The 144,179-nt window shown below is 37.2% G+C and overlaps 1 protein-coding gene across 1 annotated transcript; it reads right to left on the bottom strand.

Annotated features, from left to right (window-relative positions):
* Positions 1 to 4,478: 4,478 nt before the first annotated feature.
* Positions 4,479 to 89,177, bottom strand: LOC114653719 (vasoactive intestinal polypeptide receptor 1-like). Its single transcript, XM_028804187.2, has 13 exons — positions 88,778 to 89,177; positions 60,346 to 60,454; positions 43,092 to 43,199; positions 37,868 to 37,974; positions 34,590 to 34,687; positions 33,979 to 34,111; positions 33,569 to 33,722; positions 25,888 to 25,948; positions 21,630 to 21,699; positions 16,724 to 16,818; positions 13,505 to 13,634; positions 8,326 to 8,367; positions 4,479 to 5,710 (listed from the first exon to the last, which is right to left on the bottom strand). The coding sequence occupies exons 1-13, from the start codon at positions 88,820 to 88,822 to the stop codon at positions 5,522 to 5,524; spliced, it is 1,341 nt and encodes a 446-aa protein (XP_028660020.1). The 5' UTR covers positions 88,823 to 89,177; the 3' UTR covers positions 4,479 to 5,521.
* Between the last annotated feature and the right edge of the window lie 55,002 nt (positions 89,178 to 144,179).

Raw genomic sequence — 144,179 nt, forward strand, 5'->3', positions numbered from 1 at the left:
GCCACGATTTGTGAGTTTGTGTGTGGGCGTGTGTGTGTATGTGTGTGTGCGTGCATGTGTACGTGTGCATGTGTGTGGTTTTGTCAGTTTCACTATAAAAACAGTTAAACACCCATTATTTGTGCAGTAGGGATATTCTGATCATTATGATCCCTGATAAACATTCAGAAGAAACAGCGCTATTCCAGTGTTTTCCTCCATAACATCCTTTCAGCAAACAGGACTAATGTCCTTAATGAAACAGATCACCCTTTAATGAAATGCTGCCAATACAGAATAACAGAAATCACCGGGCGGCTTTCGGTCAATGATAAACCAGCGTCTCATGAGGTGAAAAAATGGAACGTATTGCAGTTGCGATCAATGCTTTCTGGTAACTCAGCTTTTGAGAAGAATCTGTCATGGGAGGGACAATAGGGAGCAAGTGAGGCGGGTGCATTGAGCCGGGGCGGGACAGAGTGGGGAGAGGAGGCGGGTATCTGTGCGAGTGTTTTAAATAATGAAAGGAAAAAAGTGCTTTGAAATCAAGGACCCCCAACCAAGACGGCTTATGAAACAAAACGCATATGCTACTTGTATAAAATATGCACAATAATGACAACAGTGTTGAAACAATGATGAAGCAAAAGGGAGATGCTAAACTTGGGTGGCCGCGTTGTGCCTGCCCGTAAATCCCAACCGATGTATATATCTGAACGGATCTATCTGAACCAATATATATATCTGAAGGGATGTATCTGAACAAATGTATATATCTAAACCAATCTATTTAAACCAATATATATATCTAAACCAATGTATATCAACCAATATGTATATCTCAACCAATGTATACATTTGAATGGATGTATTCAAACCAATGTATATATCTGAACGGATGTATCTCAACCAATGTATATATATATAAGAATGGATCTATGCAAGCCAATTTATATATATCTCAACCAATGTATCGAAACCAATGTATATATCTGACCAGATGTATTCAAACCGATGTATATATCTCGACCAATGTATCCCAACCAATGTATATATCTGAACCGATATACTGTATATATATATCTGAACGGATGTATTAAAACCAGTGTATATATTCAAACCAACGTATCCAAACCGATATATATATCTGAACCAATGTATATATTTATGAACCAATCATTTTTTCCTGAATGGCCCCTCATAATATATATATATATATATATATATATATATATATATATATAAAAACATATATATATATATATATATATATATAAAAACATATATATATATATATATATATATATATATATGGAAGAGAAGGTCTGTGATACGGTTTGCATATTTGCAGCTGGAGATCCACAAAGGGAGAAAAATGAATCACGTATCATTAAGTAGTTTTTATTCCTGAGCTTTCAACCCCTGCCAGGGGTCTTCATCTGAAGATAATGCTTAGACTTACAAGAATCAAAGGCAATATATAGCAAAAAAATTACGTGGAGGGGGTGGGGGAGGTGGTTACGTCAGTGTGATCAGGAGGGGGGGATGTTGGGTGTACAGTTTATTTATTATGAACATGTTCTTCTTAAGTTTGCATATGCTGAATTTATGTCCAAGTGTCTGTTGATGGCGTTCTCATTTGATAGCCAACATTCGGCCAGCTCTCTGGCACTTTTAGTACTGGCCTTAAATTTTACTTGTACATTGTCCCAGTTAAATGTATGTCCTGTTGATTTAGTATGCGTATAGATTAATGAAAGTGAGTCCTTTTTTCTGATGGCGTTGTGATGATGATATTATATATATATATATATATATATATATATATATATATATATATATATATATATATATATATATATATATACACACAATAAAGAACCTAATTGAAATAAAAGGTAATTTTATTCACCGTGAGGAGTATCAGTTTAACACATTCACATTATGACTCTGCTGTGTTGTATAATATAAATTACTGAGTATACAGTATAACAATATAATGAGTAGAATCTCAAGTCTATTTTAGCCATCCTCAAATAAAATTAAGGAAGCATTTTTGCTGCTGTAACTCCAAGTTCATTTGATAATTATTAATATGAAAAACCTTGCAGGTATTGTGAGGATTAGTTCAGACTGGTAACTGCAAGAATCATAACAAATACATACTACTATAATATGTGACCTAATGGAAGATAATCATAAAACATAAAAGCTATGATTTAATGATAATATTGAAAAAGTAAGTCATGTTTTTTCTGTTTTTGTTATGATTAGATTAAAAGCATCGAACTGCCCAATCATGCATACAGTCAATAGAAGTATTAGTATACAATTAAAACTACATCCTTGAAAATAACAAAAATATCTTTAAATGTGTACAGTACACAAATTTAAGGCCACAGGCAGATATTATTACATAATCATATGTATTAAACATTCTGAATATATTAAAACCACTCTTGATTCTTTTTTGTTTATTTTTTAGTTCATGAAACAAATTACATAATTTCATGCCTCTTTACTAATGGACACACTTCAGTTGCGTGTTTTACTGATTCTGAAATATTTTGTTGCATATTTATTTATCACAATTTCCTGTGCTGAGTTTATAAATACTGGACAGATATTCCAGGGCAACAGAAACAAGCACGGAAACAAAAGCTATGTACAGTATAACATTTTTGACTGAATGAGGCAACATTTAAAAACAATACTGGAATATCCATTACTAAAAGCCTCTGATCTAGCCAGGGAAGATGCTTGTATAATTACGGAGTGGGACTGAGTAAAATGCAGCACGTACAGTAAAAGGAAGCTCACAGTACATAAAAATAATAATCCATTAAGTGGTTCAAGATCCCATCATAAATACTGTACAGATTTCCATATAACATGTTTATTTTATATAGTGCCTTACACAGTTAACATCATCCCAAGACACTTTACAATTACAGAGTTACAGAACAATGGTTACAGATTCAACTTATTGTGCAAATATGGACTTATTTAGGGTCATACAGTGAATCACAGGTGGGGTTTATACCAGCAACCATGTGATTTATAGTCCACCCTTATGAAAATGAAACATATTGCAATATACCAAAAAATATGTGGGATATAATGTAACGCATATGTAGTTCAAATATATATTTTTAAGATTATATCTGAAATACATTAGAGACATATATTAACCTTAATATACTGTAACAAACAAATTTCCATATATATTGTGTGCTAGGCATATAATGTACTATGTGCCCTGGCCCAAGACAGATCATTCATGCCTTATCTTTATAAATGGAAAAAGCTAAAGACAGCCTTCCCAATGGTTCCAATTTATTTTGAACTCCCTGTAACTCACTAAAAGTAGATAAAGTTGTGGACTAAGATATGCTTACTGTATGCTGGAGGAGTTACATACTTGATTGCTTACTTGTACTATAATAAGTTTATATTTTGCACTGAGTAATTTGGTCAAGGACAGGGTTTCTCAACCTTTTTATCCTGGGACTATCATCCAAGATGCTTAAATTGTTAAGTACTAAACTTTTATTAGATAAAATGAAAGGTGATATCTCTTTATTTCCCCCCCCCCTCCCCCCACCCTATATTTTACATTTGTTTTTAGTTTTTTTCTAACAAGGTAGTAAAGATAGGTTTTAGGAGTGTGTGTGTGTGTGTGTGTGGGTGTGTGTCATTTGGAGTTTGGAATTTAGGGGGTGGATGGAGGATCTTGATTTCCCCACAAGTTGCAAACAAATGTGATATATTTAATTAACTGTGAGTTATTTCAGTGTGGTGTTTTTACTGTATAAATAATGACATGATTATCGTGGACTACCTGATTTACTTTGCCATGTGCATGTACTAAGTTTATTTACTTACAGTTTATTTTCATTAACTAAAAAATAAACACTGCTTAAAACCAATACTAAAAATTACTGTATGAATACCAAAATAATTCAGACTGCTTTAATTTAGACAAACTCTACCAAAGCTGCCTTTATAACTGCACAATTTTCTACTCAGGTTTGGCTGAAAATGCTATTTGAAAGTTTTTAAACATTTACTGTTGTGAGACTGCATCAATGTATATGTATAACATTAATGATTACTGTAATGGTTAAACATTATATGGTTAATAATGGTTAAGAAGAGTGATATTTAGTGAACAAGTCAGATTAACTCAAATTACTGATGCTTTAAATTTCCAAATCTCTCCCTGCTTTTGTATTTTTGTCACAACCTTAAGAATTCTTTTATGAATAAAATGTCCTCTTCTTATTATTATTAATTCAAATGTGCTGATTTAAGATTATCATTTCAGAATTATTGCAAACTGGCCATTTCGTTTTTCCTTTGTCTTCAATTTCGTTGTTCCTTTGTAAAAGTGACAATGACAATAAAGATCTATCTATCTATCTATTATTCTGTTATTTTCATGCTCCATACATGACTGATCAGACTCTGTCATTACTGACCTGACTTTTGTTTTTGTTTTGCGTTCTTCACATACTACTCCACGTACCAGAGACTGAGAATTACTGCTGTAAGATTTATCTCAAAAACAACTAAGAGATATCTATTGTATGATATTTTCAATTCCAGGTGAATACATTTTTAAAGTATACTGTAATATACAAAACTGATCAGTATCTTAAAATACAAACAATACAAACAAAAAAATGATATAAAGTATATTATTCCTAGTCTTTTAAAATATAGTAAGTGTATTTTTTATATCTTGGAAAACATATTGCAATATACAAAAATGGCAATAATTTACATATTTTACAATACATTTCAGTATTCTGCAATATACTGCAATAATATATTTATTGATTAAGTAATTTACAACATATATTAAAAATATATTCTAACATATATTTTTGATGTATTCCATCTTTTAAGGACAGAGCTCTAACCACTAGGCCACACTACTGATTTTCAAATTCATTATAGGATGACACTGAGTGTTATATGAACTTGACATTGCAAAACTTCACAAAATAAACCTACAAGGTAATTAAACCATAATTTTATGGAATAGAATAATAAATCTGTTATAAACAGGGTGCAAATAAAATGTATGTGAAATACTGAAAAGTATTAGTATAAAATGTATTGTAAGCAACATTTATTTTCAAATAAATGTAATGCTTTTTAACTCTTATTTTTGACAAAAACTGGAATCAGAATTTGGACATTCACTTTTTTTTATGAAAACTAAAACATTTTTTCCCATTTTACCACTCTGAACAATAAGTAAATTCCACACAATTAAACAGAAAAAGAGTTGCAAAGTAGCATTTAAAAAAGAATGTAAATTGTATTAGTTACTTCTATTTATGTACATTCCAATAAAAAAAGCATATACAGTACCTGGATTGTGAGTGAAGCCTCCAAATCCATGCTTTTAAATTCTGATCACCTGACAGATGAGCACACTTACAGTTTTTAGTCTGCATTTATAAGCTTCTTTATTGATAGGATTCTGGCCTTCTAATATATGTTTATAATTTTAACCCTGGCTTATAGAAAGTCAAACAGAGGACACACAACTGTGGTATCCTGAAGGCCTTCTTGTAGGGCTAAGTTTTTCAAGCATAGAGAGTTGGGTCACAAAGTTTACTGCACTGATTTCTGTGGAATGGCTTCTGCGTTTCTGTGTAAAACTGCAATATGCCCGGTTGTGCCACTTCCCCATGCGCCTCTTCATTTCATACTGAACCTGGAATAGTACAGCATGGTATTAACATTGAGAAACACTGTTTTCATAGTTGTTTTGGAAAAGCTGCAATTCAAAACGTGCTTGTGTTATTCCCTTTATACAAAATCTATCACTGTACTGCCAAGAGATATTGCCTTCATATTTGTTTTCTATTTAATATAATTCATTTTAGGTGATATAAGAGTGCTGTGGTCTGTCCTATTGATCTTAGCTCCAGCACACCAGACACCAGATCTTGGCCCAAGCCACTATATAAGTGAACTTTGCACATTCTGCTCATGTTTAAATAAGTAGCACACATGTTCTGTCACACAAATTCCTTGAGAAGCAGTGGTCCAAACTAAATTAAAGGCATCATGCGAGATTAACATGGCATAAATGATGAGATTTGCATGTCTGTTATGCTGAAGACCATCACTACAGGGCAAAGAATCAGGCCTACTATAAAAAAATATAACTGTGATGTTGTATATTATCGCAGATAAAAAAATCTTTATAAGGATCTGTTCATACTTCTTCCGGAATTTGCCAAAACTCATTAATGTAACTATAAAGAATGCATGCTGATTCTGTGCAGAAAGTTTCTTCTTGTTATCTGCTTTATGGTGCAATATATGTTCAACCATTTTAGATGGGGTGTTGTGTAATTTAACTCTCTGAGTGTGGAGGGGGTTTAGCGCTACTTCAGAGATTTTCTCTATAATATATCACTGTACATGTTTTCTTTTTATTATTGGATTGTGTTATGTGATAGATAGATAGATAGATAGATAGATAGATAGATAGATAGATAGATAGATAGATAGATAGATAGATAGATAGATAGATAGATAGATAGATAGATAGATTTTATTTGTCCCCGGGGTAAATTTGACATTAGGATAATCAACCATATTATAGTGTGGTCACTACAATACATTGCTGAGTTATACACACAAGTCATTGAGTATGACACTGAGCAGCATTTTGGTCTAGGACTATGGAGTTAGTTCAGTGCTTCATGGCATATTTTCACTTCCTAGATGAGACAGTGTTGCAATGCTTATGATGTTCTTTACTGAAGTGAAAAGCTTTCACTCCATGTTTGAGAAGCATTAGGGACACTGACTTTTATGCTTTCAACCATCTAAAGAGATGTTGCCTGTCTATGGATCACAGAATAGCCCTTTATACCATGGGCTGAAGGATCAGGGAACTAAGACTATATTTATGGCAAGTATTACAACCTTTGTCTCTTATCACTATTAATACTAACTGAACTGGAAGCAGGCTTTAACAGTCTGAACTGCCATGGATTTAATCAGGATACCTTCAGCAGTGCATCTTGGTTATGGATAATTACTGCATCACACCATGAAGCTGCATGGGTAACTGTAATCTGAGCACCAGTCTCAAATGATAAACAGCCAAAAAAGTTCAGGTCCTGTAAACTGCATTACATCACCCCCAAAAGCCTTTACCTCTACTTACTTGTTGAGGCCGTTTTGAACAGAATAACTTGAAAACACATTATCACTCGTTTAATCACATTTTTCAATTGGGTAATGCTATGAATATGAAGAGTTAATGGTAGGAGAAGAGAAGGAGGACATTAATGCTTATCTAGCAACTGAGAACATGTAGTAAAAACTCTGTGGTGTCTGCATATGCAATTTAAATTTGTACATTGATTATTGGATCTGGCTGCTGTTCACAGAAAATATGTCTGTCCATCAAATGCCCCACATTTTTTCATAGATTCTATCTATCTATCTATCTATCTATCTATCTATCTATCTATCTATCTATCTATCTATCTATCTATCTATCTATCTATCTATCTATCTATCTATCTATCTATCTATCTGTTTGTTCCAAAGGAAATTTTAGATTTTACAGACACTCAAGAAATATAGAAATACTGTAACAAACAACAACAGTAAAAGCCCCAAAAAATATGTGCAAAAGAATTACCGAAAAAAGAAGAAAACACTGCTGGCTTGGCTAAAGATAAAGAGAGCAGTCTCTGTAAGGCATTATAAAGTTGCTTTGCTTTAGTTATGAGGAAGCTCCAGTAGCATTCTCTGATGCACTTCTGATGAATAATTAATTGGCTGAAAGTACTTAATGTGTGTGTGTGTGTCAGAGAGAGGATGTGTGGCTTTGTTCATACAGTCTACTCTACCCTTTCTTCTACAGTTCTTCTGTATTGTTAGACCAGACCAGCCTGTCATTGATGTGAACTCCCAAGTATCTGCAGCAGTGCACCACCTCCATGTTCACTCCCTTAATAGTAATTGAGTGTAAAAGCTCCTTGGTGTAGCAAAAGTCAATAACCAGTTCCTTTATTTTGTTGATGTTGACTTGGAGACAATTATCTTTGCACCAAGAAACAAAGTTCTCCTTCTAACTTCTATAAAAAAGACACCCTTACAGGATTTTGGCTTTTTAATTGTTTAAAAAACTGATTTGATTGCCTACATTTTGTTGTTTTCTGGTTGTTTGATTTCAATAAAAATTCTATCTCAGAAAGTGACTGCATTTGAAGGTTACGTGTAATTTAACAATCATTAGTAATTTTGTCTTACTGTAGAAGTTTACATACATGTAATAAAAAAAAAACAATTATTGCCTACCTCTCCGTTGAGGAAACAATAAAGTAATGCCACAACAAAACCCTGAAAACAAGACAATAAACATTTTTACTTTCCCAAAAATAAAGATGAATCATTTTTATGACTTTGTTTACCATCACTTCATTTTCTGAATTTACTTTACTACATTTGATCATCTCAGGGTGCGCCCAGAAACCAGCCATTAATGGAATGGCAGTCTTACAGGACATACGAGCAGAGACAGTAGTGGCAACTAATTTCTATGTTAATATGAAAATTTAAAAAATACTAGTAAATAATAAATATTAATTTCATTTTTTTACCTGTTACTCTTCCTATAAAGAAAAATTTATTAAACAGTATATCATATAAAAATATCATCAAGAATCATAACAGATACTTTAAAAAAAGCATGCAGAGTAGAATGTCTAAAATGCTTTCATGATATTTTTAACAATCTCTCTGAAGCCTCTCTTTGGAGTGATACTGAAATAACACCCATTTTTTTTTTTAATTTATTCTGTAAATATCTTTGTGTTTAAGATATTGTTAAAGTGGCATGGTAGAACTGTAGCTAGTGTTGCTACTTCAACGCTCCAGGAGATGGGTTTGAATCCTATAACTCCCTGTCTTTATGGAGTTCTTTCAGTGTCTTTGTGGGGTGTTCTACTGGTTTATTTTTCTTCTTCCAATTCCCAAAGACACATTTTTCGGTCAGTGGCTGTGGAGTCTTGCAGGGCCAGATGTGATGCTCAAAACAAGAAAACAAATCTGGAGACAACCTAAAAAACCTGCACAACCTTAAAAAGTGTATAGTGAATAGAGGTGAAATCCTGTGCTGCAAAAGCTACCCACACAGGGCTTCTTCCTAAAATACCCGCCTCCATTTCCTCCAGTCTGTGCATTTTAAACTGCCACTACGGTGTCAGGGAGAGAGCTTGACACTGAGAGAAAATAAAAAGCTAAAATTGCTGTTATCCATCCAGGAGCTCAGTAGCACAAGATAACAGAACTTAATAATTAACTTGCATGTTGTAATGAGCTCTGCAACAGTGGAGACAAACAGACAGACAGACACACATAGACCACCGCTGCTACTGGGTTTCACATGTTTGAGAAGGGCCTCTGTCTAATACAATATCTTCCTGTCACTTTAACTATTGTATTACTATATGACATAACAACAACAAATAGAGTTTAGATAAGCGTTGCAGCCTATGGATAAACTTCATGTTAAAACACTGTAGCTATTTGTCATGGCATGTTTGTATTTCCATTTAGACAATAATGTTAAATTTTCTTAGTTATTTGTTTAGATGTGCAGTCAGAAGGTGTTGTGTAAGCTCAACTGTACATCTACTGCTTTTGTCAGGCAGATTTGCTGATTCTGGCATTTTGAGTACTAAAATCTGCATCTCCTGTAGCTCTTTGTTATCAGCTTTCCTAAAGGCAGTCCCTTTACCACACCTTTTACTTAAAAATGTATCTTTTGCAGTTCATATTTTTCATGAATATACTGTAGCTGCCCACACTTTGAAGCTTACATTGACCCCTACACTATTGTAGTAACTGCACAACAGAAAGCACACGCAGCATTTGTGACACCATATCGTTCATATTTACCATAAATCCACTGATGCCATTGAATGTCAACATATAATCAATGCTACAGACAGGTTATTCCCTTGCATCAGGTTATGTATATTTTTAACACGTGCAATGTGCTCTTTTCACACACGACACACATTTACTGTATATTGGGTTAAACAGAAGCTTTCTCTCTGTTGGACGAGGTTAACAAGAACAACTCTGATCTTTGCAGTTCAAAATCACTGTCCATACTATGAGCTCCACCTTCATGAGATGTTGGATTAGTTTAGAAATGTGACACTGAGTGAGCCATCTAATTGTTCCCATCCAGTTTTAAGCACAATTCACTTGTGGTTGTCTCCTTATGTATATATTATACAAGTGACTTGAGCATGATTAGTAGGTTAGTGTACTGATGACATACCCTGGGTTAGTTCCTCTCTTGTGATTGATGATGCTGGAAAAGAGTTGAGTGCATGTAAACCAGAAATAGACTAGACAGGTAAAGGATAATTGAATAATGTTTAGCACAATGACTATATAATCAGTTTATTTACACCATGCACAATTGTTAAGCAAGTCAGTATTATTAACTTTTTTATTTTTCCACTCATATTTTCCCAACTCTAAACCATATAAACTCAAATGCTAATTGGACAAAATCATATTTGGGTGATATGTAACTGTTTAATGAGGAAGGGTCTAGCTTAAAGTAATTAACACCATATATTAAGGTGCACATAATTATTAGGTGGCTTCATTGCCACCAGGTGAAATGGGCTAAAAACATTTAGCTGAAACTCAGATGTTTAAAATTGTAAAATGAATTTTCTGATGGATGCAAGACTTTGGAATTGCTAAACTATAGAGGTGTATCCACTGGCCAATCAAACATTTTGCTGCAAATAGTCAGCAGAGTCACAATAAAATGCGTGGCCAAGAGCCAGTGCAAATTAACTACATAAGACTTGGGGAGAATTAAACATAAAGCTGACAGGAACCCATTAGCCTCCAGTGCCACCATATTTTTAGACTTCATTGTGAGCAAATCAGAACTGCAACCTGCATGGAGTGTCCAGAATTACAAGGTGGCATTGTCTCAGATACATGGTAAAGGTACAGAAGGCTGAAACACAACCACCTCTACATAAGAATCACAACTTACGGCGTCAAGCTTTGGCCAAGAAATACCTGAAGAGCGATTTGTCAAAGGTTTTATGGACAGATGAAATGAGAATGACTCTTGATGGACCAGATGGGTGGGTTGTATCACTAATGGACACAGGGCACCAGTTCAGGTCAAGCACCAGCAAAAGTGGAGGTAGGGTTCTGGTATGGGCTGTTGTCATTATGGATGAGCTATTTTAAAATTGTAACCTTTTCTGGTTAAAGATGGGCTGAACATCAATTCTCAAACCTAGTGTAGGTTTTGGAAAATGCTTTCTTCAAGCAGTGGTCCAGGATGAAAATCAGCAGCACTCAAAAAGGTGTGGAATATGACCCGGACACAGACAGGCAGACATGTTTAAATTACCCCACACACGTTTATTTAGGGTCTCCATTATACAATCCATCACTACTCACGCAAGCCCCAATACTCCTCAGGCCTTATCACAATGCCTTCTCTCTGTCTCTATCACCAGACCACCTCCTTCTCTCCTCCAGAACCTTGTCCTTCTTCCACCCGACTCAAATCCATCTCTGAAGGGAGGCGGCCCCTTTAAATAAGCACCCGGATGTGCTCCAGGTGTGTTCCCAGCAATCTCCCATCGACACGCCCCAGTGTGGCGGAAGTGCCAGCCGTCTCCCTGGAAGCACTCCGGGTGTCCCTGTTCCTCTTCCCCCGAGCACTTCCTGGTGTGGCGGAAGTGTTGCGGTCCAGGGTCCTCCAGGTATTGGGGTCCCCCTGGCAGTGACCACGGGTCCCTACAGGGTCGAGCTTCCCAGCTCTGTACCCACGGTCCACAGGGCGGTCACCCCTCGAGGTCTAGAGGAGGAATGAGCCCTCCTCCTGTCTTCCTGGGCGTCCCGGCCGGGGTGCCACAAAGGCCATGATCTTTATATAGGACAATGTCCCATCACGTGCATCCAAGTAGTCCACTGCTAGGCTGGCCATCAAAGACCCCAAGGATGACCAAATAATGACCTGGTCCTCCTTCTAACCTGACTTTAATACTATTGAGGACTTGTAGGCTCATCTCAAACATCTCAAACAATATTTATATTGAACAGCATTTGAGAAGCTGTGGTTACTGCTTCAGTCAGGGTTGCCAGGTCCTGAAAATATTCTCAGCCCAATGACAGCTGAACATCTGCCTAACGGAGCTAGGGACCAGCCCACTGAAGGACACTGTTGTTAAACAGGCAGTGTTTTGGCTCAGTCGATGTCTGGGTTTGGGTCAACTTTGGAGTTTTGCTGCTGTTGATATCGCATGTAACCTTTGACAATAGCAAAAAAAGAAATGCACAATGCCAAATCTATATTTTTTCCCACACAACACTTTCAACAATAACCCCATTTGGTATAAAAACTGCACATCTGGCAACCGTGACTTCAGTGAAACTTCATTGTGAGCAGATCAAGAAACTGCCAGACTCTATGGATGGGAAGCTCGTGGCAGTTACGGAAATGAAGTGTGGTTATATTAGTCACTAAATATTTCTGAAAGGCCACAAGCATTATTTATTAATTGTTATCTGTAATTTTATATTACTTAATTGTTACATTTACTGTACAACTTGAGAATAAACAAGTGAGTGAGGAAAAAAATATGTAATTTAGTACAATTGCGCACATTTAGAGTTTTCCTCTGAGAAAGACAAAACTGTTAAACATTCAGGTTTGATATAAAATAAAATTTTGGATTGAGTGAGAGCATTGTATTTGTTCAATAATAAAATTAATCCTGAATAATACCATTTGCCTAATAACTGTGTTAATTTTAATTGTTTTGTCATTTTCTTTAAAACACACTCGAAGATAGTGTTTACTATGCAAGATCATATATAAATAATTATAAAGGACAGTCAAATATTTAATCACTATGATAAAAAAGATAATATACTGAAAATACTGCATGTTGATCTGTTGTAATGCATGAAGATAAATAAACAGGAATGAGTTCCAACCTGATTTTAATCATTGGAGTATGGAATGGGGCATTTTCTGTTTATGTATATTGCAAACTATCCATCCATCCATTTTCCAACCCGCTGAATCCGAACACAGGGTCACGGGGGTCTGCCGGAGCCAATCCCAGCCAACACAGGGCACAAGGCAGGGAACCAATCCTGGGCAGGGTGCCAACCCACCGCAGGACACACACAAACACACCCACACACCAAGCACACACTAGGGCCAATTTAGAATCGCCAATCCACCTAATCTGCATGTCTTTGGACTGTGGGAGGAAACCGGAGCGCCCGGAGGAAACCCACGCAGACACGGGGAGAACATGCAAACTCCACGCAGGGAGGACCCGGGAAGCGAACCCAGGTCCCCAGGTCTCCCAACTGCGAGGCAGCAGCGCTACCCACTGCGCCACCGTGCCGCCCTATTGCAAACTAATAACTGTTAATATAAATCCATAAATATATTGTTGTAACTTACCTGGAAAGAGCCAAGGCAAAGCTCAATAAATATTCTTGCATTAATAACAGTATCCTCTGGGAAAAAGGCAAAGACAATGTAGTGCACTCCAAAGAGCGGAATTAGAAGCAATGTGGATTTTGAAAGTCTCCTGAAAATCAGAAAACATTTATATAATATTATCTCACAATCATGACACATCACTATTGAAAATCTGAATCTGTAAATCCAGTTTATTAAAACATATCACTGATATAAAAACATGCTTTGCAGTAAATTCTGAACAAGACAAAAACTATGGGGCGGCACTGCCTCACAGTAAGGAGACCTGGGTTTACTTCCCGGGACCTCCCTGTGTGGAGTTTGCATGTTCTCCCCGTGTCTGCGTGGGCAGACCCCCATAACCCTGTAGTTAGGATATAGCGGGTTGGAAAATGACTGACCCTGTAAAGGTACAGGGTACTATTTTTGAAAACATTTTCCAGTGTTGTGGTTATCTTCTGCAATTTATATAAAAAAAAAGATAATGGCCTTGTGCAATGATCTGTTTATGTCAAAAAAAAGGAGCCTGAATAATTTGCTATATTTAGCCCAGGGTTTTCAGGCCTTGCTTTTTAACAGCTGCAGACATTAACTGCAGCAAATAATACAATTAGAAACCAGTTATTTATGTTAATGAAGCATCCTATTTAATTGGACATTTGCTTTCTGGAATCAGTTTTCATTTTTTATGAACGAAAAATCATACAAGTGTATATTTCATTTTTCCTTAGAGAAATTCAACAAAATGCTTCCTGTACTGGATAAGAATAGAATCCTTCAATCATTAACTATTTATTTTAAATTTCATAAAATAGCTAATTTGTGAGGAGCTCATACAGAGAGAAAACATTAACTAGTTTGGTGGATGGCATCCTTGTTAACACCTCTTAGTTAATTGGCTGATGCTTAAGAAAAATGAAACAATTAAGAATTCAAAATTCACAACATTGCATGACACAACATTTAAGGGCAAATAGCAAAATTCTGTCATGTAAACACTAAGATAATGTGTATTTATATAACTTTATTAAACAGAGATGGTTTGTTATATTCCCTGACTAATATACTGAATCTCCAGATTAAATGAGCAACATGGAAAATATTAGAATATCTCCAAACATATTTAAATTAAAGATACCCCTAAAGATTTTGCTATATCTTAGCTTCATCTGCATTTAGGTTTCTAAACATTCATACTGTTCATTTGCACCAGCGTAGTATTTGGATTCTAATTCACTAGTTCCAGTTAAAAGTTATTTCAGTTTAGTGTAGGCTCTGGCCCAGAGCTGGCTCCATCTTATGCAATCCTTCAAATGTGGGTCCCTCTCAATATTTTGTCATCACAATGTTTCTTTGTGCCGGTCCCAAGCCCGGATAAATGGGGAGGGTTACGTCAGGAAGGGCATCCGGTGTAAAATTTTGCCAAATCAATATGCGGACAACAATACTGGATCGGTCGAGCCCCGGGTTAACAGCGACCGCCACCAGTACTGTTAGCCAACAGGGTGCTTGCGTAAATTGGGCTACTGTTGGCTGAAGAAGAAGAAGGAGGACAGAAAGATATGGAAGAAGATGATCCGCAGTGACAACCCCTAACGGGAGCAGCCGAAAGAAGAAGAAAAATGTTGTTTAGTAATTGATTTCTGGTCTATCATGGAGTAAGAATAATCATAGGGCATTTGAACGATTTAAAGATATCTGTAAACCATTGTAATATACTCTTATATCCAGTTTATGAAGATATCTTAAGTACTTTGTATATACATACAGTATCTTAACTGCATTTTAAGATACTTGTAAATAGTTTATTGATCTCAAGGTATCTGTTAATGATAGTTTGGTTTTCCTTAGTTCTCTATGTCTATATTAGGAAGGAGATGCTGGTGACAATTTCTGTAAAGTATACACTTCACACAAAAATATAAATTATCCTGCCCAATAATAACAGTATTTTACCTCAGATATACCTAATGCTGTTTATATTTTCATGAGCAATTCACATGCACTTTAAATCTATAACACTATTATTGATACTAACCCTATAAATCTATAAACAGTAACTGAATTTAAAACACATATACAGTAGTTATTTATGTTCCTTGTTGCATTACTCTCAATACTGTTTAAAATGTTAGTATGTACTAAAATAATCCTTACTAGACATAGAAAATATATAAATAAATGTCCCTTCATATACTGCTAACATAAGTGTCTTGCAGTACTCTCCTCTTTATAACCTATTGCTTCTCCAGGACTCATAACTCACAGGTTGGTGTCACAAATGACTTTGCTATCGTTCATGGCCTTCCTCCACTCTTTTTTTCACTCCTGCCGAATTACATTTTTTCACATCCACGAACTTCTAAATCCATAGTACTTTCTGTTTAGGTAAGTAACTTCAACCTTTATGAAATCTGTTTTGGTGCCCCTATGTATTGGCCCCTTTCAAATCAACCTCAACTTTTTATTTCTCTGCTTTCTTTCTTTCTTTCTTTCTTTCTTTCTTTCTTTCTTTCTTTCTTTCTTTCTTTCTTTCTTTCTTTCTTTCTTTCTTTCTTTCTTTCTTTCTTTCTTTCTTTCTTTCTTTCTTTCTTTCTTTCTTTCTTTCTTTCTCCATACCCAGGATATCCATGCATCCTTTCATCTGCTTATCCAGAACAGAGACCCAAGGAAGCTGGGGCCTCTATCCCATACATTGTATTTACAAACATATCTTTTTTGTATCCTTTTTTGGTAATGTAAATGAAGCAAAACTGTAGAAAAAAAATTATCCTAGTATTACAAGTCATGATAGCAGCAAGCATTTTTCTGAATTTCAAAAAGAGGTATAAGTGGCAGTATTATTTATTTATAAGACTGCAGACTTAGAGCTTTGGTAAGCCATGTGATTATACAAGAATGATCTCAAATTAAGTCAATCATAGAGTAAAGCTACTCTAGTTTTATTGTATAAGCAAACAGTAATGTGCCGTACACAGGTGTAAAATGCCACACATAGAAGAGTCCCAATATTCAACAAAGCAGAGATATGAACAGATTTATTAGTAACCATACTAACTGCAAATGCCTTACTCAGGCTTGACATTATTCCCTTGAAAAGAGATGAAAGGTACGGGATCTTAAAAGGAAGAAACAGTCTACATTTCCAGTCATTCATAATTTGGGCATTTGTTTAGTAAATACAAAAGCTTTGCTTACATCAGATGCTTGCTTGAACTACTTCCTCCCACAGAAGGTGTTTTCAGCTTTTCGACGAGCACTCTGATAACATTGAGAAATATAACAAAGTTCGCCTTTGCAAAGAAAGCAGAAATGTATACAGTAGACGTGAGTGGATATATATTGTATGTTTTCTATTAATAAAAGAGTTATTGAATGTGTTAAAACAGAATGTTAAAAAATTACACATGAGTGAGGCACCATTGATTCATGACTGTTGTATTGTAATCAAATCTAAATCTCCAGATTTGATTAATCACAGCTTGAATTTAACACAAACATACTACAACATGAAATATTCCTCTTCTTTGACTCCCACATATGTCTGCTGGATTCTAAAAAATCAATTATTTTAATACCAGTTTTCAAAATTACAATTTGCATATATACAGTATACATATAAAACTATAACAGAACTATAACTATAAAACTAATTACAATTTGCAAATATATATATTTATACTGCAGTGGGTTGGCACCTTGCCCGGGATTGGTTCCTGCCTTGTGCCCTGTGTTGGCTGGGATTGGCTCCAGCAGACCCCTGTGACCCTTGTGTTCGGATTCAGCGGGTTGGAAACTGGATATATATATATATATATATATATATATATATATATATATATATATATATATATATATATTATTTGACAGTAAAAAACTATTTCAACCATTCTATGATCTGTTTCTTGCAACTGAAAAAGGGCACCATGGTGGATGTTAGCCAACTTGCTGACCAACCACAAGTGTTACCTGGTAGGTAACCACCCATACAATCCGATTGTGATTCAGACTACGAATGCCATGAATATATATATATATATATATATATAACTGCTCAAAAAAATAAAGGAACACTTTGAAAACACATCAGATATCAATGGGAAAAAATCCTGCTGGATATCTATACTGATATGGACTTGGTAATGTGTTAGAAATGAAAGGATGCCTCATCATTTGATGGAAATGAAAATTATCAACCTACAGAGGGCTGAATTCAAAGACACCTCGAAAATCAAAATGAAAAAATAATGCGGCAGGCCAGTCGATTTAGCAGAAATTTCATCACAGCAGCTCAAAATCGTACTCAGTAGCTTGTATGACCCCCACATGCTTGTATGCATGCCAGACAACATCGGGAAGGGGGGGGGGGCGCATGCTTCTTAAGAGATGATGGACGGTATTCTTGGGGATCTCCTCCCAGATCTGGATCAGAGCATCACTGAACTCCTGGACAGTATGAGATGCAACCTGGCGGCGTCAGATGGACCAAAACACAGTGTCCCAGAGGTGTTCTGTTGGATTTAGGTCAGTCGACCGTGGGGGCCAGTCAATGGTATCAATTTTTTTATCCTCCAGGAACTGCCTGCATACTCTTGTTACATGAGGCCAGGCATTATCATGTACCAGGAGGAACCCAGGACCCACTGCACCAGCATAGGGTCCGACAATGGGTCCAAGGACTTCATCCCAATACCTAATGGCAGTCAAGGTGCCATTGTCTAGCTTGTAGAGGTCTGTGTGTCCCTCCATGGATATCCCTCCCCAGACCATCGCTGACCCACCACCATGCTGAACGATGTTACAGGCAGCATAACGTTCTCCACTGCTTCTCCAGACCCTTTCACATCTGTCACATGTGCTCAGGGTGAACCTGCTCTCATCTGTGAAAAGCACAGTTGTGGACCTGCCAATTCTGGTATTCTATGGTAAATGCCAACCAGCTCCACGGTGCTGGCCGGCAGTGAGCTCAGGGCCCACAAGAGGATGTCAGGCCCTCAGGTCACCCTCATGAAGTTTGTTTCTGATTGTCTGGTCAGAGACATTCACGCCAGTGGCCTGCTGGAGGTCATTTTGAGAATGAGCTCTGGCAGTGCTCATTCTGTTCCTCCTTGCCCAAAGGAGCAGATACCGGTCCTGCTGATGGGTTAAGGACCTTCTACAGCCCAGTCCAGCTCTCCTAGAGTAACTGCCTGTCTCCTGGAATCTCCACCATGCCCTTGAGACTGTGCTGGGAGACACAGCAAACCTTCTGGCAACGGGACGTATTGATGTGCCATCCTGGAGAAGTTGGCCTATCTGTGCAATCTCTGTAGGGTCCAGGTATTGCCTCATGCTACCAGTAGTGACACTGACCGTAGCCAAATGCAAAACTAGTGAAAAACAATCAGAAAAGATGAGGAGGGAAAAAATGTCAGAGGCCTCCACCTGTTAAACCATTCCTGTTTTGGGGTTTGTCTCATTGTTGCCCCTCTAGTGCACCTGTTGTTAATGTCATTAACACAAAGCAGCTGAGACTGATTAACAACCCCCTCTGCTATTTAACTGACCAGATCAATAGCCCAGAAGTTTCATTGACTTGATCCTATACTTTGATTAAAAAGTGTTCCTTTCATTTTTTGAGCAGTATATATATATATATATATATATATATATATATATATATATATATATATATATATATATATATATATATATATATATAAATATATATATATATATATTTTTTTTTTAATGAGAATGTTTACAAATGTGATATGCAAATTTAGTGCATCCTGATTATTTGTTTAGCTAATAGCTGCATTGAGTTTCTTGTTCAGTTTATTTTAAAATCTTTTATATGTTACACCTTATATATGTTACAGTATGTGTTACATCTTGCCTGATGAAGGGGCCTTAGCTGCCTCGAAAGCTTGCATTTGTAATCTATTTAGTTAGCCAATAAAAGGTGTCATTTCACCCTACTTTCTCCTATATGAAAACCTTGACAGCTTTTACAAAGTATCAGGGTGAGATAATTTTGGGTATTAGCTTACCAAGTGAGTGTTATGATGTGAATTGTCTCATCTCAGTTGTCAAAGTTCTTATGTTCACCAATGTAATGATTGTTTAAATTAAGTCATTCTAATTTACGTAATTTTCAGTAATTGGAAAATTAGTGTAGTTTTAGGGGTATTTCAAGGGAACAGTTAAAAGGCTGTTGTCATTTACCAGTGAGGAAAGGTTCTAAAGCCAAAACCAATGTGCTAAACCAAAATTTGGAGTCAAAATCAAACAAAAACCCAGCAATGATTGTTTGTATTGAAATTCGCAGTAAAAGAAGTTTCTGAGTCTCTCTCTTTGTTTTAGAAAAGTATGGACATAACTGAATGTGTGCGACCATCATTTGCTCATGACTAGAAATAAGGGTCATTGCCATAAATTATATAGTAGCACCTATGCAAGATTCAGCATATAATGGTCCCTTCTCATAAACAAAACATCAAACAAAATGGAAGCACAATGATTTTACAAAAATATGATAAAAAATATGAAAATATCACAAAAATAGTAATTATTCAACAAATTATAAGAAAACAAGTCAGAACAAAACATGAACATATTCCCCACAAGGTAAAGTAAATGTGCTACAAAATACAATTTTTATCACTTTTGGGTATTTGTGTAAGTGTGCTTTCTGAATGAGTTTTCATCCCGTCAAGGGCTGGTTCCTGCCTTGCGTCCAGTGCTGCTAGGACAGGCATCACCTCTAGTGAACTGGAATAAGAAGGATTGATAATGTAATAGTTGGATGGATGAAAATAATTTAAATGGCATCTCATCCAGAATGGGTTCCACCTCCCTGCAAAACTGAACTGGAAAAGGTATGGATAGACCGATGATTTTAAGCAGGTACAGTATATTAGTTAACACTCCTGTCTGAAGACTGTTGGACCCTGGAGTTCAATTTCCAGCATGGCCACTTTCTGGGTACTGCGGTTTTCACTCACATCCCAAATATGTAAATATTAGGTGCATTGGTTTTGTGACTAAATATGTGTGCTTGAACATGACCCGTGGTGGATGTGTATCCTATCCAGAGCTAGTCCCTTCCTTGAATCTGTTGCATCTGTCCAATGCACTGTGAAATTAATGGAGGACATTTTGAGATTTTATCTTTAAGTAGAATCCTGCACATTGTTTCATTAAGTTTCAGTTTTCAGTTTACCTTTTATCAGTCTATAGACTAAACTGAATTGTTTGTGCAATACTCCTAGACATAGATAATTTTGTCTAGGGTTACAGTAACATTACTATGTAAGTAGTAGTACTGTATGTAGTTTGTGATGTCACATACAGCACTACTCAGCTTGAGTCAATTAGTGTTACAAGTCAAGCTAATTATTTCTCATTTATTAAGAACTCAAGGTGAAAAACCGGGCCTGATAGGAAATTGATTTGGAAACACTGGTATGCCATGCAAGTGTAGTCTGTATTGGACAAGAATCTGAGGATTGCATCTGAATGATCTTTTCATGGGCGGCACGGTGGCGCAGTGGATAGTGCTGCTGCCTCGCAGTTGGGAGACCTGAGGACCTGGGTTCGTTTCCCGGGTCCTCCCTGCGTGGAGTTTGCACGTTCTCCCCGTGTCTGCATGGGTTTCCTCCCACAGTCCAAAGACATGCAGGTTAGGTGGATTGGCGATTCTAAATTGGCTGTAGTGTGGGTGTGTTTGTGTGTGTCCTGTGGTGGGTTGCCCGGGATTGCTTCCTGCCTTGTGCCCTGTGTTGGCTGGGATTGGCTCCAGCAGACCCCTGTGTTTGGATTCAGCGGGTTGGATAATGGATGGATGGATGATCTTTTCATTCTCTTGCCCCTGGATAAATCTTATATAATCATTTTCTTTGGGGTAGACAAAAATAAGGAATAATAACAATAATCATAATCATAAGGAGATGATACAAAACAATATACTTCATGCAGTGTTGCAAATAAGGTCCAAAAGAAATAGTTAAGAAGATGTATGAAATATAAGGTAAGAAGTACATTAGTGGTCTAAGAGAAGTTAATTAACCAAAAAGATTTATTTTTTAATGGCAGGATAAAAGCATATTTTGTATTTACTCACCAGTACTGCTAGAAGAATTGGACCTTTGATTATCCACCACACACTGATATGTTTATTGTCATCCCAGCACCTAATGGAGATTACTAAAAATATTAGATATCATCAAGTATGAAATCAAAGCTGGTCTTTGACATAATTTTCAAATTAGACGTACTGTACATTTACATAATCTGGTTGAATAAATTGATGTACCTTTTATAACATAGAATTGTAGACAAACAGAAAGCACACAAAAGCACACATCACTGGTGATGCATTAATAAAAGTCTGAAAGAAGACTGTTTTGTGCTACACAGAAATATTCTTGGCTAATAGTTTGTAACATAATTTAATGCACGACTAAGCTGAGGGCAGCCACATAACTAGGGTATTGCTTCTAATGTAGTTTTTGTTTATAGCCATTACTGGTCTTTTTTCTTCTCCTTAATTGAAAATGACAAAGAATTTCTAAAACACAAGAACCATATGATGAGCATGTTATTTTTTTGTGAGGTGTTTTATCAGAGATAATAAAATCATATTATTTTTTGATCAAGGAAAGACAGGATAGCCTGTAGTTTTATTTGTTGTCAATGGTCTGTTGTAATGACATAACATATACTGTAAATATTTACTGTTATTTGCATTATTTCAAATGCTTTTTTATAAAGAGTCTTAATTCCATATTATTAATCATATTGTGTATATTACTATCATCAATATACTGTATTATGCATCCATAATTTTATGTAGTGAACACTATCAGGGGCAGCGCTGTAAATAATGCCACCTAAGACAAGGTACGTTCATTTTTGCTGCCCTCTATATTTAACCTTAAAAAGCTTGACACCATAGCTTAACGATATAGTGTATTCTCATACGAATGGAAAAGTAATACATAAATAATATTATTTTTGGAAAATATGTAAAAAAGTAAAACTACATTTCTCTATTAAATTTCACCTATGCCACATGCCCTGGCAGTTTCAAACTGTCCAACAATCTGAAAGGCGTCTGTCCTTGTTAACTAAACATTCACGATGCAAATGTAAGAAACATTTAACAGACTTTGTACATGTGACTGAAATCTTAATAACATACTGTACCAGAAGTTAACAAAATCTTACAAATGACATAATCAGTACATAAACAAAATGATATGTGAAAATCAGGAAACAGAAAGCCAGTGTCATGTACTGATATTATGCACCTTTAAAATATACATGTGCTGTTTTGATTTTTAGAAGCTCACAGTGCACCAAGGCTGTATAAAGTGCAATAAGGGAACATTGTAACTTTTATGATGAAAATATTTCTCAAACTTTTTAAAGGTAGTTATAAATAAGGAACTGAATGTGCATGTAAGTCTTATAATTCATATGTAGCTATCATTTTATTCTTATTTTGTAATAATGAAAAGAATATGTAATATTGCATTGAAAATGGCTCCCTTACCAAAGCGCCATCTGAGGCAATTGCCTCATCAACCACACTCCATGCACTTGCTCGGAATAGAATGATGTGATACGCAAGATTTTTGAGAACGGTCAAAGGACACTTTTAATTTTTCTCTCACTAGACCACTGAAGTACACAGGTGCTGCAGTGTAACAGCAGGTAAAGTATTTCCGAAGTAACAATATCAGCTTCCATATGGTGAAAGAATGTGAGCAGCAGTAACTTATTTCAGATATTATCATCTAGTCATCTACAGAATAAAGAATGAAATCAACATCATTAACCTTCAATAATGTCAGTAATGGTGTTTGGCGATGACTTTCTTAGGAGAATCCACCCCACTGGCCCTGAAAGGCTGCAAAGGAAGCAGTGGCGTAGCTAGGGGCAGGCAGAGGGGGCAGTCCGGCCCAAGCGGCAGATTTTTGGGGGTGGCATTATTGGCCAAAAGCCTCAGAACACTTCATGTGTAAGCAGCAGGGTTCGGAAAAATATCACTCATGAATGAATTCTCTGATTTTCATCCACAAATGCTTCACAAATCATTTTCAGATGGTCCTTCTGTGACGGCATCAGACACCACAGTTGAAATTTATGAGGCAATAACAAAATAGATAGATAGATAGATAGATAGATAGATAGATAGATAGATAGATAGATAGATAGATAGATAGATAGATAGATAGATAGATAGATAGATAGATAGATAGATAGATAGATACTTTATTAATCCCAAGGGGAAATTCACAAATTCATTACACCGATAATAATTTATAGGAAGATAAACAACTAATTCACAATGTATAATTTCGTTTCGTTAACAATCCGAATGCGTTATTGCTCATCCCCACCTATCACTTGTACACCACACCGGTTCTGGTTTTCGCAGCGTAATTATATTAAACTAATAATCAGAACACAGCTTATCAGTGTGTCTGTACTATATTCTTGTCTAGTTGATGCTGATAAATAATATATGTGAAAAAAAATTGATGTTTCTCTATATATAAATAAATCTATGCAAAATATATCTTAATTTTTCTCTATACATCATTTTAATTTTCTATTTAAATAGGTTAACATATTCAGATACGTTGGAGGGTGGCAAATTGAAGCCCCGCCCCGCCCCGAGTGGCGCGAACTCGAGCTACGCCACTGAAAGGAAGATGAGCAGCAAAGTGAAGTGCACAGCCAGTTCTCTTTTAAAATGGCTGAATCGCACAAACAAGTTTTGCTTTTTTACTTTTATTCCTTCTTAAAACAACCTGGACATGATGTTTAGCGATATGTGTAAAAGATGCACATGAATACTTTTTGGCTTGAATATTTTAATGTATTTTTACTTTCTTGTATACAAGGTATAGAGAAAGTATTGGAATCCTACAAAAATTTTGATGAATCTCGACATTTTAGACCTCCCTGAGTCTGAAAATACCATTTTTGGAGTTATGTCTGTGTGTGTATATAAACATGATAACTTGAGTACGCTTTCACTTAGGTCAACCAAATTTTGTAAACAAGTATTAGGTACAAAACGTTGATTTCTATCAAGCTTTTGGGCTATTTCCGTTAACCGGAAGTGGTACTTTACTTTTATTCATGCAGCTGAACAGTCCGATTTATTGAACTTTACTTTTATAATAATTGTTCAATATATTATTAATTTGATTTTATTTGTTGTTGATGGTTCTTTAACGTACATAATATAAAAATAGAATCATTGTGTTGCGGTTTACTCCTCAAACATCCATCCCCATATCTGAGTATACAAGAAAGTCTAGGGGAGACCACTCCTAATTTTTTCACATTGGGACTCCCAGTATCCATTAGTTCCAATTACAAAACACAAAAACTGGCTTGTTATTTTTAAAATTGACTAAATATGATTTACTTTAGAATGCAATTTCAGGTGGTAAATTACTATATACTGTACTATGGTTGTGAAGAAATAACCTTCACTTGAAAAATGATGAACTTATCTTTAGTCTTATTTTTCTCTAATATTTAATTAATATTTTTATCATTATGCTGCTAAATTCTTACTGCGAGCACTTCCATTTTGTGTGTTTTTGCATAGTGTTGGCATCACTGTTGATAGCATGTTAATTTGCCATCATGTAATGAGTGGACATTTGACATCTTCATGCAGTAATGGTGTGCTAGTCCTGACGTCCAAGTTTTTGGATTTGTGTTTAAACCTTCATGGTGTGTTTAGTTACTTTAAAAACCACTTTATATAGCTTGAACTTTGCATGTTTTCTGACTACAGTTACTGTCTAATGTTCAAGTATTTGTGCTTTTTGGCTAAGAACCCCCACTAGTTCTTTGGACTTTGCTACCTCCACTCATTTTATTGTTTATATCCTATGTAAAGCCTTGGTGGCCTGGCTTTTTCATCTTGGCTAAACACATGTGAGCTGTTCATGCTCTTAGCTTACAGGCTGTCCCTGTGCTCTCCTGCCAATCTCTGTCTGCATATCAATTGGTCTCGACCTTCTGGTCTTTACTCATTCCTTCAGACCTTCTGTGCAAGACCACATACTGTTCATTCTGCTGCCCATTACGGTATATTCCTTCAGTGATATCAGCAGTCAATACTAGGCTGAAGTGCCTGCACTATAGTGCTTCTCGTGTGTACCTCTTTAGTTGGCACAATATACAGTAATATGCTATTTTAATATGTAATATATGTAAAATACACAAAGTAACCTGTTTTGGTGGATTTTAAGACTTGTATAAGTTAAAATTGAAATGATCAGAGCTAGTTTTGGAAACCTTATTATGAAGAACTAACCTGCAGTATGACAAAAGGAATTGCCACTTACCCATTATCATCATTATATATCCTGACCAAGACCCAGATTGATATGACTGTAACTGGGACACCTGCAAAGACAAAATTTTTCAAATCAATCTGCAGTTTTTACCAAGGTATCCAAGGCACCTCTTTTATACAGGCTTAGTTATGAAATGCATAATTAGCATAACTTAAACCATACATTTCCTTTTGGAGTCTGAGTGGTTTCAGTGATTCTATTGGAGGTATTATATTAATTTTGTCCATTTTTTATTATATAATGTTTAAAGACAAATAATTATTACATATATTATATATTATAATAAAATTTATTTCGTCAATTTGGAATGTTTGCTTATGGATAAAGAAAATGACTTGTATTGTACCATATAACAACATGTCTTTCTAGAGTCTTCTCTAATATCATTATATAAATTAAATTAAACTGTGCATCAAGCAGTCAATCTTCTCTATGTGCAAAGCCCCATCATTATTAAATGATCATTAAATAATTCATACTTATTTGACTTTGCTGTTGCATCCATCCTTTTAAAGATCCCACTCAATGTTATTACAAGGATGTGGGAAGCAGATGCTTTTCGAAGAAATATCAGGTTCAAGGAAACAGCCATCCTTAAAAAGGGAGCCAATTAATTTCAGCATACACAAACCCCTTAGCCAATTTAGAGTCTCCATTTATGCTAAATAAAGCAAAATTTAGCATATGAGAGGAATCCCATACACACATTAAGAAATGACACATTTCACATTGTCAATGACCAGGCTGAGAATTAATCCCAGTTTTCTGAAGATGTGAGGCATCAGTGCTAACCACTTCACCACTGAGCTCTCTAAAGCATTGCTTTCAACCTAAGAAAATTGATTTTACTTCATATGTTAAGTTGGATATTGCAGTTCCAGTAAGTGCAAGTACTTGAAAATTATCTTTATTTAAAAAAGCTATTTATTTGGCATTTGCCTTTACCCACAATAGCTTGCAAGATGAGGTCGCAATGCAATTATTTTGATTGTTTTTATTTTTACATTTGGAGCACATGCATGCAATTGAGAGGCTCAGCTTTAAAAAGTAAGTCAGCACAGCTTCAAATGACCTACAGTATATTTCCAACATCTTAACCACTGGGTCTTTACATTTTTGCCCTGTTTATTCTTCTAAAAGAATAGCAAATCAAAAATATTTTTGATTGCATTTCCCCCTTGGTTTTAGGATGCAACCTTGGAGTGAAAATGTGCTACAGGGCACTGTCTGGATGACAGTAGGCCAAAAAGCAGTGGTGAGATTAATGTTTTTTTTCTCTTTTCCATTCTCAACTTTATCTTTATGCATTTAATTCAATTTGCATGTTTAACTTAAATACTAACACTTATAAACTTGCATTACATCCATTACTCTTTTTGTGTTTCCTGTGATTTTTGTGTTTTCTTTGAACTGTACTATTTTTCTAAATGTGGATGGCATGATGGCACAATAGTTGGTGTGTTCAAAACTCACACCTGGCTGTTGTCTTTGCAGAGGATATATTTTTTCCACCTGTCTGCACAGACTTTCTTCTGGTTACTCTGGATTTTCTACAGAATCATTAAAGATCTACCAGGTAGGTTAACTAACAACTGACAAGGTTAATTGTCCCAGGTTTGGTGTTAGGGGTTAAGGTAGTGTGAGAACTAGGATCGACAGGCACCCTAACCAATGCTGTTTCCTAGTCTATGCCCAATGCTGCCAGAATGGGCTCCAGTTCACTGTTACACTGTTTAGGAATTGTATATGTATTATAAAGTCAGCACAGAGTGCCAGAATGGATCCTCTTTCTCTTTACATGGCTTGCCCTTGCTGCACTAGGTGAAATTCTATTTGCGACATTACAGGACTGAGGATTTTATAGGTGCCTCTGCTGTTAGTCTGGGACGCCAGCTCAAACTATGGGTGACTCATCCAAGGCTGATGTAACTTGTCAGCACTGTTTCATAGCCATCCTTTGAGGCCACTCTCTCCAGTGACCACTTCCAACTCCTTGCAATGGGTGATCTTCTCTCCCGTTTCGGTCATGCTGCCAATGACGAGAGCACATCAGCAGAGATCATGAGCACTGTGTTGTCATAATGCTCAGCAGGGTGTTGGGTTGCTGCACTGTTCTGTAGACCAGCAGAGATGTTAACACCACACTCTATGCAGTGGTCTGTCAGTTACAAGTGAGCAGGTGAACCTACTTGTCTGGAGCTGGAGATGTAGTGGTCTCTTGGCTGTTCTCCATCACTGAACTGACACTGTTGACACCAATTTAGGTCTGGATCTCAACTTTGAGACTCTCCGTCTATTCCTGCTATGTAAAGCCTCTGCAATCTGCTTTGTCCTTTGTCTGCGCAGTTTTACCATCAGTCCTGCTTCACACAGCTCACCTTGGGTCAGAGGAAACTCGATTTCCCATATTTTTCTCCAGCTCCATGAACTGGAAGCTTTGGCAGCATTCAGGTCGGTGAATCTTAGTAGAAGAAGAAGCATTGGTGGAGCCACAGAAGTAGCAGTCTATCAGCTGTCATCTCCCCATACTAATCGTGCAGATCCAAATCTCAGATCTCAGTCTTGAGACTCTCCACTAATTCCTCAGAAGAGTCGAGTACATCCATTGCAGTCTCTGTGGGATTCGCTGCTTTGCTAAGTCAGGCTGCTGGACTTCTCTACGTTCTGCTCCTGACATCAATGTAATGCTAACATGAGTGCCAAAATGGATTCTCTTGCTCTTTACATGAGCCTTTAATTGGCTTCCTATCCTTAAAAGAACTCCTCACCTTTGCATATTAGATGAAATTCTGTTTGCGAAATTTCAGTCTTGCAGTTTGTATAGGATCCCCTGCCGCTGGTGATGCAATGCTAGCTCATACTATGCATGATCCATCCCTGGCTGATATAACTTCTCAGTGCTGTTATAGTATATTTCTAAATGTATATGATACACTTGGTGATTAAATGTAGCACACTATATTGGAAACAAATGGGCATATAAACAAACAAATAAATAGGACTAAAAGTGAGACAGATTTACCACCTGCCTCCTGGGAAAAATGAACTGCAGGCCAGAATAATTCTGAGATCAATGAGTCCAATTAGAGTTACAATGACTCAGGACTTGGAAATTGACTGAAACAGAAACCTGCAGCAACAGGAGGTCCCCAGGACCGAACTTGAGAAGCCCTACTGTATTGTATGTCTGATAAATTTATCTGTAGGCACAGCTTGCCATCTGGAAAGCAATTATTTGCACAAGATGTTCAATACAAGACAATGGCAATGTTTCCGCAACAAACTTTAAAAAAGCAGACTGTACAACAGTACACTAACTTGTACAATATATATGAGGCATATTACACAATTGTGTAAGTTCAAAGAGGTTTGTAAGCCATGTGAAATGCATTGGCACAGATTTGAACTACAGTTTTAAACATTTAGTGAATGTTATATTATGTTATTTATTGATAATACTCATTGTCAGTTAGTCAGTCATTTCCCAACACGCTATATCCTAACACAGGGTCATGGGGGTTTGATGGAGCCAATCCCAGCCAGCACAAGGTGCAAGGCACGAACAAATCCTGGGCAGGGCACACACACACACACACATACACTCACCAAGCACACACTAGGAACAATTTAGGATCGCCATGCATCTAACCTGCATGTCTTTGGACTGTGGGAGGAAACCTATGCAGACACGGGGAGAACTTGTAAACTCCACGCGAACCCAGGTCTCCTTACTGCGAGGCAGCAGCGCTACCACTGTGCCACCATGCCGCCCTAATACTCATTGTTGATAATAATAATAATAATAATAATTCATGGATTAAATTAGTCTAGCCATCAACAATACTTTATGCTGAAGGGAAAATATATTCACAGTGTGTTCGCACAGGATGGAGGCATTTTCTTTTAGTGTGAATTTGCTCCTTTAACCTAAGATGCTTCTTTGTTAAATACCTGATAATGTCTTGCACCCTTTTGACAGTCCCTCCCATACCTTATTCTATTTAGAGGGGAACAGTTAATTTATAGAAGCAAGTTCAGAATTGTGTGAGCACTGCAGCCTCACAGCAGTCTGACCAGCATAGTTGGCAGATGTGTCCCTAGCCCTCAGGGACATGTAAATGGGACATTGCACCATTAAAATCCACTCAATGCTAGTTCAGTTCCTTATTTCCCTTTGACTTCAAATCATTTCAGTGAGTTTGGCGAAGTTCCCAAACATTTTCATGGTTTGGTGAACTCGCAGCAATGCAAACTTTCTGGTGTTCTCTCATCACTAATTATTATTATTATAATTAATTGCAAATTGAGCAATAAGTGACAATAATGAGTATAAAATATAATTTAGCTATTATATTTACCATAGGTTTACCATTCTGATAACTATTTAAAATATTTAGAGTTATAACAAAATTATGTTTTTTATTATTTTTCTTATCACTGAATCCACTTTCATTTAAAATACCTGCATATTACCAATCTGTAATTCTAAGCAAAATGTTGACATATACTATATACTACCCTATGATACCATTCCCAAAACTCACTTAATCCAAAAGGAAAAACTTAAAGAAACATGGAGAGTCATTCATTAATATCTGCTAAATATTTGTCCAAATGTAGAAGAAAACTTCAATTGTCCAGTAGAACTGGAATATAAGATGGGCATGCTGTTTGGAACTTTAACTATTCTACTACAGTGATCCCTCACTATATCGCGCTTCGACTTTTGCGGCTTCACTCTATCGCGAATTTTATATGTAAGCATATCTAAATATATATCACAGATTTTTCGCTAATTCGGATTTCTGCGGACAATGGGTTTTTTAATTTATGGTACATGCTTCCTCAGTTGGTTTGCTCAGTTGATTTAATACAAGGGATGCTATTGGTGGATGGCTGAGAAGCTACCCAATCAGAGCACGTATTATGTATTAAATAAAACTCCTCAATGATATATGATATGCTTCCTGCTCAATGCTTTGCATACTTAAATGCCCGAATAGCACCTACTTTATTGATTTTTGATTGTTTGCTTTTCTCTCTCTCTCTGACATTCTCTGCTCCTGACAGAGAGGGTGTGAGCAGAGGGGCTGTTCGCACCCCTAGAGGATACGGACGCTCCTGTAAAAAATGCTGAAAGACTACCTTCACATTGCTCCCTTTCTTACGGCTGCTTTGTCGGGCGGTGCTTCGCATACTTAAAAGCCAAACAGCACCTATTGATTTTTGATTGTTTGCTTTTCTCTCTCTGTCTCTCTCTCTCTGACATTCTCTGCTCCTGACGCGCACTCCATTGAAGAGGAAGATATGTTTGCATTCTTTTAATCGTGAGACGGAACTGTCATCTCTATCTTGTCATGGAGCACAGATTAAACTTTTGAAAAAGAGACAAATGTTTTTTTAAAGTGTTTAAAAGTCCCTGTCTCTACAAGGGTGCTATTTCATGTCTAGAGGGCTCTAATAATGTTAAAAAACGTATTTAGAAGTTCGTAAACAGGTTTTCTATGCTCTAACTGTGAAAATATTCGATTTATAAATATAGAATCCTACTTCGCAGAAATTCATTTATCGCAGTAGAGTCTGGAACTGATTAACCATGGTAAACGAGGGTCAACTGTCCTTCTATTTTCCCCTAGATACCCCTTACTTTTGCTTTTATTGCTTAAATAAAGAAAGCTCAAGATATATGAATCTACCATTTACACCTCAACAAACGGAAATTAAAATTTAGAAAATGGCTTTATTGACCTTCTACACTGTATCTATTAGTCAAATACAGGTGTGTCAGGTTACGGCAAATCTGCAGATATGAACAAGCACAAAAAAGCTCTCAATTCTTTCTTCTCAACTGAATTTCAAGTCATTTTTATTTAGCAACTTCCATTTTTTTAACTTACAAATAAAGTAAACTAGTTTTGGCACAGATATATACAGTACATAGCTGCCATCACTAATGGTGAGGAATAGTGCTGTGCTACAGACTTTGTCATCATTTTCAATAATATTAGTGCGTTCACGTGCATGTGATACTGAAAAGTAAATGGCAGCACACGTATCCAGACAATAATCTTTGTCACAGATAAACGGCTGGCTGTTTAACTAAGTGGTATAAACTGTTCTTTGTAATCACCCACATCCAGAATACACATCATGGCTGTGTTATCTCTGGTAATGTGGCTGTGTGGGGGTAGGGAGAGGTGACACTCATTGATCCCTCAGCAAAATCAACCATGTGCTGTAGTTCACTCCGTCATAGGTAAACAATTTGAGTGGCAGCTGGCTGTTCAACTAAGTGGCAGAAACTGCTGCTTGTGATGTCCAGTGTTTTAACTTTGTGTCTCAGGGTGTAAAATGCCTAGGAGCGAGATGTGACTCTTCTAGCGATCCCTAAGTACAGACGTGCCATCAGAGTCTCCATTATGCTTTTGATATACTGTGTCATTTTAGAACACTGTAAGATGTTTAAGCATAAGATTAAATTACTGTACACACCCATCGTTTAATTAGTTGTGACCTGTAGGGGGCACCACAGAGCCCCAAATTCTAGATGCCACTTTACAGAAACAAGTCCTGCATTCAAGAAACAGCTTTCATGTGACACTCCAAACAATATTATATTTCTCTTTTCTTCTCTCTCTTCCTCTAATTCATCCAGGCAAGCTTTGTCCTCTTCTACCCATTCCAACTTACCTGGTTAAGGCAGAGGTGGCACCTTTTATATAAGACCCAGGATACTTGCAGTGCTTAGACTTTGCAAATAGGAAGCATTTCTGGGTCAGGAGAAGCCCCACAAAGTACGGACCGCTAATCCCTGCAGCCGACCTGGTGGCACCCACGGAACCCAGCAGAGAGGCCCAACAGGACATCAGTTCCCTGCAGGACCTACTGGGTACTGTAGCCTAGGGATGAGGCCATCTAGCATGTTGGGGAGCATATAGTTCTGGAAGTTCATTGCCCCCTGGCCCTCCATTATACTAGCCTCCTGGCTGAGTCAGCATCTTCGCTCCAGGCCCACCAGGGTGCCAGCACACTCTACTCTATGTTGGCATCACCTGCCAACCTCCTTGCTGACACAGGAAATGCCGTGCCTTTCTTCCTGCCCACTCACTACCTTGGCCTCTGGGCCAGGTAAGGAGCCAAGAACCATCCCAGCAGGGAGTTCAGCATTTGCTTGCCATCTATCATATTGTCAAACATTATTTCAGTTTTGCGATTTTAAGTTCAGTAATATTGCTTCACTGTCATTAAATGAATAAGTCTGAAATGCTTTTTTTTCTATAAAATAAGTAATAGCCTTTTGCAATTTTGCAGATATTTCCATTAACAGACATTTGCAGTGCAAGTTCCGACTTACAAACAAAATCCACAAGAACAGAACATTTTCTTAATTTGAAGGACACATGTATTGTGTAACAGAAAAACAAGTCTTTGTGAAAGTGTTGTTATATAACAGTGAGTAACTTACATGCATTACACTGTATACTGTATGGTCACTTTCCTAGTGTGTTCCTTGGAGGTCTTATTAATACTCAGAAGACGGGTTTGTTAAGGTCTTATTGCTGTACATAACATTCGGTAGCTCCATTTATAGTGTTACAATATGGTAACACTTCAATGAGTAAATTTTCAGACTTTTACAATGAAAATGGTTGACTTTGTATGAACTTACCCCATCCTAAGAAAAAATACCTCCAAAAATATTTTTTCTCTGACACAAATGTTAACATCAGAAGTGTCTGCAGATACAGGCCTTCCACCAGTAACCAATAAAAATTTGAAGAAATGCTGAATTGGAAAAATACAACAGCTAATTTGCACGCAATCTGTGAATAAAAAAAGAAAATGCAATTGGTCTCTGAGCAGCTGTGATTATGTAACTTTGTTACATCTTGATGTTAAGTAACTTGCAGGGTGATTCTGAGCAGGGCCTATTCATTCTTTTCTCTGCACACACTCTTTCATTGTAGTGCCATGAAGCCTGGAAGCTCTTAGCACATAATAGGCATGGATGGGATGCCAGTCCATTAGAGGACATTCACATTTATTATCTATGTTAAAAAATAATTTTTTAAAAAGTACCGTTGACATGGAGCAGTGATCTGTGCTGTCATCCCCAAAGAGTACAGCATCTTTAATAAAAACAGCTGTGGCCCGGAGAATGTAAGATGCAAAGAGGTTAACATGGATGTAATTCCTGGTGCAATGAAACTTCCTTTAAAAGAAATACAAATATATATTAATTATTAAAGGAGGACATTTAAATTACTTGATTATGTTGTATTAAAACAGGAATGTTTTCTGCATTCTTTTTCTTATAATTACAAAATACATACAAACAAAAAGACAGAAGAATAAAGAACAGCTTTACCAACTGACCCAAGTCATTTACAGGCATCTGTTTTATATTTTGCATTCAAACCTGCATGATTGTTATTTTATTTTTCATTTGCCTGTTTGACTTTATGATGTCTACAATGTTATGATATGGCATTTAAGAAATGAAACATTTACTTATTGGAAGTTAAATATTCCAGAAAGTAAACATGCTGTTAAATTAACATAACCCAACCTAACATACCATACCATTCTTAGACCTGCTTAATCTATTTCAGGGTCACGGTGCTGTAAGCCAATAACTTATACTCGTGTTCATGAACAACTTAGCTAGCAGGATCTCTTCCAGACATTACCTGAATGACAGGAAGACAAATATGGCAGTTGTTAGTGATGCCAGAGATGCCGAGTACCCTGCAGTATAGATGTTCTGAAGGGTTGAAAGTTGTAGTTTCTAAAATAAATCAAAATTAAAAATACATTATAGAATGAAATGTGAGACCCGAGACTTCACACCATTTGAAAACAATGTCAGATACTTGAGCCAAAACAGCATTAGTTTAAAATATCCAAAATCATTTTACCAGTTTCTTCATTGGAAAAGAAATCTCCTAAAAGTAACAAAGAGTTTAAGCAGAATTTCCCAATCTACTTTGAAGTTATATGGAGTATTTCAAAATGTATAAAATTCAGATCTAATTTGTCAGGGCATTACAATAATGTGCACTTCATAAAACTAATAATTTGTTCAAAATCATAGTTTTCATTCCTTTCCAGCTATGCATTAAAATGTTACAGCATCATGTTTTATAAACAAAAATAATAATGCACACATATAAAAAAGGTGTTTTATTATAAATAATGTTTAAAAAAAGACATTTTAAAGCATATCCTGAAAATTACAAGTATTTTGGCCAGGGTCATGCAGCCTATAAAACAAAATGAGTGTATTATCTTCTGACATCTTACAGCCATACAATTTGATCCAGTGTTGGCATCTGTACCAGCAGGTCAAGGTGTCAGGCAGGAAACAACACTCACACGCATGTACACAGGACCAGTTTAGTGCATTCAATTAACCATCCTAAACATTTAAACACACCGTTGCACAATCAGAAGCAGAACAGAGCAGTGTTATGGCCAGGATTCAGACACAAGACCTTAGGAGTGTGAGGCCATTAAGCAACATATGTGGCTGCATAGGGCACCATCCTAGGGTGGGCGGGGGCACCAGTCTAGAAAGCCAATCTTGCTTTGTCTGCCCCTCCCTCCTAAACTTACGGTAGATTGTTTTTGACAAAATTAAGTGCAATCCAGTGTTTTAAGATTACATTAAAACGCAATGCACATACATGTGTTGCATTTAACTTTGGTGCGGCTTTATCGTGTTATAATTAAGAATATATTAACAAACTGATTGAATTTTTTCACTACAGCACACAATTTTCATTTCACTTTAAAATGCAATACAAAATGCATTTTAATTTATGTCCATAGATCAGGGGCCCTCAATCACGGTCCTGGAGGGCCACAGTAGCTGTAAGTTTTTGCTCCAACCCAATTGCTTAATAAGAAACACTTATTGCTCAAGTAACACTTCTGCTTCACTTTGGTTGTCTCACTCGTTAAGAGTTTGAACCCTTATTGCTTATTTTAGTCTTAAATAGCTTTTTAATTGCTCCTAATTAGCAATAACATGCAAATGTCAAAAGAGAACAGCATTTCTCCATTTACCTTGTTACCATTTACACCTGTGTGTATTGATCATGCACTATTGGGTCTACTTAAATACTTCGAAAGAAAATGAAGAGAAAAAAGCGAAGGACTGAGAACTACTCATCCATTTTAGCCTTCAAATCATTTGGATGATATCTTTAGAAAGGGGAAGAAAATCTAGGATATGAGAATTACCTGACATAGCAGAGTTAAAGCACTAACAAGCCATGAAATTAAGTTATTGGCAAGAATTGCTTTCTAATTAAGCAGCTGGGTTAGAACAAAAACCTGCAGCCACTGCGGTGCTCCAGGACTGTGATTGAGGACCCCTGCCATAGATTGTGTTTCATAACTAAAAGCAAAGCACATATTTTGAGTTTCACTTAGCGCCCTCTCTGAGATGTATTGCATCTCAATTCACGACCATGCATTAATCATGCCAAAACTAAATGTCATCAAATGACCAATCAAAGTCAAAAGGTGCGGAAAGGTGTGTCAACGTTAATGGCACAGTCTTACTTATTCTCACAGGAGACGCAGTGTTTCAGTCAACTTGATGCTGTGTTTACGTGTTGCATTCCAGTGCACTTGATATGTAATTGTACAATCTGCTGTGAGAATTACTTGAGACTATGAGTACAAGCCACCAACTCCCAGCTTCATTCCATTACACAATTAAATATTAAATGTAAGGGGGCAATTCCCTTTTCACAAAGTGCCAGTTGGTGTTGGATAAATGTGTTTATTCAATAAATAACAAAATAATTTGGTATTCATCATTTAGCGTGTTTAGTCACAGAAATCTGATTTCTAAAATGCCTGGTAAAGCCTTATTCCAAATAGAGTAATCAGGCCTCTTAGGAACCTGAGACACATTTCTCCACGAATAATCCGGTTATGTGGCCATGTAAACTCTTAATCAGGTTATTGTTCAGGATTTTGTAGTCTGCGCATGTCCATTGCACTCTGTCAGCCTACGCATGTATTTGCTTCACACACACTTTTAGCAGCCACCGGCAGCTGCATCCACAAAATTCATTTTCAAAGGTAAATATTTGGACAGTTGCTTTATTCCTTCTCTTGGCTGAAAAACTCTGTCTCAGAATTTCAGAAACAGCTAAATTTGTGTTGATCAGCTGAACGTGCTTAACTCAGCAACACAATCTCGAGAGCAGTAGGGTAACACGTTAAAAGTAATGTGCATTAAGTAGTCTGATTACTTTTTAAAGTAATGAGTAACCTAATGCAATACTTACTTTACTGAAGGAAAAATACCTGAGTTATTATTATTCCATGGGTATAAGGCAAGATGCACGCATACCAGGTCCTTTGCAGGGCTCAATCACACTGCCAGGCAGAAAAGAGTGTGCTGTGTGCAATCCGGTAACAGAAACCTATAAATAAAGCGTCAGTTTGACTAAACGTAACTATAAAACATAAGAAAATCATCATCACAGGTATCATGCTTATTTTCTGATTCATGGTAGCCAATGATGATTTGTAACTGTTTTTGCACAGATTAACAACGTCGGGGCATTTTGCCAAAGGAAAACTCCAGAATGTTACTTCCGCATGTAAATGTGGATAATTGAGAAATCAGTTTCCTGGCTTAATCGGGTTATTCACCATAAACCGATTATGTGTGTGCATGTAAACGCACTGATTGTTTATCTAATATTAGACTTTGGTTGAAGACTCAAACACATTTAGTGTTAAACATTTCTAATAATTGAGAAAGCCAGAAAAGGGCACATTTTTATGGCACTTTATTGAATCTATAGCATATTAATTAATCGATGTTTATTAATTGTACATTGCAACTAATGACAAGACACTTAAAAACAAATGCAGCTCACAATTGTCAATGAATTGCACTTTTACATTACACCACTCATTCATCATTGTTCATTTTACAGACCATATTTTCTGCTTCCCCATAAATCTCGTCACTGAAGTTACACGCTTTTATGTAAGATGGAAATAAATCTGTCCAACCTCTGGAAGTGCAGTTTCTGTAAATATAACCTGAAAGAGATAATGAATGTGTGAATTATAAACTTATCTTGCTAGCCCTATTGTACTGTTCATACATTAAAACACAATCAGCTCAGCTAGAACTCCATTATTATCTGAACCTGCATACCATAGTTGGTACAGTACATTTACATTCACTGGATAATTATAACTAATATATAGAGCTTGAAGTCTCTGTGTATATCTTATATATAAACGTCTATGTGTGGAAGTGTGTGTGTCTGTCTGTCTGGCCCGGAAGTGCAAGACTACAGCATGAAGCTCAAAGAAAGTGACTCTGTCGCCAAAGTGAATCTGCCGAGAAAAGAGAGAAACTCACTTAGCCGCTAATGCACAAGCGAAGTGGGCACATCGGCAGAACGAAACCACCTAGGAGAGAGATGCCCAGAGTAGTTCCTTTCAATTACCTGACATCTCTAAATTTCAAATTTTTTTCTGACGATTTCAATAGTTTCTAGGACCCTGGGCTTTTTACAGCACGGGCTTACACAGCTAGTATATATATATATTTATACTGTATATGTATGTCTGTTGGACTAATGTCTGCCAAAATTTGCACACCTCCCTCACTTAACCAGGGGGAAACCATAGACTATGTCCAGACCCAATATTTTGACCTTGCGGTAACTTTTGTTTTTTTTTTAAACTTTTTACTGTAGTTTAAAAGACAGTGCCACCTGGTGGTTCAAAGCAAATGAAACACTAGAACAGACTGAAGTCAGACTAGCAGACAAACAGACCAGAACTTCAAATGTTTTACCTGTGCAACACCAAGTGCTGCTTCTAGTTTATAATATATGCATTCTGTTACTGTACATGACAAAGCTAATAAAAAGCAGAAGATCTGTGACAAAATATAAAACACTGAAAGCAAATTGTTAAAGTCATAACAAAATAGAACAATTACAATCAAAAAAGGTTGCCTTGGATTTCTGGGTATTAGGAGATGATTTTTGAATTTGCTTGAAAATGAATATTACAAGAGAATAAAATAACTTTTTTAGTTTAAGTTACCAAAATATTTATTTAAAGCATTGTAATAAGTAAACACGGCAATCAGAACCAAGACATAATGACAATATTAATTACTAGTATAACCTATTGTTGTGATGCAGGTATAATTTTTCCTGGCTATTCACTTTATTGGTGACACTGTGGCACTTTTAATGTACAATTGTTTTTCTCTCATATCTCCAAAGGCATGCACATTAGGTTAATAGTCATTTCTAAATTTGACAAGTGTCCTTGATGCATCAGATGAAATGCAGCAACAAACACTGGATTGGACTGTACTTCACTGCAGAACACACTCATTATAACAAGCACTAAGGTTACATTTACATTTCCAGGCTGAAATGAGTGAAACCCGATTTTTTTCTTTAAGCACTGCCATCATCAGCCAGCACCAGCAGCTTGGCAGAACAGTGGAGGAGAGCTACAGCTGTGACAACAGTCATGGTCCCACCACTTCTGATTTCTTTCTCATACCCGCTCAACTCTTGGTGCAGCAGTGCCAGAAATAGCAGCAAAAACAGCAAAAGATCACAGTCTTTTTATTTCCACACTTATTTTAACTTCACCTGTTTGTCGTCTGGTACAAATCTTGTAATCGATATTTAATCCTCTTCCTGTTATCCAAATGACTTGAAATTTTGCACACTTACTCACTTTCGATGACAATACATGAATCAATAATCAGTTTCACTAACTGATCAATTAATCCATATTAATTAAGAAATGAAATTTTCATATGAAGAATAGTTCAAGATTTCACCAATAGATGGCGCTAGTAACGGATAGAAATATTAAAGGAAGTGTTAAAATATTGATTACAAAATTATACTAAAACAAACCCAAGACTAAAAAGTTGAAAATAATATATATATATAAATACTTTTTAAAACCCACGCTTATATTAAGTTAAAAAGTGTACTAAAAAGTAACAAATAAGTCTCTCATACATCACTCGTAAAATATAAGCGTGGGTGCTTTTGCTAAGATTTTAAGAAGTGTTTTTTGAATGTTGATCAATGAAAAGCACCCACGCTTTTATTTTACGAGTGATGTATGAGAGACTTATTTATTATTTTTTATTACACTTTTTAACTTAATAAAAGCATGGTTTTTAAAAAGTATTTTTTTAATATATTTTTTCTTTGCCCTCTCAGCATAGTTATTGTGAGATTTGCCCAGACACCACCAGTAGGAAACCACATCTTTATAAAAGTCACACGTTTATTAATCATAAATAAACACAATCCCAAACACACACAGTGTACTCAACACTAATCACTCCTGTTTCGGGCTTCTCTCAATGTCCTTGGCCACCTATCTCCTCCTGGGAGTTTTGTCCAACTCCCACTCCCGACTCTGGCTCCCCAACTGTAGGAAGGCGGCGCCTTTTATTCCCGCCCGGATGTGCTCCAGGTGGCTGGTGACAACCTTCCTGCAGCACTTCCTGGTGTAACGGAAGTGCTGCCCTTTGCCCCGGAAGCACACCGGGCGTCCCTGGCAGGTTCCTCCACCATCTTACCGAGTGTGGTGGAAGTAACTATTTCCGAGTCCTACGAGGCATGAGGCGCCCCCTGGAGGTGGCCACGAGTCCCACAGGCCAGAAGTTCTTTGTTCTTCTCCCGTGGTCCTCTCCTGCTCCAAGGCGGTTGCCCCCTCGTGGCTCGGAAGCTATTCCTGCCACCTTCTGGTCCTTTTAGGCATCCCGGCCAGGTAATGACCCCGGCAATCTGACACATTATATACAGCTGATGAACTGTATGGCATCCTCCAGAGCAAAATGTGATGCATATAACAGCTGCTAGCATATTCATTTTGTTGGTTTTAATATCATGAGTCGTCTCACAAATATAAAGTTCTTTGTTGTTGGTGACAACTTTTTCTTAAATATGTGAAATGTGTTCATATGTTAGATTACCGACTGCCTCTACATTAACCCTGAATGGTTGTGGCTTTATATGTGACTGTGCCTTTTGATGGTCCAGCGTCTTTATGGGTCATGCAATACAATCACATCTGGTATCCTGTTGTCAGGTTTCACAGTTGGCTGAATATTTTTACACAGATTTTGTGCTCTTCCCATTAAATGTCTTTACCTTTCGTTTTGTATTGATTGGATCATTCTCATACTGATCTATGGATCCCAGATGATCATTATGCTATAGAATCTTTAATCAAAAAGCCATTTTGATATTTGTGTTAGTTATTCCTTACTATTTTGGGAGTGTTGTGTTTTTGTGATGGTGCAATTTATAGAAGTCGAAAGAAGATGTGCAATATCGTTAGCTTTTTCAATTATTTTCTAGAGATAACGGAATCATTTTCTCAACAAATTTCCTTATAATTGGTGTTTTTTTATTTTATTTTTTTAATTTTATTTCCATACTATAAAGTCAAACTTAACAAACCAGTATTCAACAACCGCCCGAGAAAAAGAGAGGAGAGCCAACTGCATGAGCAAATTTTAAAAAACAACAAAGAAGGAGAATGTCCTTTTCCTCAATATAAATGCTTATTATAAGATTTGATTAATTAGATCTTGCCATATTTAAAAAAAGTTTTGAACAATTCTTCTAAGCAAGAATGAAACTTTTTTGCAATTTTTGGGCTAGGATTCTTCCAGTTGAGCAAGTATGTGTTAGTAGTGGGGAGTACACCAAACACAGTTGTTAATGGTTTAGGAGTGAATGTGACACCAAGGCTGTCTGATTCAAAGATTTCATCTGCAGAACGAAGTTAATTTGGTTCACTTCCAAAACATGTGGCCCAGTGAGGGTGGAGCTCGATTGCAACATTCACAGGTTGAATCTTGCCCTGGAGACATTTTGGACTATTTTAAACAAGATGCGTGTGCTTGACAAAAGATTTTAATTTGAATGATGGAATGTTTTGCGCACATGGAGCTGGAGTGTATTCTATGAATGATGGCCTTCCACCCCTTTCTGAAACATTAAATGAAAGATCCTTTCCCCACTGTACTCTCGAATCTTCAAAAGGAAGAGACTTTAAAAGGTTTTATATATTACTGAAATGCTGTTCTGAGTCTGATCAGAAATGGGTGGGCGGTGATGAAAATTGGGTTCCTTCTAGCAAAGTTTCTGATTTGAAAGTAGTGAAAAAATTGTGTTGATGGGAAATTAATTTTGATAATATTAATAAAATAATAACAATAAGCAAAGTACATGTGAATATTGACAACCATACAACCTGATAAATGTTAATGTGTAGTTTCAGGCAGCACACAAACTTGTAGTTACTTTAAATGTCTCTAGTTAAGTCATCATTTCTAGCTTTCTTCAGGACAAGCTGCATGCCAATCACAATATGGCTGCTGAGCTGTGCTCTTCATTGTGTTGTCTTTTTCATGGTAATGGTGTGAGAGAGAGTTGGGGAGGGGTAAAGCAATCAAATTAATACATTTTCAAATCCTACGGCCAATAGGGAGTCGTGGTACGGCCTGGTTTTTCATTCAAAACCAAACAGTCAACTTTAGATCAATAGACTCCCTAAGTCAGTCCTAAAGACGGGAGTTGTGTGGGATTCTTTAAACAGCAAAGCATTGATGTTCTCATGAATAAAACACTATTATTATATTTGCTTTGTCTGACTTACAAACAAAGACATACAAAATATTTATCAACTTATATCCAACATTTCACACCACAACAGCACTGTAGTGTCGGTACCAATTAGTTACAATCGACAGTGCTGACTGCATAGGGCCAGATGGGTGTAGCGAGTTCACTCAAGATATACTAAGGGGTCCCAGTTACTTTTCAGGTACCTCTTAGGTCCTTTTAGGCCATGTACAGTAATTGATAAAGGAGGTTTAGATAATGTTTAGGTTTTCATTCCTTGTCCCTGTTAGATTTATTGAACACTGGACATGCAGCACCCATTACAATAGTTTAAAGAAAAAATTATTAACTTCAATAAGTAAATTCCACACTATACATAATGTCACCATTTTATGTAAGGTTTGTTTTCATTTTAGTTTAGATGTGAGATTATGTATACAAAATTTTACACAAGTGTTTATCTGGACAAAAAACACAGTGGGGATTAGAAGTAAATCCTAGTTATTGGAATTAAATTACCTTGATTGACGGGAAAGTGACTGAAAACATCAGTACACGTTACATTGACCGTTTTTCCAATTTCAGTAGATTGCCAGCACCACAGTCCATCCCATTCTGTCGGGCATTCTGTTTAAGCAAGCAAGAAAATGTCAGATACATACCTAGTGCAGGACATAACATTGAGCATGATACACAGCATGAGTAAGGCTACGGAGAGAAACACTGCAAAACATAGTGTACTGAAAACACCTTAAGAAATTTTCCTTCCATCCAAGCATACGTAGTTTTCAGCTCATGGTCATGTAAGGGCTGGAGACTATCATTGCATAAGTGGATTTAATTCAGGAAAGAGTACCTGAACTGGATGGCACACTAATGGTAAAACCACAGGTTGGAGTGTAAGATTTAGTTATCTATCTACTACACAAGGTTTATTCCCATCTGAACAAATTTATCAGCTGTGTGATTTTGATTTCTCCAGTGCCTTCAGTACAACAACAGCAACAATTTATTTTTTGTACAGGCCAAATTCACACAAGGAGTGCTGCAGTGGGCTTTAACTGACCTTGCTTTTTGACAGAACCCTGACTCTATAAGAAGACAAGAAAAAAAAATCCCCAAAAAAAATCCTTGTAGGGAAAAAAAATGGAAGAAATCTTAGGAAAGTAATCCTCTTCATAGATCTAGATGGCCAAACTATCATTGCCACCTCAGGAATACAATATGACAGTACAATAAAAATAGTACAAGCTACAAAGCAAATTGCAAGAGTAGACTATATCACATGTGAGGATTCAGATTTGTTCAGTGTCCTGGAGACCTCGGCCAACAAGCTACCTCCTCACTACTGGCCACTCCACAGCAGAGTCATTGCTGGGCTGGCCAATCTGATTAAAGGACCCTTTTACCTGATGATTCCAATGCTCTTTTATCAGAGATGACGTTTCCATAGGTAGGCAAACAGTACCATTTACTCATTCCTGGTAAGGGTTAACCGCAGGGATATATGACAGGTAGATGAACCTATGGCGTCCTGGATAATGGACTGTCTGTTGGTTACAGCGCAGTTTGTGAGGCTCAAGGACTGTACAGTATCTTTGATGTGGATGTGAGCAACACTGGAGCACCACAGGGAACAATCCTGTCTCCTTTTCTGTTCAACCTGTAAACCTTGGCTTATAAATATAATACTAGGTCATGTCACTTATAGAAATTCTCTAATGGTCCTGCACAAATAGGGTGTATTGATAAAGTGGATGAGACAGAGTATATGAATCAGGTGGAGAACTTTGTTTCTTGATGCAAAAAGAAAGCTTCTTCAACTTAACATCAGCAAATGCGAAGAACTGATTATAGACTTTCTCCGCAGCAATTAAGAAAAATAGGACACAATATTAAATAATAATAAAAAGTATTTTATTTACATTGAAGGATTCAGAACTCTTATTAACTTTCTTAATGAACCCTGTGATCAGTTCACAGCATATAAAGGTATTATAAATCCACCCAAATCAATTCCCCCTTTAATCTGCCTTATGAGCTACATGGATATAGGACTTATTTTGCTGACAGCATAAATGTGAGGACATGAAACAATGAACAAAGATAGCAAACAGATGGCAACTCTTACAATTTCACAAATATTGGTTTTGTTAATTACAGAAATTATTAATTGGTTCTTATCTGCCTCTTGCAGACAATTTCAAACCCTGGGATGAGTGAACAGAAGTACAAAGAGGATGCAGGCTAGGCTACCACTTACATAATGGCCATTGTCTTAAAATACAGATGTAAGGAAGCACATTTATTATAAAGTTAAAGTCTCTCCATCCATTCCATTATCCAACCTGCTATATCCTAACTACAGGGTCACGGGGGTCTGCTGGAGCCAATCCTGGCCAGCACAGGGCACAAGGCAGGAAACAAACCCCGGGCAGGGCGTCAGGCCCACTGCAGTAAAGTTAAAGTGTCCTATAGAATATAAAAAGTCAGCACATTCTGTGGTAGAAAAATGTATTGAACGCAGGCCCGTTACAAATTACTAATTGCATAATGAGTACACATAAAGACACAGGTTTGTTTAAAAAAGACAGAAAAACAAAGTAGTTTGAAACAAGTCTATATAACTGGACCCCCAACAATATCTGTCCATTAATTAACAGTTAAACTATGGCCAATTGACAATAAAGTTCACTTTGACAAAATTAGGATTTAAAGCCATCAAAGAAAACACTCAAAGGAGACATATATCAATATTGATAAGTACAAATTCTTCCACAGAAGCAAAGAGCCTCTATTGCTGGTCACTATTTAGGGTGTGAATGAGGATCTTGTGCACTTCTGCAAGTATTCTGGGTCAACATTAGTGACAGGCTGGACTAGTTTCGTAATGCAGAGTAACTATATAAGGAAGGGCAAAACAGACTCTTTTCTTCCTAAGGTGATTGCATTCCTTTAATGTGGGTAGTGATGCCCTTTATATGTTCTTCAATATAACTCTGTGATGGTCAGTGCAAACTTTTACATTATGTTGTGCCAAGCCAGTAACATCACTTCAAGATAGACCCACAGAATCCGCAAGCTAATTAAAAAGGCAGGATCAGTTATGAGTTGCACTTGGGACCCCCTGGAGATAGTAGCGAAGGAGACAATGAAAACAATGCTGAGTGCCATTATAAGAAGAAGAAACATAAGAAATCATAGAAATCTGACAAACGAAAGGAGACCATTCAGTCCATCAAACCCGTTTATTTAGTTAATAGCTAAGCTGTCCCGATATCTCAATATTCTTCTTAAAGGTTGTCTTTTTGAAGAAGTGTTTCCTGGCTCCAGTCTTAAATGCACTTCCCCCTAATTTCCACTGATGACCTTGAATACACAGGCTCCTCTGCTGGAGACTAAACAGATTTAATTCTTCAAGTCTGTCAGAGTACAACATGTCCTTAAATCTTTTGTTTGTTCTCCTTTGAACAGCTTCAAGTGTTGCAATGTCTTTCTTATACTGTGGTGGCCACAACTACACACATTATTCTAGATGTGATCTTACTTTTGCATTATATAGTTTGAGCATAACTCCCCTTGACTTAAATTCAACAGTTTTTATGATATAACCTAACATTTTATTTGCATTTTTTAAATGCTTCTGTAACATTGCTTAGTCGATGAAATGGTTGTGTCAATATACAGTAAACCCCTAAATCCTTACCAGATTTTGCTTCCTGTATAACAACGTCTCCCATCTTGTATTTATAATTTACTAGAGGGCTTTGCTGCCTGCACGCCCACCCCCGACCCCCCTGGGGCGCGCAACACGCTAGGCACTTCGCGTCTCTGCTGCTCGCGTTGCGAAGAGGAGAGCTGAACACATACTAAGGAGATGCAGTCGCTCCTCTTAAACCCCTCTTAAACGGTGATACAGTGGGAAACAAATTCATTTTTTTTTACCTGCTCTGCGCTCGATCTGCTGTTGGCTTGATGCTGCTGCTGCCATGCTGCATGATCTGCATGTCGCTCAGCACTTTGAACATTTAAAAGCCTGTACAGCAGCTGTTCTTTTGTCTCACGGGACGTTAAAGTGTCTCCGAGAAGGTCACATCTCGACCCAAGATTTTTTTATATAATAGAGAGATGTTCTTTTTAGCCAACATTTGGAATTTTTTACATTAAATTACGAACAAAGTTGCACATCCTCTCTCTGACACTCTAACACTGAGAGCTTTCAGCCAACAAATTATTCAGCAAAAATGTGTCGAGTAACACTACTGGGGCTCCTTCATACCAATGGCAATACTTTTTAATGCCTTACTGTGATTGCGAAGGCTCTTTTTATCTTTAGCCAATTCAGAAGTGTTCTTTCTTTTTAGTAATTCTGGTGTGTATTTGAAAAGGGCTGTTGCTCTATCTATCTATCTATCTATCTATCTATCTATCTATCTATCTATCTATCTATCTATCTATCTATCTATCTATCTATCTATCTATCTATCTAACATTTTGTATGCAAAAGATGTGCCACTGCTTAGCCCCAAAGTCTAAGATTTGAATCCCAGCTTGTTCACTCTCTAATGTCTGCATTTTCTACCCAGATCTTCATGGGGTTTCTTAGGGCACTATTATTTTTCTACTAGAACCCATACATGTGCACAATAGTATGGGTTAGTTTGATTGGTTATGATAAATTGGCTCAGTGAATTTGGAAGCGTGCTTTGAGATGGGCAGGCATCCTGTCAAAGGTGTCTTAGATAGCTTTCACCTACTGTTGCCAAATAAGGTTCTGGACATGCTTAAATTAACCAGATTTGAAAACAGATGGTATTTAATTTTTCATGCATTGTCTTTCACTCAGTTATTACATTTTTGCCAATACACAATTAGCATTCCAATTCCCCGTGTCAGTTTCGTTCTTGTGCCCCATGCTATGAAAATACATTCTTTCACCTCTTGAAACACTAGATTAATTAAAGTTGCTAGTGAAGCATAGCTTCATTATCTACAATGAAGCTCTAAAACTGTATGCACAGTGTTGTGTAGTGAACTCTAGATAAGAGAGGATGCATGAGGAGACTGACATGGTCACACATTATTTCTAAATACAGTAGGTGACGTGGTACTGTTCAGTTATCACAGTCCGTAGGCAGTTTATTAGTCAAGGGTGCAAAAAAAGGAAGATTAGGTATGAGATACCATTAAAAATCCCAGTCATGATATTCTATGTGTCATCCACCACTTCATTTGTCACAATAAGGAGTATTTTAATGCTTCTGCTCATAACTGGGCAATCTGTACAGAGTCAGGAGTTGATGTAGAGCAGATCTATCAAGGACTGGGAAAGTTTTAAAGCTGGGTTTTGTAAACGAACTCGTGGCAAAGTCGTCTCACCACTTAGGAAAAAAAATTGTGCTGACTGGATGCCTGCCATTATGGATGACATTTTATTCTCAGTTCGTTCAAACGTGTACAAGTTTTCTCTCCCATGTTTCCGTGTATGTGTCTGATTCAAGCCTCAGGGTGCTCTCTTTTGAAAAGAAATAAACTTTTACCCATTGTCTATAGCTGTGTTATTAAAAAAGTAATGCATCTGTTACAGTGAAGGTTTGTTTCCAAGGTTAAATCAGGCAAGCATTAATGAACACTGAGCTGTCCATAGTTGACTTAAAAAGAACATACATTTGTTACCATATTTAAGACAAATACTAAAGACAGATGCAAATGTGAAGACTTTGTGCAAGTCATTGACATTTACTTCTTTTATAATCAGTATCTGCCCCAGGGAAGGCTTTAACGAAAAGGATGAGCCGTCCATTTTCTTTAATAACACTGTTAACAATCTGCATGAAATTACATTGTGAACACTGTTAAGTCTAAAATGTGACTTTTATTCCACTAATCATCTAAATATCTTGCAGGGTGAAGTTCATCTCATAATGCTGCTGTAAATATAGATCTGCAATTTCTTCTAATTCTGGATGCATTAGAAGAAAATTGCTCCTCTGTGTCCTTTATCGACAAGAAACTTCAAAGACTTGTCATAAGCAATTTCTTCACCACACTGCAGATGGACTTTGTTTCGTCCATGATGACCTTTTACTTTAATTATGTGCTAAAAGATATTAGCCAAGGCTTTAATTTGTTAACATGTGCTCTTTGAACAGTTTTGTCATTTGTGGTAAACAACATGACAACTGTATTTTTTCAGACTCTAGAAAAATTGCCTTAAAGAATAAGGCCTGTTTCGTTCATTTCATGAATGTATTTCTTTCTAAACAGGGGAGTTTTCATTATTAAATTTTTAATACCTAGACCTCTGGTAGCTATTGCTGTTAGGTTTTGACCTTGTGCAAATAAAGACTTTCAGAATACCAAAAGGTAGACAATAAACTATTGAACTCATTCTTAACTATACAGGTGCCCATACGCCAACCTGAGCACAGAATGAAACCCAAAGAGACCAAAGTGGTGTTTAAAACAACATGGAGGCGAGGTGAATACAGGAAATAGCCATACCTAAAATTTGCCTCTCATCTTACTGTTCTACAGTACATTTTATTTGAGTTTCTTGTCAACATCTGAGTCCTTGTCCCCGACACAAGTTCAAATTTATTGTCAAGTAATTTCTATGAGTATATCTCCCACAGACTACTTACAGTAGTAGAATACTGCAATACAACATCATACATTAAATACAATATTAGACAACTAGCTAGCAGCAATGACACTAAGTAGTTCCAAACTTTTTTCTTCTCTTTTTTAACAACTGAAGTCAAACTTGATTGTCTGTAGATATACCCACAATGCCTCCGGTCTGCAGTAACCTTTCTTGAGCTCCGCTCCACTGCAAGAGTATGACAACTATCGAGTAAACCAGCGTTTCTCAACCTTTAAGTATTTGTGACCCGAGTTTTCATAAGAGTTCTAATCATGCCCCCACTAACGTTTTTTTGAAACCCTAATAAAATTTATTCCTATATTTTTTGCTGCTGATACACTGCTACAAGTTTAAAATTTCCCTACGAATAGCGAAATTACGCCACATATGGCAACATTCGCGCCCCCTTTTTTGGTACAGGTTGAGGAACCGCTGGAGTAAACCAAGTGACTTAAATGTGTAATCTAATTGGCTGTTCAGTCAAGCACCTGAATTGAGATTTTTGGGCGAAATATAAAAGAAATACATTTTGCTGCTTTTTTATGAAAAATGACTTTGCTGTAATGAATTTTGTAGATAAATGTACTTCACTGAAATGAGATTTTTAACATTAGTTCTACAGGAAATTGGCCAAGACCAAAAAAACTAAATTTCACCAAAATTAATATTTATTTAAAATTGAGTTCATTCCAATGGAATTTGACCTGTACCTGTAGTTGTAACAATTAGTGAGTAAGTATCCTAACCTACACAGTAAAGAGATATGTATACTCCACGTAACGCCATGTAAAGGTAACTGAAAAGTGCAAATCATGGGATGGAGATAATGAAATATCCAAGTCACTGAATATCCAGCTAAAACAGTCATTAAGTAATGGGCAGAGTATGGCAAAGCTGTAAATCTGCATGGAGCAAGCCGTCCACAAAATCTCAGTGATCAGACAAGAAGAAGACTTGTGAGGGAGGTCACCAAGAGACCTCTGAAGGAGTTACAGGATAAAATGGCAGAGATTGAAGGGACTGCAGTAAACCTGAGCCTTGGGAGAAGATTTGCTTTCCAGCAAGAAAACAACCCCAAAGTGTAAAACCAAACCTATGTAGGACTAGCTTAAAAAACAATAATGATAATGTCCTGGAGTGGCTGGGACAGATTCCAAATCTTGATTTAACTGTGAATTTGTGGCTGGACTTGAAAAAAGCTGTTCACTGCTGATTCCCTTGCAATATGACAGGCTGAGCAGTTTTCTAATCAGGAAAAATTAATGTCGAGGCTGTTATAGCTGCCAAAGGTGAATCTGCTAAATAGTGACTGGAAGAGGGTGAATATTTATGCAATCAGTTATTTTGTGTTTTATATCTTTGCAAAGATCTGTTTTCATTTTGACATTAAAGAGTCTTTTTCTGTGGATCAGTTTCAAAAAAGCTAAAATAATTCTGATGCTGATTTCTATAATTTAGTGTTGTATAATAAAATGTGAAGACTTCCAAGAGGGGTGGATACTTTCTATAGACATTGTATGTCCTCAAGGGAGCTGTGATCCATTAATACTTACAGCCATGCTTCTCAACCCCTAAAGACTTTGCAATCCTGAGCTGAATAGGTGCTGTCCAAGTATGTTATGCAGACAGTGACAACAGGCTCCATTTTAAACCTAAAACAGTTGGTTAGTCATGCTTTGCAGCTATCTTTTAAAACAAGTGTTTATCTGTAGATGTTTACTTTAATTCTTTGAGTGCTGAATATTTTTTCCAAAAAACTGTTTTCTGAAAAGCACACAATGCACTGGTTTCACACATAAATCAATATAAAATGTCTGTTGCTATGTGCTGTGGATGCTGTTGGCACCTGTTTGGCATCTCTGGCAGCAGTGACTGTGCAGGGGCGGCTTGATGGCCAGCAGGAATGCACGGCGGGCCGGCTACCTCTCTGTCTTGGCATAGCAGGTGGGCGATGACAGCAGCAGTGGCAGTCACAGTGTGATGCAATATGGTTTGTACTTCTTGTCATCAAAATTTGTGGTCATCCTAGGCGAACACTGCTGTAAGCATATCAGCTATTCGAACATGTTCAGCACCATGATCATCTAGGGACCGATAGGCTGATCCTGGTACCTCATTTGCGTTTCCAATATCCATCTCCAGATCACTTGCATCAAACTCAAGAGTCTGATTCAGCGATAATGCGTAAACGTCCATGGGGTATTTTGCTCTGCACATTTGCTTTAGTCTCACAAGATGTTGATGCCACTTCAGAGGATGTTTGCTCTTCACTACTCATGTATGCGCAGTGAATCGAGGTCACATCAACAAAGCTCCATAACTTTCCTTTAAGCAGAGAGAGTCGAACTAAAAAGTAAGGATGAGTTTTATTGCAGTTTACATCCGATTACTGTCCTCTACCCTTGAATTTTGACAAAAGTCAACATCAGCCCTGAAAGAGTTCAAGTAAATGGACTATGTGGTTTCATTAATATCAGGTTGGGCAGATTTCTGTGAAAATATTCACAAGCACTTTTATAATTGAGTTTGTTTGTAAGACTGCACTAAAAACAGACACTAACACTTTATCCTTGGCCATATATTCTTTCAAAGTTAGGAATACAGGGGCTATACACATTTATGGAAAAATCCATACATGCTCTTTTATTTTTGTTTCATATTTTAGCATGCATGTTAAAATGACACTCTGTACTATACAATCTGCGTTACATATTCAAGCTGCTTTATTCGTTTAATATAATTACATTAGCTTGAGCATATACTTATGCTGCTATTAAAATCTACAAATGTTTGGTTTATATCAAAGCCCTTCTTTTTCTGTGACACTTCATAGATAAAACAAGTTTATGAAAACCACTCTGGCTTTCAGTCATGGTATGTACTCCTCCTCAATGAATTGGATGACACACCCATGAAAAATGGCTTTTTGAAATGCCTTTTACTGGATGATCTCAAAGATTTCTTTCACAACAGCAATATGTTTTGATACATTTACTTTACGTCTTTTGCTGTGTCACAAGTATCGGTGTTCTGTATTATGTGTTATGTGAACTGCATATTAAGCTCCTGGATACACATTATTTTAACATGGCCTTCTCATAACTTCACTGTAATTTATTCCTGATACTCTGTATATCCAATTCATTATAATAACTATTCTTTCAAGATCTGTACTAACCCCTACTCTCTCTTCTGTTTCCTTTTCCGGTGTCCTGTTGGTGGTGGCGTGCGCCACCACCATCTACCCAAAGCACCATGATGTTCCAACAATGATGGATGGATTAAAAGCCAGAAGTCTGTATGACCATCGGCATCAAGTGACTCCGTGAAAAAACCGAACTACAAAGAGGACTATTTCATTTATGTTAGGTAGAATGCCCAGAGGGGACTGGGCGGTCTCGTGGCCTGGAACCCCTACAGATTTTATTTTTTTCTCCAGCCTTCTGGAGTTTTTTTTGTTTTTTTCTGTCCACCCTGGCCATCGGACCTTACTCCTTTCTATGTTAACTAATGTTGTCTTATTTTAATTTCTTATTTTGTCTTTTATTTTTCTTCTCTTCATTATGTAAAGCATTTTGAGATACTTTTTGTATGAAAATGTGCTATATAAATAAATGTTGTTGTTGTTGGATAGGTAAGCAGTTTGTCTTAATGTCTAAGGCACTGGATTTTACTCTGTAGTTTTTCTGGTTTGCCTGTTATCTGTTATAAAATCAATACTCTTGTTTGTACTTCAACACAAAATATAAACTGAAACAAAATGTAGTTTAGCTCTGTATATGAACAGAGTGAAAAATTAGTTTTTTTTATCCCGTCTTGGTAAAACTGGGAGTGTATAGCATGACCGTTTAAAGTCTGGTGTTGATGACATCACATGCTACATATTCTCTATTGGCAACATAAGACTATAAAAATGGAAACGTCCTTAGGGAAAGCAAAAAGATGTATTCATTTATAAATGTCCTCAAATATAATTTAACTAAATATTTAAAGTATATAAATAGATTATGTTTATCTCAAAACGTCCTTAGACATGAAAAAGTCAAGGAATAATGCATTACAAAAACGTGGAAAATTAAAAAGGCATCCAAATCATAATATACTGTGTCTGGGGTGAACCATATCTATTAGGTGAGGTGACTACTGCGCTTAACGAATAATTTGTATCTCCTCTGCTTACTGCTTCCACCATTCTTCTTTGTTCTATGCACTGTCTTTCTGACACTAGTTGTACCACCATCCAGCATACTTCTCCCATCTCCAAGTACAACATGGTCAGTATGGTCTTATACATTTTGAGATAAAACTACTTCTAGAGAAGCATGGCCATCTCTGGGGTCAGAAAAATTCTAGGAATTCCCTGGAGTCATCCTGCCAGTGTCCTTATATTCATGGATTATAGTCTTCTGTGAAAGGACCATGACACTCTGAGCTGAATGTCCATCATAATGGACATTCATATTGCTGTCACCTAAAGGTATGGATGAATCCACACCCCCATGTTTCCATTGCTCAGTACTTCAGGAGTAGCTACCTCTGGGGCTTCTACATAGTTCTAGGGCATAGGGCCAGATGATCAACCATGCAGTAGAAATAATATCAGTGTAATTGAGTACAGAACAAGAACAGCAGATATAATAAATTTGACTTAACAGTGTTGGAACATTAACAGTGTTGGAGAAATGCAGAAAGACATATGGAGCAGAGGTTAGGCCAGAAATTGAAAAATGCGTGGGTCTGTGTAACAGTCTTATGAGCAATTCAAAATTGTAAGACCAGGAATATGATCGCCATTTGCAGAACTATCATTAAAGCACATTATCCAAATGGTCCTTCATAACTTGTCACATACAAAAACAAACAATAAATATCTGGTATTATTTTATAAAACCTAAAGAAAATACGAACATTCAATCCAAAATGGTTATATTCAGCTTAACTATCAGCACATAATAAATAAAATAAAGTAAAAATAAAATAAAAATAGAAACTGCATAACATTAACAAAATGCAACACAACTAAGGGAGAAGGCAAAACTCTTATGTAGGATAAATGTCACAGGTCATACATATTTTTTTGTGTTCATATGAACTACTAATGAATGCTTTAAAATCACTTTGGCTTTTTCACTTTGGCACTTGCTGACTCACTAGTACAAGAAACCCCTCACATATGTAGAGTTGAACTCATCTGCTTACGCATGATGTCAAGCTATTTTTGGCCCTCTTGACCTGAAAAACCCTCATGTTGGGGCCAATTTTGGATCATATTTTTTGTTGGAAATTACAACCTTATGGTAAAGAGTAAACCAAAAGTTGTCTTAGGCAAAAATTATCAGAAAGACTTCTAGTTGTGCATGCCACAACAACTGATCTCTGGGGTTCACCCCATAATGGGATACGATGGATCAAAGTTACTCCTTTTCACAAAACTTTGAAAAAATTGGAGATTGGCAATATTTGGCATATGAAGTGTTGTTTTATGTCATTTTGAGGTTGCTGATCAGTAATATGAGAATATTTTTTGATATTTGATTCTTTACTGATAGTCCTTGTGTTTAAAAATAACATAATCATGTGGGATATCTTTTTAGACTATTTTATGGTCAGTGAGTATGAATATGAGGTTATTTTTGATCCTTTACTAGGGAGCTAGCCCTCTACGGACCTCTATCGAGGGTGAACAATGACAAATTTATATTGTAATCAAGAACATTTAGACTTTAAACATTTAAATTGAAGCACATATTTTAATATTTCAAATATCTGACACAAATATTCTTGCTTATTCTGAACTTCTACCTCATGAAGTAAATCAGTACATTTCTTATGAACACACCTAATAAACGCTTCTTATGCTAATTCTGACTTTTTTAACTGGTTTGTTTTGTTGAACTAATTGTGCTGTGATTCACTAATTTTTGTTTTAGCGCTGATTAATTATCGCTGATGCTGCTGATAGACTTGTTTGTCTGTTTCTAAGAAATGGAATGAGGAAGGGATTAAAAAGATTAATGATTTGTTGAGTGGATCAAGAAGAAAAGTACTTTTCAGATTTATGGTTCCGAAGGAGTTAGAGGATTGTAATTGCAAAAACCTGCTCCAGTTATGTCAAACAGTAACTATTAATTGCCAGCCTGTCGAGATAGTCAAGAAGTTTAAATATTTGTGAACTTTCCTGGATTGCAGACTAAATTTTACATAAAATTCTGGATATATTTTCAAAAAGACATTACAGACTTCTACTTAGCTTCCATATAAGTAAAAAAATGAAATGGTTTATAAATGTCTGATGAAGACTGTTGTATGGCCAGTAAAATTGTTGAAATCCCACTGTAACAACTGTCTCACTTATTAATTACTGGGCGAGACAGAGAGCTCCGTTTATTTCAGTTGATTCATCCCTTACATTGTTTAATGAATTTGAACTGAAAAACAGCAAAGTTCACAAACAATTTTTAGAAAGTATGTCTTTGGGATATCATCATTTTATTGAATGTTTATTCATTTAGTGCAATTTATTATATATGTGGAAGCTTGCACTACTACTATTAAAGTGAAGCCAAAACTAAATTTGCGTTAACATTAATCAGTCCATCCAGATTACCAATGGAAGGTATTAAATAAGGTAATGATTTAAATGCATGCCCATACAGCAAATTTGCAGATGTTAACTTAACACTTAAAAGGTTTAAGGGTTACATTAACACTATTAGAGTTCATTTAACACTGGTGATTTTACTGTGTATTACAGAATAAATTATAGTTTCAGATACTGACTTACTTACCCAATGGCAAAACTCCTGCCCTCCTCACTAAATAATAAATAATGTCATCTCCAGACAGAAGAGCAGCTTCAGCGACAGACTGCTGTCACTGTCCTGCTCCACAGACAGATTGAGGAGATCGTTCCTCCCCCAAACTATGCGACTCTTTAATTCCACCAGGGGGGGTAAACGTTAATATTTAACATTATACATAGTTATTGTCTGTTTTTTTCACCTGTATTATTATCATTCTTTAATTTAATATTATTTATTGTATCAGTATGCTGCTGCTGAAGAATGTGAATTTCCCATTGGGATTAATAAAGTATCTATCTATCTATCTATCTATCTATCTATCTATCTATCTATCTATCTATCTATCTATCTATCTATCTATCTATCTATCTATCTATCTATCTATCTATCTTACACCAGCAGGTGTCCCTTTCTTCACAGAGTCACAAATAAATCTGATTTTATTCTATCTCTGCCTTATAGTCCCCATTTCTATCGCATCTAAGCAGTTATCACGTATAAACCTTTCTTACTTCACCTAAAGTACTAGGGTGTTGTACCATGTTAGTCATTATGAACGTAGTGAAACGTCAAGCAAAATGACACCTTTTATTGGCTAACTAAAAAGATTACAATATGCAAGCTTTCGAGGCAATTCAGGCCCCTTCTTCAGGCAAGATGTAATCATTACTTCACCTAAAGAAATTCTCATCAAGTCACCAAAGGGCTCATATTAGAGTCCATGATTAGTGTCTTTCTGCCATATTTCTTTTCAGTGGAATTCCACAATGTGCATATGCTCTTCCCTGTATTGGAATTGTTAAAAACCTTATTTCAAATTTTCTTGTACTGATTCTTCCAGCTTTTTATGATGGTAAAATCCAACAGTTTGACATCTTGGATACAGCATTATCTATATTGAAATAAAGGCATTTGCCTTCATTCCTTACAAAAATTAAATATATTGCAAAAATTTAACTATATTTCTAACATACATTTTTAATATATCTTAAAAATAACAAAATGTATTTCTCTTAATACACTGTTACAAACCACTGTGCCATAACACAGAGGAAGTTAGGACAATTCCAAGGGCCTGTGACTGACATGGGTCTTCAAAAATTAATTGGAATATAATTTTATCATTTTTTTTTTAGTCAGCTATTGAAATTGTAGATTGTGCCCATTCCCTCCTATTTTGGAATTACTTAACATTGATGGTAGTATTTCATCCATCCATCCATTTTCCAACCCACTGAATCCGAACACAGGGTCACGGGGGTCTGCTGGAGCCAATCCCAGCCAACACAGGGCACAAGGCAGGAACCAATCCCGGGCAGGGCGCCAACCCACCGCAGGGTAGTATTTCAGATTACCACAAATTTATATCAAAATATAATTCCTCTGTATCTTTTCCAGGATTTATTTTAGTTTTAAATTCTACTCCACTGAACTTGTTATATTTACGTAAGCATTATCATAGTATTGTCCCAAGCCTTCCTGATCTATTTACTGTCACTTTAAATATTCTGAAACAAAAATGTCATCATAAATTTATCTGGATTCATATATCTTTATTAAATCAGATGATTCCAAGAATATATACTTTATGGGGGCATTATTAAAGAAAAAAAATTTACAGAAAGCTTGGTTAATTGCTAAGCATTATCCTCTGTTACTAAAGGTTTGTGAACTCCCATATAAAAATCTTCATAAAATTTACCCAATGTCACACATGTGTTTGGGAGACAACTTTAGGGCTCTTCTGATAGTAATTTCACCCCAAACCACAGGTTGGTGCTATGACTTGTTGCCTAGTCATGTGTCACAAATAATGTAACTGAATATACTAAATGTTGCATTGTAGAGATCTATAAATATTTTAACCTTCATTTCAAGTTTTATTTAGCAGACATTTTAAAGCAACTTAAATTCTCTAAATAAGTTTGTGTGTTCACCGGGAAAGCATAAGTTAATTAATACAGGGCAAACATTTGGAGAAAATCACAAGACATATAGAATGCTTTTAGCCTAAAAAATATAGCTGGTACAAAGCTGACAGATCGCAGACCCCTACATGACACATTTTTAGAGCAAGATGTTTGTTGAGTGAAGTAAATAGAGCCAGAAGTAAAAACTGTATTAAAGGTGGTTTAAATAGTTTTAATTATGGATCATTATTTTAGGCATTATGTATCAACCCAACAACCACATTGGAGAGGAAGACTAATCCTGTGAATTTGCTTGTTGGTTGAAGTAGCTATATATCCATTATTCACACAGAAAAAGCAATTTAAAGTGGAGATTTTAAAACATTATAATAATAAAAGTAAATTCTGAACTATGACAGTTAAGTCTCTATTTGCATTAATGAGAAAAATGTAGCATAAAACAATAGTCAGGAATCACAGGTTTAGGGGTGCATCAGAACAGGATCAGATCCATAACGAAATGTTCTATGGTACCTGATCAGTATTTAGAAAAAATGCTCCCAGTACACTTGTAGATCTAAAATAGGAGCAGTGGAATGAGAAATAAAAACTCAGTTTTAGACTTCATTTTGAAGGGGTGCAGCTGTAAGTTTTATTAGTGTAGAAGAAAATAACCATTCAAAATTATGCAAAGGTTGATCATCCATAAACAGGTTTGCAAAATACCATCAATTTGAAAAGCATATCTGGATTAACACAATATCAAAATTAGTGTGAGGTAAAACAAACAAGTGAGTGTTCTTTACAATTAAATATTAGCCTTTGCCATCAAATTCATTTAAAAAAAAATTGATTGTGTTTGAATAGTGACATTTGATCTGATAGCATATACTTACTATCCAATATAAACAACAAAAGGGTTGCTGTATCTGCACATGACACTAGGACAGAACTTAGTTAGCAAGGTGCATGAACAAGCTAACAAAAACTCCTATTAAAAACTGTCATTACCAAAAGAAATGTGGTATTTTCTATGTACTATGATGCATTTTGTCCTTATGGATTATTTAATAATATGCGTAGGTCTGTACGGTTTATTCAAACTGTCTTCTAATCAGATTTTTTTGATCTTTTGGTTGTTGGAGTAGAGTGAACTACCCTGTAAACTGTTGCGTTTACAACATGTATTGAGGATGGCCTAATGTTAATAAACTGAATTTTCGTTAAGAAAAATTGGATGACCAAATGTCACCCTCTTCTCTCTTTCAAATTCTTCCTGCTGTTCTTTCCTTTTTGTGTGTGGAATTGAGATTGCCACTCTAGAATTCAAGTTACTTAGGGCCAGGCTGAACCATTCTGGCTAAGAGAGAAGGAGAAAATACAATGTAGATTGTGTATGGATTGGTACTTTTGGCAAGGAAAAAAACATTAGTTTCTAAATAGTAAGTAGATTTTCAGTAACTTGCCAATGAAAATGGAAAAAAAATTATTTCTGGAATTTTTTGGGAGTCTTGTCAGTCATCCTTGGAGTTATCTAATATTTTATCCCCCTTACAGTGCCTTTACTTACAGTATATTATTCTTAGTATTTTTAACTTAAATTTAAAGTCAGGCAACTTATTTTAAAATACATAAAGAAATGTTTTCTATAATTTTGGAAGATGTATTACATTATACAAAACAGCGATAATATACATTTTAGAGTACATTTCAGTATACTGTAAGATATTATAATATATTTATACTTGAAGTATTTTATAACATACTTTAAAATATATTCATACAGGTAGTAGTTTATATTTTTAAAAATACACCACTGGTCAATAGCTTATGAACACCCCCATTTATCAATTTTCCATTCAAATTTCAGCAGTTCAAGTCCAGTGAATGTTATTCTACATAACATAAAGCTACCGAAGAAGTACAGTGGCGTGTTGTGGTCAAACATGGAAATGGGAAGATCACTGTAATGAGTGTAAATGATAATAAACCTGAAATGAACTGATAAAACTGCAATTTTCATCAGAGCAATGTTTACATTTAGGAAAAAAGCCAACGCTTCCCCTTCCACTCCCCATGATCTGCTACATTTGTATTGTAAAGGGGAATAATGCGTACCTCTGCTCACCTCCCCTATCCTGCCTTCTTTTTCACTGACCCTAGAGCTTAGCTTCTTCTCCTCCCAACAATTAAGTGTTCATTCTGTTCTCCTTGTGATTCTTCATTCAGCAGATGTCTAACTGTGAGGCAGCTTTAGACCACTATTTGATGACACTACTGAAATCACTGCATGCTACATTTGCACCAAGAAATCTGTAAATCGTCCTAGTGGCTCCTGGTATTCTGCCCTGTTAGGCCATCGAGAATTCCAAAACAGTTACCCTGTCAAAGCTAAAAATCACATTTTTTCTTACCAGATGCTTCTGTTATATTCACTGGTTTGTTAGGCAGTTTATCTTGGCAGGTCTCTTCAGCTTTTGAAAGTACTAGATGTATTGAACAGTCAGGATGAATAGAAACAACCTGAAAGGAAAAAAAGAAATGTATGCATTTATACCATTGACCTTGTGAACCAAGTATTTGCAAATCTTTTATTTATGTCCTGTTAAAAATGATGTATAGCTATTTGAAATGAAAATTTTGGCACTTCCTACCAATCTACGTCTTGTTTACACAAAGTCAGCCAAATCAGAGTTAAGGCTGGATAATTGGTGCAAAAATCTGTATTTAGATAATATTTATAGCTAAATAATTTTCATATTATAAATTAGGAAGACAGATAAATTATATTTCACCTTTTTACAGAAGGTGAATCACATTATTTTATGTTTCATACTAGTGAAACGGGGAGGTTCAGCCACTGTTGAAAGCGTTGCTTTTTCCACATTATAATTTCTTTTCTCTTTGTATTTCTGTAAAACCTGCATGAGAATAATCCACATATAATTAATACCTCAAGCCTAAGCCTCCCTATATTAGATTGAGAGATCAGAGAGCCATAGTAGAAAATGTCGCTTGATTTAGCTGGTGGCACTCTTTTTTTTTTAACAAGACTCACGACAATGTCTTTGGAAAATGGCAATTAGTATTTTATTAGCTGAAAAAAATGTTCGTCAAATCAGATTCAAGCTACATAAATGTTAACTTTACTGGGATTTAACTGACTGTGAAGTTCATTAAAAAGTAACATTTTTTAGTACATTGCTATTTGTTAGAAAACTTCAGAGAATAAAGTAATTAACACTAAGTAAATGTTCTCTTCCAAATTCTGTGTTTAATTCTATGAAAACAATTGCCTATGTCTAATTTCATTAAGACTGTGTACTATTAACTCCTTAAGCTCAAATTACATATTATATATCTTTGTAGAATTATAACACTGCTTGTATCCTTATCGAATTATTTCATCCCTAGAAATAAACAGGTCAGGCTGTATCCACTTAAATTGCACAACAAGTGCAGATTCATTATTTAAATGCTATTCTGGTCCACCCTTTAGGCTTTTTTGTGCCATTATATCCTAATGTTTATATACTGTCTATAAGTGGCAGAAGAGAAACCGGAGAGTAATATTTAATAATTTAGAGGAAGCTTTTTGAAAATAGGGACTACAGAAACAAAGGAGATATATAAAATTAGAGAACAAGAGTTGGATTGAAAGAGAAGTATGAGGTTGGGGCATAGTTCACAGGTGGTGGATCTGTGATTATAAAGCAATATTTCTAAAGTTTGTGCGTGAAGATGCAGAGCTTAGAACTTCAAAATCCCTATACAGAATCTTTTGGAATTGTCCATGGAGAGGAAACGATATCCGAGTAAGCAGCTAGAGAACAGTTGAGAATCCTAAAGTTATATGGTCCTGCTAATGTTGCTAAGAGTATCCTGAAATCAAACCTGAGCATCTGACCCTTTAAACAAATATTAGAGGTTATTATTAGCCCTTTCTCAGACCTAGTTGAGCTCTGAATTGAGGGGATGACTTGTACTGAGGAATGTGGGGTTGACAGTAGAGGCAATTGAGAAGGAGGAAAAGAAGATGTTGGGATGCGGAAGATCATATTTCATTAATATGCTAAAGTTTACTGAAAAAGCACAAAAGCATTTGACCATAATGGAGCATGTTATATTGTTTAACTTGGCTTTCAAAAAGCTTTTCACAAGATTTCCATATTATAGGCTATTAAGATGAGTCACAGATCTATTGCACAGCATGCAGATGGTTGCCGAATTTAATTAAGTACAGAAAATATTTGGTTGTGATGTTGAGAACTTTTGCTTATTCATCTTAAGTCAAAACTGGTTTAGTGCTGGGACAGTGGTTCGTTTTTGTTTTCGTGGCTGACTTTCTTAAAACAATTTCTGATTTAATTTAGAGTGATCACTGAATTAGATGAATTAACTCATATCTAGTGTTAGCATAATTTCTAAGGTGGGACATGAATAAAATTAAACTTTTGGACATATATGTGGTAAATTACATTTAATATACTGTATGTAAATGTAAAGTACTACAGAGAGAAAGGACAATGATTGAATGCTATATAATTGAAACAGTTATGTGCCTAGAGCTAGAAAGTACCCCTTTGGAGAAGGACAGGGTGTTAAAAAAGTTAATAGAACATTGGTTTTTATAGCAATTCTTCTCTGAAGTCTGAAGAAGATATTTAGATATGTTTATGAAACATACAGTAATTAGTTAGGAATAACTGAAAGAACAAGCTCTGCATCTTAAAGAAACTGGTGGTGGAGGTAAATGATGAATGAAAGTTAGAGACATAACAATGTTCTGTAAAAAAATGGGGTAACAGATGGAAACTGGTTAATGGTTATTTTTCACACAAAAATTAGAGCCATCTCACAAAAGAAAATAATTATTAAACAGTGTAGTTAAAAATAGAAATCTGAAGATATTCAAAACTCAGTTTTTCATTTTCTTTAAAAAAATTAGGTGAATAGATCATAAAGAGGTTTTGCACTGCTGCCTCAAAGGTACAGACTCCTAAAATTGAATCTCCATTCTGATCTGCACATTCACCCTGTGCCTGCAAGGGTTTTTCACCAGCAACTAATTTTCTTCTCACATCCCAAAGATGTGTAGCTTAAGTTAACTGGTTAAGCTAAACTGGTGTGCGTGTGTGTGTGTGTGTGTGTGTGCGTGTGTGTGTGTGTGTGTGTGTGTGTGTGTGCGCAAATGTGCCCTATGATGGACTCTTCTTATACTCATTCCTATCTGTATTGGATATTGTAAGGATAATCTCAAGCCTCCTCCATAATTGAATTGTAAGATGGAAGGAAATGACAAGATTCATTGTTTTCTTTAATAAAAACAAATTATTATTTCCTTTCAGTCTTAATTTCAGAGTAACAGTTGTATCTCTGTGTAATAGTTGCACTATAATCATCTGTCAGTACCCCAGTGTAATATGGTAAACCGTCCATGTCCATCTGTGCCTGGGTGTAACACAGCAAACTTTCTGGTGTCCTTTAGTGCCCCAATGTAACACAGAAGCAGACATCTGACATCCACGACAATATGTTTTAAAAAGTAATTACTTTGAATGAATCCCCTCAGGAATTAATCAAGCCATAAAAAGAGGGGTTAGAACATGAGAAAAGGTTAAAAATACAAAGGGCAAGATGAGAAAAGAACAGGCAAACTAGAATGTGAAATGAGCAGAGACAGCATGAAGCACAAAGAAAGAGGGATTTAAGGGCTGGAATGTCCAATGGACAAAAGTAACAAGAGGCACAAAGAACTGATAACTTCATCTAACAGTTAATGAGCAGACTCCATATCTCTTTTAAAACTCTTCAAGAAACATAAGATTGATGAATAGCTCCTTTGCATTTGCATCTGTGGATGTCAGGATCATATCTTCACCAGGTTTTGGCCCCCATTGTTTTTGGATTAATGGTGCAATTTACCATTGTGAGGGTGCATTACATCCAGCTAGTGGATTGTCTTATTTCTCTGGTGAGGCAAGATACAATCCTGATTTTATTTTTTAATGTCATCTGTATGATAGTAGTTTGCTCACAAAAACTGATTGTTATACTTAGCCTAGTTTTTTGAGATATAAGGACCTGATAGGTCAGAGAATATATTGGCTTTTGGTAGATAAATAATGCTGTGTTAAATATTAAATTTTCATTACATTCATCACAATTTTAAAAATATCACAATCTTAGCCTTAAAATACCTCATGAATATTCTATTTGCAAATGTAATATTTTTAAAGTGCTCCTACCATCATCTTTCCTGCATTCACCTTGAGGACTTTCATTTCCATTTCAATTTCTTCTTCGATTTCCCTTCACTTTTGTGCCATCATTACATGATTTTTGGCATGCAAGAGCTCCCCATGACAAGCCTTCATGCATTTCTCTGATCAGCACCTTCATCACCACAACAAAAAACAACTCTGGTCCAGATGCACCTTCATCTCAAAACTGTCACTATTTCTATCTGTTGTTTTGACTAGTGTCTGTGCTTTCTCAAGTATTAACGTCACTGCAGATACTAATCATTCATCCACACCTAACTTTCCTAACTCCACACCTTGCCTACCTCCTGTGGCATCCTGCCAATCGTCTTCTCCAGATATACAAATGAATAAAGCAGCTTCTTTCCTTTCATCTGACTTTAATCCTGCTTTGCCTGACAACAAACATTGCATCTGTTGCTCCTTCCCATTTACATGATTACTTGGCCTCTGATTCTTTTCTCTAGCTCTCTCATCCATCAGATAGATAGATAGATAGATAGATAGATAGATAGATAGATAGATAGATAGATAGATAGATAGATAGATAGATAGATAGATAGATAGATAGATAGATACTTTATTAATCCCAAGGGGAAATTATAGTTAATCTTAGTTACCTTAGTTATATAATCATAGTTATCTGCTCCAAATGCTTGATTCCTCTCTATAATTAACATTCCAATTGGTAATCCCATCCTTTGTAAAAAAAACACCTTTTCCAATCTTAAGGTATTTTCTATTCAAACACAATCATTTTAAACAGACAGTATCACAGTAATTTTTATACCATACCGAATAAATTGCATTATTGAAAAATTAGTAAATTATCGGTTTATTAAAATCAATACCAGAACACTATTGTGATAAAAACAAATGTATTGCTTGAGTGTTTATTAATTTTTTTCTTTTTAATATTCACAAACCTGTGAGTGATCAATTTAATAAAACTAAAGTAAAACAGTGAAGTCCTTAGTGGTTGAAAATAAATGCAGGAAGTAGACAGCATCAAGTGAGTTTATATAAAAAGGATATTGTTACTATGGAATTGTCTAAAGTACACAAAAAGCTTTTAGGTGAAAGTTTTTAATGTGAAAATAAATGTGATTTGTTTAAGTAAAGACTACACTACTGGTGACTGGCTAGCGAGTGAGCGACAGACCATTTATAAAGTTACAGTTACTGGCAGATTGCAAATAATATTCCATTAATAAATGTCTATGCACACTATGTTTTCCACAGGATAAAGTACAGTAGATTTACATCATTTGAGCCCAGGTATTTTTAACTGTTTATTGACTATCAGTTACATTTAGCAAACATTTATGATATCCCTGTGCATATTTAGCAGATAGCCAGTTTTATGAAAGGGATTAACGATTCCCCCTGAAAAAAATGTATCTAGCACAAAAATGTGCAATAGGCAAATAATATATTGAAATACTAATAAGTGTCATTTATTATTTTCCAGTTTAGGTAGGCTGTATTGCCTAGCAGGTAAGGAGTAGAATTTCAAAAGCACAAAGTAACTCGTCCATTCTCCATAACCATCTTATTGTGTACCTGTAAGCAATTTACTAAATCTGCTTGCACTTCAGTTTTGAGAAATTTATTTAAATATTATAGACCAGCACTTGAAAAGCATCTTCATAAGGTGTTAACTCTAGAAAGGCACTATATAAATAATCATGGACTTTTTTTGGGTTAAAAAATAAAGAGGAAAAAATGACTGATACATTTGGAGAATGATGATTCTTTGCGCTAAATTAAAAGAAAATAGAATTTGCAACACAAGCAAGACAGCATTTTCTTGTAAAACATCCCTCATCTTTACCTAACAGGAAGCTTCATTTTATTACAGTAGCAAGAAAAGGCATGTGAACCCTTTAGAATTATCTGGGTTTCTGGATTAACTTGTCATAAAATGTAATCTGATCTTTATCTAAGTCACAAGTATAGACAGACACAGTATGCTTACATTAACAACAAACAGCTCTAATATTTCATGTCACTATTGAACACACCCATCAAACATTCACAGTGTGCTATAGAAAAAGTTAGTGAACTCCTCAGTTTAATAACTGTCTGAACCTCCTTTAGCAGCAATAATCTCTATTGAGCATTTCCATTAACTGCAAATCAGACCTGTACAATGTTCAGGTGGTATTTTGGACCATTCATCCATACAGAATAGTTTAAGCTCAGCCATATTCTTAAGATGTCAGGTGTGAATGGTTCACTTGAGGTCATTATGCAGCATCTGTATTGGGTTAAGGTCTGGGCTGTGCCTGGTCCACTCCAAAAGGCAGATTTTCTTATTTTATTTTATCAATTTACTTTGATGCTTAGGGTTGTCTTCTGAGCTTCAGTTAGTAGACAGCTACCCTGACATTATCCTCCAGAATAAACTTGGATATTTGTTTGCCCTTGGATGATGCCAAGTTCTCCAGGCCCTGAGGTGGTAAAGCAGCCTCAATTCTTGATGCCCACTCCACCGTACTTCATCACTGGGAATGATGTTTTCATGTTGGAATGCCGTACCCTTTATATGCCATTATACTGCTGAGTATTCCTTCTGAACAATTCAGCCCCTAGGTTCATCTGTGCACAAAACATTTTCCCAATGGTGTGGTGGAGCATCAAAGTAGTCTTTGGCAAACTTCAGGCATGGAGAGGTGTTTTTTTGGAGAGCAACATCTTCCTTCTAGGTGTCCTGCCATGGACACCATGTCTGTTTAATGTTTTGAATAAAGTAGATTCAGGAACAGAGATGTTAACCTAATCTAATGATTACTTCAAGCTGTTTGCTGTTACGCTAGGCTTCTTTTATTCTGTTTTGTGCCTTTCAAGCCACCTTGGCTGGGTGCCAACTTGTAGGAAGAGTAGCCATAGTACTAAATTATCTAGATTTATACACAATTTGTCTATCTGTGGACTACTACATTTATAAACTCTTTGAAATGACTTTGTAACCCTTTACAGTTTTTTGCAAATCAACAATCCTTTTTTTGCAAGGAAAGCATCACATCAACAGATGCTTCTTGTGAACAGCAAATTCAACATGTTTGAGTCTTTTTTATTGGTCAAGGTATCTCTAAACCACACCTCTAATCTTGCTTTATTGTTTGGAGTCCAGGTTTGTTAACTCCTGACTCCGATTAGCTTTTTTCAATATGTACAAAAACAACACAATAATTTGAATGTTATTAGTTAAACCAGACTGTTTTTGTTCATTATTCAAACTTAGATGAAGATCAGACCAGATTTTATGACAAATTTATAAATAAATGAGGTTATTTCCGAAGTGTTCACATACTTTTTCTTGCATCTGTTTATAGAAATAGTAAATCAAAAACTCGTATGGATGAGCAGTTTTGAGTTCCTCTTTTACTGCATATTCATTGTCTAAGTACCTAATACCCTGTTAACATTGTTGCAAAGAAACAAATCTGCTTTTGTGAGCTGTAGGCATGGTTAATTACCATAAAGAGGACAACAGATGCAGGGCCATCTCAACGTATGGGCACATTGAGCATTGGCCGGGAGCCACAAGAGCATAGGGGCCCACGATGTTTCTGATGCCTATACAGTATATGTTTCTGTTGTGTTATCAAATCAGGGGCCCCAGAACACCGCTTTGCCTGAGGGTCTATGATGCTCTTAAGACAGACCGGAGACATGGAAAGGAATGTTGTCTCCACTATTTAGTTTGGAGATGGACAGAAGGGTCCTTCTTGTCAGTTAATCTGACAAGAAAGATTGTTAACTCAAAAGAAGCACCTTCAGTTTAACTTCTGGTCATAAGTATCTAGAAGAGGACACTGTATGTGGGTAAGTTCCTTGTTCATGAGCTAGTTAGATTACAGTTGAAGTGCAAATTTAATTGTAACATTTTAAAGTCTGAAGGTGTCATGGTTAATTCTGCTGCAATACTTATCCAGCATCCTGGGATTCCATGTCTGGTTCAAGTCTGATTGGAGATTAAATATTTTCCTTATGTCTGTGAGTCTTTATCTGGGTACTCTGATTTCACATCCATATTCTAAGGATGTGTGGGTTAGGATAATTAGTGAATCTGAACTGACCATGTTTAATAATTATTTCTGCCCTAGTGTTGGGTTTTGTCTTTGTGCTCCAGTTTTCAAAAGATGTGCATGTCAGTTTAACTGGCGATTGTAATCAGGTCTTCATGTGTTCTCCATGACTGAATGGACTCTGTCCAAAACTTTCCCCACCTTGTCCTGCCAGGATAAGCTCTGGCTCTCAGTGAATTGGAATTAGATTAACCTGGTTTGAGAACAAGTGACTGTATATGAAATTTTGATTTATCTTAAGTTCCATTTTTTTTTTTTTTTGTTCTTTATTTCACCTTATACAATTTCTTGTATTAAGAATTTGTTAGTTTTCGCATACCCCTTGGGGTCAGAGCACAGGGTCAGCCATTGTACAGTGCCCCTGGAGCAATTACAGGTTAAGGGTCTTGCTCAAGGGTCCAGCAGAGTAGGATCTCTTTTGGCAGTGATGGGGATTCGAACCGGCAACCTTCTGGATATCAGCACAGATACTTAGCCTCAGAGCTACCACTCCACCCTAAGAGTATAAGACAATCAGTTTAATATAATGCCTCAATTGTTTCTGAAAACGTCCATCACAAATATCCTGAAGTGTACAGAGTAGCAAACAGGTCAGCTGCAACTCTAGTTATGCCACATTGTCTACCGAATTGTGTTATGAAAATATTATCTTGCTGTAGTAAAGAATTGGCAGAGTTTTATTTTGATTTTAGCTGCTGTCAATTGATCTGGTAGTGTTAGCAAACTTTGGTAAGTTGCCCCTCCACTGTGTGTGTATCTTCACAAATGTTTTCTAATTTCTTTTTAGCATGACTTGAATTACTTTGCTCAGCAGGGAACTGAGAGAAAGTGACAAACCTTAACAGCTGCAGCATTCATTTCTTTTACTAACTCCACCACTAAACTCACTGATGGTTCATATTGATTCAATTTTGCTTTGAATAAACAAGCATACAGAACTGGTACAAATGGACATTTCACTTTACAACACACTACAGATGGCAGCTAATCAATATATAAAGATTTCAATGCAAACATTTCTTTGCTCTGGAAATGAAGGCCATTGTGCTTCACAAAGGCTGCCGTCAAGATAAACAGTATCTAATAAATGTATCAGAACTGTGCTGTTCGTCAGAAAGCTCTCATTATTTTATTCCAAGTTTTGAAGAAAAAATATTTACTGTATATTATACAAATTAAAGAAATGATCCATGTATCAGTTTATTCATTCATTATCCATTCTCATTAAAAAGTCCCAGTGTTATAAAGAAGAACTGTTTGTTATCATTCAATTGTTTTTTTGATTCATCAAGGCTTAGTTTGTTTTTTATTATATCTGAACTCTTCTTCCCAAAACTTTTCCAGGTATTAAAAACTGGATATACTTGCGAAGGTTGAAAGAGGTGGTTCTCTTGCAGAGGTGCCACTGATAAAAGATTTTCCATATTAAAATGCTTTCTAATTTGGTTCCATATTCTGAGTGAGTAAAGCACAATTGGGTTCTTAGTATATTTGCGATAACTTTCATTTATTGGAGAGCAGAGCAGGGAATATAAAGAAGTACTACAGGATTTCACTTCTATTGCGGACCAAGCCTGTGTATGTTCATTTATTCGTTTCCAGGTTTTTATGGCTTGTATGTTTGCTGCCCAGTAATAAAACTGAAAATTAGGTAAAGCCATGCCACCTTCTGCCTGAGGTCTTTGTAGGGTCGCTCTTTGGATACGTGGGTGTTTTGAGTTCCAAATGAATGAAGTTATTTTTGAATCTAACTGTTTAAAAAACGATTTATTGATATATATTGGAATGTTTTGAAATAAAAAGAGAAGTTTAGGAAGGATATTCATCTTAACAATGTTAATTCTTCCGGCTAGAGTGAGATGAAGGGTTGACCATCTATGCAAGTTTTGCTTAATTTTTTCCACACAGACGCCAAAATTTTGTTGATAAAGAGCTTTATGTTTACTTGTGATATTTACCCCTAGATATTTAAACTGATCTGCTATGGTAAAAGGTAGGGTGTCTAATCTAATATTATATGCTTGTGAATTCACTGGAAAGAGTATACTTTTATTCAGATTAAAATGCTCAGAGATCTTTATATAGACAACATATTTACATCTTTTGAACAATTACGTTCAAAATTCAAACTTCCAGCTACACATTTCTTTTACTATCTTCAAATTAGAAATTTTGTTAAACAGAAATTGCCCGATTTCCCCCACCTTGCACCCTCCACAATGCTGGAAAAAATACTGCTCAATTTCGAGGAAATAAACACTATTTCCGCAATATATAAAATCTTATTAGAGTCCCTACCTTTCAAAGATCCAAGAGGACATTGGGAAGAAGATCTCTTAATCAATATATCAGAAAAGGAGTGGAAGGTAGCAAAGCAGAGAATTCACTCGAGTTCTATATGCGCAAAGCATAGAATTATTCAACTAAAAATTATATATCGAGCCCATCTGTCTTGCTTAAAACTGTCCAAAATGTTTCCAGGGCAGGATCCAACCTGCGAACGCTGCAACCAAGCTCCTGCCTCACTGGGTCACATGTTCTGGGCCTGCACCAAACTAACATCATTTTGGACAAAAATTTTTAAGTGCCTCTCAGACAGCCTTGGGGTCACAATCCCTCCTAACCCACTAACAGCTGTGTTCGGTGTTCTTCCAGATGGACTTGAATTGGAGAAGGACAAGCAAACGGTGATTGCATTCACTACACTTTTGGCACGCAGACTTATTTTGTTAAATTGGAAGAATCCTAATTCTCCTCTTATAAGTCAGTGGGAAACCGATGTTTTATATTATTTGAAATTGGAAAAAATCAAATTCTCAGTTAGAGGATCTATACAAAATTTTTTCAAAACATGGCAGGAATTAATCAATATCATTTTAGAATAAGAGAAATAACTATTTCCGCATTTAACTCCCTTCTCCATCTCTTATTTACATAGATATTTACTTCTCCCTTTCTTTTGTTTAATGTTGCCTTATTAAAAAGCCTTAAGCAATTTTCCTTTAGCTAAGCTCTCCTTCTCAGGGGTGGGGTTTGATTTGTCTTCAAATTTGTTGGGTTATAAATTGATCTGTTTGTATGGAATGATTACAATGAAAATTAATAAAATAATAAAAAAATAAAAAGATTTGAACTCTTCTTGAAGTCCATTACATCACCATGGTGGCACAGTGGTTAGTGTGGTAGCCTCATCAGCTCCTGTTTAATTGGCTCAAGTATGATATGAGTCCTGTCTAAGTGGAATTTACACTTTAAACCCCATATCCATACATGTTCTCTCCAAATACTCTGGTTTACGTCCTAAATTGTAAAGACTTGATGGTTAGGTTAATGGTAGCTGAGTGAGTAATATTGAAAGTGTCAGAGTGTAACCTCAGATTGGATAGGTACCGTGAATTTACTGTGAATTTCCCATTGGGATTAATAAAGTATCTATCTATCTATCTCTATCTATCTACCGTGTTCAAGGTTGTTTCCTTCATTGTGCCCAAAATGTCTAGCAAAAACAATGACTACAAGCGACTATGAAACAAAATTAAATGTGTTTAGTAAGTGGGTGGATGAACGGAATTTATCACTGAAAGGTTTAGAAATGACATTGAATGTGCTAGAAAATACTACTTGAAAAACATCTGTCACACACTTGCGACTGGGAGGCAGCTAATGGGCCTGAATAATAGTAGTACCACGCCAGACCAGGGGGTGGAGAGCTACATTGACTTTCTCTCTCAATCCTCTGCAGACCATCCATGGGAAATCCTACTAGGCCCCGGTGCCATTGATGACATCACTTCCGGTACCGGCACTATTGATGACGTCACTTCCCAGTCCTGAAGCTGTCACTTCTGTTTCCGCTGCTATTGATGATGTCACTTCCGGCCCCCGATGATGTCACTTCCAGTTCCGGCCCTGATGACATCACGTCCTGTCCTGGCCTTTAAAGCCGCAATATTTTCACTCTTAAATCAGTTCTGTTTTGGACTCAAACCTGTGAACAACTCCAAAATTACCAAATTGCAGCCAGGACATAATATACAGGTAGCTGCCCCAAGCCTTTTTGATGTCTGTAGACTGTTATTGTGACACATCATTATATTTGAAAAAACGTATATCATGAAAAACTTTCATACAGAGGCATACTGCAAAATTTTTGCTATATACACACTTTTTTTTAATACATTCCTTGAATTTCTAAACCCTCTTTCTCCAGTACTTTGATAATGGAATCCAGTGCTTATGCTAGTAGTATGTGTTTGGTACAGTAAAGCTGAGCTGCAGTCCTCCACAGCTCTGCCCCATTTGATGAGCCAATCAGATTCCACACATTTGAAAACATTTAGTTTTCCTTGAATTACACACCAGTCATGTTACACGACACACCCAGTCATTTACAACTTTCTCAACATGCCCATGTCAAGGCTTTTCATGAGTGTGGTTCTCCTAAAATATCCTTACACTATGGTTAAGGTTTGGGTTTTGGGAAGGCTTTCTTACTCAGGAGTGATGACAGCTATTGAGTAGAAATGTCATATACTAGGAGTGTTGTATAGTGCTGCAGGCCACAGTCAAATGCTTCTCTGAGTTTGTGCTGTGGAACTCATCTGTCACATGACCATGAAAGTTGATTAACTGTTCAGTTTCACTTCCTAATTGTAAATTTCCTGAATCGCCAAGCTCCGGACGTCTGTGGCTAGACTTCTCTTAGTTGGAAACTATTGTGGCAACTCATACTCACAAACAAATACACAACTCAAAGTGAAAAAGGTAAAGCAGTCCTGCCAAAGAAATGAACTCTATGACAAATTAAAATACTTCTGCTCTTACTATTACATCTACTACTATTTACTATTTCTAAAATTACAAAATATAACTACTAATTCTAACAAACAAGTTGAACTAAAATATCTTCAGTGCAAATTCAATGAAATTATAAAACAGCCACAAACCATGAAAGACAGAAGCTAGAAGAGCCATGGCCTGCATTATGTCAGATCCAGGGATCCCTACTCTATCTACAGTTCTTTTCCATTGCGGTTTGACTAGAACTTGTGTCACAGTTTGATGCCAGTACAGGTTGGGCATGTATCTCATTTAGTAAAACTCTCCCAGCCATTGACAAAACATGATCTAAGTGTTTAGTTTTGTTAAGAAATGCTGATTTAAACCATGGGGAAAGTGCTTACATGTTGTACCAGTATGTTACAGGATGCCATTAGCTAAGCAATGACTACCTCCTGCAGATTTAAGCTTTTACATCATTTTCAAAATGTAGTTATATTTTTCAAAAGAAACTGTGTGACGGTCCGTGCCAGCTCCAAACTCTATGGTTGCTTCTGGGAACCCCTGGAACTCAGAACTGTTAATAACATACTCGAGGATGAGCCAGGCAAATGAGGACACACAAAGTCAGCAAGAGGTGGTGCAAAGTCTTTTAATCTTTAGGTTATTTGTGCTGGTTTCAGTTATAATTCAGTAATTGTGTTCTGTTCCTTTAAATGTGCTTTGTGGGTGCAGCCTCCAGAAGGCGGGGCCACCCTGAGGTCATCACTGCTGAGCCCTCCCTCTGGCAATATAAGTGAGCTGAGGAGACTGAGAAGCAGAGAGATCATTTGTTTGTAAAGTCTGTAAACATTGCTAATATTGTAGGATTTACTGTTTTGTTTTTTTTTGTTGTTGTTATTTTCTTGCTCTGTTTTTGGTATTCTGAATTCTGTATTGCCTTTTAAGGGAAATCCTTTTGTCCCACTCTACTCTGTCTTTTTCTATTTTGGTAAATGATTCTATAAATGATAAAGATTATTTGTTTGCCCTTTTAATACTAATCAAGTGTTATGGTCATTCCTCTTCTTGTGAGGCTTTTGTTATATTTTTGAACATTTGATGTTTCCTGAAGGTAGTATTTGGGTCTTGGCTGGGTTAAGGTGTGATGAACGAAGCCTGCCTTTTGTGGAACTGTTCGAGGTCTCACACCCATTTTACCTTCATGGAAGACTCCACTTCATAACATTTTGGAATATGTATAAAAAACAAAACAGTTATATACTAGAACTCTGGATCTTTATGGTGGTTATAATAATTACTGCACAATCATGTCTTAAAAATAAAAAATAAAAAACGTACAAAATACAATTAATTTGAAATTATAAAATAAAAGAGACACAAAACTCATACATATTTACCAATTAAAATATGTTTCTATATTTAAAATCACTTGAGGAGTAGTACAGATGTCACTTTGACAAACAAGGTTGAGCACTTCTATCCATGCATTTGGTGTCCTCTAGGTTTGAATACCACACATGATTATCATCTGTGTACAGTTTGTATGCTCGCTCCATGACTGTGTTAGTTTTCCTATCCATATGCTTTCCTCCCTTTTCCCAAAGACATGCAAGTTAAGTTAAGTGGCGAATTCAAATTGACCTTGTGTGGGTGTATACAGGAGTGGGCCCACCTTGTTCAGAGCTGAAAGCTGTAAGGATATGCTCTGACTGCTGCGACCCTGAATTGGATTATGTAGGCTTTAGAATGTGTTGTGTTTTGCTATAAATTATCCATTGGCACTAAAAATTTGTTTCCTTCCACTTGAAGGCAGAGGTTTACTTCATCAAATTGTTTGAAATAATACAAATACTAACAAAAATATGAGTAAATCTTATCTTATACAGAGAAACTATTACCTATGACCAATATTTATCCATCTGTTGGATTTTAAAACATTTCTAGAAATGAAACTTTAGTTTAGATCATATTTTTTGTCCCTTCTTCAGAAAAACATTTTGCTATATATCATCAGATCGCCGGTGTTCCTGCTACATTTGCACTTCAATTAACATTGTGGGTAGATGTTAAAAAAAAAAAAACAAGATGATCAGTCTAACACACATCCATCCATTATCCAACCCGCTATATCCTAACTACAGGGTCACAGGGGTCTGCTGGAGCCAATCGCAGCCAACACAGGGCGCAAGGCAGGAAACAAACCCACGGGGGTGGCACCAGCCCATCACAGGGCACACACACACCCACACAACAAGCACACACTAGGGACAATTTAGGATCACCAATGCACCTAACCTGCATGTCTTTGGACTGTAGGAGGAAACCGGACCACCCAGAGGAAACCCACGCAGACACGGGGAGAACATGCAAATTCCACGCAGGGAGGACCCGGAAAGCGAACCCAGATCTCCTTACTGCGAGTGCCGCCCATCAGTCTAACAGTCCATTTAATATTCACAAACTCTGAGAATACTGAATCTTAAATTAACTAAAAGATCATATTAAAAGAACATACTCCTAGGTTGCTTTTTGAAAAATGACATATTTCCTCAAATGAACATCTGTATATTCTAATTTCTTTGGAGATGTAAGGTCATTCTGTTGCTACTGGCAAGATTACAAAAGCTCTGCTGTCCATCGTTGAAGCTGCTTGTCCAGTTTAAATTCAAGACTGAGCTAACTGGATCCTATCCTTATGTACCAGTCTTTCAGAAGACATATTGTCACACACCTGCAACTGAGCAGTTCTCAATAATCAAATAACTCAATATTCATGTCTTTAAGATGCAGAAGAAAAAACACAGAAGGGAAAGAATGTGCAAACTCCATGATGATGCCCACTATTTTTTTACCTACAGTTGTTCATTGCATGTATATATTAATCTGAAATAATGGTCTGATATGAACAATTTGATTTCTCTAACCATCTCTCATATGTTTAGTACCTTTCTGGGATCAAAGTGCACAATTAGTAGAAATAACTAAAATGACTATTACATAAAGAAAGGGCTAGCTGATGATCTAAACAATATCAGTCATCCACATGATGTTTAAGTCAACAGAGATGGAGAATGAGAGGGGGACACAGAGAGAGACGGCATATACTAGCTATTCCCTGCGTCTCGACCTGGGTAGTAGTGGAACAGGACAAACTTTAAAAAAATCAATAATTTTTTTTTTTTAATTTAATAATTTGTATTGAGAAGAATTTATATCTGATAGCGTATTTGAGGGCCTCTTGATATACAATATTTTAGTTTTGCTATCAAGAGGGAATGTAGCTGTGATCACTTTACCAAAAATGTAAAAAGTTGCCAAGGTATCTCTGGCCAAGCGGAAGGTAGGTGTGCTCTAACGTTAAACGTTGCCACTGTATAAGATCGTCTTCAGCTCTGATGGGAAAGCGTGCCCCCATGGGGAGAAGTGCACATTGCCATGATGTCTCTGCCAGTGACCAGGTACCCTCTAAAACACATGGAGCCGTGATCTCTCTCTTAAAAATGTCAAACGTTACTCTTTAACAATCTGTAGATGGTAATGTCTTCTGAACAAACAGGTATCGCTAGCTAAGCGGAGGCAAGGTACGCTCCCACACATGGCGAGAGATAGACCGACTCAAATATGGAGGCTGGGGCGTGAGTGAGGATGGCCCCACCCAGCTCCCTACTTCTGAGGTCTCGCCTCCCCCCTCCCCTTGGCCTGAGGCCTGTCTCTCAGATTTGCATGAATAAATCGATGCCACAACTGATGAGAGGTCGCAAAATCAAATGGAATGTTCAAGCAAATTATAGAAAAAAACCCGCTCTAAATCCATTAACTAGTTCTCTCGAGAAAAGTGGACAGGCATACAGACAGACAGTTAGAGGTTGAATTTTATATATATATACATTTATACAGTAGATATATATTGATGAAAAACTATAACAAACAACACAAAACATTAAATTAGGAAAGCTTAGTTGAACTTTTTCACTTCCATATAAAAATGCACATAACTTATGAATTCTGATTTTTCAATTCATGTGGTTAAGATGGATAAGTTGTTTGGCTGGTTATGAAGCTTTTGTTGTTTACAAGTGGGGTTCATTTGCTCACAGCAGCTGGACTCTGCTCTGGATTATCACCAACACCACACACACATACACACAGCCTTCTCTGTCTCTTTCTCTCATGCATGTATGAGAAATGCTGCCACACTTTGTGACTGGGTTTAGGAAGCAACTTCTCACAGTGTCAGAACTTAGGATTCAAAATAATTTGTACTTATGGTTTGAGGTAAGAGAACCTTTGTACCTTTCCTGGTCAGCTTTTCGTTCTTTGTTCAGGAGGTCTTGTTCTTTATCTCTGGTTGCACCTTCTGGTCATGGGCAGTACTGCAGCAGGAGATTTTACACAGCATCCTCGGTTGCTAGAAAAATTACATCTTCTGAGCAAGTGGTGATCAGTCTGTTGTTGTTTCAGCAAGAACAACACATGGTTTATATACGGTCTTTCTCGCTTGCTTATAAGCAAAGTTGGACTGATGTCAACTTTGTCCAAACTCCAATACAGTTGAGTATTCCACCCTTTCAGTCCAACACTGTTGCCCTCTGTTGTGACTACACCCCATCAGCTATGGGTTCTGGTCATGGGCAGCCAAAATATGGCCAAGTTAAGCTGTAGCGTGGTAAGGAAACAGCAAAGAGCTATGGTGTTAAAATGGTTTTAATAGGGATGAATAGAGGTATTGTCATTGACTTCTTAGGTGCACACAAGTCCATCCTCTTGGGTAACCACTGGTGCAGAGTTCTGTCAATCAATGTTACTCATCCTTGATTTAGAGTCCTTCATTCAGAACTTGAGTGTCCAGTTAGCACTTTCAAGAGAGATGCCCCTGGCCGTTACATGCTCTGGTATCAATCATTTTATCAGATAAGGCTGGAGAGGCTGCATTCCAAACAGAGGCCCAGTCAAGCAAACCAAGACCTTTCAGATGCCAATAGGAGTGTCTAGCAGCAGCTCGCTAAGCCAGAACGTGGACACCAGAGATCAGGGGCCCATAGGGCCCTCACTAAAAATGCCGCTATCTTACTGTATAATAAAATGCATACACTGTTCAGTGAAACACATGCAATCAATACTAAAATTAAAATACCCACAACTGAAAGCACTTTCTACGTATTGAAATGTACACAGTTAATACTAAATGTAAGTACCCTTAAATTAAATTATATGTAATTCTGAGGAGTATATTTTCTGCATTTTTCTTAGAATCTATCTGGTAACTGCAAATTGAATGAATTAAGCTTTTTAAACCAATTGTATGTGTTTACTTCAAGCTAATGATGTTGTTGTTGATTTTTTTCTGCATTAAGAGAAGAGACAATAGATGTGCTTAGATTTCTGGCACATTGTCACAATGCAGTAGTTGGGACAGCCTCACTAAATACAAACTCCGTTGTCCAGTCAGATAAATACTTATTTAAATAACTCTCTTTAAATGAGATGTCAGATTACCAAACTCTTTCACAGTAATTGGCTCACTAACATTTTTTTCCGTCTTTAAGATGTTTGTAATGTACTTATGGCTGCAGCTAGTCGGTCTGTATTTTTGTTGTTTTCCTTAATATCTTTTATAAGTACTTAGATAGAGTGGATTCAGAAAGTATTGACCCTTTCACCTTCTGCACACTTTATTGTATTGCAGATTTAATTTTAAATGGGTAAATTTGCCATTTTTGCCCCTCAGTCTCCACTCAACGTTCCATAATGACAAGTGAAAACATGTTCTTAGAAAGTTTATTAAAAATAAAAAAAATGCAATCTCTCTTTCATATAGGTATTTAGTCCCTTAATTCAGTTTTTTGTAGAGGCCCCTTTGGCATCAATTACAGCTTTGAGTCTTCTTAGGTAAGTCTGTACAAGTTTTGTACATGCATTTCAGAGCAGGTTATCTTCAAGGACCTCTCTGATTTTGGCTGCATTCATCCTTCCCTCAAGTTTGACGAGTCTCTATGGCATCACTGAGTTCCTGGACAGTCTGAGGTGTAACCTGGTGGCGTCAGATGGACCGAAACATAATGTCCCAGAGGTGTTCTATTGGATTTAGGTCAGGCGAGTGTTGGGGCCAGTCAATGGCATCGATTCCTTCATCCTCCAGGAACTGCCTGCATGTGCTCAGGGTAAACCTGCTCTCATTTGTGAAAAGCAAAGGGTGCCAGTGGTGGACCTGACAATTCTGGTATTCTATGGCAAATGCCAGTCGAGCTCCACAGTGCCTGGCAATGAGCACAGGACACACAAGAGGACTTCGGGCCCTCAGGCCACCCTCATGAAGTCTGTTTCTGATTGTTTAGTCAGAGACATTCACACCAGTGGCCTGCTGAAGGTCATTTTGTAGGGCTCTGGCAGTGCTCATCCTGTTCCTCCTTGCCCAAAGGAGCAGATACTACTCCTGCTGATGTGTTAAGGACATCTACGGCCCTGTCCAGCTCTCCTAGAGCAACTGACTGTCTCCGTGAATCTCCTCCATGTCCTAGAGACTGTACTGGGAGACACAGCAAACCTTCTGGCAATGGTACATATTGATGTGCAGCCTCTGAATGGTCCAGGTATCTCCTCATGCTACCAGTAGTGACACTGACCGTAGCCAAATGCAAAACTAGTGAAAAAAAAACAGTCCTAAAAGATGAGGAGGGAAAAATGTCAGTGGCCTCCACCTGTTAAACCATTCCTATTTGGGGGGTCGTCTCATTGTTGCCCCTCTAGTGCACCAGTTGTTAATTTCATTAACACCAAAGCAGCTGAAACTGATTAACAACCCCCTCTGCTACTTAACTGAGCAGATAAATATCCCAGATAAGTATCCCTATACTCTGATTAAAAAGTGTTCCTTTACAGTATATATATATATATAAAGTCCAACATATGTCTGTCTGTATGTCTGCCCGCTTTTCATGAGAGAACTACTTGACAGATTTAGATCGGGTTTTTTTCTATAATTTGCTTGAAAATTCCGGTTGATTTTGTGACTTCTCTCATTGCGCTAAGTATCATAGTTCACTTGTGACTTTGATGTATTTGCATGAATCTGAGAGCAGCTGCAGGCTGAGGGGAGAGGGAAGTGGGAACTCAGAAGTGGGGAGCCATCCTCACTCACGCGCCAGCCTATATTCAAGTCGGTCTACCTCTTGCTACGTGTTGGAGTGCACCTTGCCTCTGCTTACCTAGAGATACCTGTTTGTTCAGTAGACATTATCATCTAGAGATTGTTAAGGTGTACCGTTTGACATTTTTGAGAGAGATCAAAGCAACGTGTGTTTCAGAGGGTGGCTGCTGATTGGCAGAGATGTCACAGCCACATGCTTTCTCAATACAAATGACATTTTTTACATTTTTTTATTGATTTTTAAAGTTTGTCCTGTTTCACTACTATGTGGGTGGAGCTGTGGGGGACAGCTAGTATTTATATAAATTAGAGATTTCAACTTTTGATCGAATTTCAACTTTTTATCGAATTGCAGATTTAATTTTAGATGGGCAAATTTGCCATTTTTGGTTCAGAGGTGCATGTGGACTCCTAGCACAGACGAAAGCAACTTACGGGGTGGTCGGTGAGTTGTTGTGTCCGGGCACATGAGCAGGCAGTGGGAATGCCTAGAGAGCGAGGGTGGACGCGGGCCGGGGAATAAGGAGTGTTGGTGGGCGGGGAAACGTTTTCCGTGTTCCTGCGGGACCATCTAAGAAGACACATGATTGTCTCGAATGCGGTGGACGCGGTCCGGGGAATAAAGAGTGTTGGTGGGCAGGGAAACGTTTTCCGTGTTCCTGCAGGACCATCTAAGAAGACGCATGTTTGTCGCGGATGCGAATTGCTGTATGTAGCGTGTAAAACAGTTTGCGATGGTGCACGCGGTCATGCGTCGTAACGGAAAAGTCAACGTGGCTCAGAGCTGCATGTGGACTGTAGCACAGACAAACAGAAATGACGGCGTGTTTTCCGAGGCGTCGTGTCCGAGTTGGTGGCCGTGGCTCTGCGAGTTTTCGTTGTATCCAATGGTCTTAGAGTTGGTGGGAGTGGCTCCTTCCTGCGTCATTTCATGGGTGTGGGCGTGGCTCCTTCCTGCATGCTTTCATGGGTGTCTTGCCCGCTCTGGCAGCGGCTTAGAGAATTATATATATAGATATTATTCACTAATTAACATGGCTACTACATTTATTTGTGGAGACTTAGAGCACATCATCGAGTTATTAAAAAAGCATAATTAATATGTATGGCTGTTGCAGAGTTCAAAGCTGTGCAAGAATCACTCATTTTTGCTTCACTGATCAACTAGGGGAGGAAGTTTGCATTTCTGATTCTTCTTCATAAATATCAATAAAGTCCAAATCACAATCCTGTCACTCCATTTCACTTTTACACATCTTGCTAGTTCTGAACTGTACTGTACTAGTATTGTTAGATTACTTTCATTGTGGGCTAATTTTGATGGTTTAAAGGTAACCAAATTTTAAATAAATTATAGATTATACTGTCATATTAGTGCACATTTTTATCTGCACTGTACTTAAAACACAGTTGCGTTATTGCAGCTTTTAATTTTATGCCTACATCGGCATCAGATTTATGACTACTGAATGTATTCTCATTGCATATTTTGGGATGAATAATGAGGCCTTTATGTATTCAGCGGGATGTTAATAGATTTGGCTTACGCCTTCTAGTTGGTTGTTATTTTAATTTTATTATAATTTGAATAAGAGCAAAATAGTTTAAGTAGACATGTAGTTCTTTCATGTAAGTCATAGCTGATAACGTATCAGTTGACATATAACTGTGCTATCCATGAATTAGCTAAAATCATATTTTAAAATCATTATGTTAAAATTAATTTGTATAAGAAGCTGAATCAATTGATGCAATTGATCAAAGGGCAACATTTCTAATGCAGTTACTGCGTTTTCTACAGTTTCTGTTTGACTCTGACTTGCTAACTCTTGCAGTTGCTAGCAACATTAATATTTTCAAGAATGTGTTCCTTGTGAAGCGATATAAAACCAAACTCTTATATCCAAAACCTTGGTAAACAGATCTCCTTATGGACCTTGGTCTTAGTGTTGTTGGCTGAATAATTTCAACCCACTTCAAATGAAATCTTCTCATACAATTCTAAGCCATTTCCATCACACCAAAACATTTAGGGATCTGGGTGTTATTACTTTACCAAAAGAAATGTTACATTACTGCCCCCCATCCCTGAAGGATAACACTGCCCATGTGCTGCCCACCCCATCAATGCAGATCATATTCCAAGAACACTTTCCTGCCATGGTTCTCTTAGGTTTTATTATCAGATCACTCTAATTCATTCAAAAGTGGTACCTTGGTTTATAACCTACTATCACATCCTAAAGTTACACCACCAAGCATTCACCTAACATACTGCTCACTTTTTATTGCCTGAATAGTTCCAATACATTGCTATTGAAGTGCTAATTACTTGTAAGACAGTTAAAACCAATAACTGCAATTGAAATTGTAGTAAGGATCATTTTGCTGCCTCTAATACTGCACTTATAAAATTAGTTTATTTATGAACTTACTTTATTGTACTCACAGAATGAGGCACAATTCAACCCATTCCATTGCACGTGAAACACACTCTCTCATACCTTTCAAATTTTAAATCTCCATTCAGCTGAACCCATACATGTTTGAGATGTGAGAGGGAACTGGAGAACACAGGGAGAAAATGCTAACTTCATATAGACAGCAAACAACTGTGGTTGGATATGAATTCACGATTCTGGAGTTCCAAAGAAGTACTGCAAACCATTCTCGCTCTTCTGAGTGTACTCATTACAGTAAGACTTTAATTTCAGACTTCATATGTCTAATGATTAGAATTTGGTTAAGTAAAATATATTATGTCATGTCGTGTCCTTCTACCGTTGTCACTTCGTAAAGGTTGGCTTCACAGATGTGGCAGTGCCAACCGACGTCTTGACTAGCACTTAGAGAAATAGCCCCCAACATGCCAGACCATGCCAAGATGTCATCATCCTAGCATATTATCAGTCTTTTACACACTCTGACCCCTTTCACAAGACCTGTCATCACACTTCTTTCAATGGTATAGTGAACTTGTCTCATCACATGCCTAACATATCTGAGCTCTGCAGGTTTTAGCGTGACTCCACCATTGTAGTGGTCATCATCTTTGCCCATGAGATTTTCAGTAGCTTTCTGAAGCATTTGTTCTTGAAAGCCTGGATGTGTCTCTCATCTTATTTCTTTAGCATCCCAGCTTCGCATCCATGTGTTGTTACCAGCCAGACTAAGGCTTTCATCAAGGGCAGCTTCATGGAGTTGCTTACTGACTGACTTGTTTTTCCATATCCTTTTCAACTTAACCATCATGGCCATGCCCATGGCAAACCGTGACTTCACCTCACCCACACAGTCAGCAACATTTGTTTCTGAACTTCTAAAATGCACAAAAAAGTCCACCTGCTCCAGATTTTCTCCATCCGCCATGATCACAAAAACAAATGTAATGCCTATTATTCCAGTGGTAAACTGTATTATATTATCATTATGCTATAATAAATCATTTCTATATACAATTATATTAAATATATGTAATTGATATATTAAAAAGCTAATATTCAGTATACAGCACATTATGTATGCATCCTGCATTATACTACTGTCACTTGTCTTTGAAGACATAAAACTTCAATTTTTTTCCTTTTATTTAATTGATATCCTCTCAATCCAATCTGAACTAAACCATACGAAGAGAACTAAGAGAAAGAGAACTTGTGTGGTTTTGAACAAAACATAGATAAGTATATCTTCAGTAATATGAGTCCACATAAACATAGTAAATAGTAGAGTAATCAGCAAAGGAAAAAGGTACGTAAATGGATGAGCTGGCAAGAGCTGGGATTGCACCTTTGTCATCAGCTTTATTAATGTTAATCTGAATCTCTCATGGCTTCTTCAATCTCTTTGTGTAAACATGAAGAAAATAAAGTGGGTGGGCAGAGAGCCCTTCAAATGAACTTGCAAAACAACATCAATAGACTTTTGATATTTTAAAGTAATCAGTAGTTTTTATTAATGTGAACTTTTACATTTCATAATGCAAAAAATGTATGCAGGCAAATAAGTGTGACTCATTTTGTTAATAAGTCTCCAGTGTGTCATACTCCTGAAAGGTTTTGGTTTCCACGGCTTCTGCTTTTTTAAAATTTTTTCCAGGGAAATGTTTAGAAAGAGAATGGCATCATGGTGTTATGCTGGGAAACTGAGGAAGTAATATAAAATGCAATTTCTTTCTCAATAGCTTATGTTAAGTTCTTCTTTTGCATTTTGTCAATGGCCTGTATTAAGCAAAATCATGGAAATTATTCTTTCAGGATTTATTCACACTTTTTGCCACAAAACCCTTCCTGACTCATTGTAATTGATATTATTTCTCCAAAAAATAATGCCAAGCTTTAAGAATGATTTCACAAACTAAATTAGAGCACTGCATTCCTTTGTAAATTATTGTTTTCATTGAATTGAAAAACTTTCATCCTACAGTAGGCCTGCGTGTTAATCTTCAGATATTATACTGAAACATCAAACTTACCTTAAAAATGAAATGAAATTTCACCAAAGAACACTCGGGTCATGTCAAGCTTATTCTATAGGAGTGTTTTTCCCAGCTTATAATAAGTTAGCTACATGTTAGGAAAGCCTTGAGTCAAAACAGTACGGAGAAAACATAGTACATTTTTAAGAAGGAATGAGTTAATGAATGAGGGAATCTTTGATGTTTTTGTTTATGAAAACTAAACAGATATGCTTTTATTAGTTTACTTGATTTCCAAATTAATTAGTTTTATCCAAAACCGATCATAAAACACAAGAACATACAGTTAATACTTTAGTCACATTTGACCTTTATGCAATGATTGAATATACAGTAACTAATAAATACATTAAAAATGTATTTAAAATATTAAATCTTTAATAGTAATTGAATGACATTAATTCATCTGGGTTTTGAAAACAACAGAATGTTAATACACTGGCTGATCATTTAGTTTTCTCCTCTTTAAGTTTATTTTGAACTGTGGTTGTGTATAATTAGCTAATTCACAGTAAATGGTGTTGCTGTGACATTTTTTTCCCTGGTAATGTTATAAACTTTTTTGCTATGAAATTCCTCTAGTAGAGTGCAATGTGTTACCTTCATACAGCTCCTGAAGACTGACATTTACGCAAGTTTTACATTTTTTTGGTATGTGGGTTTTACTCAAGTTTTCCACCAACATTCCAAAAATCTACACCAGAAAGAAAATAGTGAGACTGAGCTTGTAAGTGATTGCTGGATGGACTTATAAAGATGTATATACTTTTATAGATGTCCGAGTTGTGAAGCTCCCACTTAAAACTAAAGGTGCTAAAGTTGTCCTTCAGGGCATTGCCATAGGGGAACCATTTTTGGTTCCCAAATGAACCATCCATGTGAAGGATGTGGAAAGAACCTTTATTTATTTAGATCCATAACAGGCTCCATAAATTAACATGCACAAATAATAACAGATTTATAAAATCCCAATGGGTTCTTGATTTTCAAAGGACTCTTACTGCATACAATAGCACAGGCTAAATTAAAGTTTTCTTGATCTGTTAGTATCCTGCTAGATAGTGTATATTAAAAATGTATATTTTATCCAAGTTTTAGGAACCTTTAAAAATCACAAAAAAAAACAATTTCTAAACCCTTCCCAGAATGAAAGGATTCTTTGTCAAGCAATGGTTCCACTAGAAACCACACAACCCAGTAAAAGTGTCATTAAGGAACAGCAATTTTAAAAAGTACTGTACAAGTCCATATATTATATATTCAGGAGTGAGTTTATATATTCAGGCATTGAATTTTATAAATACAGACTTTGGCTTTACATATTCAGGAATGGCTTTCTATATTCCGATGTATATATTCAGAAAATTCAATATACTTCCCTGTTTAGCAATCCAATATACTTTATATATATATATATATATATATATATATATATATATATATATATATATATATATATATATATATATATATATATTTATATATATGTATATATTTAGTAATTATGTATATATTATACATAAATTTGTCCATTTATACTAAGTCATAAACCTGTTTCATCAAATTTAGGGTAATGAGAATTCAGTGCCTATTCTAAAAATAAGACATGGAACCATGTGTGCATCCATCATAGTGTCATTATTTAACTCTATATAGATAGATAGATAGATCCATCATAAACACATTTAAATTTAGTATCATTATTCAGTTCTATATGTTCAGATAGATAGATAGATAGATAGATAGATAGATAGATAGATAGATAGATGAAATATTTTTTTAAAATTCGTCTTGTCCTGTTGTTTTTCATGGGATGTTTATAATGCTTTTACTACTACTGTATGTCACATTTATGGCATTTTTTTTAAGTTGCAAATTCCTGCTCTTCCTGCGGTGGGTTGGCACCCTGCCCGGGATTGGTTCCTGCCTCGTGCCCTGCGTTGGCTGGGATTGGCTCCAGCAGACCCCCGTGACCCTGTGTTCGGATTCAGCTGGTTGGAAAATGGATGGATGGATGAATTCCTGCTCTGTTAAAGTTGGTAGAAAATTTTAATCGATCAAGTAAGTGTTTTTGGTTCACCCAATCCATTTTCACTATTAACCATGATCATTTTAAAGTCTGAGGTCTTTAGGATTGGAATGAACCAGCCAAATAATATTAAAAGAGCTTCAAACAGCTTATATCCATAATTAATGTATCATATTTTTCGGTACCTATACTCACACACACATATTTATGACACCTTTCTTTCCAGTGCACTCCTGTCGTTTACATACCGTTGAATAGCGGGGTAGACGGACGGCGCACAGGCAGACCATCATTTGTTCTCGGCCACATTGTAAGTCACAAATTTGCGAATGAACGGATACTTTTCTGCTTTAAAATCAAATGTTTTTCTCGCTATAATAAACTAAGTTGTAGCCGCCCAATGTCGTACTACAGTACTGGTAACACTGATTTCTCTTTATTGAGAGTACCCATAAGTCGCCGTTAATGAAAGAGCAAGTAAATGGGAAGTGCGATTCAAGCCGTGCGTTACGGATGTACACAAGTCTTATCGCATTCGTTGCTGTTTCTGAAGGTATATTTTTTTATATAGTTCGGCATTTTAGCTGCGATTTATCTCTCCATATGAACTCACACCGTCATCTACAAAGCGTATTGTAAGTCAGTGCGCGTAAGAGCTGCACTTGGCCATTTCTTTTAAAGAATATTCTAATTTGTTTGGCATTTTGACAATTCCCCCTGGACCCTTGTAAATTGTTTGATTATATTATTGTATATTTTAAACAAGTGGCAAATAATGAACAGTTTATAGCGTACAAACCAGACGTGTTAAAGGGTACGAAAGTTCTGCTGCCAAACTAACGCAGAACCCACGAGATGCTCATCAAGTGCAATGTGTTAGACAGGTTTAATAATGTTAAATTAGAATAAAGCATTTCACTGCTTTTGTTTTTCGGTTATGTGCTTTATTGCCCATTCCTGTGCACATTTATAGTCACCTCGATTGGAGTCGTTTAAGTGAACGCATTTTGGTTATGATAGCTTTCAATAATATGGCTCATTCGTCCTTTACGTAAATTAGATAAGACACAGAAAGGAACAGGTACAGTTCTATTGTGCATTCTTTAGTTAGAAATGATAAATCAATTCACTCATCCATTCGAAAAATCGTATATCTCGATCTGTTTAGGAAGATAGGTCAAAGAAAATTGAATTTAATTTGAAGATATCACCTACTCTTGTCGAGTACATTATTGTAAGGATCAAGTGCAACTTTTTAAATGATTATTAGTAATCTGAAATCAGCAGACCCCCGTGACCCTGTAGTTAGGATATAGCGGGTTGGATAATGGATGAATGGATGGATAAACTTTAGTTGTGTTTACTTACATATACTCAGCACTAAATGCAGATTTGAGTTCCAAAAAAGGACGCCTGCTATTTATTAACATTTTATTAGATTTAACTAATAGATCGCAATAGTTTTAATGAATGTATGTCCTGTCTGCCCATTAAGTATCCTTATTATCCATTATGTTTGCTACAAAGACACGGTTTCCTTGATTTACCTCTCTGCTCCACAGTTTAAAATTACAAATTAAACAATTCAGAAGTGATTAAAGTGGTCATCACAGACTTTAAGGGAATCTCCATACATTTATTACATAGCAATAGTAGGTATATTAAAGCAGTCATAATTAGAAGGGCTCCGTAAATTTCTGGGTAAAGAAATCTGACTAAATAACGTGCACAATTAAGAGTTTAATGGACTTATTTTAATAGAGAAATTAACATAACTGACCTCAATAATGCAAGTGAGTGATAACGTCTAAAAATAAACTACGAGCAAGTATAACAAACAGCAGCCTAATTTTCTTAATACTCTGTGAAAAGTAAATATATTGAACTTTAACTCCCTAAAACGTTATTTGAGACTATACACCAATGCCAAAGATTCTTTGGTATATCCATGCTCAGCTCGCGAAAGGTGTTACCATTTTTACTAAAATGATCACATCAGCTGTTGAGTAAATTAAATAAGCAGGATCACCCCTTTAAAAAATGAGCGAACTTACCAGTTTAGCAAAAGCTAACGTCAAATACACCAGAAAAAGGTCCATTGTGTAAAGACGATGGTTATTAAAAGTTGGAACGAAGTCGTGTTATGCCGCTTATTTCCTTTTAATTCATGTTAAGTCCTTTACTTCATATGCACCGTAGCCGGGTCCCTTGGAGACTCATGTCCTGTTATCTGACAACAGAAAAGTCAAGCATCTGTGGCGTATCAGCGTCTTCTTCCTAAACGTTACAAATCCGCTCATTTAAAAGGCAATTTGAATTGACAGCGGAGCATGACTTGATGCATCCTCAGTAAACAGCACGAGGAGAAAATGTCCCAGTGATAAACGGTATTGTCGGGGCAGCGGAGCTTCCGTCTAACGCAGCCTTCATTCTAAAGCGCATTTCAGGATTTCACTTTCCACCGCTGTAGTAAAAGACAACATACGCAGATAAGCTGCCAGCCCCCACCAGTTTCATTTGTTTGGATAAAGTCTGCGTATCTCATCACTGACGCTGCCGGGGGATAAGACTTCAAACTGAAGCAGCTACTGTATAGACACAACATTCAATACATTATAAAAGACATATATATAACACATTTAGAACAGGGGTTCTTAAACTTTTTAATTTGAGGACCCAAATTAGAAAATCGGCACCATACTAGGACCCAGGAAGACAATTATTATCATAATGGAAGTGGAGTCATAAACAGACAACAATGGCCATATAATAAACAAAAAGTAAATGTTGCTGGTCTCATCTGAATATTACTAAAAAAGAAAAGAAGGAAACATACATATGGTTTAAACAATACTCCATCCATTCATTTTTCAAACCCACTTTTCCGGGGTGTAAGGAAGCTGGATCCCAGCCTGGGAAGCATCGGGTGCAAGCCAGGAATAATCCCTGGACAGGATGCTAGTCCATCACAGTGTGAACACACAGATACATCCACAGGGGCCAATTTAACATCACCAAGCCAACTAGCCTGCATGTCTTTTTACTGTGGGAGGAAACCTTCATATACACGGGGAGAACATGCAAACTCCATGCAGGGAGGCACCTTGGGTTTGAATAGAAAACAAGTATTATCATTCAAAACTGGGATCAATTCCTGAGGTTGTAAAATGGGAGGTGTGAAATGCTTATGATATTTTCATGCCACAGAAACAAAAGCTCTCAATTATGTGTCAACAGCATTGTTTCACACACTGCCACAATACAGAGAATAGTTTCCTAAATAGCATGTGGTAAATAGACATGCTCTTGGATGAACTCGGCTATTTTTACAACACAATCATGGGGCAACTCATCACAAACATGTTGCTTCGGAGAACTCATTATCAACCGATTTTATATGCAATTAAATAAATGACTGTCATTTGTTCCACACCATTCATTCTAATTAGAATATATCTATCTGTTGATAGATTTAAAATTTCACATCTTCTTAATGCAAAAGTGTTTTTTCCTTCATGTTCACAATCTTCAGGGCAGTCATTAACATCCTTGATCTTCCTAAAACACCATCTGCTCTTTTTCGTTGATCATGGACCCTTGCTGACTGATCACTATACTGAACAATTTAAAAATTACAATTTCTTAATGCTTTATTCTGTTATTCTTTATGAAAGTTAAATTTGATATTTTGGGGTGTTTTCTGACCATTGCACAAATGTTTAGAACTAGTCATCTGTAATTCACACAGCATATATACACTAACACATTATTATGGATATTAAAATTTCAAAGGTAGCTAGTGTAATGCTGGACAGACAGTCCTCAGATTTTGGATGATGTTATGCCAGTTTGATGTGAATGATAGGTGGTGGCACAGAAATTCAGGCCCAGTCACGATTTTTGTGGATTTTGCATATTCGCTCCATGTCTGAATGGATGTCATGTCATTTTCTAACCCACTTAATTCAGACCAGGAACAAGGAGGGGGCTAGAGCCTATCCCAGCTGGGACAGGGCGCAAGGCAGAAACAAACCCTGGACAGGGCACCAGTTCATCGCAGGGCAAATACACACAACAAAAATTAAATTAGAAACAATCTAGCATCACCAGTTCACCTAACCTGCATGTCTATGGTCTTTGCGGAGCATCCAGAGGTAACTCACGCAGACACATGGAGAACATGCAAACTCCACGTAGGGATGACCAGAGATGTGAACCCAGGTCTCCATGCTGTGAAACTGCAGCACTACCACTGCCCCCCACCACTGTATGAAGGTTTCTCTGTATACTTCTCATGTTCTCATATCCCAAAACAGGTTAGGCTCAGTCAAATGGTGACTTTACATTGGTGGAGTATGAGTAAAAGTCAGTGCATGGATGACTTGTGACTGGCCAGCGCCATTTCCACTCTTGTTTCCTACTTTGTATATAATAATGCCACAATAATCTTCTGGTTTCCATAGCCATGCATTTGGATTAAACTATTTCAGGAAGTAAAAAAAATAGTTTTAGAACATTTCAGATTCGTACAGCTGAAAGATTCACCACAATAAAGATAAAATAGGGAGCGGTTGAAAAATTTAAATTGTACATACTTATGCTCCTCAAAATATATTAAATGCAATGAAATTAAGGAATAAAGGAAAGCTAAATCCAGTATTTTGTTATTAGTGTTTGTTGCTGTGGGATTTTCAGTTTTATTGAAAATCTGATGTATTTCAAAGAGATGGTTGTATCTCCTGATTTAAAATTCAGTTTGAAGACAATGAAATAAGAGCAATTATTTCTTCTTTGGATGTAAGAATTAAGTAAAAACGTAGGTCAGAGAGTTAAAACATAAAAAACTGCTGAATGCCTCATTCAAAAAGTGTTCTTAACAAAATGCTAGCAGTGTTACCGGGTTTTGCCCAGCAAATTTTCTAAAACAATGGGCCTTTGTTGCAGTGCCATCAGATAATGAGTCAGAAGTATTATATAACTAACTGAGCATAATATTGTAGGGTTTTTTTCCTTTTTTTACCAGTGGCTAATATTAATTATTTCAGTGGTGCTGCTTACTCTTGAACATGCTACATACAATTGGCCGTAAGTAAAACATTCCTTTTGTAGATCATTAGTACAGTAGGGCATTAGAACAATCAAGATAAGAACAGGCCTCGCCAATCCTATCCACTTAATCTTTCTAAAAAACATCAAGCGAAGTTTTTGAAGGTCACTAAAGTCCTACTGTCTACAAAACTACTTGGTAGCTTATTCCACGTGTCTATGGCTCTCTGTATAATAAAAAACTTCCTAATGTTTGTGCGACATTTACCCTTACCAAGTTTCCAAATGTGTCCTTGTGTTCTCGATGAACTCATTTTAAAGTAACAGTCCCAATCCACTGTATTAATTCCCTTCATAATGTTCAACACTTCTATCACGTCTTCTCTTAATCTCCTTTTGCTTAAATTGAAAAGGCTTAGCTCTTTTAATCTTTCCTTATAATTCATCCCCTGTCGCCCTGGAATCAGCCTAGTTGCTCTTCTCTGGACCTTTTCTAGCGCTGCTATGTCCTTTTTGTAGCCTGGAGAGCAAAACTGCACACAGTATTCCAGATGAGGCCTCACCGGTGCATTATAAAGCCTTAGCAAAACCTCCTTGGACTTGTACTCTACACATTATGCTACATAACCTAACATTCTGTTACTGCTCAGTTATTGCTTTTCCTAGTACCCAACCTTGGCTTTTGTTGATAGTCACCGAAAGACACAATTTTATAGGAAACTGTATTATTTGGAGTTCAAATAGGTACTAAGTTGAATGATAGAAATTTTGGGTATAAATATTTACCCTGTACCACATCCTGTAAAAAGTTAGCTTCAATCAGGTTTGAATATAAAACTTTGATTTGTAATCTTGTACCTTTACAAAGGACTGAACTGAAGGCAGCTTTAGATTGAGGTTTTTACTTTATTTATTCAGAAATTTGTTTTCCACCATTTTTATGTTTGTGGGGGAGATGCAGTAGTACTGTACAGTATTATTATCTCTCTATTATAAAAAAAACAAGACGTGATCTTCTGAAGAGAGACAGAGAGACGCTTTATAGAGGCAGAGACAGTTTCACTTCCCACAACACGGTCAAGTCACGTCATACTGACATCCATTGGAAGTATATTCCCGTGAGACGGTGACCTAGGCAAGGAAAGTAATAATCAGCCCAGAATAAGTAGAATTGAAAACCTTGCAGGTACAAACTTGGTCAGAAAAAAAGAGAAAGAGTAAAAGATACAGTAGAACTTCATAAAGATGTTCAAAAACGTTGGCGCCAAACACATGCAGAGCAGGTTACTGATTATGACAGCAGTGGAATTCAAAAGGCTCACAAAAAACCTTGGCACGAATACACACACAGAGCAAGTTCAAAAATATGACAGTACTAAAATTTGAAAGTGTCAACAACAAGAAAGTACAGATTGCATTCTCGGAAACAAACGGAAATTATTACTAGGTGAAATAACGGAACAGCAAAAAGAAATCGAATATATGGACATAGGTGATATGTTGGAAGTATATAGATATTGTAAGGCTTTAAAGTTTAAGTTGGAGACTTGTAGATCATCTGCTTCGTGTTGCCATCAGGGAAAAGTACTCCTGCTTCCCAATGAAGAGGCGTTTTCACAAATATAAAAGATTTGTTGTTTGGTGAAATTGAAATCCACAAACACTACAGGCAAAATATAAAACGTTGATTTACACAATAGTGGACCATACACTATGAGAATCTGTGTTCCCGCAACAATTACAGCTACAACAAGTTTAATTTCGAAAAAAAAAAAACAATTTGGCCAGGTGTATCTTTATGATCATGGAGCAGCGATGCAATATAGAATGGAACGAGTTAAACGATCTGACGTAATAGGTATCATACAGCCAATAATGGATACAAATCCATACGTCCAAACATATCACACTTTACACGAGATTTATCAGCAACACATGGACAAAAACATTTTTGTGGATGTCTATATGAATCCGAAAGATCACAGTAACATTTATAATAAATCTACATGTGACAAATTGTCAGCGATAATACTTTCGAAAGACAGAGATATCAAAGACAGAGTAGATATTCATGTATATCCAAAGGCAAAGCATGCTTCATCATTTATGTCAAATACATCTTCACATGCCAACCCTTTACTCTTTCCTTTGCTTTTCCCAGATGGCGAAACAGGATGGTCGTACAATATGAAACAAACGCATTCAGAAAAACGAATAACATCGAATAACCACACAATATTTTGGGTCAAAATTAGCGATACGTTCCCATGTATTTAACCCACTTCTATCATCTCAACATCTATAGCCACATTACATTATTAATGCGTATGTAAAAGTTGCAGCTAATCGTCTCTTCTTTATTAAATTGAATGAAGCTAAACTTAGAATGGAACATATACAAGGACTCATTGTTTACGTTCAAAATTCAAATATCTATAGTTCAGACAAATTCAAAATAGGTAAAGCAGTGATATTACCATCATCATATCAAGGTAGTCCAAGAGCATTGCAACAGTTATATCATGATGCAATGGCAATATCCAGAACTATTAGTCAGCCAGATTTATTTTTTACAATGACGTGCAATCGACAATGGCCAGAAATCTGCAGCTTCTTGAGAACAATGCCACCTGCTACAGCTCTGGATATTCCCACTTTCGTAAGTAGATTGTTTTATCAGAAGGTCTTATTTTTATTGAAACGATATTCACTCATGGCCAGTTATACGTTGCATTATCAAAAGAGAACATAATGCATATGTAACAATTCCCATGAAAAACAAAACACTTTAAATTGTATTTCCACAGGACCAAACCCGGGGGTTTGGCAAGTGAAGCAAGCACAGGGTGGAGCCCCCTAGTTATTATTAATATAATTTTACCATTAAAGCCATAGCCAGGCAGTAAAGTTTATACACAGTGTTTGCTGTGCCACTGTGTCTCATTATTTGATCTTCTTAAGTAATGAACAGCATTACAACATACTTTTCTCTCTCTCATTGGCATGTTCCCCAGTTTATTGCCCCTTTCCTCTGTGACATACCATTGCCAAACTGACAGCCCTTCACAATAGACTAAGGGGTGGCCACACGAGGCATTCTTAGCAAAGCCATACTCCTTTAGAATTGTGTGCAAAACATCCTTGCATGAGGCACCAGTCACTTAAAATCCATATTCACATATAGGAGGCAAGATCAGTTACCAAGATCAGTTTGTGGCAGGACATTGAAATGTAGATTAACTTTGAACAATAATCAGGGGCCAGCAGGTCTTTGTCATACCAAGACATAAGACAATTCACTATTTTTTAAGTCCACACATGCTGGTTACTTTGATTATCAAGGTCAATTTCCCAATTAACATAGTGAAGCTAATCAAAATATTAATATCTAGCAGGCAAAAAAAATATGAAGTGTACATCCCCCAGTTAGCACAGTAGGGTTTCTTTTATATCAGCAGCCCAGCAGCCTATCCAGCAGAGTTCTCTATTTATGACAATCACAGATGAACTGCCTTTATTCCTTTCCTATCCAATTTCACAAGTATACTTTGCTGTGTCCATGCGAGTGGTAGAGGCTCTCTTTCTTTTTCATTATGAGCACTCTGGACTGAGCTTACCCTCTGAAATTTCTTGTGTATATTACAAGATGTATTCTGTCTGACACACCCAGTCCTCTCCTGAAAGGAAAGCCGAGCAAGTTTTGAGGCGTCTAGGATCCTTAGTCCCCTTTCTATCAGTTTCCTCAGTGTTCTCAGTTAATTTTGTACAGGATTTCATGACAAATTATCAAATAAAATATCAAATGATAAGTAATTAAAAAACGACATTTGACAACATATTTCTAAATCCTATCAATAGCTTCATTTATTTTATCATTCCTTTATTGTTTTGTATTTCCAAAACATCATGCCTGAATTGAAAGTTATGAAGGCATTAAATTATTCCTTTGTCACAGGAAAATAACAATTTTCAATATTGCTTAAAAGATTCTATACAACATATGCAAATGAACATGTACAAAAATGGACAGCTGCATATGTGAACAAATACAGAGTCCTTATATTAATGCAGTTTGAAAGAAATGCAAAATTAGACAACGCTTGTACAATTGTAAGAACTAGGGTGAGGAGATAATATGGTGTTAATTGTGTCTGAAAAATTACATAATGAATTCTTTATGGGAATTCCTGGTGGCTTATGAAAAACAAAGGAGGCCAAAAACTGACGAAGGAAAGCCAAAATACTGTATGTTAACCATCAGAAAGAGAAAAGTGAGTCAAAACATTGTTGATTTAAATTTCTTGTTAGTAACATTTTAACATTTGTACGTTTAATGCCAAAAGAACACAAAATATTATTAGCAATTTTATTAAAATAATTGGCACTGTGTAAGTTGTAAACATTGTATACATTTAACACTGGCACCCAGAGGCGGCCTTAGGGGTGTGAAGAGCCTAAGGCTGACTAAATCCACACCGAGCCAGTTACTGTATGTCAAATGCTGTTACCAATATGTGCGGACTGTATAAACTTCTGCGAGAATTTAATAAAAATAATGTTAACATACACCGGATTTTCTCATTACAGTATTCAGCTAAATTTTTGCAAGATAACATGCGGACTTTATCAAAATATAATGATATAATCTATTAAAAAAGTGGAATTCATAATTCATGAAAATACCACAACAGTGCAAAATGCAATGCAGTGTCATGCAGAAATTAGCAGGGCCTCTTCTAGGAGAGTACTCCAATTGCAAGTATACTCTTATTCTCAATATGCAGGACATCATAGTCATAACTTACGTTGATGTCATGTGAGCCGGTTATCATTACCAATACATGTTTTTGTGCATTAATATTCGGACATGTTTATGGCCTACAAATAAAATGTGAGTTTCAGTGTTTCGTGAAATCTCTTCCAGGTTCAGAGACAAAAATCCACTTTTCTTGTCTTCCGATTGGAAAAGTCATTGATGACATGTTTGTAGTCTATTCTGGATGTCATTTTTCTATAGATAGGAGAAGCCAACCCAGTGACTAATGGGCTATACCTATATTAGGAAGGGATTATACTGGCGACCCTTTTCGGGCGATGAAGGTGGACTATGGAATGTTTTCAAAGACGTACAGTACATGTACGGAATTTGACCTGGAAGATGGATTTTAAAAGGGTTCCTCTTAGAAGCATCTCAAATATATATATACTGGAGAATATAACTTGACAAATCCGCTCAAACAGGACACGCAGATCTGAAAAGCGAGGCTCCCTTAGGTGTCACCCCCAAATGCCACTCTTGCTTGCACCAGTAAAGCTGTATCAAAAGCAATTTATTTTTGCTAATCAAAATATCTAATTTGAATAATACAATTCAAGTCTATTTTTAATGAAATCCAGTCCTGCTTTATAATGTTTGTTTCTCTCTGTTACCATTTATAAAATATAATCACTTGCCTCTTCCATTGTGGAGGAGATCCACAGTCCATCCTGACAGCACTGAGAACAAGGCAGTAACATCCATTGCAGAGAATATTCGCTTGTCCACTTTCACTGACTAGCACCAGGTCAATTTTGAGTCAATGAACCTAATATGCACATCTTTGAGAAGTGTGAGGAGAGCATTAGAATGATTATGACAAGAGCAGGTCATTCAGCCCAACAAGCTCATCCATCTGATTCATCTAGATTGTCCAAAGTAACATCAAGTCAAGTAACATCACACTACACGTTCATTTATTTCATGTGTCTATGGTGGTTTGTGTGAAGAAATACTTACTAACACTTCCGTCGATCCAGTGACTTATAGGTAGGAGACTGGAAGGGGCAGAGTCATGTTACTGGACATTTTCTCAGTGCTGTGGAATGTGGAAGAAAATTAGACTTAGGGATCACATAGTTACTTAGGACTAATATAGTTATTGTGCATAAATTGTTTTGGCATGCTTTCCACACTAAAATATAGCATCTATCTTAGAAGTAGTATCAAAGGGTTAATAAATGTCAGAAAGTTCTTCAAGCATATCAGGAAACCAGATAAAGTTCAAGTGAACTACAAAGGACAAGAAGGTTCTGGGTGATGGTTCAAGAAGTTGGCTGACTATCATGTACCCAGTAAGACTTGACTGACATTGTATCACATACACAGGAGTATTAGAACATATTGTAAGGACCAAGAATATAGTAAAATGGGGGTATGTAAGTTGTTTATGCGCTCTGATGAAACATCTCATGTCTTTTAACTAATCAGAGTAAATATCAGGATTATTTCAGCACTGTTACATAAATTCAGTTGTCTATAAATATGAGTCTGTAACTTGGCTTATTGAACAGTCCATCAAAGGCTGTGTACCCCTCTTCATGAAGTGAAATTAAAGATGCAATGGACAAGCTTCCTCCTGTGTGGTTTCTGTCTCAAAAAGGTCCTACTTGAGGATAAGACTTTGTTCTTTAATATATTTCCAATTTAATTTCTACCACAAGAAGGAATAGAGACCAAATGATTAGCAACAGCACCCCTCTTTCGACCTGGGTTGGTATCACATAACTTAGAGGAGCCATAAGGGTGATCCACAGACATGCATATGTGACAGTATGAAATGTGAAAGATGCAACCACACTTTAATGTTCCTTAGCCATGTTTTGGCTTTGACTTCACTTAAGTTCTATCACACATCTATTTTTACTGTGCCAAACTGACCCTTATTCACACAATGTACTCTTCAGAGTTATATTGGATGCATACTCCATTATTGTTGTTATGTTCCTACAATAGCTTGTTCTACAAGTACATATTAATGACAGGCTGGACTGGTCTCGAAGCACAGATGAACTATGTAATAAAGGGCAGAGCAGGCTCTTTTTTCTCGGAGAATGCGTTCCTTTAATGGGGGAAGTGATATCTTTCTCATCTTGTTCAACTCTGCGATGGCCATTGCGATTTTCTACGCTGTGGTGTGCTGGGCTGGTAACAAGAGAGGCCCACCAAATGAACATGCTAATTAAAAGGTTAGTAGGTTGGTCCAGAGGGCATACTGAACAACTGGAATCCCCAAGAGCAATGTGTGTTTAATTTTAGTTACGGGATGCACTCTGGGCCCCTTGGAGATCATAGCGAAGGAGAGAATTAAATCAAAACTGAGTGTTATTATGAACAATGCTACACATCCTCAATCTGACAAACTGAAACTGAGGACTATCAGCCAACAAATTATTCAGCAGAAGTGGGTCAAGAAACACCACTGAGGCTCTTTTATACCAACAGCAAAACCTCTGCATAATACCTCACTATGACTGTGACAGCCTGGTCAGAATTTTTCTTTCTTTTGATTTTTCTTGCTTTATAGTCATTCCAGTGTGGGTTGAGACCAAAGTGTGTATATTTATTTATTTACCAATTTATGTATTTTTTTATTTGAAATAAAGAAAAACTTCCCTCTGGGGACAATTAAAACTATCTATCTATCTATCTATCTATCTATCTATCTATCTATCTATCTATCTATCTATCTATCTATTCATACAACAACAACATTTATTTATATAGCACATTTTCATACAAATAATGTAGCTCAAAGTGCTTTACATGACAAACCCAGTGATGCAGAATGTTTTTTTCTTGTAATAATCTTTGTCTCAAATGCATCATTAATGACATAGAGACAGACTTTGTGAAAATTATTGACTTCTGCATATTGACCTGAAATCTGTTTATTGGGTTGATTTTGCCCACACTTTGCTAATGTTTTTATATTCAGTGCAAGGGATATTAATCAGAAAATGTATATTCTGAGAGAACTCTATTCTGGTAGCATAATTCATCTTTGTCAATCATCGCCTCAGTCCCAGATCAAGCTGAGGATTTTGCAAGCAGCAGTTGACACACACTGACCTCCAATGAATTGGCATAAAAATGATTTCTGTTTGTTGCATATATTATTTTTTTCTTTTCATTTGCATATAGTTTAAAATGCAAAATCAAGAACAACATTCAATGTAAGGTATAAAGTATTTTTCTACATTTCTATGTATGTATTGATCTGTAAGGATAAGAATCGTTCTCAATATTTTTAATTTTGTCATTCAGAAATAATATAAATGAGCTGTCAAAAGCAGGCAGCCATTGACACTCAGTCCTGTAAGCGCTCAGCACTGATGGCTACTATTAAGGGAATTGTTTTATGTTCCTTATTTGAACTCTAAAGTGTAGGTTGGATCAGGGGACATATGGAACAACTGAAATCCCCAAAAGCAAAGTGATTTTGTTTAATTTTAGTGAGTATTTCGATTGTGTTTTCTGTCTTTCTAGATTATGATAGACCACATACAGAAACAGAAACATAGATAGAGAATTCTCAAACATGAGTCAGTTATTCTAGGACCAACACTCTCACTCAAACACCTGAATACTTTAAAAGGTAGTATAGTTAAGAAAAAGATAATGGCCTATTTGTCTCCTCAGCCAGTGAGGGTATACCAGGTTTTTCACAGTAAATACTATACAATCAAAGTTTCAAATAATAAGTATCCTAAATTAATATGTTGTATATTCAAAAAGAAAAAAAATACAAAAGTTACTCTAATACTGTAAATACACAAAGATAGCTTTAAAAGGTTGGGGGTCCTAAATGGTATTCCAGTTTAATGAGGGCTGCAATATTTTAAAGTCAAAAAATTAAGACCTTTGAGGTCTCTTTTAGTTCACTCGTTTGTTTTCAGTCGACTAGATTACTGTAATGCACTCCTCTCAGGACTACCCAAAAAAGACATAAATCTTTTGCAACTAGAATCCTAAGTAGGAAAAGAAAATCCGAGCACATTTCTCCAGTTTTGATGCAACTACAACGGTTACCTGTGTCATTCAGGTTTGACTTTAAAATTCTGCTTATGGTTTATAAAGCATTAAATAATCTCGCCCCATCTTATATACTGTATCAGAATGTCTGACATCATATATTCCAAATTGTAACCTTAGATCCTCAACTGAGTGTCTACTTAGAATTCCAAGAGCAAAACTTAAAAGAAGTGGTGAGGCGGCCTTCTTCTGTTATGCACCTAAAATCTGGAATAGCCTGCCAATAGGAATTCGCCAGGCTAATACAGTGGAGCACTTTAAAAAACTGCTGAAAACACATTATTTTAACATAGCTTTCTCATAACTTCTCTTTAATTTAATCCTGATACTCTGTATATTCAATTCATTATAATAACTATTCATGGTGGCTCTAAAATCCGTACTAACCCCTACTCTCTCTTCTGTTTCTTTTTCCGGTTTCTTTGTGGTAGCGGCTTGCGCCACCACCATCTACTCAAAACACCGTGATGTTCCAACATTGATGGATTAAAAGCCAGAAGTCTGCATGACCATCATCATCAAGTCCTTCCATGAGAACCCTAAATACAAAGAGGACTATTTCATTTATGTGAGGTAGGATGCCCAGAGGGGACTGGGCGGTCTCGTGGCCTGGAACCCCTGCAGATTTTATTTTTTTCTCCAGCCGTCTGGAGTTTTTTTTTGTTTGTTTTTTCTGTCTTCCCTGGCCATCGGACCTCACTCTTATTCTATGTTAATTAATGTTGTCATATTTTAATTTCTTACTTTGTCTTTTATTTTTCTTTTCTTCATTATGTAAAGCACTTTGAGCTATATTTTTTGTATGAAAATGTGCTATATAAATAAATGTTGTTGATGTTGTTGTTGTTTAAAGTCTGTTTAAAGTCTTTTAGACTCAGTTAGTCTTGGGAAGTCATTTCTAAGGAATGAGCTCCTGTTCCTTCAGTCACCGCTTTTTCAATCATCATCACCTTCTGCTGTAGTCTGTCCTTTTCTCTTATAGCTAATGAGATGGAAGATGCAGAACTTGCGATACTGCAACACAAGTGATGTCAGAGGTCCTCCTGTGTTTTTTCATCTGCCTCTAAAGGTAAAGATGGAAAGGATGTTAACAAGTGCATCATCCTACTGTCCTCTTCCCTGATTCTTACCTTGGTAGAGCCCTGAAGACATTGCTTTGGCAAGCGTGATTGACACTATACACTTACCAAAGGTGCAGGATGCCATTAAGGAAGCTGTAAATAAAATATATGAAAATGTATTATTTCAGCTACAAAAGGAAAATGCAAGCAAGGATAACAAAAAGCCATATTCAGTTAAAGGGTAGAACAACAGATTAGAATTCCTTGAAACTGAAGGAGTGCAGTAGACCACCATATTACTCTTTTTTATAGGGAAGATTGTCCTATCTGTCATTAAATGAAACTTTTTCATTCTTTATCACTAAATTAAATTAACTGAACAATAAAATTACAAATTTTATAGAAATAGTTAAAAAGGGAGCGAAAAGTAAAAGATATTTTACAAGCATTCCAAATATGGCTATTTGCCAAAGTTAATAAAAAACTTAGACAGAAAAGATGCAAAAAGACCTAATTTCTTTGCTCATAATTAGTAATGAGCAAACAATGTGGCATTCACTTTGCCATGAATATAACAAAGTCATGGAAATGTTCAGGAATTCTGTGAAATTGTGTTGTAGTCAATAGGGAAGGAGAAATTGAACTCGTTTTGAGTGGATTATGATGCTGCAAGAATGTTTTTACTGTCAGTGGAGGCTAATAGAGTGTCTGCCAACTATGCTGGACCAATTATTGTGGTCAACACCATTCCTCAACAAACAACAAAAGACGCATATGGAGTAATGACCAGAATATACAGTATATATATATAGGGCGGCACGGTGGCGCAGTGGGTAGCGCTGCTGCCTCGCAGTTGGGTGATCTGGGGACCTGGGTTCACTTCCCGGGTCCTCCCTGCGTGGAGTTTGCATGTTCTCCCCGTGTCTGCGTGGGTTTCCTCCGGGCACTCCGGTTTCCTCCCACAGTCCAAAGACATGCAGGTTAGGTGGATTGGTGATTCTAAATTGGCCCTAGTGTGTGCTTGGTGTGTGGGTGTGTTTGTGTGTGTCCTGCGGTGGGTTGGCACCCTGCCCAGGATTGTTTCCTGCCTTGTGCCCTGCGTTGGCTGGGATTGGCTCCAGCAGACCCCTGTGATCCTGTGTTCGGATTCAAAGGGTTGGAAAATGGATGGATGGATGGATATATATATATATATATATATATATATATATATATATATATATATATATATATATATATATATAGTAACAAAGGCGCTATATAGTCGCCTGACCCGACACAGATGGAAACAGAGGCACATATAACCAAACAAAGACTTTATTTTTCTTCACCCATGGGCACATGTCTTCCCCATGACCCACAGGCAATACACAGTCCCAAAGCACTTCTACAACACAACACCAACAGTTTCTCCCTTTTACCACCACTCCTCCTCAAGCTTTGTCTCCTTCTTCCCAACTCTGGCTCCTCGAGTGGTGGTGGCTGGCCCTTTTTATATCCCACCCGGAAGCATTCCAGGTGCTTGACCACCTGGGCCTAATTGCCCTTCCGGGTGGGGCTGAAGATATGTCCAGCTGGGCTGCTGATTCCCTGCAGCTCCCCCAGCAGCCATCCGAGCTCCCAACCAGGCTGTGGAGGACTCCATCTCCCATGGAGCCATGCGACAGGTTGGGGAATCACTGTCCGCCAGGGAGGCTGCCACCAAGCGTCCCGGGGGAGGTATTGAGCTGCCCATGGTTGCTCCACCGGAACAGATGCAGAAGGGGCATCCCTGCCGGGCATAGGACCTGGCTATCCGCCACATTATATATATATATATATATATGTGTATATATATATATACAGGGTATATATATATTATGACCGGCAGCTCTTCAGAAACTCCCTCTTAAACAGTGTTATAATAGGAAATAAACACTCTTGCACATTCTTCCTCCTCCTCACTATGGGATCAGCTGCAGGCTTAAAGAACCTCGAACATTTAGAAGACCAAGCGACAACTGTTCTAATGTCTCACTCTCCTGTCCACTCTTCCTAAGACCCTCTCTGCGCTGGTCACTACTCCTGAGCTGCTATACCTGCTTGAAGAGGAAGACTTTGTGTTCTTTTGATCTGGATTTGGGGTCCGAGCCATCATGTTTGACAGCTGTTTCCTGTGAACGCAGACCATGTCTGAAAGGATCTTGTGTTTGTATCTGCCAGTACAACAATAACGTTTTTACTCCTCAGAGTAAAAACCATAGTTGCTCACCTTTGCAACTATGTGACCCAAGCTTGACAAAATATATATATATTAGTGCTGGGCAACGACTAAAATTTTTAATCACGATTAATCACAAATACATGCAATACACTACTTTTGAGTTCATTACTGAATTTTGCACATAACAATGTGATTGTTGTGATTGTTTGCGATTAATCATGATTAATCACAGACAATTATGCAATGAATCACAATTAAAAATTTTAATCGCTGCCCAGCACTAATATATATATACAGTGGAACCTCGCTTCACAAACGTCTTGGAACACGTACAAATCGGTTTACAACCAAAAAGTTTGCCAAGCTTTTGCATCTGTTCATGACCACACACTTGGTATGCGAACAAGCCAGTTTCCTTTTCAGTTTGTGCACGCTGAAGATTTCCACACATGTTCAGTCTCTCCCTGTGCATTCCCTGTGCAGCGAGTGAGCGAGCCAGAGAGCGAGAGAGTGTGACACACACAGGTGCGAGAGAGAGACACATGCACACATAGGCGCGAGAGAGAGAGAGACACACACACACACACATAGGCGCGAGAGAGACACACACACACACACACGCGAGAGAGACACACACACACGCACACACACAGGCACGTGAGAGAGAGAGAGACACACACACACACACATAGGCGCGAGAGAGACACACACACACACACGCGAGAGAGACACACACACACACACGCACACACACAGGCACGTGAGAGAGAGAGAGACACACACACACACACACAGGCACGCAAGAGAGACACACACACACAGGTGCATGAGAGAGAGACACACACACACAGGCGCGTGAGAGAGAGACACACACACACACAGGCATGCGAGAGAGAGAGAGACACACTCACACACACACAGGCGCGTGAGAGAGACACACACACACACACACACAGGCGTGCGAGAGAGAGAGACACACACACACACACAGGCGCACGACAGAGACACACACACAGGCACGCGAGAGAGACACACACACACAGGCGCGTGAGAGAGAAACACACACACACAGGCACGCGACAGAGAGAGACACACACACACACACACACACGCACACACACGAGAGAGAGAGAGAGAGGGAGGGAGGGGGCTGGACGCATAAGGCAGTGAAGGCAGTTAAAGAATGCACCGGGCTTGATTTTGTTTTCACTTCTGTTTACAGCGATCGGTTCGTAGCGTGCATTGTTGCAATGTTACTTTTCTTGGTGGTTTATTAAATTACGGATACATTTGACCTGAATAGCTTTAGATATTTTCATATTTATTTATTTTACACATGGCCAAGAGCAACAGTTAAAGCTCTTGATATAAAAAAAAAAGAAAAACAAATTTTCAATGTAGACTGTCGTGTTTACTTAACACTTGGACTAAGTGTTTACTTAAAATATTGCGTATAAGGAAGTATTTTTTGCTTAAATGTAATTTAAGACAATATAGAGCTATGTAAGCATACATGCATACATACAACAAGCATTTACATACAAGTTATATATCCATTTTTCATCCTTCTTTCCACAAGCGGCGGGAAGTGTTGTTATGACTAGCAGATTATTATTATTTGTTAAAGTGAATATATGGTTGTTTTTATATTACTTCTTTGTAACATATGTTCTTATATACTTTAATGCTCCTAATCAGCTTAAATTGCCCAGCCTGTAGTTAATTGTTCTTGTTATAATAGCAATTAATTCCAAATGGTGATAAAAAGTAAAAATAATAAAAGGTCAAACATATTTCAGTTATTAATGTTTTTATGTTTTCTGTATATTACCTTGTTTTCCCACACCTATGAGTCTAGACATGTCAAATCAATAAGAGAATTAGAGGCAGTAGAGCAGCTCCAAATCAATGATGCTTCATTCAGCATGAATCAATATTTTATTCCAGTGACCTGACCTTTCCTAATTTACCCTTGATACACTTTATGGTGGATGCCCCTCTGATCCTTTGCTGTTCAGATAGTCCTTACGATTTTGCTTGGTAAAGACAGGATTTCTTCCCCTTGGTGAATTGCTTCATATTTTCAGGAAGAAAACCCAACAAAGAAGGCTTGAGAAATAGTTGGACTAACAAATTCATTGCTTTGCTTTGTGTGACCAAACAGAAAGAAAAGCAGGGTTAGCTTGGCTACACAGACTTACAAGATATTTCAAAATGCCAAAAAGAAAAGCATTGTTTCTAAAGAAGAACCTGAACTTAGCATAACACAATGAAAATGATTTTTTTTGTAGTATTTTTAGTTCCAGACTATGTTTGTACCAAAAGAATGTCATTAAAAGTTCATGAATACAAATAAAAAATATATACCACTGTCATCTGAGTGACAATTAGTTGATTCAGAAGGAGTGGTGTGTAAGTATCTGAGTAACACTTGGTTTAAGTATTGCAAAAATGCATTTATTACTAATTTACTCTAATGTAACAAGACCTTACCAAAGGCTTGTTTTGGATTTAATGACTCTTACAATGCATCAGTAAAGTGGTTACAAAATAACTTTACTTTGGAATGGTCTAAAGAATCTTAAGTGAGAGACATTTTTCACTTGATATTGTATATTTCAATATACATATCAAATACTACACTGCATTTGAGATGAGATGAATAAACACTTTATGGATGCTTTGTAAGTGTCATTAACAACAAAAGAAGCCTTTTTTAAGGTCTTGTTTTTGCAGTACCTAAACTAAAGTGAGACCATTATCTTTAATTGAGATATAGTTTTGAATGTAAGAAAATAAATATGAGTATAATGCATTACAGTAATCCCTCCTCCATCGCGGGGGTTGCGTTCCAGAGCCACCCGCGAAATAGGAAAATCCGCGAAGTAGAAACCATATGTTTATATGGTTATTTTTAGAATGTCATGCTTGGGTCACAGATTTGCGCAGAAACACAGGAGGTTGTAGAGAGACAGGAACGTTATTCAAACACTGCAAACAAACATTTGTCTCTTTTTCAAAAGTTTAAACTGTGCTCCATGACAAGACAGAGATGACAGTTCTGTCTCACAATTAAAAGAATGCAAACATATCTTCCTTTTCAAAGGAGTGCAAAGCAAGCAGTCAAAAAAAAAATCAATACGGCTTTTTGGCTTTTAAGTATGCGAAGCACCGCCGGTACAAAGCTGTTGAAGGCGGCAGCTCACACCCCCTCTGTCAGGAGCAGGAAGAGAGAGAGAGAGAGAGAGAGAGAGAGAGAGAGAGAGAGAGAGATAGCGAGAGACAGATAAAAAAATCAATACGTGCCCTTTGAGCTTTTAAGTATGCGAAGCTCCGTGCAGCCTGTCCTTCAGGAAGCAGCTGCACACAGCCCCCCTGCTCACACCCCCCTACGTCAGCGCAAGAGAGAGAGAGAGAGAGAGAGAGAGAGAGAGAAAGTAAGTTGGGTAGCTTCTCAGCCATCTGCCAATAGCGTCCCTTGTATGAAATCAACTGGGCAAACCAACTGAGGAAGCATGTACCAGAAATTAAAAGACCTATTGTCCGCAGAAACCCGCGAAGCAGCGAAAAATCCGCGATATATATTTAAATATGCTTACATATAAAATCCGCGATGGAGTGAAGCCGCGAAAGGCGAAGCGCGATATAGCGAGGGATCACTGTATACCTTATATACTATATATATATAGAATATATTAGTCCTGGGCAGCTATTAAAATTTTTCACATGATTAATTGCAGACAATCACATTGTAATGTGCAAAATTCAATAATGAACTAAAAAGTAGTGTATTGTATGTATTTGGTTTGCCAACACTTTAAACAAATAAGGTGCTTTTTAACAGCAGTATTCCCTTTACATATTAGCAGTTAAAATATTTCTTGTGAATCTCAACTTAAACATTAATGCAATCAAATCAAATATAAAACCAAAGCTATTTGCCACTGCCAGGACATTAATATTTTATTCTAGTTTGTTATAGAAAAGCAAGATATCCTCACAGTCCAGAGCCACGGTCTTAACATTGTAACAGGCATCTTCTGAGCAACAGCAAGTTAACATTTCTAAATCTGTTTTCTTTTTTATCTGAACAGATACAAGCAGAAACATTTTCTTTTATCAGGGAGCAGCATAAACAGTCTATGTTCATTAGCAACTCTTTGAGGGCTAATATTTTTTCCAAAAAATTCAGTTTTCTGAAAAGCGCACAAAGCAATGGTTTCACACATAAATCAACATAAAAAGTCTGTTGTCGCCTGTTTTCAGTTTGCGAATACAGCAGCTTTGTGGGGGGCAGCTTGAAGGCCAGCAGGAATGCACGGTGGCCTAGCTGTCTTTGTGAGATGCAATATGGTTTATACCTCTTGTCATCGTAAGTGTCTGTCCTCCCAGGCGAGCGCTGCCATAGGGGCATCACCTACACGAATGTGTTCAGTGCCACGATCTGCTGGGGACAGATCAGTTGATGCCGGTACCTCACTTTTGTTTTCGATCTCCAGATCACTTGCATCAAAGTCTGACGAATCAGAGTCCAATTCAGCGATAATACGAAAAACGTCATCCATTGATTATTTTGCTTTGATCATTCATTTTGGTATCTCTCCACATGCCATTTTAGAAACTGTTTGCTCTTTGCTACTCATGCACACACAGGGAATCGAGGTCAAATCAACAAAGCTAACTTTCCTTCTAGCAAAAGCATATCAAAAAGCGCTGTAACAAGAAGATCACTGATCTCTATCGATTGCTAGCGGGGTTGAGGCTTTCAAAATAATAATACACTGTAATAATAAAAACTGTGTTAACGCGTGATAAAATAATTGTCGGCGTTAATTACTCAATGCGTTAATACAATAATAACACGTTATCTTGCCCAGCCCTAATATACAGTATATGCATATATATTGTGATGGATGGCCGGCATCTCAACCCGGCTGACACACCCAGAACGATAGATGGCAACTTCCCTGCAGCTTAGTGGTGCCCCGGATTCCTGCAGGGCACTATGGGAGATGGAATTCAGCTTCACAGCCCTGCTGGGTACCATGGGTGCTGCCAGGTGACGCTGCAGGGAGACACAGGGAGTTTTGTTTCCCATATAGCCCAGAAGTACTCCCAAGTCATGGGGACGGAAGGACAGAAGTACTTCCGGGCTGAAGAAAATACAAGTCTCCTTCTGACCCAGAAGTGCTGATGAATCACATGGACAGAAGGACAGAAGCACTTCTGGGTCAAGGACTATATAAAGGACTAGTGGAGACACAGCAAGAGAGCTAGAGTTGGGAGGGAGTGTAACAGAGCTTGCTGGGAGGAGAGGAGGAAATTTATTGTATTGATTTGTGGTGTGGTTGGTAGATGTGGTGCTTTGAAGGCAGTATTGCTGAAGAAAAGATTAAAAATCTGCTCAGTGCTTTTACACTTGTGTCCAGAGCATCTGTCTATTGGGTTTCATGGGGTAACAGTGCCCTCTAATGTCCACAATATATACAATATATATATATATATATATATATATATATATATATATATATATATATATATATATATATATATACTGTATATATATATATATATATATACATATATATTAGCAGCTGGAGATCCACAAAGGGAGAAAAATAAATCACGTATCATTAAGTACTTTTTATTCCTGAGCTTTCAGCCCCTACCAGGAGCCTTCATCAGAGGATAATGCTTAGACTTACAAGAATCAAAGGCAATATATAGCACAATTCGTTGGGGGTGGGGGTTGGGGGGGTGGCGGGGATGGGGGGGTACAGGTTGTAACATTTTAATTTTTATGAACATGTCTAATTAAGTTTGCATATGCTGGGTTTATGTCCAAATGTCTGCATCTTTCGTTCATTTTTGTTTCCTTCGTATTACAATGGGTGTGGACTCTTCTGAATAAAGTTTTAACACGGCTCATTTTATGAGACAATGGGTGGTTGCTGGCGAAGTGTAATATCTTTTCTGCATAGCATTCCTTACAGTAAACACAAGTGGTCAGGGTGGTGTCATTATTTCTTTCAGTGGAGATGTCCAGGAAGCTGATGTGTCGGTTCATTTCTTTTTCCATGGTGAATTGGATTGCAGGGAATGTTGTGTTGATATGGTTGTAGAACTCGTTCAGCTGGTCATTGTTTAATGTGTCGTCTACATAGCGTATCCAAATTTTGGGTGTAAAATGGGATAGAGTCACATTTTCGAATTGCTGCATTACCAGTTCCACTAGGAGTCCTGATAGTGGCGATCCCACTGGCATGCCTTCTTTTTGAATGTAGTATTTGCCATTGAAGTGAAAGTGAGTTTTTTGGCAAAGTGATATTAGGTGCATTAAATCTTCAATGGATAGCTTAGTTCTTGTCTCTGTAGTGGGGTCACTATTCAGTCTCATTAATAGTGTTTCTGTGGCTAGATGAATCGGAATCATGGTATATAGCGACACGACATAGAACAAGACCATGACCTCGTCTTCGGCGATGGATACATCTTTCAAGCGTTGCAATGCCAACTCGGCGCTGTTCACCGAATATTCCAAGTCATAAGTTAAATGTTTGAGTATCTGGAACATTCTTTTTGACAAGGTGTAAGTTGGTCCACCTATTAGGCTGACCACTGGTCTGAATTTCAGTGGTGTTTTATGTATTTTTGGGAGTTCGTAAAATTCAGGACAGTTAGCATCGCTGGATTTCATTTCATAATAATTCTGTGCGTCTAGGCGGTTGTTATTTCGGAGCTTGGTCAGAGTGGTGTTTATTCTGTTAAGCGTGGTTTTAGTTGGGTCATTATTCAGCTGTTGATAAGTGTCAGTGTCCGAAAGCATTTCTTCCATTGCTGTGGTGTATAGTTCCTTGTCTAATAAGACAGTTGCACCTCCTTTGTCGGCTGGTGTGATAATGATACTATTATCATTCCGTAGCGATCGTAGAACTTTTTGTTCTTCTGGCGAAATACGTGTGGTCGGTTGTCTTGTGTTTAACTGGCTGTCAATGTTGCACCTTATGTCTTGTGCGTTTTCCGTCGGTATTTTCTCGGTTAATAAGATGTGTTCCAGGGAACCGAGGAAGTTCATGTCAGATGCGTCTTTGTGGTTGAATTTCATTCCTCTGGCGAGGATATTGTGTTCTGTGGTGGAGAGCTGTCTTTTGGATAAGTTGTAATATATCCAATGTTGTAATATACCGTATCCATCCATCCATTTTCCAGCCCGCTGAATCCAAACACAGGGTCTATATCTAATATGCAATAAGTTGTAATATATCTAATATGCAAACCGTATCACAGACCTTCGCTTCCATATGTATATGGAATATATATATATATATACAGTAATCCCTCGCTACTTCGCGGTTCACTTTTCGCGGATTCACGACTTCGCGGATTTTATATGTAAGCATATCTAAATTCATAACGCGGATTTTTCGCTGCTTCGCGGGTTTCTACGGACAATGGGTCTTTTTACTTGCTTCCTCAGTTGGTTTGCCCAGTTGATTTCATACAAGAGATGCTATTGGCGGATGGCTGAGAAGCTACCCAATCAGAGCACGCAGTTAAGTTCCTGTGTGTTGCTGATTGGCTCAGCGACGGAGTGTTGCATTAACCAGGAAGTCTCATCTCACTCATTCATCATTAACGTGCTAATGCTTCAGGGGCCGTGTCCAAGCACCAACAGAAGATGCAAATGATTGCAGAAAAGGTAAAAGTTTTGGATATGTTGAAGGAAGGGAACAGCTACACCGCTGCAGGACATCGATTCTTTTTATTTAAAAAGGAGGAAAAGCATATAAGATCTACGGCCGCAGTGTCCTTTAACCAGGGTGCAAAACGAGTTGCAAATGGACGTGATAAGGCAGTAGTCTGGATGGAATCTGCTTTAGGAATCTTTGCAACAAGGTCGACGACGTCATGACCGCCTACAAGCTGCTATGTGTACTTCGCTATACAGTAAGTGTAAACTTATCTACCGATTTCATATTGCTTAGCAGTTGTCCCTGTTTTTAATAGAGTAAATGGTGGGTTGTAAACAATACAGGGAGAGATTAAAAACGTCCAAATACACGTTAAATAATTAAATAAATATAGTGTCCCTACTTCGCGGAAATTCAGTTATCGCGGTCGGCCTTGGAACCTATCTCCCGCGATAAGTGAGGGATTACTGTATATATATATATATATATATATATATATATATAACATACAGGGCTGACCAAAACAGGTTTAGAGTTGTGAGTATGCAGACCAACAATTTCAGTACTTACAAGACTGTACCTAAGAGTAGTGTGTTGTTGTAACATTCCTTTGAGTTAATAAAGTTAATAAATTATAACCTGCATGTATTTCTCCGTCCTGCGGTGGGTTGGCACCCTGCCCAGGATTGGTTCCTGCCTTGTGCCCTGTGTTGGCTGGGATTGGCTCCAGCAGACCCCCGTGACCGTGTAGTTAGGAATATAGCGGGTTGGAAAATGGATGGATGGATGTATTTCTCCATATTTTTTTCCATAATTATATATATTGTAAAAATAATAATATTGCTTTGTTCCCCAATTTTATGCAGGAAAGTTAAACTCCAGAATTAGGGATTTAAATAAGCAATTGTACTTTCAGGCATGATCACTCATCTTCCAGATAGTGGCTTAGCCACAGATGAAACTCAGGAATTTCCAACCTGTCATTACTGACATTCAACTCAATCCAACTGAACGGTCATTAGGGTTATTTTGTTTTATGTCACACTTTAATTTTCATCATTTTCTGTTTTTCATTTGTACAGTATATGCCTCTAAATATAGATGGATAAAACAAGCTGACAACATTTGAAATTCATGATGGACATCACTGCTTATACATTGATCTGAAAGGACCAGAGTTCTTTGTATTCTTAACCTTTTTTTAACCTATTGGTCAACGTTATAAAGGTCCTGGCAATGATGTCGCAGCTGTTTGTGAATGCAGCTTTTTGCCCCCTTCCCATTTGTGTCACATTAATATAGAGGAACGGCTGTAGATTATTTGTCATGTGACACTTCCTCATTGATTGTTTGCCATCAAATAAAGGACACCATACCTGAATCCTAGCAATACATTAACATTTTAATATTTATAGTTTTGAAGAAATGTTAAAAAAGGAAAACATATTTACCTCCAAAGGCATACTGGGTGCCACAACAAAGTAAGCAAACATTAAGAAAGTTCATAAGATCTTCGCCTCGTAATATTTACCCACTTGAATGATTTAGTGGGAACAGAGCTTTCATTCTACTGTAACTGTTGTGAAGTCCTGCCACGGTGAAGCACAAAATGAGGAGCAGGTCTCAAAAAACACCCAAAAGGCCCTCCTTTTAAGTCTGGGCCCACTGAATTGCCCACATCCTAGACAACCTAGTCCTGAACTGAACAGGCAGGCTTCTGGCCTTCTTTAAAGTTCAAAGCTTCAAAATCTATTTATATTTATAGATTGAAAACCATTAAAACCACAATTTTGCAGAGTAATTAAAAAAGAGAGTCAAAGCAGTTCAAAGAGAGAAAAAAAGCAAAGCAAAAAATAAATCAAACAAATCCTGAAGTTTCCTATACCAGAAAACCAGAGATTCTGAAAAGGAAGGTGAAAAAATCAGAGTATGAAAACAAGAAGAGACCACAATGTTGGCGCTGCTGATACCTCTTAGTTTCATCTTAAAATCCCTGCTGGGTAGTCCTCCAGTTGCATCGTTAGCTTGGCCCTGCCCACATAAAGGAGGCAGAGACAATAACAAAAACACATTACATTACATAGGAACTTAATATAATACTAACACCACATTAAATAAATAAATTACATGCAAAAACAAACACATAATTAGTATAGCATTCATTATATTTATGTAAATAATAACAAAAACACCAAATAAACAAACAATAAACTTAGGCCAGGGCAACAACTCTGGTTGAACTCTAACAGTAACACAACATTAACCACTAACAGTATTTCTTAATAACTTTTTAGAAAATAACTGTCTTAAGTCCCTAAGATACAGTACATGAATAGAAAAATACTGGAAAAAGTTTAGTAAGTCATTCATTACAAGAACAGAAACCAAGGGACAAAATGCCTGGAAGTCAGACTTTAATATTTTTAGAAATGGTAAGTGACTTTTTGCTTTCCTTGCTTGCATTTTTTACTAGTGCAATTACAAAAATCATTTAACTTAAGTGTAATGACTCCAAACATCAGGAGAAGTGCAATGGTGTTGTACAAGTTTGGGCAAGCAGCAGAGATGACTGCAATTTCATACATGTGAAACCCTGCTTGCATTTTAATAATTTGTGTTGTGGAGTTGTTTTGACATCAAACGTGACTGTCGGATGTGTAAAAAGTTTAATATCAAGATAAAATACAGTAAGATCTCTTAAGGTATATTTAAAACAATGCGCAACTGAGTTTGAACAAAATGTTTATATGTTTTAAGGCAATTTTGAAAATTCGGTAAAGTGTTTAAAATTTCTCTTTTTTTGACTATTTAAAATATCTTTTCTTGAAGAATTTGTGCACCATAGTTCAGGAAAATTGGTCCACAGGGAGCGAAGTTGTTTCATGTGAACAGACAGGCAGACTACTTCTTCGTCTTCATCTTTTCTCACTTCTATATGATGTGCTTGATCGACCTTCTCCTGCACCTGCTTGCCAGTCAAGCCCTTTTCCTTCAGATGTTCTTTTACTTTATTCATCCACTTCTGCTGTGTCCTCCCACACTTTCTCTTCTCCTGTTCTTCCATTTTCATTACCGTCTTTCCCACATATTAATTATCTCTCATCATCACATGTCCATTGCACTTTAACCTATTTTCCTGTACTTTCTTAGATATCTCTCCCATGTTTGTTGTGCCTTTGATTGTCTCATATCCTATTCTATCCTTTTTTGTAACTCTACACATCCATATGAACATTTTAATTTCTGCCACATCTAACTTCTTCTACTGCATTCACTTTACTGCCCATTACTCAGTTCCATACATCATTGCTGAAGTTACCACTATCTTTAAAACCCTTACCATTAACATTTGCCTTACTTTTTTGATCACACAATACTCCTCATACAGTTTTCCTGTTTCTCCATCCACGCTGTGCTTTATTGGTTATCTCTGCATCTATTTTTCTATGTTGATCTACCACTGATCCTCGATATTTAATTGTATCCAGTCTTTTCAATAGGCTGCAGATTAACTTCTTCTTCCTATTCATTTTCAATCCTCTAATTTCCAAAGTCCTTCTCCATTCTTCAAACTTCCTCACCATTTCCTCTTTACTGGTGCTATGCAACACAATGTCATCAGCAAAAGACATATATCAGGGTGATTGGTCTGAACACATCCATAACCAGATCAAAGAGGTTAGGACTTAAATTAGATCTCTGGTGCAGACCTACTCTAACTGGGATTTTGTCTGTTACTCCAACACTGCTTTTAACCTGATCCTCACTCCCTCATATGTATCCTGGACAATCCTCGCATACTTCTATAATACTCCTTTCTCTCTTATGCACCTCCACACCTCTCCACATTGCACTCTATCGTAAGCCTTTTCCAAATCAATAAACACCATATGCATTCCCTTCTGTTATTCTTGATGCTTCTCTATTAGCTGTCTCAATGCAAAGACTGCATCAGTTGTTCCTCACCATGGCGTAAAACCAAACTGCTCCTCCCCAATGCTGGTCTCTTTCCTGAGCCTTCTCTCTATAACCCTTTCTCAAATTTTCATTGTGTATGACATCAGCTTTATCCCTTTATAGTTTCCACAATCCTGAATATCGCCCTTCACCTTATAAATGGGTACAATCACACTGTTCCTCCACTTCTCCGGTATTCTCTGCTGTTCATTGATCTTCTGCATTCAATCCCACAACACATCTACCTCCTCTTCTCCTAATCTCTTCCACACTTCTGCTAGAATGTCATCCATTTGAACAGATAGACAGACAAACATTCCAATAACGGTTTAATTTCACATTTCTTTTCTTTTTTTTTTGCAAATGCACTTAAAATGAACAAAAAACAAGGTAGGCAAACAGCAGACACAGGTGATCAATGGCTAAAATCATAAGCACAAAAGAGGCAACGTAAAGAAAAGCATGGGAAATGAGCAGGACTAAAATAGCATGGGGTTGGTGCTAAGATCCTTTTTAAAAATACAGCCGACCCGACTTGGATAAAGGTGTATTATGCCATTGCTAAGGGCTTACCATTACCTAGCAAAGACAGGTAAGATGTTTACATGCAACACATGAACATGAGGCAAGAGGCATGGTCAAGAGTGAGGCACGGCAGAATTAAACATTTTCTTCAATGCATTTAAGTATTTGTGTAACTTTTTAATATATTAAACATGCAAATAAAAAAGTTTCCTTTCTCTATAGTCATTGCCTGTCTGCAGTTTATATTGATATCAGAGTTGTTTCTTCTGCATATGTTTATTCTAGTAACCGTTGTTATATTTCACATCATACAATACATTTCTGTATACTGAATATATAATTATTTACTTTCTTTAACAAATGGCTCACACAGACTGATTTATCACTATAGAACATTGTATAATAGCCCTGATAAGCAAAACTCATTTATCAAGATAAGGAATGACATCTGTCTCTTTTAACAAACAACAAGTTAATAATAAAAAAATCAACATAGCTTAAAGAATTTGCAGGGGTTATAAAAGAAACCACCACAAGTAATTTTTCTTGTTGTAAATCAAGCTCTCTTGAAACAGTTATTTATGTACCTGAAATTTATTCACTCTGATTTTATTGATACATTTAGTCTTTCATTAAATGAAGATATAAAATGCAGGTTCCTGAATGACACTGAAAAATAGAATATAAATACAAACTTTCATTTATTGAACAAACATGACTTTGCACTTTTAGAAAACATTAAAAAATAATTGTATTTGGCTAATATAAACATTAGAAAAACAGTCCAAGAGGTGCAGGTCTTTGTCATTTCCAAGGTTTCTGGGGTCATGTTTTCAAAGCAAAACCATTTAATTTGCAGCTAAAATGAATAAACCACATCTGTGTAGTCATGTACCGCTAAGCTTCCAAGTTTATTTTCCCCTTTGATGCACTATTCTTTAGCTAGGATATATTTCCAGATCACACATTTTACAACTAATGAGATATAATTTTCGTCTGAAATACATTTAGGATAGATATAGTGGTTAGTCCTGCTGCTACATGGATCCATCATGCTGGGTTTGTACTTTCTCTTTGCCTCCTGATTTGGTTTTCTTTAGCTCATCTGTTTTTCTTCTCACATCCACAAGGCCAGAGAGGTCGGGTGTATTACAACTAGGGTTTATTTTTGTTTTTATTGTTGTGTTGAAAAACCTTTCATGTTTTAATGTATTTCCTATTTAAATTTTTATTTAGTAATAATGTATCTTTTCATATTCATATTTAATTTATTTTCTTCAAAAATATACGTAAAAAAGGCATATTATCTTTCGTTCACACCTTTGATTTCATACATGTCTTCCTGGAATGAGGCTGCCATTCTGCACTCGCAGTTTACATAGTGTGAAAAGGAACAGACTCGACACATGTAAAAAGGTTTGGGACAGCCACCCGTATAATATTCCTGGCTGCAAATGGTTTTTTGAATAATACAGAGCTGTTGATAGCACTGAGTCCAAGATAGAACTGACGAGGGTTGGGAAAGATGGTGGCTTTAAGTGATCAGACCGGAAGTGATGAAAGGTAACTGGAAGTGATGTCCTTCTGACATCACTCTGTGCGCCGGGATCGGAAGTGACGTTCTTCTGGGCGCCGGAACCGGAAGTGTCATCACTGACTCAGATAGGTTTTCCCGCAGCTGGTCTGTAGAGAGAACAGGAGATGGTTTAGTGCACCCCGCCCTCCCCTGGCCTGGCATGGAATTACCTTTACTTGGTCCACACAATGTCCCCCTACTCGCACATGTGTGACAATGAATTGGGTAGAAAGCAGGACCTGGCCATCAACTAATCATGAGTTCTTTGTAGTCGTTCTAGTTCCTCATAGACTTGCAATTCTTTTTTAGTTTCAGGCTCCATTTCTTCTGGAATTCAGAACACTTACCTTGGACCTTGCTTATGGCCAATGCTGTGAAACAAATTTAACGTCAAAAGGAACTTTAAACATGCCCTTCAAAGATATAACTTATAAAAACACAAAATGATGTACTAGTAGCCAAAAACTATTTTTTTTAATAAACTGAAGAATTAATGTTGATTTTGCATATGTTCATAAATTATTACTTTAATTGAAAACAGAATCAAACAATAGTGTTATTCTATAAATCACTTTGAGCATGGGAAAGGTGCTATATAAATAACATTTATTATTATTAATTATTATAGTCTGATCTCAGACATAAAACATTCACATTTTTCTTTGTTGAACTATTTTACTTGATGGGATATTTGGTACTGTTTATATATCTAATGCTATTTTTAATTTTCGCATAACATATCATTATCAACTTGCTTAATACAGTTCAGGTTTGCCAGGAGCTTTTTTACTTCTCATCGACTACGAATAGTAGTACAACAGCAACAACAGACAATGAATACAGGCAATTTATATTATATGCAAATACACATTGGGTATACTGATCCATTTGTACAATACAATACAATTTATTTTTGTATAGCCCAAAATCACACAAGAAGTGCCACAATGGGCTTTAACAGGCCCTGCCTTTTGACAGCCCCCCAGCCGTGACTTAGGAAACCTTAGGAAAGGCAGTTCAAAGAGAGACCCCTTTCCATGTAGGTTGGGCATGCAGTGGGGGTCAAAAAAAAGGGGATAAATACAACACAATAAAAAGTAAATTCTCAACACAATATAATAGTGCAATAGAATTTTTCTGGGAATGCAGCTCTCTGCACTCCAGACACTCCCACACAGTGAATTGTTTTAGGTTTTTTTAATCTAATGTGATTGGACAATTATCAATGCACTTTTTCATATTCATGTCAATGGTTCACATTTCACACCCACCATTAACGTAACTACAGATGAGCGAATGCAACTTTAGGGAGATGGCAACTTCAAGTGGAACTTCAGAAATCAAAGAAAATTCAGTTATTTCTTTAATGAAACACCCCTTCATAAATCATTCACTTGAAGAAAAAAAAGTAGATAAAGGAGCTTGGACCAGACTGACCTAATTTAAGGGAAGTGTTTGATGATGAGTTTACAGGTGGGCTTTTTCCAGCTCTTGTTATGACAAACAGAGTTGCCTAGCTGGATATGGTGTAAGTAATGCCTTTTTTTGCTTTCCATTTGTTGTTTCAAAGTGTTGTTACTGAAGCGCTGTGGACAATGATGAACTATGAAACCTAAAACATCCTTCTGAAAAATGCAAGAAGGATTAAAGAAGCTGCAGTCATCTAGACCAGTGTTTTTCAACCATTTGCCATGGCGCAGAGTTGCTCTATGAGAGCTTCCCAGGTGTGCCATGGAAATAATAGTGTAGCGCACTTAGGTCTGAACCTGAGAGAGACAACCTCCTCAGATGGTCGAGACCTGTCTAAGGAGGACAGGGCTACCTGGATAAATGGAACAAAAGCAGCTTGGTGATTGCTATATTGCAGACATAGCATTTAGAGCACTTCAGACGCATCTCCAGGCTGCTACAGTCCATCCACCTTGGGTGTGTGGCCACCAGCGAGTCTCTCAGGATCATTGGACAGTGGGCATATGAGTTGTCTCTGAGGCAGAGAGGGGTGGGCAAAAGGGCTTGGAGTTTGGAGATGGCACCAAAGTGCTCACTAAGTGCCATGTCCATGAACGCTGATCTGAGAGCTCCTTTTTTTACTGGCTTTACTGAGATATAATGTGTTTGTGGTTAGTAAGATAGTGGTGTGCCTTGGGACATTTTTGGTTAAAAAGAATTGTGCCACCAAAGAAAAAATTGATATGGACAGTAGCTTGAGGAAATTTTTTTGGCAGGCTTAGTGGAATGACTCGATTTAATCAGAAAGTAATTGAGAAATTTTCAAGACTGAAGGAAATGAGCGCAAATTTATGTTCAAGGAAATATAACCTGATCATAAAGGCAGAATAAGATTTAGGTTGGACTTATCCTGTGGGTGTAGTACAAGACAGGTTGGGGAGGCAAGTTATGTTTTATGATGTGGGGGTCTGTGGATCTTACAATGTGAATTTGTGCCCAGGTGAGGTAAGTCAGGCAAAGTTGCATAGAATTGGGCAGACTGGCAACAAGTGTAGAATAAAATCAGGGTGGGAATGACTCTATGGGTGTGGTAAATGATAAACGGGGATGCAAGACTTGAGAAAAATCAGAGAAGTAGTGATTGTATGATGTGGATTTATGTAATGCAGTGGAAATAGCCAAGGACTGGGCACTCTATTAGCAGAGGCAGAATAAGATTTGGATTGGACTTATACTATGGATGAGTTATAGGACATGGTGTGGATATTATGGTGTGGGTTTTAGCAAAATGAGGAACTAGGCAAGTTGGCAGAGGTTTGGGAAATTTAGAGACAGGTGTAGTGTAAAATGTGGGTGGCAGGTGCTCCTGTTCCTGTCCACATCTATAGGACAAGTTATAGGAGGAATAATGGTCTGTGGATGTCATAGACTAAAGTTTTGGAGCACAGTAGAAATGGGAAAGCTGGCAGGAGATTGGGAAGCATGGCGAAAATGGTACAATACATTTAGCCTGTATTTGTTCTGTGGATCTGACACTAGACAGGCCAAGATGTGCATTGACACTATGATGAGGACCAAGAGAACATGTGGAATCACCAGATAGATGGATATGAAAGGAACTATATAAAGTATAGATGTGAAGGGCACTATTTAATGGATAGACATGAAAGGCACTATATAATAATAGATTCTAGATAAGATAATAGATAAGTGCTGCTTCAGTTTGTCCCCCCAAAAACTTCACCCCCTCCCAGATTTTTAATGGTGGCTACATAACCAGGCCAATAGATTTAAGCAGAAGAGCAGCTTATATCCGTCTGTTTCCCACTCTTTCTCACACTTACTAACATTCACACTCACATTCATCCTCTGCATGGTTTGTCAGGATGGCTTCACCCCTCTGCTCTCTTGGTCCAAGTCTTTGTAATTCTACCAGAATTTCTGTAACTGAAATATCACTGCTTCTTATGTGTATAGTATTGTCAACTCCCTGGTGTTTTCAGGGTCATGGCATGGACAGAATAAAGGTGAAGGACATTAATGATCAAAGGCTATATTCCAGGAGGTTGGCAATTAGCTGACATATGAAGATATAAATGGAGAGGCAGTAGTAGAGCAATATGTACAGTATGTAAATCAGAATATGGCTACTTCACAATGATGTGTGTCATAATCATTATTATCAACCATCTTAAAATTTGTAATGAGAAACAAATATATACACTGTAGAAAGCCCCAGGGCCTGACAGAGTAATAACCCCGATTCAATCTGCATTATATTCTTTATTAACGTCTGTTTCAAGTGGCATTGATTATCTAAGCTGAAGCTCCATAGTACCTAAAAAAACTTTATCTGCAGAATTAATATAACAAACTTGCTATTTTAATCCAATTAAATTTGAGTAATCAGTAATTACTTAGAAGATGTGCACGGCTGAGCTATTTTTGTGTATCTTGCATTGCTTTCAGCTGAGCAGTATGATCAACTGAATAACTAAACTACATGCAGACATGGAAAAATAGAGACAGCACCATAGTGTTGCATTGTCTGTATGTAAACTGCAGCTGGTTGTTATTTTTATTTTATTTTGTGATTTTATTGTTATTTTATTGTTATGTTGGACTGGAAAGTTTTTAGACATTCCGGACAATTAAAAATGTTTAAACATTGCTGGAATACTAGTGATACTTTGTATCTCTGTTGTAAAATTGCATGCTTATGAAGAAATTTTTAAAGAAATTACAAAATTACATATAATTAGTATATTAAAATAGTGCACTATTTTTACAATATTGTTAGGAACAAATGTATCTATTGTTACTGTGGCACTCAATGTGTTAAAGAAAATGCACTAGACAACATAAGCTACAATAAACTAAACTCAAGGTAGTGCCAATCTTAAGGCAATGTGAACCTCACTAGCTGTCCAAATGAGAAAGGATCCATTATTTGAAGTCTTCAAAGTTTATTCTTAGAAACAAGAATAATATATTTTTTTTAAAGTAAGAACTCATATTTAGTCTAGAGTCCCCAGTCCCTTAGCAAAAAAACATAAACAAATAAATAATAAAGCTTCTTTTTGAACCAAGGTTTTGTCTTTGAAGAGGAGACCTACATTTCTTGGCACAAAATAAAAATAAGTAAATCAGCATGTTCACTTCAGCATATTAGAACCACAAGTAAAGAAAAAAAATCTGGAAAGGCTTAATGGAGCAAAAATAAAATAAAATAAATAAATAAATAAATAATAATTTGGAGAGAACAATATTGAACAGAGTATAACTATTCTGCCACAGAGAACAAGGCAGTTTATTTTGAGAAAGGACCAAGAGATGAAATGTTGTCAGCAACGTGAAGCAAAAGGCATTAACTGGAGAACTTGAAACAAATCACCAAAGCCAACACCATAAAGATAATCCGTTGTCAAATTAAAAAGAAAGTGGTTGGTATCCTAGAGCATTAAATAAAAATAAAGTCCTTGAAATTTTTATCTACTGTGTTACTTGTCCAATTAATTCATAGTTCTATGTTCAATGGTAACTCAGTTTTTTTTTATTTTGATAATGCGTGCTTAGTGTTGATCAAGGAAATTCATCAAAGCATTTTGCAGTAAATATGTTGTGTTCGTCGGTGACCTTGTTCACCAAATATTTTCCTGGATATTCGTAGTGTGGATGGATTAGGCAAACATTTTATTCCCAGCACCCTATAATGCTTTGCGAGGCCAGTGTGACATCAGAAAGCTGTAAAAGCCATGTACAGAACTTTCACACATGTGTAGTGTAAAATTGTTGCCAATCTGCTTCATGCATTCGTGATCTCACAGCCTCATCAATACTTCAGTGTTCCACCCTCCATGCATTTAAAAAAAAAATACAAAACTGAAGTATTTTTTTAGATGTACATTAGTTGACCATAGTGAGGATATAATGACTACTCCTACCAGATATATAACACTGCTCCCTTTGCACTGACACTGCAGCACCAAATGGCTAATTTGCATGCATAATTAGCCACGTGCTTCAAACATGAGTCAAACAAAGATTTAAAAGAGCCATGCTTTCTCTGTCAGAAAACATAGGAGAGATGAAACACCTCCTTCTGAGAACACTGTGAACACCAACAGAGCCCCTCGGCAACCTTCAGGGTCTTGTCACGGAAGGTCTCCCATATCATATCAGGATCAGTAATCTCACAAAGTCTGTAAGTTCCTCGCACAAACTGTGTGCAAACTCATTAGAAAAAGCATGATGTTGGAGTCTGGCCAGATCCAGCCTCATTCTCCTAGTAGGTGGTAACCTACTGGGGCTAAGCTGGATCTTCAGAGTAGCAACAAGAAGTCAAAGAACTTCTATAAATCCTGCAGTTTTGTAAGAGCCTCCAGCATCTGCCCACAAGGATGTGATCAGTCTCCTTTACCGCACCACCAATATTGGCGCTGGAACTAGGATCCAGCAAAACACAGCCCCTGACCTTTTGTAAAGTCAAGGAACATGGAGCCAATTTCACCATGGTTGCCAGACTCATGGAGATCGATACAGTCCTCATAGCCAGTCTTGTCAGTGCCAGTGATCGCCTCACAGGCACCCATCAACCACCAAGCAAAGCTGCAAATAAAATGTCTCCCTCACTGAGAAATCACTCACCAAGGTTGGAGTATACACTGACACAACAGACAAGACACCCAGAGTATGCCTTAATCTGAGTCTTAAAATACGCTTGTTGAAAGATGTGACATTGGACACCATCAGAAAGGAGCCAATCCGCCACAGAAACATCTACTCAATGAGTATCACAGCCATCAGAGCGACTACACCAATAAAAGATGTACCCACCTACAGAGATCTGGCCAGTCCCAGGTCTGCACACCTCAGAGAGGACTGCCACTGAAATACAGAGATTGCGAAGCTCCTCTAACAACAGAGGAAGGTGATCATCATACGGGAGAGACAGGACGTTCCAGGGTTAGACCTACCCGGATGTGTCGCCTCAAATTGGGACTCAATTGCTGCCGTGCAGTGGATGACGCCACAGCACCACACCAGTTCCGATCACCAACAGACCAGACCTCATTGGCTCTACGCGGTATTGACTCTTCCAGGGGTGATGCCCCCAAGGGCTTTCCCCCATCCCCTTCATAATGTAAGCAGCTTTTCTATGGGCGGCTGCAGTAGAGCTAATCCTGCAGAGAGCAGAAAGAAGTCCTGTCTGTTGTTTCAGAGCTGTGTGAAGCTTTTTTTTTTTTACAGTGGCTGGAGTGCCAATCCTGCCACCAACCCCCAAGTTTTCCCTGCAAGTTGGAGAACCTTTTGCAGAGAGGATGCAGTTTAATGTCATACCCAGGACATGAACTTAATTTACTGTATTAATATTCTTATTATACATCATTTTTGATAGTGGACCAGTATTCATTGTAGTACAGTATACACTTTAATGGAAAATATGAATACTCAAACGTTAGGGATATTTATGTTTCCATCACTCTTTGTAATAAGTTATAATACTAATTATGTAGATGTGAAAATTATAATATAATTTACTGAACAGAAAAGCATGACTGGCTTAATATAATAATTATAAAGTCAAGTACATTGCTTCACCAGTTTGTGCAGAAGTAGTAATGAGAAATGGTTACATTTTTTATATAGACATAATAAAATGAAATATTACCCTGTCATGCATAAAGAGGAGGGAATGTAATCAGTCAATAATAGAAATGATTACAAATAAGCATACAATACAAAAACATAGAATATACTTTAACAGACCTGAAATTAGACAATGAATCATTCACAGCAATATAAGTGAACTAATTGCCCAAGCCAGAGGGCTTGAAGAATTAAATGATAAATGAATGAATACCTCAGCATAATGAGATTTCTAACTAGATTTTACAACGAGCACATGAAGTTAGTTAGATTCAACCCAAAAAACACTGCATCACAATTATGCAACCACATGAAGATTTTATTTGGTAAGCTAGGGTATTGCCATATACAGTATATATATATAAACATACAGTATATACAGTATATACTGTATATATATAGTCACAGGTGGCTGGGGGGGCGACCCAGCCAGGATGCCCCGGAGGACCGGAGGAGGGCTTACGCCTCCCCCAGACCACGTGGGGCGACCACCCTGGTGGCTATGGGGACCACAGGTACAGAGCTTTGAAGCTCAACCCTGTAGAGGCCCATGGTCACCGCCAGGGGGCGCCCCAATGCCTATGGAGCCCTGGACCTCAGCACTTCCGCCATACCCAGAAGTGCTGGGGGGAAGAGGTTCGGGGACACCCAGAGTGCTTCCGGGTGCGCAGCTGGCACTTCCGCCACACTGGGCAGTGCCGGCGGAAGATTGTCGGGAGGCATCTGGAGCACATCCGGGTGATTATAAAAGAGGCCGCCTCCCTTCTTTCGGTAGCTGGAGTTGGGAGGTCGAGAAGACAAGGTCTTGGTGAAGAGACAAGGAGGCGGCCTGAAGAAGGAGGCATTGGATAGTTGGCCTGGACTTTTGAGGACTTTGGGGTGTGTGTGCACTTATTGTAAATATGAGTATGGAGAATAAACATGTGTTGGGTGATTTAAACGTGTCCGCCTGTCTGTGTCTGCGCCGAGCTCCACAATATATATATATATATCTTATATATATATAAATGTCTACGCGTGGATGTCTGTGTGTCTGTCCGGCCCATAAGTGAGAAACAGAAAACTCGCTTAGCCGCTAATAACACAAGTGAGGGCAGCACGTCTGAAAAATAAAACCTAAAATAAAAGTGGGGGACAGCCAATGGGTCTGACTCAGCATGAATACGATAACCAGGGGATTTGACATTTAGCGCTAATGCCTCTCTCTCTTGTTCTCCAGGAAAAACAATGATTAAAAATTCATCCACTGTACAGTTCTCTTCCGGGTATCGAAGATGCAACGTCACTCCTTGATCTCACTTCCGGCGCCAACCAGATGATATCACTTCCGCCCTCATCCCTCCTTATTCCGTCTGGTTCAGCCATTATATGTCAATCATCTCTGTCATTTCCTGTCCGTCCCTTATAAAAGTTCTCTGTAACACATCAAATGTTGTCTCATGGAAGTCTTTGTTACTGTTACAAGACAAACTCCTTACAACCTTCAGTACACGGAACCAGATCCCAAACCTTTATGGGTTTCTTTGAGTTTTCTGTCTTCACAATATATATATATATATATATATATATATATATATATATATTGCAGCCCCTGCTGCATATGTTCTGAGGGAGCAACCATGGACAGCTCAATACTTCCCCCAGGACACTTGGTGGCAGCCTCCCTGGCCGATTCCCCAACCTCCCGCAGGGCTCCATGGGAGATGGAGTCCTCCACAGCCTGGTTGGGAGCTGGGGTGGCCGCTATGGGGTGCTGCCTGGATTCCACAGCCCGGCTGGACAAATCTTCAGCCCCACCAAGAAGTGCAATTGGGACCAGATGGTCAAGCACCTAGAACACTTCCAGGTGGGCTATAAAAGGGGCCAGCCACCACCACTTTGGAGCCAGAATTGGGAGGAAGAGGATGAGGTTGCCAAGGAGGAATGGTGGTGCAAAACGGGAGTGTTGTGGTGCTTTGAAAGTGCTTGTTGGGACTGTGTATTGCCTGTGGGGTTCACGGGGAAGACGTGCCCCACTGGTGAAGAAAATAAAAGTCTCTGTGTTTTTTATACATGCCTCTGTGTCAGTCTGTGCCAGGTCGGGCGCCATATAGTGTCTAATTCACTATGTATATATATATATATATATATATATATATATATATATATATATATATATATATAATCTGCGGTGGGTTGGCACCCTGCCCGGGATTGGTTCCTGCCTTGTGCCCTGTGTTGGCTGGGATTGGCTCCAGCAGACCCCCGTGACCCTGTGTTCGGATTCAGCGGGTTGGAAAATGGATGGATGGATAAAGAAGAAGGCATGGTACTGAAATAGGTTTAAAAGTGAGAAAGGAATAAGCAGTGCGTACACACTGAAGAGGAGCCTGAAAATGAACACATATGGTATACGTGAAGATTAAACAACACCTGGAACCTTTTCTAGTCTGAATTATTATTCTGATTCACTGCATCATTAAATCAAATTTTTTGTGTCACTATCTATCATACGGCACATAAATGTCACAGCCAAAAAGCTGAAAACTACAAAGTGTTATATCAGCAGTCCATCCTGTTATCTTGCAACAGCAAGTGTTACACTTGACAGGCATAATCCTTAAACAAAGCAGCCATCCAGAATAAACTCACTGAATATTTAAAGCCCAGAGCAAAACTAATCCACATAGTCAATAAATAAAGTATATACTGTATACTAAACACCAAGGGAGAATAAATTGCATGTTTGTTTTGGAAAGTTTATGAGTCCACCTTGAACTGCAGCAGGACACATCAGTTTGTCTTTGAAATCTGTGAAACATACAATTAGTCAAATGGGTGCTATCTTCAAACTATTACATCTTAGGCATAATGTGAGTAAAAGACTGGTACTTCAGATTCTGTGTGGAGCCTGTGTTGAGACTCAGAAGAACGAGAAAGAGAATGGAGAAGCTGCTTCCAGTGAAACAACACCTTGGTATTCTACTGGTTCTGGTAGTACCATTAATGTTTTGTAATTTGTCATTTTGCTTTTGATTGTGTCTCAGCAAACATAGTGCCTCATATATTTTGACAGTGCATCATGGTGGTAAAGATGTTAGTGTTCTTGCCTTGTGGTTCCAGCATTCTGGGGTTGAATCAAGCACTTAGTTTGTGTCCATGTGATGGTTATATATTCTTCCTTTGTCTGTGTAAGTTTTTCTCCAGTACACTGTTTTTCCATATCCACAGGCATGTTAGGTTAATTTTCAATTCCAAATTGCTCCTGTGTGACCCTGGTGTGGATTAGTGGGTGAGTGAGCCCTGTGACGGCCAGATGTTCTCTTTCTTAGCACCCCATACCTCCATTTTTGAATTGTAGGCAGCCTCATAAGGTAAATCCATTAAAGAAAAGTTCATTGTACGTGGCTGTGTTACAATAATTAACTAAGCCACTTTGTACTTTATTTTTTTTTAGGTTTAGTATGCATTTTGCTTCAATTCACTGACACCTATTAGTAAATAAAGATGAAGCAGAGAAAACAAGTCATGCAGACTTCTGCATTAAGTGTCTCATTGTGCATAAAGATGTCAATACAAAAATGAATAGGATTGTTTTTATTTATACAGATTGTATTTTTTTTTCTCCACAGACAAATATTCTGCAGGACTAGAAAGGAACTAGAAGAGAAAGCATAGTCAAAATCAAACATAACTAATAATAATAATAATAATAAATTTATTTAAAAGCCCCATTCAAAAATACCCAAAAACACTGTAAATGAATATAAAATATTAAAACTAGGGGCTAGGAATTGATTAAAAAATTACCTAATTAATCACAAAAATGTATATAATTAATCACGATTAATCCCATTTAACATTAAAACATGTAATTTAAAAAATATATATATTTAAATAATGAAGTAAATACACACAGAATTACAAATATAATCAGCATAGTCAACACAAATTAATTTAAACAAATGGCATAGTTTAAACTTAAACAATGACCTTAAACTGAACTTTTAACAAAATACAACCTGAATTTGAATGCCTTCCTAAAAGGCAGGTTGAAATGAAGGCAATAAAAAAACGAGGTCAAAGTATTAATTATCAAATTGGCATAGCATATGAGACACAGACGTGTCAAAGTAAAAATTAAACAACCGAAATGACTGTTGACTTTGAATGTACAGCTGATTTAACTGAAAGAATAAGCATCTCTTAAATGGGCAAACATTAAATCTTGTGTTAAAACTCCATAAATACTATCCTCCACCATCAACAACTTGACGGTTGTACTCTTCACAAGTGTTTGCATTGTGGAAATAACAGTGTAGTTCCCCGTGGGTCCTGATCAGAGAGATACATGCTCCTTAGGTGGTCGAAATCTGTCTGGGAGGATGCAACTACTTGGAGAAGCCAACATAAAAGCAGGTTGTGATTGCTATTTTGCAGACAGTTTAGCATGAGTATAGATTTGATACTTTTGTAGTTGGTAGAATCATGGCGTGCCTTGGGATTTTTTGGGTTACAAAAAGTGTGCCACCACAGAGAAACAATCGGAAAACACTGCTCTAACTACACCTTTACTTCTGGTGTGCTAAAAAAGATCTCCCTAGCTGCTATCGTGCTTAAAATATGACACCACGCATTACTTTGCATAAATTAGCGAAGATACTGCAAACATAAATTTGGGTTGGTATAACCATTACACTTCTATTATGTAAAATTCTGTCATTATATTAGGGCAGTCAGCACTGTAAGCTGGCTGGCAGACAGGTGAGTTACATGCTGAGATACTAGAAACTTATTTTGGTTTTACTGCCACTTAAAGATAACTTATTTAGCATTTATGTGAAATGACATTGTTTTGATCTTGTCACAGAAACATGAAATGAAAAAAGAGCATAATTTTTACCTTTGAAACTTTTCTCTAGCATTGCACCAGGACTGATGCAAAACCCATCCCAATCAATCCGGCCACCCTGGTTTCCTCCCATTCCATGCACCTATGTCAGTATGTGTAAATCAAGAAAATGAACACCAGTGCTACATTTTCACATTTGGCATTTTGTTGTAAACTGCGTAACATGAAATGTTAATACTTTAAATTAAACTTTTATTTCATAACATTTTTAAAGGTAGTATATAAGGATAGGATTAGAAATGAGTACATTAGAGGGTCAGCTCAAGTTGGACAGCTGGGAGACAAAGTCAGAGAGGCGAGATTGCGTTGGTTTGGACATGTGCAGAGGAGAGATGCTGAGTATATTGGGAGAAGGATGCTAAGGATAGAGCTGCCAGGGAAGAGAAAAAGAGGAAGGCCTAAGTGAAGTTTTATGGATGTGGTGAAAGAGGACATGCAGGTGATGGGTGTAACAGAACAAGATGCAGAGGACAGAAAGATATGGAAGAAGATGATCCACTGCTGCAACCCCTAATGGGAGCTGCCAAAAAGAAGAAGAAGAAGAATATAAATAAGGCACTGGATGTGTATAGAAGTCTTTAGGTGCACACTTAACTTATTTGTATCATAAAACACCCAATTAGTCAGGGAGGAACAACACCCGTACACGTTTCAGGAGTTTGAAACTGAGGAGATTTTATTGATTGTTTCCCAGCTAGTCTCCCACAGATCTAGGCATGGAAGATACCTCAACTTTTCTTTTCACAATTAGAAAAGTTCAAATCTTACACTGCTTGTCTTCTACTTCAGTGTTAGAGCCCCGAAGCATGCCGGTCTTTGGCTCTCATTCACCTCTACTAGATCACTCACTCTGTGCTATTCCCACACACCATGCTGCTCCTTCTTGTCCCCACACATGCCGCTACTGCACACTGTGTTCTCATACTCTCCATCCCCAGTGCTGACAAAACGATTACACCTTCCAGAACCTTCCACTCTTTCTACTGGGATCTCCTCCACCCACTCAGGTGTTTCATTAGCATATCACATTGCACCTTCTGCAAGCACAGCGCTCAGTAGCTGTCCAGCCACATGGCCTCTAAGTCCCCGGCCAGATCATTAGAGTATTATTGTTTCGTATTTGTATGAGAAAAAATTACATGAAAATGCCGTCATGACCAAAGCACTGCCTGAGGTGTTTGTCTTGTTGCCTGCCCTAGATGTGACAATATTTTTTAACGTGTTAAACAGGCCACATTAATCGCAAAAGTTAACTCATTATCTTTCCCAGGCCTAATTAAAACATATCATTAAACAGTTCAATATGTCTAAACAGTTAACAGAATGAACAAAAAGCAATATTAAAACATAGATTTTAAGTTTAGATTTATAAACAGAAAGTGAGGTACAAATATGAAGCCCCAAAAGTAGGGCATTCCATAACCATGGTCCTGATACACTAAAAGCTCTGTCATCAGAGTACACAATCTGCAAAATGGGACGGTTGATAGCATTGAATCGGAAGAGGGAACTGAACCTGAAGGAACATATGAGTTCAAAAAGAAAACAGATACTGTAAAGTTGGGCCATTCCAAAAACTAGGAGGAGAAGTTTATATAGGAAGCGAAGAAACGACAGGCAGCTAATGCAACTTTTGTAGATGTGGGAGTAATATTCCCCCAAGTCAAAACCACAAGATAACCCTACCTGTTATTTTAGCCTAAACACTAATCTAAAGTAAAACTTTCAGAGTACTAAATTCATTAACCCTAAAGACTAAATAGACAATAGAATGCAATGGCAACTTTTGAGGTACAGAATATCCACAAACTCAGACAATCTGGAATGGTTGATGCCGACTTTTATCCCTTCATGTCAAATGGTCAAAACTAGTTAATTCTTAAAGTATAACAGTTGAAAATTACTTTATTTTTGGTTTAAGTAGATTTTTGTGTTTCCTGTAAGATGTTATTCATAGTGCTGTAATAATTGCTTCATAAAAACTATTTGTCATTGATATTAAAACCATTGATGTGCAAAAATAAAACTATCAGTCTTTTGATATAGAAGTGAAACAAACATGATGAATGTTAATTAAAGGCAGTACCTGTGTAACACATCTAGTGAAGGATATTGTCCTCTTGGTTGCCCTCAATATTTATGAAACTGTCTGAAAATGTAGACTTAATTTATATGCAAATAATATCACTGCATACTTCAAATTCTTTTCTTTATGGTAGTTCTGACAAATGATTAAATAGCAAATAAAATAAACATCTGTCTGATTAGACATGCAGACTGAACTTGTTTGAAGTGACATCATCAGAACAACTATAACAATATATATATATATATATATATATATATATATATATATATATATATATATATATATATATATATATATATATATTCATGGCATTCGTAGTCTGAATCACAATCTGATTGTATGGGTGGTTACCTACCAGGTAACGCTTGTTGTTGGTCTGTAAGTCGGCAAACATCCACCACAGTGCCCTCTTCAGTTGCAAGAAGATTTGACAGTAAACTATTCTATATATATATATATATATATATATATATATATATATATATATATATATATATATATATATATATATACATATATATATACATATATATACACACATACACACACACTGTTATGTCTAGTTAAAATATTTTTTATTATTTCATCAGAAGGCTGATCAGTTTTCCCAATAATATAAGCCACTCATATGTAGCCTGAGTTAAGTACTGAATGATGGCATGAGGTTCACAGGGGTCTGACAAATGCTACTGAAACCCTTATTTCTGTTACAAGTATGTCATTTTGTCTTTCTGTTAACATATTTTGATATAATAGGCTATCCAACTGTGGGAAAGTGTGACAAGTGCTTCACTCTGGCCTCAACGGATACCATTATAGCTTAGAATGTAGAAAGGGAATCTCTCAAGCATTTTGGGTAAACCGAAACTAAATTATCACAATACTTCATGCAGATACAGTGATTATTAAAAGCTGACAAGATTTCCGCTCTATCTACATGACTTGGCAGTTACAGTATTTCCAAATACTCACAATCATAAGTGTGAAGAATTGCTTCCTTCCCTTCCATGTATATCCTTGCGTACATCTGCTGATTCTGCTAGATCAGTTTTATCAAATGACCATTCTGAACACCTGGATTAAGTCCCGACTTTTTGTTCTCTGTTCAACACTCAATATGTTTTTATTCCCTGAGTCTTTTGGAGTTTACTTTACTTCTGCTATATCTTTTATCCAGTGTGGTGACCAGAACTGCATGCAGGACACCAGATATTGAATAAAGGGGCTATTTGGCTCACAGTTTGTGGTCTTCAGTAAAAGAATTAAGAGGGGAGTTAAAGACCTGGAAGATGGAAACATGTCAGTAGACAGAAGAAGACAGCATCTGGAGAGTGCAAGACAATGATATATAATCAGGGTAGGTCAGGTTGGGGAGCATACACTGGCACAGTGCGTTGCCGCATCCACCACACAGCTCGGAATCATGGTTGGCAACCTCCCAGGCTGATATGCAGTCCGGTCCCACACTCCAAAAATGACCATCCATCTGCTGAAGCCAGGTGTTACATGGGCATCCCCTTGGCCTGGTCCAGGTGCTGGATAATGAGCTGTTCCACGCCTTCTCCATACTTTTTTCTTGCCATCATTCTGGTAGAGGTTGATCTTGGTTTTATCTATCCAAAGAATATTTTTCCAGAACTGTGCTGGCTTTTTTAGATGTTCTTTATCAAAGTCCAATCTAGCCTTTCTATTCTTGAGGCTTATGAGTGGCTTGCACCTTGTAGTGCACCCTCCGTATTTACTTTCATGCAGTCTTCTCTTTATGGTAGACTTGGATATCGATACGCCTACCCCCTGGAGAGTGTTGTTCATTTGGTTGACTGTTGTGAAGGGGTTTCTCTTTACCATGGAAATGATTCTGCGATCATCCACCACTGTTGTCTTCCATGGACGTCCAGGTCTTTTTGCGTTGCTGAGTTCACCAGTGCTTGCTTTCTTTCTCAGGATGTACCAAACTAGATTTTGCCACTCATAATATTGTAGCAATTTCTCAGCTGGGTTTTTTCTGTTGTTTTTCTGTTCTGCATGGAGAGCTCCTTTGACCGCATGTTGTCTGTTCACAGCAAAATCTTCCACATGCAAGCACCACACCTCAAATCAACTCCAGGACTTTTATCTGCTTAATTGATAATGACATAACGACAGACTTGCCCACACTTGCCCATGAAATAGCCTTTGAGTCAATTGTCCAATTACTTTTGAGCCCCTGAAATGAAGGGATTGTGTTCAAAAAATGCTTTAGTTGCCTCACATTTTTATGCAATCGTTTTGTTCACCCCACTGAATTAAAGCTGAAAGTCTGCACTTCAACTGCATCTGAGTTGTTTCATTTAAAATTCATTGTGGTAATGTACAGAACCAAAATTAGAAAAAAGTTGTCTCTGTCCAAATATGTATGGACCTAACTGTAAGTAAGTGTAAGTAAGTGACACAGTGTAAGTATACACTGGAGTATGTTCTTACTAGCTGCATAATGTCCTGGTATGGAACTTCTGCAGCTCATAATCACAAATAACTACATACATTTCTGAAACATAAGCAGAATATTAGAGGCACATGGGTAATTTCAGTCCAGGACATACAGTATATAACACGTGTGGGTCTTAGAAAGATAAAGAGTATTATTGAAGTCTACTGTCATTCGCCAAGTCACTTCTCTACCACCTCAATTCTGACAAACAGAACAGGACCATTAGCACTTGTACTGCTGGATTCAATAACAGTTTTGATCAGCAGGTCATACAGCGTACTCAACAGCCACTCACACAAGCTGCATGACTTTAACATTTATTTATGTTGTACAGTAATCTTACATTTAATGTATGGTGCTGTATTTACTGAGTAGTATTTTATGACTATCACTTGTCTTTATAACACATGCATGGTTGAAGTACTATTTGCATTTGACAATACATTTAAAGCTTTACTTGACTTCAGTATTACATGTATAGCAAGGTTTTTTGCTGCAGGTAGTAACTATGTTGGCAAGTAGCAAGGGTAAAGCTTAGGAGGCTGTCTAAAAAATTGCTTTACAATTGCTTTGAAAAAGATTGTACATCTAAAGAAAAACCAAACAGAATCAGGGTTAGACTTTCTTCTTTTCCTGTGCTTTCCCTTCCACCCACCAATCAAGCTTATGTTCAGTATCAACTTAGAAGTAAAAACAATAACTGACCAGACTCCATAATACTGAAATACTGGTTTTGAAATTCAACCATAATAAAGACTTAAATAATATCTTACTGTATATTACATAGATACCCAAGGAAAATTATGCCTATTTCTTAGAGGTTCTGAAAGAACAAGTAATTAGAAATATAATGCAAGGGGGACCAAAAAATTCCCGGAATTAAAATCAAAAACAAAATGTATTATAAAACTTCAAATAGCAATTCCCTTTTAGTCACCCTCAAAATACTCTCTTTGAGATGCAATATTTGTTCATTGAAGTGCTAAGACGTCTATGGTGAAGCATCAGAGAAAAACAAAACTAGATTTTACACCATGAAAACACACTGCATACACCGCATTATTGGTTTTAAAGAGTTTTTGCCCAAAAACAATGAGGTTGTTGCTTTGCACCTATTGTATTTGCCACATTTCACTCCCTGAAGGGATGAAGATTTTCTACCATGTATGAAATCCAGAAAAACCCTCAGTAGGCTCTAGACATGGTAACCAAAGATGAATACGGTGAATATGAAGTGCTGGGACCAGTGTATGGCATCTTAGTATGACTGTAAATTTTATAGTAAAATGTATTTTTTTAACAATTCAGATAATTTTTTACACCCACACTTGTATGTTAATGGGATATACAAGGAAAAATTTGACTGCACTATGCACACATAATGATAAATTTGAAGTTGAGATTTAACAGAGTATCCATGTAAAAATACTGCTCAAAAAAATGAAAGGAACACTTTTTAATGAGAGTATAGCATCAAGTCAATGAAACTTCTGGAATATTGATCTGGTCAGTTAAGTAGCAGAGGGGGTTGTTAATCAGTTTTGGTGTTAATGACATTAACAACAGGTGCACTAGAGGGGCAACAATGAGATGACCCCCAGAACAGGAATGGTTTAATAGGTGGAGGCCACTGACATTTTCCCTCCTCATTTTTTCTGACTGTTTTTTCACTAGTTTTGCATTTGGCTACGGTCAGTGTCACTACTGGTAGCGTGAGGCGATACCTGGCCCATACAGAGGTTACACAGGTAGTCCAACTTGCTTTTCACAGATGAGAGCAGTTTCACCCTGAGCACATGTGACAGATATGAAAGTGTCTGGAGAAGCCATGGAGAACATTATGCTGCCTGTAACATCATTCAGCACGACCGGTTTGGTGATGGGTCAGTGATGGTCTGGGCAGGCATATCCATGAAGGGACGCACAGACCTCTACAAGCTAGACAACAGCACATTGACTGCCATTAGGTATCGGGATGAAATCCTTGGACCCATTGTCAGACCCTGTGCTGGTGCAGTGGGTCCTGGGTTCCTCCTGGCGCACGACAATGCTCGGCCTCATGTGATGAGAGTATGCAGGCAGTTACTGGAGGATGAAGGAATTTATACCATGGTTCCCACACTCGCCTGACCTAAATCCAATAGAACACCTCTGAGACATTATGTTTCGGTCCATCCGACACTGCCAGGTTGCACCTCAGACTGACCAGGAGCTCAATGATGCCCTGTTCCAGATCTGGGAGGAGATCCCCCAGGACAGCATCAGTCGTCTCATTAGGAGCATGCCCACCCCACCGATGTTGTCAGGCATGCATACAACCACGTGGGGGCCATACAAACTACTGAGTACGATTTGGAGTTGCTGCAATGAAATTTAGGCCTGCAGCATCATTTTTTCACTTTGATTTTCGGGGTGTGTTTGAATTCAGCCCTCTGTAGGTTGATAATTTTAATTTCCATCAAACGATATGGCATCCTTTCATTCCTAACACATTACTCAGTCCATATCAGTAGAGATATTTAGTATGATTTTTTTTCCCATTAAGATCTGAAGTGTTTTCAAAGTGTTCCTTTCATTTTTTTTGAGCAGTTTATATCTGCAACATTTACTACTCAGTATCTAATTCTTAAAAGTTGAAAGTTTGAATAAATTACCTGTAGTTCTCAAATAAGAAGAAACCCGGTGCTTACCCACCGAGAGATATATCTGAATTGTCAGCATGAAGATTTTAATCAATTGCCGCCTTATAGTGAGGAACTGATTGTGAGGCAACTTGTTTGAATTCTTCTTGAAGTGATCTTGTTCAAGTAATGTTGGTGAAACATTACGTTTTAAACAGTTCTGATAAACAACACAAGTGGGGTCACCAAGGATTCTGGTTTGTAAACCACATGCAACGCTCTGATACCTTTTATAAGCTGAATGTAAGGAGTAAGGGGCTCATACTCCGGATATTTAGCAGCTAACATTACAAAAATCAAAGTGACATGATAAGGAAGGACAGAAAAAAGTATTGAACTCATTTTCGTAAAGGTTATTACTGAAAATTGCTTTTTATGTTTACATTGAAATACTGTCTAAGCTGATTTTAAATATTTCTTAGGGAGGACAATGAAAAGGCATATAAGTGTACAAGTAGAGCAGTTCATTTTAAGCTATTGGCTCAGAGGAGAAAGCAGACAAATGCTGTATACACGGCCCCTTTAACGTTAATAAACATCCTTCAAAATGATGTTTACAACTACATAAATGACAGCACAGTATGGTTTTCATGTTTTTAAATGCATTGGCTAATTTGTACTGTGTCAACATAACTGGCATTTCTCATACATCATCTTGTCCTTCATGTAGAACTTTCCAAAGGTCAGATTTTATAATAATGTTAATACAGAGATTGCAATAGATCACTTTGTATCCAATTCAACAGCCAGCTGTATATGTGCCCTCAGCCTTATATTCTGCTTTCACTGATTTTGGGGGATTGGATCTCCAAAGCCAACATCAGCTGTTTTAGGGGGGAAAAAATCCAATATGTACTTTGTTTTAACTACTTCTAAATATTTTGTTTAAAGCTCATTTCATTTTTTGTGTTATGTCAAGCAACATCATGTTTGGATTTATTTTGCTTCTTGTTTTTTTTTATTTTTTGAACAGTTTTCAGCTCCACTGAGTTTTTCTTTATGACTAGTTTACTAACACTTTTCTTTTTTTTTTTTTTTTGTGTTTTTATTTTAATATTTTTATTTTATTAATTTTCATTGTAATCATTCCATACAAACAGATCAATTTATAACCCAACAAATTTGAAAACAAATCAAACCCCACCCCTGAGAAGGAGAGCTTAGCTAACACTTTTCTGACATGAAAGGAAAACAAAAAACAAAAAGAAAAACACGAATGTCTTTGGACCAAATGTCTGTCCGTCATCTGCAATTCAGATCTTGTATGTGTAGACCTGCCTTGTCCTAGTGGAAATTTATTTAAACTAAAATAAATGCTTTTTTTTGGACGGCCCAAGTGTAGACTCCTTATGGTTGCACAACCCTCCATATCCATGTGGATTTTCTCCAGGTGCTCCTCTTACCGTCCACATCCCAAAGATGCATGGGCTAGATTAACTGGCGACTCTAAAATGTCTGGTATGAGCTAGTCAGTGTTACTTTTTTGTTATGTAAATATATTTCAACTGGAAAACACGAAATTTGCTTTCTCAGCTGTATCCAAAATAGACAGATACAAAACACATTAAGACATGGAGTTAAAAGTTATGCTAAAATCCTGAAATATTTACATCATGTAAAAATAAAACTTTGCTAACCACTTTAATTTGCCAGTTGCTTTTAACTATACAGCTATGCAAAACTCTACACTTTTAAAACTTGTATTACTTGTAACTGGTATTTTTTTATTAAAAAGCTATATGATCCATGGAAAAAGGGAATTTCTAGAGCAGATTAGATAGATAGATAGATAGATAGATAGATAGATAGATAGATAGATAGATAGATAGATATTGTGCATCCGGAAAGTATTCACAGCGCATCACTTTTTCCACATTTTGTTATGTTACAGCCTTATTCCAAAATGGATTAAATTCATTTTTTTCCTCAGAATTCTACACACAACACCCCATAATGACAATGTGAAAAAAGTTTACTTGAGATTTTTGCAAATTTATTAAAAATAAAAAAATTGAGAAAGCACATGTACATAAGTATTCACAGCCTTTGCCGTGAAGCTCGAAATTGAGCTCAGGTGCATCCTGTTTCCCCTGATCATCCTTGAGATGTTTCTGCAGCTTAATTGGAGTCCACCTGTGGTAAATTCAGTTGATTGGACATGATTTGGAAAGGCACACACCTATCTATATAAGGTCCCACAGTTGACAGTTTATGTCAGAGCACAAACCAAGCATGAAGTCAAAGGAATTGTCTGTAGACCTCCGAGACAGGATTGTCTCAAGGCACATATCTGGGGAAGGTTACAGAAAAATTTCTGCTGCTTTGAAGGTCCCAATGAGCACAGTGGCCTCCATCATCCATAATTGGAAGAAGTTTGAAACCACCAGGACTCTTCCTAGAGCTGGCCGGCCATCTAAACTGAGCGATAGGGGGAGAAGGACCTTAGTCAGGGAGGTGACCAAGAACCCGATGGTCACTCTGTCAGCGCTCCAGAGGTCCTCTGTGGAGAGAGGAGAACTTTCCAGAAGGACAACCATCTCTGCAGCAATTTACCAATCAGGCCTGTATAGTAGAGTGGCCAGACGGAAGCCACTCCTTAGTAAAAGGCACATGGCAGCCCGCCTGGAGTTTGCCAAAAGGCACCTGAAGGACTCTCAGACCATGAGAAAGAAAATGATTGAACTCTTTGGTGTGAATGCCAGGCGTCACGTTTGGAGGAAACCAGGCACCGCTCATCACCAGGCCAATACCATCCCTACAGTGAAGCATGGTGGTGGCAGCATCATGCTGTGGGGATGTTTTTCAGCATCAGGATAGTCAGGATAAAGGGAAAGATGACTGCAGCAATGTATAGAGACATCCTGGATGAAAACCTGCTCCAGAGCGCTCTTGACCTCAGACTGGGGCGACGGTTCATCTTTCAGCAGGACAACGACCCTAAGCACACAGCCAAGATATCAAAGAAGAGGCTTCAGGACAACTCTGTGAATGTCCTTGAGGGGCCCAGCCAGAGCCCAGACTTGAATCTGATTGAAAATCTCTGGAGAGATCTTAAAATGGCTGTGCACCGACGCTTCCCATCCAACCTGATGGAGCTTGAGACGTGCTGCAAAGAGGAATGGGCGAAGCTGGCCAAGGATAGGTGTGCCAAGCTTGTGGCATCATATTCAAAAAGACTTGAGGCTGTAATTGCTACCAAAGGTGCATCAACAAAGTATTGAGCAAAGGCTGTGAATACTTATGTACATGTGATTTCTCAGCTTTTTTATTTTTAATAAATTTGCAAAAACCTCAAGTAAACTTTTTTCACGTCATTATGGGGTGTTGTGTGTAGAATTCTGAGGAACAAAATGAATTTAATCCATTTTGGAATAAGGCTGTAACATAACAAAATGTGGAAAAAGTGATGCGCTGTGAATACTTTCTGGATGCACTGTAGGTAGTGTCACACACGTGTGCATGGGAGGCAGCTAAAGTGCTCAAAAGACAGTAATTCCTCACCAAACCAGAGGATGGCAGAGTGCACTAATCCTAGATCTTTGTCACTGACAGACCAACCATGGGAAATTCCACTTGTATCCGATGAAGTCACTTCCGGTTCCGGCCATGTCACTTCTGGCCCTGGGCCCTAGGATGTCACTTCCGGCTCCTGTCTGATGACATCATTTCTCGTTTCACACTATAAAACCACCATGTCTGCCTGTTTGCTTTGTTCTTGTTTTGGACTCACATTTGTTACAATTAGGAACCTTCATTTCTTCAGTTTAGCAGGCAATTGAAGTATATATGGGCAGGTGAGAGGGAAGGAGATAAAACACAGAAAAAACTAAACCAGCTAAATAAAAATAGACTCCATTTATTGTTAAAAAGGAAAACAAAAACACAAAATATGGAGAAAGATACACAAAACAGAAACAAAGCAGGATGACAACACTAACTTAGCTGTCTAGCTTGTCTAGTTTACACAGCTAGATCCAGACTATCCACATTTATCACTTAGATGGCTAGCTGACAATTACATTTCTTTAATAAACAACAAGAAACAAAAACCCAAATCCAGGCCATCCAACCCTAACTCTCCATACCTTGCTCTGCTCTGTCCTGTCCTGTCCTGTTCTGTTCTGTTCTATTCCCCACCTCCCTCTCTCTCTATCTCTCTCTTTCTCTAACCCAAAACCCAAAGAAGCTTCATTTATAAATCTACACCCCACCCACAATCCAGGTGACCTATTAACAATAGGCAACTCAATAGGTGGGTAATTAGGGCAGTTATCAGCACCAAATTAGAGTAGAGTTTAACCAAAAAATGTCTAGAGTACGCCATAACATAGGGTCACTTAAAATAAAGACCAGTTTTAGATTCTACTAAATTATTTATTCATCATAAAGTTTGAGTTGTGATATAAACATAGACCAGACATCATGAAACATTTTGGGGCAGCCACCCATATAATATCTCTGGCTGCAAAAGGCTTTTGAAAATAACAGAGTTGTTCACAAGACTGAGTACAAAACAGAACTGATTCCTTGGTGGTAAGATGGCGGCTTTAAAGGCCCATATAGGAAGTGACGTCATCGAAGGGCCCAAAACCGGAAGTGACGTCTTCTTGACCGGAAGTTGCATCATCTAAGGTGCCAGAACTGGAAGTGACATCATCTAAAACACACACACACCCAATCCCCACCGACAAAGACAGTCAGTGCACCCTGCAGCCCCCTGGTCAGATGTGGTATTACCATTACTTAAACCCTTTAGCTGCCTCCTACTCGCACGTGTGTGACAGAGTTTAGATGTAAGTGAGGTTTTTCTTTCAGAGAGAAGCATGGCAAGAAGAACCATTAAATAGATAAAAACTATTTAATGTGAAGCAGCAATCCACAAGGATAAATGCTCTATGGCAGCTTAATTTTTATTTTGCAAAGTTTATGCTTGAAGATAATGTCTGCAGATAATTTACATATGTCAGCAATTTGACATTTAAACTTCAAAGTCTAAGAAAACGGCCATCTGCCTGTAATTGCCAGCTGAGACAATAGATGATGAAATATGAACCAAGTAGTCACATTGCATGATTTCCATTATCATTAAATGATAAAACTGGAACTGCCTGATCCAAGAGAAGTCTCGTGTTGCTCTAAAATTGGCTGTCAGATGCGCAGTCCTTGGGGATTACCCTCTGAGTGCAACCTTTCAGCTGCAGCCTCCCATACAAGGGAGCCACACTGTGAGGCCAAATGTAAAATGAAAATGGCATTCAAAAGGTCCAAAACACTAAATCACAAGCCAAAATAACACTTGACTGGGAGATTAGGTGATGGATTTTGTAAAGCACTAAGTTAAGAGTGAAGCACTTTAGAACAAACCCCCTTCTTATTCCCCTTGCCCTACTCATCAAGTTATGGCATTGTCACATTTATGTTGGTTATGCTTTCTGTTTCATTACATGTTTCCTTTGAATTATTTTCTTAAGATTTAGGTAATTTTGTGTTGAAATTTTGGCTCAAGTTTGTAAGAATGTTCATTTCACAAGGGAAACATTTCCTCTCCTTTGAAAGGCAATTTTGTAGATTTGAGACTTTTATAGTATAGATTTTAAACTTTAAAAAGCCCCAACCCTATTTATGTTTGTATAGGCATTGAAGTGTGCCTGTTGAGCTTAGGGGTTAGGTTGCTTGGGACAAAGCCTGCATTTGGGTTCTAGACCAGGGGCCTCATGCATTACAGCGTGCGTAAATTTCACACTAAAACATGGTGTACGGAAAAAAGCAGAAATGTTCATACGCAGAAAAAAATTCAGTTGCATAAATCTGTGCATTCGCCAACCTTCACGTTCTTCCATTCCATAAATCCCGGTCAGCGTGAAAACTAACGCACGTGCACGCGCCTGCTATCCCGCCCTGTCTTCTCCCAGAATTACGCCTCTTTGAATATGCAAATCAATATAAATAGCCCTTAAGCTCAGCGTTCTGTGAAAAGGCAATGGCAAAAGCATGGGGAAAAAATAGAAGAATTTCAGCGAATACCAAGTGGAAGCAAGGAAAAATGTATTATTTGTTGGTTTAAACAGTGATATAAACAACAAAAGGAAGTTGATCGAGTGACATAGAGTGTCAGAGAAACTCGAAAGCTCAAGTTCACAAAGTCGCACAGTGCCGAAATAAAAAAGAAGTTGTCAGACATCAAAGACGCTGTGAAAAGGCAAGTCGTAGCCCACCGTCTGAGTGTCATATGAAAGCTTATTTGGGTACAGAGAAAATAAAAAAAATAGGGACACAGTGGGGAAAATTTTATCTTGAAATTTCCACTTTAATCACATAGTTTATTTTGTCATTAAAGTAGAACATTATAAACTTCATCTTAAAATTGTTTAATTTACTAGCTTCTCAAATACCATCGTAACTAAAGTAGCACATTAAATGCTTTGTTTTGTATGTGTTCTTCTATGTGCTCTATTTTGTGAATCACTAGGTGCTTCTTGAATGGGCTTTCTCTTCATCCGACAGGACACAGAATCCATTACATTCATGATATTAGAGCTTTCTGAGTAATTGAAATACTGAGATGTATATTTGTTATCATCAGTGGCACCCCTTAAAACAAAAGTGGTCAAAGCACATAGAAACTCTCCCTGGTTTAATGAAAACACGCGAGCTCTTAAATTAGAGTGTCAAAAACTGGAACGCAGATGGAGAACAACAAAGCTACAGGTCTTTCAAATTGCATGGACAGAGAGTGTTAATAAATATAAAAAAGCCCTCTTTAAAGCTCGGTCAGAATACTATTCTACATTAATAGATAGCAATAATAAAAATCCTCGGGCACTGTTTAGAACAGTGGCTAAATTAACAAATGGAAATTCAGATCAACAGTGCAAAATACCAACAGACATTAGCAGTACAGACTTTATTAACTTCTTCAATGAGAAAATTAAAAATATAAGATCCCAGATCTCTGCATCACAGTACAAACCAAATACTAGCTTAGCAGACCCTGTCTCACGTTGCACTCAGCACTTTAGTAATTTTAATCCTGTAACTGAGCAGGAAGTCTTAAGTTTAATTTCTAAAATGAAGCCCACTACTTGTTCCCTAGATCCATTGGCAACAAAACTAGTAAAAAGTGCAATGGATGTTCTTGCAGCGCCTATCCTAAACATTATCAATAGTTCATTATTGCATGGCACAGTACCTGATGCACTAAAAGTGTCAGTCATTAAACCATTACTTAAAAAGTCAGACCTTGACCCACATATACTAAATAATTATAGGCCTATTTCAAATTTACCGTTTCTCTCTAAAATACTAGAAAAAGTAGTC

Source organism: Erpetoichthys calabaricus, chromosome 6, assembly GCF_900747795.2.
Source record: "Erpetoichthys calabaricus chromosome 6, fErpCal1.3, whole genome shotgun sequence".
Lineage (NCBI taxonomy): Eukaryota > Metazoa > Chordata > Cladistia > Polypteriformes > Polypteridae > Erpetoichthys > Erpetoichthys calabaricus.

Excerpts from the sequence above, each read along its gene's own strand:
- LOC114653719 (XM_028804187.2), bottom strand. The coding sequence starts at position 88,822 with ATGGACCTTTTTCTGGTGTATTTGACGTTAGCTTTTGCTAAACTG. Across the intron at positions 16,819-21,629 it reads CAATTCTTCTAGCAGTACTG|GCGAACTTTGTTATATTTCT; the intron begins GTGAGTAAATAC and ends TTCTTTGCAAAG. Across the intron at positions 5,711-8,325 it reads ATTGTTTCCTCAACGGAGAG|GTTCAGTATGAAATGAAGAG; the intron begins GTAGGCAATAAT and ends GTACTATTCCAG.